The sequence below is a fragment of the Malaclemys terrapin genome, chromosome 1 (assembly GCF_027887155.1).
Source record: "Malaclemys terrapin pileata isolate rMalTer1 chromosome 1, rMalTer1.hap1, whole genome shotgun sequence".
NCBI lineage: Eukaryota > Metazoa > Chordata > Testudines > Emydidae > Malaclemys > Malaclemys terrapin.
This window is the reverse complement of record NC_071505.1, coordinates 5,558,636-5,702,814: the sequence shown is the minus strand read 5'-3', so window position 1 is coordinate 5,702,814 and position 144,179 is coordinate 5,558,636. Positions and strand designations below refer to the sequence as shown.

Sequence of the window (144,179 nt, the reverse complement as noted above, 5' to 3'; positions counted from 1 at the left end):
AAAGGAGACGCGAGCTGTGTGCTCTTTTGGGTGTGTGTAGAGCTCAGGTTGTCAGCCCGGGGTGGCCGGGGCTCGTGCAGAAGGGCCATGCACACATGGAAGGCGAGGATCGAGGGACAGCCAGAGACCTGCCACCCAGGCTCTCCTTCCCCCCCCCCCAGTCCCTCATCAGGAGGCAGCCCATGCTCGGGTTCTCCTTCCCGCACCCCAACCCCTCACCTGGAGGTGGTGGGGCTCCAGCTGCCAGCCCCGGGGTGGCAGCAGCAGTGTGGAAATAAGGGTATCAATGGGGCACTAAGTCTGCCGTGAAAAGTGATATCGACAAATATCACTTTTCTCTTTGCCACCCTTCTGCGCTGCTGCTTTCCGCTCTGCCTTCAGAGCTGGGTGGTGGTATATGTATTTGGGGGGCGGCATAAAACGACGCCAGATGCAAAGAAGGGGGGTCCGATCAAATAGGTTTGAGAATCACTGCTCTAGCCTGATCAAAATCTACAGCCACCTGGCAGTGCGCAGCTGTCATGGCACTTCCTGGCCACGCAAATCTTCCCTTACGCAGCTGGGGCAGAATGCAGACCCTCTTGTTCCAAAGCACAGGTTCCTGCCACTTGAACGGAAAGCGAACGTCCTCTAGTGCTCCCCTTATAGAGCCTATGATGCACAGTTGAGTTCTGGGTCTGTCCAGTAGAGGGCAGTGGAACACATATCATCTGACCTCTACGTTGCAGTGCAGGTGGTTTGTAGGGCAGTATAGTATCATAGATCATGGAAATATTGTTTCCTTCTACTGTGAAGTGAACCAGCCCAGACAGCATCCTTAATTGAAGTCTGGGAATGGATTATTTCAGCTACAGATGCCTATCTAAAGGAGAGGGGATGGGATATTCCAGTGGCCACCCTGAAATAAAGATTGGGAATGCTAGTCCTTCCCCATGGAAACATGGTCTGGGCAGATCAGAATACAGGATGGGGAGTCAGGACACCTGGGTTCTGTTCCTACTTGTGCAAGCTTGGGTGAGTCACGTCGCCTTTCTGTGCCTTGGTTTCCCCACTTGCGAAATGGGATGGTACCGAACTATGTAAATTGCTTTGAGACCAACTCTAAATATGTGCTAAGACGTCTTACTAAAGGCCTGGGCGCACCCCAGCTGGGAGGTGCGATTAAATCAGAGTCACAGACTGTAACAGGCTATAGCCTTTTAAACTCCAGATGGCCTGTTGTGCCCATTTACCGAGAGTTGTTCCCAGCTAGTGGGAGGCAGGAGGGGTTTTGCGGTGACCGCAGTGGTGAATGGAGAGAAGGTCTAGTGGGCAGATGCCTGGGTACAATTCCCTGCTCTGGCCCAGGCGTCCTATGTGATCGCTGCCAAGTTACTTCACATACCCCGCTGCTCCGTTCTTAGAGCTAGGGGCTGTGGGATAAAATCCAGACGTGCACATGAGTTGCTCAGACGCTGTGTGATGGGGGCCAGCTGGACCAAAGAGGTGTTTCCTTGGTGTCCTGGCCAAATTCCTATGAGGCTAAATATATTCTACTTCCCTAAAAGTCTCCATGTGTTTCAGCTGCATACAGGGGCGAGGGGTTCTTAACATCCTGTCCTAAACTTCAGCGCAGTGTTGTTGTGCGCTGGTTCCCCCGCCGCAGCATTCCACCCCAGAGGTGGCTGCATTTTGGAGGCGGGTGAAGAAGTAGCTTGGAAAGGTCTTGGGGATCCTTAGGAAAGGGGCTGTTTGTGATGGCCGATGATGTGATCATTCGAAGGGAGGGTTCGTCTGTGGCCTGTGAAGCGCTGGTCAAGTCTATGGGGTGAGATGAATGTCTGAGCCCTGCCCCGTGGCTGCCGCACAGCTCCTGCCAGGAAGCTGTTACTCGGCAGCGGCAGCTCCCTAGCTGGCTGCAGCTGCTGCTTGTCCCAAACACCTCTCGCTTCTAGCAATATCCCACATGACCGCGCCACGTCACTTGTACACCTTCAGCACACGGCTGCCTGTGCATTTCCCCGGCAGCAAATACAGCCCAAAACCAAATTACATTAAAAGAACGTTAAGGTTGCAAAATCAAGCACTCAAAAGTTAGGAGATGCCAGTATTAAGGGTGCCCAGGCTTCCCTGCGTGTATGCATTATGTACAGCCTTTAATTACATGATCACGGGGTATTTTTTCCACAGGACCCCGGCCTCCTTCAGTGCCCACGATGGACTGTGCTCACAGAATGAGCCTTCATTCAATCTCTCTTTAAATCCTTCTCATTCAGCGTGTGGCCCAATCCATTATTTTCTGCTCACTGTCCAAACCCTGCTCTGAATAAAGAATTATGAATCCCCCATGGGCTTCTTTGTGATGCTGGCCGCATATTGTCTCAGTGCTTTGCAGACACTGATGAATGCATCTGTTGAGGCGAGGGGGTGTTACCCCCGTTTCACACAAAGGGAACGGAGGCGCAGAGGTTATTCCCCAAATGGTCAAAAACGTCAGCTCATTTTGGGTGCCTGGGAGAGAGCAAAGGCAAGGGAGAGAGAGGGTGTGAGGGAGCTGCCTGGAAGGAAGCCTGGAGCTGGCTTAAATAAGCCAACCAGAAACACCTGGTGCGGGGAGGGCACCTCAGGCCGTGGGTATCATAGGCCAGGGCAGGCTAAGCCTCCCCTGACCTAGGCCGTGGCCCCGCCCATGTTGCAACCTGAGGCCCCGCCCTCCCTCTCTACCTGAAGCTGGAGGGGCACCAGGGACTCAGCTCCAGCCGGCCACCCTGAGCTCGGGCCTGCCAATGGCCAGGGGCGGCTTGGGGCAGTGCTGGGGCCAGCGGAGGACCTACAGCTCGGGGGGGCTGGCTGAGGCGGGTGGATGGGCCGGGGGTCCTCTGGCGGAGGAGGGGGGCGCTCGGGGTTCTGGCGGGGCCTCAGGCAGAAGGGATGGGGGGGCAGGCTAGCCTCCCTGAAGGGGGGGTTCACCCACCACCCCCAAGCAGCTGGTTCCTTATAAGATAGCTGAAGCAGTGCTTGGAGGCGGCTGACTCTGGGACGCCTGTAAGGGAGTCATCTTTGAGGAAGGCAGCTGCAAGCCAACCCCCAGACCGGGACACCTCCTAGGAGCTGCTAAAGCACGCTGTCGAGGAGCCCTACTGCTCACCCCGGCTCGGAGGTAAGAGCCATGCTCTGGGACAGGCTTTCGGGACTTGGTGGTTTACGTCTGAATTCATCATGTTTGAATAAATCTAGCCCCCTTGATTGGATGAGCAAGTGGGTGGAGTCTGTGTAAAAGGGCCTGGAAGAGGAAGGATAAGGAGCAGGGTGAGCAGGTGCACGGAGGAGGGGAGTGGCCTCCTCACTGACTGGGCCCAGTCGGAGACCCCCCGTGCCTGTGTTTTTCAGAGCACGTAGCACTTTACGCGTTCAAGCACAGCACCCACTTCTGCAGATCAGACCCTGAACGGCTCAAGTCGGGCCCAGGAAATGAGGATCACCTGTGAAAACTTGGGTTTAAGTGACTCTCCCAATATCACCTAGGAACTCTGTGGCAGAGGCAGGGATAGAATCCAGTTCTTCATGGCCACCTTCAACTGCCTTAAGCATGAGACCATCCTTCCTCTTCCTGCAGTTCCCTGCCTCTTTAACGGCAGAGCTTCCAACTTCTGCAACAAATGAGGCTGGGGTCCCACAGACAACAGCTTTGTTCACTACACAACCCTGATTCATTCACAGAGCAGGTTCATCCTTTGCACTGAAGGAGGCAGGGAAGCTGTGGAAATGTGGATCATGTAATTAAAGACGGTCATAAGGCATACGCGCAAAGGGGCGGAGTTAAGGTTGAACAGGCAACCTTAATTCTGGCACTTCCTAACTTCAGAGGGCTTGACTTTGCAACCTTAATGTTCCTTTTAACATACTTTTTTACATGTAATGTCCTAATATTTAAAAAAAAATACACATTTTAAAAACAGAAATTTTATCATGTAGAGCTATAGTGACCCCACATGGGGCATCAGCAGGGTTGGGGCCTTCAGACCTATAGCACAGCCCTCCACCGCTTGAGCTAAACTGCATAGTCAATTGCTCGACTGCACTTTGGTTCATTCTGACATATGTGCAAGAGCCCAGATAGCCAATATCAGTCAGGTTCATTGCTACAGCCCAATGACAATACGGTGTGACAGAGGGCAGGGAGTGAGTAGGTGAGCCCGCACTCTGATCACTTACAGCCGGGGTTCTCAAACTGGGGGTCATGACCCCTCAAGGAGTCGCAACGTTGTTACATGGGGGTTGCGAGCTGTCAGCCTCCACCCCCAAACCCTGTTTTGCCTCCAGCATTTATAATATTGTTAAATGTAAAAAAGGTGTTTTTAATTTATAAGAGGCTTGCTGTGTGAAAGGGGTCACCAATACAAAAGTTTGAGAACCACTGACGTAGAGGCTAATTCGGGCTCTGGAAGAAGCTGATTGGGGTAATTATCTGATCGGGCTGGGTGAGGTAAACATTCAATTGGCCCCATCATACCAGTCTCCAAGAAGCCATCTCGTGCCGTGTTGTTACATCCATCTTATGCAGAAGGTGGGCGCCCAAAGTTAGACCCCTAAAATCAACTTTTTATACCTAACCTATTCACAAGTAAAAGGTACAGTGTACATCATCTGAAACTAGATTCAGCCAATCAGCTTTCTACCTTGTTTTTCTGGGACCATGGTGTACCCTCTTATCTCTTGGTTCTGAACACATGCATTCCAGGTCTCGAGGGGCATGAAGGCACCTCCTAGGTCTGTACGGGGGTAGAACAATCATAGTCTTATCCTTTTCCTTCAGGACATTCCAGCACAGACCTGTGAGAATAACTCCCTTTCTGTTACTATGGTAAAGCACTCATCTGTCCTCATCCTGACAGCTTTGCTCTAGCCAAAACTTACTTCAATGAGTGCAAAGGATTATGGGATACTTAGCAGAAGTGTGCAGGGTTATTTTAAAAGCACTGCTATTCTATTATCATTATGAGTATGTATTAAACACATACATGTATGGTGCAGATAATACGTATTGGTAACATGACATAAGAACGGCCATACTGGGTCAGATCAAAGGTCCATCTAGCCCAGCATCCTGTCTTCTGACAGTGGCCAATGCCGGTGCCCCAGAGGGAATGAACAGATCAGATAATCATCAAGTGATCCATCCCCTGTCGCCCATTCCCAGCTTCTGGCAAACAGAGGCTAGGGACACCATCCCTGCCCATCCTGGCTAATAGCCATTGATGGACCTATCCTCCATGAATTTATCTAGTTCTTTTTTTAACCCTGTTATAGTCTTGGCCTTCACAACATCCTCTGGCAAGGAGTTCCACAGCTTGACTGTGCGTTGTGTGAAGAAATACTTCCTTTTGTTTTTTTTAAACCTGCTGCCTACTAATTTCATTTTGTTACCCCTAGTTCTTGTGTTATGAGAAGGGGTAAATAACACTTCCTTATTTACTTTCTCTACACCAGTCATGATTTTTAGACCTCAATCATATCCCCCCTTAGTCATCTCTTTTCCAGGCTGAAAAGTCCCAGTCTTATTAATCTCTCCTCATACGGCAACCGTTCCAGACCCCTAATCATTTTTGTTGCCCTTTTCTGAACCTTTTCCAATTCCAATATATCATTTTTGAGATGGGGCGACCAGATCTGCATGCAGTATTCAAGATGTGGGCATACCATGGATTTATATAGAGGCAATATGATATTTTCTGTCTTATTATCTATCTCTTTCTTGATTATTCCCAATATTCTGTTTGCTGTTTTGACAACCGCTGCACATTGAGTGGATGTGTGCAGAGAACTCTCCACAATGACTCCAAGATCTCTTTCTTGAGTGGTAACAGCTAACTTAGACCCCATCATTTTATATGTATAGTTGGGAATATGTTTTCCAATGTGCATTACTTTGCATTTATCAACATTGAATTTCATCTATCTTTTTGTTGCCCAGTCACCTAGTGTTGAGAGATCCTCTTGTAGCTCTTCGCAGTCTGCCTGGGACTTAACTATCTTGAGTAGCTTTGTATCATCTGCAAATTTTACCACCTCACCGTTTACCCCTTTTTCCAGATCATTTATGAATATGTTGAATAGGACTGGTCCCAGTACAGACCCCTGGGGGACACAACTATTTATTTCTGTCCATTCTTAAAACTGACCATTTATTCCTACCCTTTCTTTCCTATCTTTTAACCAGTTACCAATCCATGAGAGAACCTTCCCTCTTATCCCATGACTGCTTACTTTGCGTAAGAGCCTTTGGTGAGGGACTTTGTCAAAGGCTTTCTGAAAATCTAAGTACACTATATCCACTGGATCCCCCTTGTCCACATGCTTGTTGACCCCCTCAAAGAATTCTAGTAGATTGGTGAGGCATGTTTTCCCTTTACAAAAAAACATGTTGACTCTTCCCCAACAAATTACATTCATCTAGGTGTCTGACAATTTTGTTCTTTACTATAGTTTCAACCAGTTTGCCCAGTACTGAAGTCAGGCTTACCGGCCTGTAAGTGCCAGGATCAGCTCTGGAGCCCATTTTAAAAATTGGCATCACATTTGCTATCCTCCAGTCATTTGGTACAGAAGCTGATTTAAATGATAGGTTACAAACTACAGTTAGTAGTTCTGCAATTTCACATTTGAGTTCCTTCAGAACTCTTGGGTGAATCCCATCTGGTCCTGGTGACTTCTTATTGTTTAATTTATCAATTAGTGTTTAGTTTATCCATTTGTTCCAAAACCTCCTCTAATGACCCTCAATCTGGGACAGTTCCTCAGATTTGTCCCCTAAAAAGAATGGCTCAGGTTTGGGAATCTCCCTCACCTCCTCAGCTGTGAAGACCAATGCAAAGAATTCATTTTGTTTCTCCGCAATGGCCATATATACGGTAGCCCACTATATATTAGTCAACACAAGGGAGCTGGTAGCAGTAGAAGGTTGTTATCTTCCATGTGGCCCTGCCACTAAAGGGCAATGGAGATACACACTTTGCCAGTGGGTTTCACATCTATTTACTAGAGCAAAGGAATGTGGAGGCTCATGAATAAAGAGTTCAAGTTCTGCGCAGAAATGTTCTCTAGTGGTTAAACCCTTCTGACCTGTCCCCGCAACTTCTGCTTATTCCCCCAGACCGACTCCTGCCTACGTCTCCCTCCTGCTCCTGTCATCTCTCCCAGCCCCTGCCATTGTCCCCATCTCCCTCTCTGCTCCTACTCTCCCTAGCTCTGGCCCGTGCTCCTCTTCCCCCAGCCCTGCTCCCCCCACCTTCTATCTCTTCCCTCTCCCCCCCCATTTCTTGCCCCTCTGCATTCAAGTCAAGCCACTTCTTCAATCTCCTCCATGCTGCCTAGGCACTGGCAAGGGGAGCATTGAGAGACCATCTCCCAGCTCTCTGGTCAGGGGTCCAGCAGCCCCCAGGAGCAACAATTGCTGGGAAAGTCCTTCTCAGCTGCTGCAGCCCTGGGCTGGAGCACACTCTACGCAGATGGAATCTTTGGCGAACGCTGCTGAACGGCAACGGAGATTTTCTGCGGCTCACAGAAACGAGGTCACATTTGGGCAGATTTTCATGGTGATGACAAAATGCACCTCCCTGGCCCCAGCTACATCGCAGAACCATTTCAACTGAAATTTTCTGAAAGCATTCAGTCTGAGGGAGACACCTGGCTTGGGAAATTTCGGCTAGAACAGGGTAGGTTTGGCAACATAATAAGCAACTGGGGTCTTAGAATGGAAAGTGTCAGGTAACCTTAACTAAAGGGGTCGTTACCTGCTCTGCCTATAATAAGACGTTTATGAAGCACGTAAAAGCTCATCTGGGGGGTTAGCTTAACCATGTTTCCCTGCCTTTTGCCATGCGCCGCAATCTCCAGAATCTAACTGAAATGTCACTGAAGCATGTTCCTGGAGAAGAAGGATCATCTTGTGATTAAGAGCCTGGCCCAAGACTCAAGAGATTGGGATTCATTTCCTGGCCATGCCTGTACAGACTCCCTGTATGACCTGGGGCAACTCACATCATCTCTGTGCCTCAGTTCCCCATCTATAAAATGGGCTTTTAAGTGCTCCCTTTTTTGTCTATTTTGACTGTGAACTCGTCAGGAGAGGGATTTACCCACCGTAGCAAGTCCTGGTAAGATCAGCCCCTCTCAATGTGCTCTAGGGCCACAGGCTGTGGCATCCCTAGTGGGGACCAGATCAGAGACTGAATGGACTAAGCAAGAGGTCCCTGATTCTCACTGGAGTTTGGGGCCAGCAGAGCCCAGATCTCCCAGCAAAAGGAGATCGCTCCTTATTTTGGCCCTATCAATAGCTCCCCAAGGCACTACAATGTAAACCCAAATTCAGACCCCAGCACATGTTGGCCTTTTGCTGCATCCTGCCCTTCTCGGCCGCGTTTGGGCTCCCGTGGAAGCTCGGCTGCAGCCCCGTGGCCCTGGGGGAGACCCTCCGGATCCCCATGCCTCCGTTTTCCCCTCTGCAAAAGGAGCAGGATGATCTGCACTGACTCCTGAGGGCTGGGAGGTTCCACTCCCCGATTGTGCAGTGCGTGGAGAGGGTTGGCTGATGGATGCCAAAGAGGGGCAGAAAGGGGGGGTCAGGGGCCAGGGGCACTGCTTGAAAAGAGTTGGGGGTAACCCTGGCCTCCTGAAGTAGGTTGTGGTAGCCCTGGCCTGGGTGAGAGGGTGCAGAACAAGTCTGCGCTGTCTGTGGTGTGGGGTTGTGCAGAGACTATGGGGTGGGGCCGTGGGGCTGGACTGTGAGATAGCCATGGGGCAGGTCTGTGAGGTGGCCACAGGGCGGGGCCATGGGATAGGTCTGCATGGTGGCCATGGGGCAGGTCTGTGCAGTGGCATTGGGGTGAGGCCATGGGGCAGGGCTGTGAGGTGGCCACAGTGTGGGGCCATGGGTCTGATCTGCATGTCAGCTGTGGGGCAGGTCTGTGCGGTGGCCATGGGGTGGAGCCACAGGGCAGGCTGCGAGGTGGCCACAGGGCAGTGCTGTGGGGAAGGCCTGCACGGTGGCTGTGGGATGGATCTGTGGACTGGCCGTGGCATTGGCAACAAAATCCTGAGTGGCTCCCGCAGATGGAGCGGGTGCGAAACCTGCCGTCTATTTGCCCTCCCAGCACACTGGCCTGTCTGGGGGCGAGAGTGCACTCTGCCCCCTTCTGTACTGCAAGGTGGGGTAGAGATTGGGGTCAGCTGGCACAGCAGGTCCACACACCCCTGGGCCGTGGAATTCGGGGGGGCCAGCTGGGCCGGAGTTGTACTGGTGCCACCGCTGCAGATGCCAGCTCCCCTCCAAATCCACCTCTTCTTGGCCCATCTGCCCTCCCACACTACAGTGTATTCAGGATCCAGCCCTGCAGAGGGTCCCTCAGGTTCAGGGCTGCGGCCTGGCGCTAGAGCCAGGGCATCATTGCAGGCGGTGAGGGAACAAGGGCAGCCTCAGGCCAGCAACACTGTTGAGAGCCCAGGGGCTGCCCAGTCAGCCTAGGGGCACAACTCCCCCCTGCCCTGGAGGGGGCCGTCAGGCAGCACTGGGAAGGGGTTAATAGCAAGAGCCGGGCAGTCTGGCAGTAGAGGGAACTGGGCGCATCCACAGCAATTGCCTGGCTTTTGTTTCACGCGTGGCTGGGACGGCGAAGGGCGGGGAGGGGGAGCCCAGACAGGTGTCCACGTGGGCGAGAGCTGGGGCTGATTTTGTCAGCACAAGCTGACACAAGGCCCCATATACCCCTCCCCTGGTGACAGCTTAATATCAGGGCCTAGCGCTAGGGTAATTACAGGCGGTGCTGCCACGCGCTGCTCCCCATTACAAGGGTGTGGACACTTGGTATGTGTACATAGGCTGCGGTCTGACACGCACACAAACGTACTTATATAGGTGACCACCCCCCAGACCCACTCCCACACAGCAAGCACACCCCCACCCACGCCTGTCGGGGGTGGTCTGTCTCCCTCACACGCCTGTCGGCGGTGATCTCTCTCTCTCTCTCACGCCTGTCGGCGGTGGTCTCTCTCTCTCACGTGCCTGTCAGCGGTGATCTCTCTCTCTCTCTCTCTCTCACGTGCCTGTCGGCGGTGATCTCTCTCTCTCTCTCTCTCACGCCTGTCGGCGGTGGTCTCTCTCTCTCTCTCTCTCACGCCTGTCGGCGGTGGTCTCTCTCTCTCACGTGCCTGTCGGCGGTGATCTCTCTCTCTCTCTCTCTCACGCCTGTCGGCGGTGGTCTCTCTCTCTCACGTGCCTGTCGGCGGTGATCTCTCTCTCTCTCTCTCTCACGCCTGTCGGCGGTGATCTCTCTCTCTCTCTCTCTCACGCCTGTCGGCGGTGGTCTCTCTCTCTCACGTGCCTGTCGGCGGTGATCTCTCTCTCTCTCTCTCTCTCACGCCTGTCGGCGGTGGTCTCTCTCTCTCACGTGCCTGTCGGCGGTGATCTCTCTCTCTCTCTCTCTCACGCCTGTCGGCGGTGGTCTCTCTCTCTTTCATGTCTGTCGGCGGTTATCTCTCACACTCACACGTATATCGGTGGTGCTCGCTCTTTCTCTCACATGCACATATGTATGTCAGTTGTGGTCTCACACACGCATATGTGAGCGGTGTTCTTTCTCTTGCACAGATGTATGTCGGTGGTGATTGCTCTCACACACACACACGTATGTTGGTGGTGCACCTTCTCTCTCAGACACACATGTATGTCGGTGGTGATTGCTCTTTCTCTCTCTCTCTCACACACACACACGTATGTTGGTGGTGCACGTTCTGTCTCTCAGACACACACGTATGTCAGTGGTGATTGCTCTCACACACACGTATGTCGGTAGTGCACGTTCTCTCTCAGACACACACGTATGTCGGTGGTGATTGCTCTCACACACACACACACGTATGTTGGTGGTGCACGTTCTCTCTCTCAGACACACACGTATGTCGGTGGTGGTCTCACACACATGGCGCAGTGGTCTCTCTCTCTCACTCCCCCACACTCATGTAGACAGGGCCATCCTGGGGTGTGTGTGTGCAGGGCCGAGGACAAATCAGCCTGTATGGGCCCCCCTTAACATTTTTTATACAGGTGAAATCTGGTGTGGGGAGGGGACACCAGTGCTGGGGGGCGAGGGACGATGGAGAGTCACAGAGTGGCATCTGTGCTAGGGGCAAGGGGGCCCCCTGTGCTGGGGGGTCCCGGAAAAGGGAGGGGTTCGGGGTGGAGGGGCAATGAATGGGGTCAGCCTGGCACTGGTGTGTTCTGGTGGCGCTAGGACACTGGTGGCTGGTGCGGCGGCGGGCGAGCAAGAAAACGAAATACAACGCGTGCGTCCCACCAGTGAGTGCAGGCCAGACCCCTGCTACTGGTGCCAGGCTCCCTACTAACCCCCTGGGCCAGCATGGCCCCCTGAACTCCTAACCCCACACCCTTGGGCCGTCCTAGTGCCCCGCGCATGACACACGCCCATTGAAGCGCGGGGCCCCCCAAAGCACGGGGCCCGGAGCAGTCGCCCTGATTCACCATACCCAAGGGACGGCTCTGCATGTAGGCGTGGGTCTTTCTCTCACACCCCCGCATATGTTGGCATGTGATGGGGTGTCCCAGCCCCATGCTGGGGAACAGAGAGTTATGGAGCAGCTCTGGGCTCCGGAGGCCCTGCCCGGCCTGCTGGCAGTGGAGGGGGAGCTGGAAAGGGCAAGGCACAGCTCGGTCAGGGTGGGCAGTGCCAGGGAGCAGAGCTGTGGAGGTAGCTCCTGCAGAGACCCAGCAGGAGTCCCTCACTGCCCGGAGCAGACCCCAAGCGGGAGCTGGGGAGAGATGGTGTAGAGCAGCCAGACCCTCTCTGGGCCTCTGGAGAGGCAAGGGTGTGTGTGGTAGGAAGTGACCTGGGGAGCAGGCTGAGGGAAACCATTGCCCCTGGAGACACATCTGAACTGCAGCCCCAGGGCCCTGGGCTGGAACCTGGAGCAGTGGAAGGATCTGGATTCCCCTACTGCTCACCCACAGGCGTGGGCCACTAGGCGCTACTGTCAGACCACAGCGTGCAGCCACCAGAGGGAGAGTGAGCTAGTGCTCCGATCACTAGGAGCCACTCCCCTCGCACACGTGTGCAGGTGGCGGTCTCTCGCACACACACACATGCAATTGTAGCAGCGGCTTAACAATACTCCAGTTCCTGGTGCACACCGGCCCGGAATAGCGACACGGTTAGAGGAGAGGATCTTCGCCCTCCGGCAGGGGCCCTGGCAGATCTCACCAGCTGGGCAGTGCTGAACCTGGGAGGCCTGGAAGGAGAAGCCAGGTGGTACGGGGAGGCGAGGGTTGTGCGTTTTCCCGAAATCAGCTTTGCCTCCCTCTAGCACCTTCTGCCCAAGGATCCCAAAGCACTTCGAGGCCAGGGGCCAATTCAATGAATCCCACAACCCCCAGCAGGTACATCAGTATTATGATTCCCATATTACAGAGAGAGAAACTGAGCTTCCCCCATAGCTCTCTTGATGTCTCTCAATCCCAACCCACAGCCCCCCTCCCTGCTCCCCAGTTATTCCGGTGCTGGGTTTTCCCCACATGCAGCTCTGCTGATGCCTCTCAATCCTGACCCGCATCCCCCCTGCTAGTCTAGTCCTGGGCTTCCCCCCTGGCCCAGTTCTGTCGGTGCCAGGCTGAGTGAAATGCAGATAGCAGTGATTTGACCCAACTAGTTGGCAATGCAGCACGAATAATCTTCTCAGAGGGACCTTGACTCATGCTGCCCTTTCAGGCCAGGAGTGAGGTTTCAAAGAGGAAAAGACCAGTGTCAAGGACTGAAGACCCTGACAGCTTTTCCACTCAAACCCTCCTGCCTGTGCCCACCAGGGAATATGGGGCAGGTAACATCCCCATCACCAGAGCCAACAGAACCCCCCTCATCCTCTCCGCATGTCCCCAGCCCAGCCACATGGCAGGATGTGACATGCCTGCCTGGCCTGCTTTGCAGCCTGTGCCAACTGGGTGGAGTTTCCAGCCCGGTTGGTGACTCATTTGGGTCTGACACTGTGAAAGTTACCTGGTGCTGGGACAAGGAGAAATACAGGAAATACAGGTGCTTAGACAGGAAACTGGCTGTAACCAAACCCCTGGCTTCAAACCTCCTTGGGCTTTGGGGAGTTTGGAGCCAGAGCTGGTCCCAATCCAAACTTTGTGGGATGGACCCATCGGTGGGTTAGAGTGAGCTCCCGGAGGAGAGAAAACAGTATGGAACAAACAGCCTGCATGGGAGGAAGTATGGTCTAGTGATTAGAGCAGGTGAGTGGCTGTCAGGACTCCTGTGATCCACTCCCAGCTCTTCCACTGACTCACTGTGTAACCTTGGGTAAGAAACTTCACCGCTCCCTGCCTCAGTTTCCCCATCCGTAAAGGAGGGGTAATGATACTGATCTAGCTCTCAGGGGAGTTTTGAAACGTGGTGAATGTTTGCCAAGTGCTGGGGCACCCTCAGCTGTCTGACAGGGAGAACTAGGCCAGAGAGAAGGGAAAGGGATTTTTAGGCCAAAGCGGACACTCAGAACCGGGCCAGCAGGAGAAGCCATTCTCCTATATCCTACTCCAAGGAGGAGTAGCTCAGGGGATTGGGTGTTGTATCTGAAGCCACCACGGGCCTTTGAATCATAGGTTTGATCCCTAGAAAGGCTCCCTCATTGCTACGGAGATAGACTGGCTTCCATTCAGTTTAATGTATTTGTTACGTGAGGCTTTAAAAACACAGCCATGTCCACTCTGTAAGAATGGTAAGGATCCCTGGGCTTCTCTTTCTAAGGGATTTGCTCCACTGTTCTTGGCTCAAATTCTCCTTCCTTCCCCCAACGCTTGTGTTCTGCACTGGCGACAGCACTCCGCCCCAGAAGTGGCTGCATTTCAAGGGTGTTCGGCTACTGCCGTGATTGCGGCGATGTAAGTACCTAAATAAATAGGTCAAAATCCAACCAGGCCGAGATTCTGCGTGGTGCTGAACACTCCTAACGCTCAAGCCCTTCGCTTGCGAGACGCCTAAGGGCCCCAGCGAGATAAACATGAGGTTATGTGGAGGAGCTTTTGCTGCCGTACCTTACTGCTAGTAAGATTGCTACTCAAAGGATTTCCTGTGGGGCACTCCCAGCAGAGAGTCATGGTGGCTGTAACTAGAATGACACCAGCACCACCCAATATTTACTGCTTGGGACACGGAGGGTCTGGTATGTAGAGCAGTGAGCTGGGAGCCAACATAGCAGGGTTTTCGGGCTGGCTCTGGGAGAGGAATGTGTGTCTAGTAGTTAGAGCAGGGGGTTGGGAGCCTGGGCTCCTGGGTTCTGTTTCAGGCTCTGCCACCGGCCTGTTGGGGGACCTGGCACAAGTTGCTTCCCTGCTCTGCGCCTCAGTTTCCCCACCTGTAAAATAGGGGATGGTTTTACATCTCCCAACTTGCCGGAGTGCTTTCAGATCCTTTGAGGAGGGGCCTCGAGACGAGCAAAGCACTGTTCTAGCCTGTCCGCCCAATCTGTCCAGGCCGAGACCCCACTCCGTGTGATCTGCCTTCTTTTACTGTGCTCCACATGGAGGCTAAGGTGTCCCTTTCCCACAGACTGCGTCTCTCAAAGCTCCTTAGAGACCTGCCTAGTTTCCCACCTTTGCTCCTGGTGTGTGAGCCTCTCCCCAAACTGTGCTTGGAGGCGCACCCAGTGCCTGGCCCCTTCCCCATGCCCGCTGCCTGAGATCCCAAAGCTGGGTAGAATATTCCAAATAACTCAGCTCCTGCATCTGGGGCCAGATGTTTCCCCAGAGCTCAGGACCCTAGTTCTGAGCTTCCCCCTGGGTAGCCAAGGGACGGTTGGCATGTCTGGGGGTTGCAGCTTTCTCCGGAAAGTTTCCAGGCTCTGCAGCAGATCGGTGACTCATTTCCCCCCCAGGAAGGGGAAGGAGAAGATGAGCAAGTGCTGGAGCTGTGTCTATGACTCACCCTGTTCCTGCCTCTCTCGGGGCGGGAGCGGGGGGTCCCGCCTGGGACAGCGCAGCTTGCCACGGGGATGACCTGCCCCGTAGCAAGTCCCCGGTGTTCGTGGCGCAGCAAGGCGTCCCCACAGGAGGGCGCTGCGCTGGCTCAGGACGCAGTGCCAGGCTCTGGAGGGGCAGATGGCTGGGTTTGCTGGTGGCTGGAGGGCGCCTTCTCCCAGCAGAGATTCCTATGGGCATTGTGTCTCAGGCAGGCCGCGGGTCCAGAGGCCCCTGCTACACTTTATTTCAGGGTAGAGTCTGCATTTCCCCCCCGCTGCTGGCCGATGTCTCCTCACCTGTGTGGGGCTGGAGGCCTTCCCCGCTTCCCTCCCTAGCACCATTGCCAGTCCCAGACTGGAGCAGCCCTGGTGCTCCGAGAGCAGGGGGACTGGCCCTGGTTCAGAGGCCCGAGCGGGAGTGGAAGGTGCTTGCTCCTCCGTCAGCTACACGGCTTCTCCGAGGGGCGCCACAGAGCATGCGGGGATCACGGGGGCTGCTCCCAGCCATTCCCATCCACTCGGCAGGGCAGGGAGGGCCAGGGGACGTGCTTTTTCAAAGGCGGTCCCTCCCCTCCTACTCTTTTCCTGCCCAGGGCACAGAGGTGACTCCCTGGAGGTGGGAATCGTCTGTTTCTAGGGCCCATCAGCGCAGTGTCTATGCGCTGCCCGTGGATCTCAGCTGCCTTTCCCCATGGCTTTTCCGGCTCTCATCTGCCCTCCACAATGTCTGGGGGAGGGGGTATTGCAGCAAAGGGGCTATCGATACCAAATGCCGTGCAATTTCTATAGCACCACCAGGGCCGGCTCCAGCTTTTGTGCCGCCCCAAGCGGCGAAGAAAAAAAAAAAAGCCACGTCCGCTTCATTCTTTGGCAGCAATTCGGCGGCCAAACTCCCAACTCCGAGAGGGACTGAGGGACCCGCAGCCGAATTGCCGGCGAAGACCCGGATGTGCCGCCCTTTTCCATTGGTCGCCCCAAGCACCTGCTTCCTGTGCTGGTGCCTGGAGCCGGCCCTGAGCACCGCCACCAGGGACATCCCTAAGACTGCTGACAACGCAAGATCCAACAGAGGGACTAGAACCCCTCCGAAACCAGGGGCCCTTCAGTCCTTCCCCCTTACAAGGGCATGTGGGGCAATACGTGGCCTCAGAGCCCATCACTCCAGTGCTCTGTTCCTTCCGTTGGTTCCCAGCTGGCTTCTCTAGTCAGTCCCAGGTTCTACTCTGCAAAGCCTTCAGTGCGGCAGAAACCAACGTACAGCAGCATTTCCACCCACAGCCTGCTGTGCTCCTCCAGGCCAGAACGAAACGTGTAGGAGCTGGAGATGACGTGCAGCCCGCAGGTCAGGGTATGCTGGGGTCCCCACCTGAGCCATCAAGGATATGAGTCTGGTACTGCCCCAGCTGCAGAGGCTGTCTCTTTAGCTCAAGCCGGGGGTGGTGGCTCTGCAAAGACTGGTGCGTTTAGCTTTGGAACTCCCTGGTTCTATCCCCAGCATCAGCCAAGCTGGTGGCCACAACTGCTGCCGGGTTAGGAAATTCAGCTGAGCAATAAGTTTCCAGAGGAGGTTAGTCCAGGGTCAGAATCCCTTTAGGTCCTGTGGCCAAGACCTTCCTCTTTGCCAAAGCCTTTTTCCCCCTGGCAGGAATAATTTATAATTACCCTGATATTTATACACACTCCAAGCAGAGCGGCTTCTAAGCAGGGAAGGGAGAAGAGCTGAGACTTCAGTGGGTCCACCAGGGACCTAATTATAGGCCAGTCTGGTAGCACTGCCTATTATTAAGATGCCTAACACTTCTCATTATAAGACTCTGTTTTCATTTATGTATAACTTCAGCAAACTTTAACCCACTGGACTGAAATTTGCCACCCGAGGTGTCTGCCTTGGGCTGAATTTTGTGGAAAATTTCAGCCACAGTGGTTCCGCCATTTCTGAGAACGAGGCTAGGGGAAAACACACTTTTTGGCCTATGTTAAAAAATTCTGGTGACCTTTTCTTTGAAAAGCTCTAGTGCCCCCATGCCCTGGAGCAGGGCATTGACATTTGGCAGGAGCGGGACCTTTGGGTGAGGGATCTGCCTTGTGCCATCCACATGAAAATCTGGCCAAGTTAGAGGCCTTTGAAAAACTGCAGTTTACATGTGCTCAGTAGAGATTACTTAGACCAATTAAACAGTAATATGTCACCAGGACCAGATGCTATCCACCCAAGAGTTCTGAAGGAACTAGAGTGATTAGTCCAATTTTATAAGGACAGTCCTGATATTTGGGGCTTTATTTTATATAGGTGCCTATTACCCTCACTCCCATCCTGATTTTTCACCCTTGCTATTTGGTCACCCTAGAAGGATCTCAAATATGAAATTGCAGAATCACTAATTGTGGTATGTAACCTATCACTCAAATCAGTTTCTGTACCAGGTGACTGGAGGATAGCTACTGTAATGCCTATTTTTTAAAAAGACTCCAGAGGCGATCCTGGCAATTACAGGCCGGTAAGCCTAACTTCAGTGCCAGGCAAATTGGTTGAAACTCTAGTAAAGAACAGAATTATCAGACATAGATGAACACGATATGGTGGGGAATAGTCAACATCGTTTTTGTAAAGGGAAATCATGGCTCACCAATCTACTAGAATTCTTTGAGGGGGTCAACAAGCATGTGGACACGGGTGATCCAGTGGATATAGTGTAGTTGAGTGTAAGCCTTGCACGAACAATGAAAGGAAACAGAGGTTAACAATGGACAAAGCATGAATTCACAAGTGGCCTTGTAAAGAATATGTTGTTAGAAGATAAAGAAATAGTAATCAGAGTAATGTGTGCTAAACTTACAGCAGCAGGTTTGTTTACTGACACACTTTGTAACACGTTGACAGCTCATGATCTATACAGGGATTTTTTATAAACGTAGTAAACCAATCATAAAGCGTGTCATACAATATAGAATGAAATGCACATGTATTAGTCTGTTTTAGAATATGTATATAATCTGAATTATTATGTACTGTGGAGTTGTGGTGTATCCTAACCTACTTCCCCCCCCTCTCTACCTGAGCCTGATCACTCAGGTGTAGCTTTATGAAATGCCAGTAAAAATACCTCAGTGATGTGTCCGGATTCGAAGTGAGTTTTTGCATTCCAGAGAACTGGATAAAGTGTTCTCCCAGAACTGAACAAGGTGTTCTGGATAAACTGAGTGGAAAAGGTCTTGTAGGGAATCCCAACAGAGCGAAGGTCCTCTCATGGATCAATAACCGGTTAAAAGATAGGAAGCAAGAATAGGAATAGATGGTCTGTTTTCACAATGGAGAGAGGTAAATAATGGGGTCCCCCAGGGATCTGTACTGTACCTCACTAGGACTGGAACACTTAGAGGTTGACAACTGCTGTCACTTACTCCAGTAGCTCAAGTGACAGAGGTCCGTGTGGTGGATCTAAAGGTTCCAACCCTGTTGATGACCCATGTGGGTGCCAGGGTGATGCCACATGATGAAATTTCTGATTTTTCAGTTTGCTTTTTTAAACAATTTAGGAAATTACGCCCCAAACCCTATGTCCTTTTAACATCATTGAGGTTGCAAAGTCTAGCACTCAAATTAGGAAATGCCAGAATTAATGTTGTCTGGGCAACCTTAATTTGCCCGCCCCCCAGGTGCAGATGCATTATGATACTTGATCACGTGCTAGTTTTTCCACAGCCTGGAATCCACTGCCGTTGACACGGACAATTCACGCTGTGATCCTTCTGGACCTCTTCTAGCCTCATTGTTACGTGTTTATAATGGGAAAGGAAAACAATCACAGTAAAAGCACTGGAAAACACAAAACCCTCTTGCAAGATTAGAGATGAGATGAGTTGGGGGGAGGGATAGCTCAGTGGTTTGAGCATTGGCCTGCTAAACCCAGGGTTGTGAGTTCAATCCTTGAGGGGGCCACTTGGGGATCTGGGGCAAAATCAGTACTTGGTCCTGCTAGTGAAGGCAGGGGGCTGGACTCGATGACCTTTCAGGGTCCCTTCCAGTTCTAGGAGATAGGATATCTCCATTAATTTAAAATCAGACTCACCCGTTGTGTGGGGGAGATGCTTTCAAACTAAAAAAGGGCTTTAGATCCCTTCAGAAATGTAGGAAAACAGGAGACCTTTCTAGGAACATGGGAATGGCCAGACTGGATGCATGGTATGCACCCCATGAGAGGTATAGTCCAGTGTCTGAGAGGGGCCAACACTTCCATTTATGCAACCTAGGGCATCAGGATTTGGGGGGCGGCATTTTGCCGCACTTGGCGGTAATTCTGCGGCGGGGGGTCCTTCCGCGCTCTGGGTCTTCGGCGGCAATTCTGCAGCGGGTCCTTCACTCGCTCCGGGACCCGCCGCCGAAGTGCCCCGAAGATCAGGAGCGCGGAAGGACCCCCCGCCGCAGAATTGCCGCCGAAGACCGGGAGCAGGGAAGGACCCCCCGCCTAGGGCGATAAAAACTCTTGCACCGTTCCTGGGGCCAGCATAAGAAGCCCCACTATGGACAGTTATGATCCAGAGGCCTGCTGGGACCGCTGGGTCTGAGATAGCTGCTGTCTGTTTTAGGTATTTTTATGACCTCTATTACCATAGGATCTGAGAGCTGTACAGTATACAAGTGATTTAGCTGTACAACACCCTTGTGATAGGCAGCGTTGTTATAGCTGTATCAGAACCAGGATATTAGAGGCCAAGGGGGGTGATATAATATCTTCTATTGGTGAGAGAGACAAGCTTTCATGCTTACACAGAGCTCTTCTGCAGGCAGGACTCTTATCCCCATTGTACAGATGGGGAACGGAGGCACAGAGATCATGTGATTTGCCCAAGGTCACCCAGGGGGTCTGTGGTGGAATTGAACCCAGGTCTCCTAACTCCTTACCTAGTGCCCTAACCACTGGACAATGCTGCCTCTCCACATGGGCCCCTGGTGCCTCTCCAAACCCTCCAGACCAAAAGCCCTGCTCTCTCTGGCCCCGGGAGAGGTCAAGACAGCCCTGGGGCTGGTTGAGGGCCTGAAGCTGAGAGAGGTGCAGCACTTAGGAGCCAGGCAATTCAGAATTCAGACAAACAAAAGCACAGGGGCCTGGCTAGCTCAGGGAGCGACATAGGCCACTTTGCCTTGAGCCTAGGCTAGCAGTGACAGGGCGCCGGTTCCCTCTGCAGTGGCCCATGTGAAACTGGGTGGTGAGTCTCAGCTCAGATCCCCGGGGGACCTGAGTCCACCTCACAGAAAGCACCAGCACAATTGGCTCCCTTTGTCGGCAGCCTCAGCAGAGAGGCCAAGGGCTGCACGGGCCTAGAGGGAGCTCCTCCTCTCTTTGTCGTGCATGGCCAGGGGTGGGGGCTGCCCAAGGACGGCTTGCTTTGCTGCTATCAGCGCCGCCGTGTCTGGGGGAAGAGCTGCCTTCCCACATGGACCACTGCTCTGACTCAGGACAGCAATTACTCCAGGCCTGTGGTTCTCAACCTGCGGCCCGTGGGCCACTTGCGGCCCAATCAGCACACAGTTGCGGCCCATGTGACATCCTCAGGGCCATACGGGTAGTATTGGATGCGGCCCACAATGGTAAATAGGTTGAGAACTACTTCTCCAGACCGATCAGGGCCAGCCCAGCGCCTTCTGTGGATCAACTGCTGTCAGCAGGGACAGATTTTCCTTTGTGGTGAGGTGGAGGGCGGCGACTGGCAACCTGCTTTTATCCTGCACCGCACCAGACGAAAGAAACAGCTGGAGGCCGCACTCCGGATTGTGCTGCTCCATCTCTCCGGAAGGCTCTGGCTCCCTTAATTAGAGGAAGGGCTTCATTAGCGGGCGTTTGTACAGATGAGCTTCAGTGGTGATTATTCCTCCCTTCCTCCGAGCTACTGACTCACTTTTCCTGCTCCCTTTCTTCACAGCTCACCTCGAAACCTGCCTTTGCTCCGCAGCTTGAATCGTCTCCTTCTTCCTCCTCGGCTCTCTGTGACACTTAGCAGCGTGGATGTCAGAGACTAGAAAGGGCCTGTTAGCTCATTCAAGCCATCCTCCTCTGACGGGGGAAGAGGACCCTGGCCCCCACCCTGACGGCTCATTAGGGTTAGCTCCCTGCCGATCAGACGGATTCTTTGTGCTCAGGTGAAGCGGGGCGAGAAGAGAGAAAGCAAGAAACATGAGTGAGAGGCCCTGAGATAGCCCCAGACTGAAGCGACTGTGGGTAATCGTTAGATGTATAGGGGACTGGGCAGTGGATTGGGGACTAGGACACCAGGGTGCTACCCCCAGCTTTGCCACTCCTGGGCTGCGTGGCTTTGGGCAACTCACTTCACCTCCGTGGGCTGCTGCTTTCTGCTCGCTCTGGGTCAGTCTTGTCTATGAGCCCTTTGGGGCAGGGACAACCTCCCTTGCTCTGTGTTTGTACTGCACCTCGCACAATGGGGCCCTGAACTCAGTTGGGCCCTCTAGAGCAGTGGTGGGTGACCTGCAGCCCATCAGGGTAATCCACTGGCAGGCCGCGAGACAGTGTTTATATTGACCGTCTGAAGGCACGGCCTCCCACAGCTCCCAGTGGCCGTGGTTTGCCATTCCCAGCCAATGGGAGCTGTGAGTGGCTGGGCCTGCGGATGGTCAATGTAAACAAACTGTCTCGTGGCCCGCCAGCGGATTACCCGGACGGGCTGCGTGCGGGCCACAGGTTGCCCACTGCTGGTCTAGGGGCTACAATTGTGATACAAGTAAATAATGACCGTGCGGGGGTCAGGGGATCTCATGTAGGAGGCAGGGAATGTCAGAGGCCATGGCGGGAGCAGAGAGCAGGATCATACCATAGAGCCAGAGATGACAAAGGCCCACTAGGTAGCCCTGTACGGCCCTAACCCAACCGCACCGTTGGAGGGGACCAGGCCTGGAGGATCCATGCCATGGTAGATGCTTTGGCCCCAGGCCACCTATGCACTGCCCCCTGTGCAGTGCTGTACAGGGACCCCTCCCTGGAGCTGCAGAATATCCAGTTCTGGTGCTTCAGGGTCAGTGAGATGGCGGCGGGGGAGACTAATCCTGCGGTTTTCACACATACAGACTCCACAGAAGTCAGTGGGCTGCAGGTTCAGGTGCCAGGACAATTAGCACCATTACTGCTCTCAGGTGATGAGTTAGCAGATCCACCAGCAGCCTGAGGCAGGATGAAGTTCTGGGGACCACAACCCCGACATTTATACTCTGCTGTGGCCTCTTCATGGCCCTGCCTCGCAGAAGAACAGCAGTGGCTGGGAATAGACTTTCAGAAAGCCATTGACAAGGTCCTTCGCCAAAGGCTCTTAAGCAAAGTGAGCAGTCATGGGATGAGAGGGAAGGTCCTCTCATGGATCAGTAGCTGGTTAAAAGACAGGAAACAAAGGGCAGGAATAAATGGTCAGTTTTCAGAATGGAAAGAGGTAAATAGTGATATTCCCCAGGGGTCTGTACTGGGACCAGTGCTGTTCAATATATTCATAAATGATCGGGAAAAAGGGGTAAACAGTGAGGTGGCAAAATGTGCAGACAATACAAAATTACTCAAGCTAGTTAAGTCCAAAGCTGACTGTGAAGAGTTACAAAGGGATCTCACCTAACTGGGTGACTGGGAACAAAAGGGCAGATGAAATTCACTGCTGAAAAATGCAAAGTACTGCACAGTAGAAAACATAATCCCAGCTATACAGACAAAATGATGGGGTCTAAATGAGCTGTTACCACTCAAGGAAGAGATCTTGGAGTCATTGTGGAGAGTTCTCTGAAAACATCCACTCAATGTGCAGCGGCTGTCAAAACAGCGAACAGACTGTTAGGAACCATTAGGAAAGGATTAGATAATAAGAGAGAAAATATCATATTGCCTCTATATAAATCAATGATGTAGTAAGATGAGGCCCTGAAACATAAACCCGTATCAGAGGCCCAGTATGAGGCCTGAACTAAAGTAATGGTCAAGACTTTGCTAACATAAAGCAAAGTTAAGCTGTGAGGCAGGCCCTGCTCACAGAAGCTGGCAAGGAAAGGGTTAATGCTGCAAAAAGAGACATACCTAAAAGGTACTGGACACCAGATATCAGAACATTCGCATACGTGTACATTCCACACACAACAAGGAACCGGCCGACCCATCCCAAAGACAGGGCCAAAAGGGTAATATGATGGATAGAGTTGTTTTGGTTGAACCAACATGTACAAGGTGAGAGGCGGCACCTTGCTACGTAGTGGGGTTGTACCTTGCTACGTAGAGGGGTTGTACCTTGCTACGTAGAGGGGTTGCACCTCAATACGTCAGGAGTGATGTGTGACTTGTTTGTACCTGTGTATAAGAATGTATCCCTGGGGCGGTGTCTTTCTCCAGCCTAGGGGGCAGTGGAAAGTCCCGCCACTGACTGAGCTGAGTCCATTGTCAAGGGAGCACATATGTACTGGCTAGCAGCACCTTGGCAGCACCTTGGACTTTGTTTGCCGGGGAGCTGGAGACTGTGTATCTCTAAAGGCAATAAACCTGGTCGACGTGCCTTCGTACCTTACTAGAATCTGTGGTCACTGGGGGTTCTCTCGGGATCTGCTGTGTCAGCGATCTGCGCAGAACTGGGGCAGCACACAGAGGGAACAGACGCACGCAGCCGAGTGATATCAACATTGAACAGAGCAGAGCACCACACCGGGAGCGTCTGACAACAAATGGTACGTCCCCATCTTGAATACTGAGTGCAGTTCTGGTTGCCCCATCTCAAAAAGATATATTGGAATTGGAAAAGGTACAGAGAAGGGCAACAAAAATGATTAGGGGTATGGAACAGCTTCCATATGAGGAGAGATTAAAAAGACTGGGACTTTTCAGTTTGGAAAAGAGACGACTAAGAGGGCATATGATAGAGGTCTACAGAATCTTGACCGGTGTGGAAAAAGTGAATAAGCATCTTAAAGAGCCTCCTTTAGTGTAATTACTGATTTAGGGCATAAAGGGAATGCTGGGGGTGACGGCTGGGTTTCCACCAGGCAGCCCATGCAGAGCCACAGGGGACTTGGATGAACACTGAGGAGATGTATGGCAGAGCATGGGTGAGAATTAAGGGCCTGAGTCTCCTCTCACTTCCACTGGTGAAAATCAGCAGTAACACCTCTGAAATCAGTGGGGCCCTGCCAGCGTCACGCTGGGGTGAACGAGAGCAGATCCGACCTAGCAGAATAATTATTCACGGCACACTGGCCACATGAGGAACAGTATAGAGCAGGGCAATGCAGGGGTTAATAACGGGATCCACATTGTTTAGGGGCACCATCCAAAGCCCACTGAAGTCAATGTCAAGCCTCTAATTGACTTCCAGGGCCTCTGGATTCAACTCTAAGCAGGGAGGCAGGGATGTGATTAGAGTATCCAGCTCCTGGCTTTGTCACTGATGCTCTGCGATGTTGGGTCCAATCCTGCAAGGTGCCCCTGCACACCCTCAACGCCCACTGACATTCACGGAAGTGGGGGGCGCTCAGTACCTCACAGGCAGTGTCAGGGCTGCCATCTTGGGATTGGTCCTGCTTTGAGCAGGGGGTTGGACTAGATGACCTCCTGAGGTCCCTTCCAACCCTGATGTTCTATAATTCTATGATCTCTCTGTGCCTTGGTTTATTCATCTGGAAAATGGGGATAATGTGACCAGCTACACCTCCAGAGGCGGACAGTGAGTTGAACTGAATGAATATTTGTGCCCGGGGTCCACAGGGGAAGGCACCAGGACGAATGTCGAGGTTTCATACTGATTGCTGCTAATCGAAGCTAGAACTTTTCCTGAGATGTCTAGAGCATGGGTGATCCAATTTGCCGGTGACTCCAACACTGGAGGAGAAAGAGATGCGAAGGTGCAGGGCAGGTGTAAACCACAGAGGGATGCAGGAGGATGGGACCAGTGGATGCCATCTGGGACAGGAGGAAAGTGGACATGACACGACACAGGAGATGGGGGCTTTGGTGGCATGGGCACATGGAGCTGTGGGGGTGGGGGAAGTCACCTGAGGGCAGGGAGTGACTCCCAGAAACATATGGGCTGGTAGCAACCAGGCTGTGAACTAAGGCTCCCTCCCTCCCCCCTTTACCTCTACCCTGAAGGTCCCTGGGTTCCACCTCCTGAGAGTTGTGGGGGGAGGGGTTGGATTTCCTCCCTAGAGCTTGAGAGTGTCTTGACTTGCCTGTCCCCCCCTGCACTGTGCAGCCCCTCCCTTCTTTTGGGGGGCAGATCTGGGGGAAGCTGTGATAAGGAGAGCCCCTGGAAGCATGACTGTGCTGACCGGGCAGGGGGAGGGAGGGGGACAGCGCCAGTGGATCCAGGTGGCAGAGCAGAGGCAAAGGGCATCTGAGCACATCCTCCGCCCTGTGTCCTGAAATCTGGGTGGATCAGCAGATGAAGGGGGCGCAGCCCCCAGCTTCTTGGGCAGGGAGATCAAATCCTGGCCCCCCATGGACGAACTGGAAGGAAACTCCAGGCGCTCTGCTCCTGCAAAGGGGCCTGTGAGTGTGACTCGCAGGAGAGGCAGAGAAGGTGAATCTGACTAGGAACGCGTGGCGTGACTCTATCAGTAAGAAGCCAGGCCTGCTCTCTGGGAGAAATCGCCTGGAACAAACTCGAGGCAGGTAATAGCCCTAGTGCAGCCACACCCTGGCATTTCCCACGGCCAGATCAGCTCCCCGTCACCTCGGGGGCATATCGGGACCATGCAAAGAAAGGCAGCAGAATCGATTCATGGAGGGGAGGGAGAGCTGTGGAGCCACGAAGGCAGCTAAAAATATAGTGGTGTCTCTGCAGGGGAGGTCATGAGAGTCTATAAATACCAAGCAGGTAACACTACCAATAACGAGAGGAGGGAATAAGACACAGTCTCAGAGGATGAAAAGCAAAGGAGAGGAAAGCTTAGCCAAGACACCAGAAGGCAGGTCTCCGTCGGAGGAAGCGTTCTCTAATGGTTAGTGCAGATGACTGTGCCCCAGGACTCCTGGGTTCTATTCCTGGCTGTGAATGGTCCTAGTCTAGTCCTCACTGGTGACTTGGGCCAAGTTACTTCACTTGCCTGTGCCTAAATTGTTCCATCTGCAATTTTCACTGCACCTGGGGTGCGGGAGGGAGGACAGAAGGGGTGAATTCATATTTGTAAAGCAGTCTAGCCAAATCTTCATGAACATCCTTACAGTACTGAGGATGATCATGAAAAAAAAATGCGTCATATTCTGCTTGCTTGTTGGGTAAATATAATCATCTGACCACCCTCAGGTTAATGGGACTTTATAGGGCTGCTGTAGAGCCATTTCCAAGCAGCACTAGTAACGTTTAATTGTTAGCATTATTTTATTATATACAGAAATCTATATTAAGGTTGCATTGTTAAATACACAAAAGTTAGGAAATGCCAAGTTAAGGTGGCCCACATAACCTTAACTCTGCCCCCTTGTATGTCTCCATTACACTACAGTTTGCAATTATGTGATCACAAACTGGACCAGATCTTCATTACATCTACTTTGTCCTTCTCCTGTGGCACAAAGCTACCAGAAAACCAGTGGAGTTGGCCAGCTCAGGATTCCCTCCTGCCTCCAGGTAGCATAGAGCCATTGTAGCCAACTCTATATCCCCACCTCCCTGCCTCCAGCACAGGAGATGTGTCTAGGTGGATGGGGAGTGGCCAGCATGAGGGTTTTGTCTGGTAATTGCATCAATGCAGTACAACTGGTGAGAATTTTCCCAGTGTAGACAGGAACCATAACTGCTTTCCTCCTAGTGCAAAAGTGGATGAGTGGATAAATGCGAAGGGGATCAGAGAATGAGAAAAATGGCAAAGACAATGGAAAAAAGGAAGGTATGGGGAGAAGCAAAATTAAGCAGAAAGCAAAAGATAAGCTATTGACTGGGGGAGTGAGGTCCTTGTGGTTAAGGAATTAGACAATGGGGGTTCTATTCTGGGTTCTGCCACAGACTCTCTGTGTGACTTTCTGCAAGTTATTTGGAGTGCAGATCCACTCTGAAAAGTGACTTTCTCAAAAGGATGTCAGGGCTCCTGTGTTTATTGTGTCTCCAGAACAAATGCACTGTTTTGGGTAGTTTATTGTTCTTAGCTGCCAGCTCAGCAACCCCCACATGGGATCTGAGACTCAAGCTGGGTTTTAGCTTCTGTGTGCATTATCATTGCAGTTGCTCAGATACTACAGGAAGGCACAACCTGAAGGACCGTGGCAAGATGTGCTAGATGCTGTGACCCCGTCTCATGCCCACACCAGTGCAGAAGCTGGTGCAGAGATGGAGGTGGATGGCCAGGGGCCAGTTTGGGGGACTTAAGTGATGCATAGGCCTTCTGCTGGACCTCTGCATGGGGTGGATTCCCACAGTGACTGGTGTGCGAGTGTCTGGAGGATGGGAGGACTGAATGTTACCAGCAGCTGGCCCTGAGTGCTAGGAGCAGTTACAAAAATGTTGGGTGGGATTTTCCAAAGTGCTTAGTCTTGACCTAATTCTGCTCCCAAGGGAGTTAATGGCAAAACTGCTTGAGTATGTCTACACTGCAGCTAGGAGCAAGCCGCCCAGCCCCGGTTAACAGACTTGTGCTTGCAGGGCTCATGCTAGCGTGCTACAAACAGCTGTATGGATATTGCAGTCCTGCGGGAGGCTGGGGCTAGCCACCCAAACTTACCCCAAAGGGTGGGGTGGGCTTGAGCTCAGATGGCCAGCCCAAGCCTCTGGCTGGTGCTACAATGTCCACATGTGCTTACACCAGCCCTGCTAACACAAGTCTGTCTACCCAGGCTCACTCTAGCTGCAGTGTAGACGTACCCATTACGACTTCAATGGGAAGATCAGCATCTGGAGATGCCGGATGCTGTAGACTTCTCCCAGCTGCTGAAGAGTGTATGGGAATCTTCCCGAGACAACTTGGATTTGACACATACCAAGTCAAGGAGGCTCTGGAAACATGGCACAGCAAAGCCAAGCTCTGTGGAGCAGGCAGTAAGTGTTTCGCCCGGGCCACTTCCAGCTTTTGAGGCCCCTCGCCATAATCAAAATAAAAAATGACGTCACATGAAAATAAAATAAGGAACCAAAAAAAGAGTGAGACATAATTTGAATGTTTTTTTAATTTAACAAATGCTTTTCTAGCCTTTTTCTGTGCAAATGCACTAATTATTGAGGAAAAATCTAGCTTTTGTGCAATGTCACAGTTGATATTAAGCATGGCGAGCCCATTCAAACGCTCTTGTCCCATAGTTGAACGGTGATAGTTCTTTACCTGCTTCAACACGTTCACCTGATGCAGGCAAACTGACAAAAATATGCAATTGTGATATTAGGAAACACCCCAGAGAGTCCAAATTTGAGTATTTCTTGAAGCAATTCCTTTGGCTTGCAATCCAATTTAAAATTCGTGGAATATCATAGACTCATAGACTTTAAGGTCAGAAGGGACCATTATGATTGTCTAGTCTAACCTCCTGCACAACGCAGGCCACAGACTCTCACCCACCCACTCCTGTAATAAACCCCTAACCTATGTCTGAGCTATTGAAGTCCTCAAATTGTGGTTTAAAGACTTCAAGGTGCAGAGAATCCTCCAGCAAGTGACCCGAGCCCCATGCTGCAGAGGAAGGTGAAAAAAACCCAAGTCCTCTGCCAATCTGCCCTGGAGGAAAATTCCTTCCTGACCCCAAATATGGCGATCAGCTAAACCCTGAGCATGTGGGCAAGACTCACCAGCCAGACACCCAGGAAAGAATTCTCTGTAGTAACTCAGGTTTCAGAGTAGCAGCCGTGTTAGTCTGTATCCGCAAAAAGAACAGGAGTACTTGTGGCATCTTAGAGACTAACAAATTTATTTCCATTCTATGCATCTGATGAAATGGGCTGTAGCCCACGAAAGCTTATGCTCAAATAAATTTGTTAGTCTCTAAGGTGCCACCAGGGGCGGCTCCAGGCACCAGCGCTCCAAGCACGTGCCTGGGGCGGCAAGCCGTGGGAGGCGGCCTGCTGGTCGCCGTGAGGGCGGCAGTCAGGCTGCCTTCGGCGGCATGTCTGCGGGAGGTCTGCTGGTCTCGCGGTTTTGGCAGCAATTCGGCGGCGGGTACGCCGAAGGCACAGGACCGGCAGACCTCCCGCAGGCATGCCGCCGAATCTGCGTTACCAGTGGACCTCCTGCCAGTGCGCCGCCGAAAGCCGCCTGACTGCTGGGGCGGCAAAATACATAAAGCTGCCCCGGGTGCCACAAGTACTCCTGTTCTTTTTGTATCAGAGGGGTAACCGTGTTAGTCTGAATCTGTAAAAAGCAACAGAAGAAGAAGTGAGGTTCTTAACCACGAAAGCTTATGCTCCCAATACTTCTGTTAGTCTTAAAGGTGCCACAGGACCCTCTGTTGTTCTTTTTGTAGTACTCAGATCCCACTCCATCTAACATCCCATCACAGGCCATTGGGCATATTTACCGCTATATATATTTGTTTGAGGAAGATGACCTCATCACTGAGATCTTTTGAGATTTCTTTGTTGTACTGTTGCTGAAATTGTTCAGCTTCAGAAAGTAGATCTTCATTACTCAGACCTGGTCCACACTAACCCCCCACTTCGGACTAAGGTACACAAATTCAGCTACGTTAATAACGTAGCTGAATTCGAAGTACCTTAGTCTGAACTTACCGCGGGTCCAGACATGGCAGGCAGGCTCCCCCGTCGATGCCGCGTACTCCTCTCGCCGAGCTGGAGTCACGGCGTCGAAGGCGAGCACTTCCGGGATCAATTATCGCGTCTAGACCAGATGCGATAAATCGATCCCAGAACATCGATTGCCTGCCGCTGGACCCGGAGGTAAGTGTAGACGTACCCTCAGTCTGTTGAACTGCCAAAGAAACCCCAAAAGTGTACAAATTAGTCGCAGTGACTCAAATCGACGTGTAAGACCTGATTGAATAGAGTCAAGGATGACAAGGAAGACATTGACCCTATAATGCTGCTCGGCATCAGATTCAGTAGGTAAGTTGCGATTGGTGGAGAACTCAGTGAAATGCCAATATTCTGTGCTACTAATTTGGACTCAGTCAGGATCGCATCCCATTGTTCACGAATCTGTTGAATGTCATTGATAAGACTTTCAGTGTTATCCCTCTCAACATCAAGTGTAGCATTGCGTGCTTCCTTTACCAGATTAGTTTGGTGGATCATTGTAAGTAGCTTCATCCACAAAGATGACCATCAGAATGCATTAAAATTTGGACATGTGCTTCTGAACAGACTGAAGTTCAGTTCGAGCCTGTGCAGTGAGACTGAGAGATTCAAGCTCGTTTAAAGCCTTTCTCACAGAATTCAAATGCCGCGCAACTGGTTGAACACCATCAATCCGTGCAGACCATCTAGTTTTGGACATCCCAGGCAATGCAACAGGAAGAGATTGCTTTAGAATTTCCCACCTTTGTGGACTGTTATTGAAGAGATTGTACATTTGCTGAACAGTTCCAAAGTAAGTAATTGCCTCCTTGCATGATTCAGCACAGTCAACATCTACAAGGTTTAGTGTGTGGTTTCCACAGCTGGAGAAAATGCCATTTGAATTATGCTCAAGCAGAACTGCTTGTACACCTTTGTACTTCCCAGCCATATTAGATCCATTGTCATAGGCTCGACCCATGCAAACTTGAAAATCTAACTTAAAACCTCCTAGAATTGCTAGTACTCGAGCAGCAATTTCTTTTCCAGTTTTTCTCGTGAAATTATCAAACAAAATAAACCTTTCTTCAATTGAAAATATCGAATAACCATAGTAATCTGTTCCTTGTGAGAACAATCTGGAGTGGCATCAACAACGATTGAAAAATACTTGGCATTTCGAATCTCATTAAGAATTGTGTGTACGAATGACCCACCTAGCTCAATAAACTCGTTTTGTATGCGTGTGGAGAGATAATGAACTTGCATGCGCTTGACTCTCTTGCGATTCTCGAACACGTTTAACATGCTCTGACAAAAGTGGGTCATATTTGCTGAGGAGCTCAACTATGCCTAGAAAGTTTCCATTTACATGATCACCAATACGTTGACTGGAACTGAAGAAAGCCAATCCCCGCTCAGAAAGGAAAAGGATGACATTCAGGATGTGCTTAAGAAGTTTTTTCCAGTTATTAGTTTCTGTAGAGAGTTCAATCAAGAGTAAATTCTCAACTGAATTTTCAGCTGATGCTGCCCTACTGGTTGATTTCCATGCAACATAGTTTTCTTTGTGTGACATTGAACTCTCATGGGATGGTGTTCGGTCTTTCAACTTCCTCCAACCTCTGTTGATGCTCCATCCTGATTGATCAGAGAGAACTGATGCATTTGCAGCACTTCTGTTCAAAATGAAGCAGGGTGCACAGTACAGAGATTGTTTTTCCGTACTCCAGCATAACCAGTCTCTTGTGCAGGTCTCACCATTTGGAAGAGATTTTGTCAGCAGACGAGTAGGGAAAGCAGGATTATCAGCATCTCGGGGAATGTTACTCGGAATTTCAAAACAACTCATTGGAAGAAAAGATTGCATTTGGGCAGCATTGCTCTTGTCAATTATTCCAATGTCAGTCACAGTCAAACCTTTAGTACTCATGAATTGCTCTTGCTGCGTCAGATCTACATCTTCCTGTTGCTGTTGAGTGTCTTGATCGTACATACACAGGATCTTCTGCTGCATCTGTTACTGTTGGCACACCTCCTTCTTGACTACTGTCCTCATGTTCAGGTATTGGCATTGAAATATCACCTGTTGCAGTTGCAGAGTTTTCATTATCTGTAGCATTGTTTGTTGGGGAAGGTGTGTTTTCCAGTGGTTTGAGAAATGAAGTTATTGGCTTTGAGCTCTTAGCTGCTAGTTCACTCAGTTGTTTTCGCCATCTCTTGCTTGCACCACTTTCAAATCTCCTCTTCATCGTGATCTGTACGGTTATTATGTAGCCTATCCACACTTGAAATATTCTTCTGTAAACATGTACGCAAATGCGGAATGGTACACAAATGCTGAAAAGACTTAAAATGAAGGAATACTAATTAAGAACACAAAATGAAACAGTCAGACAGGTTATTATCCTTATCACTGAATCAAAACTCAAGAACTCAAGGTATAATATAACAGGCTGAGCTAAAGACAAAGGGATGACATATATATACACCTCTACCTCGATATAACGCTGTCCTTGGGAGCCAAAAAATCTTACCGCGTTATAGGTGAAACCGCGTTATATTGAACTTGCTTTGATCCACCGGAGTGCACAGTCCCGCCCTCCCGGAGCACTGCTTTACCGCGTTATATCCAAATTTGTGTTATATCGGGTGGCGTTATATCGAGGTAGCGGTGTAGTAAACACAGACCCGGATACAGACAGAGGGATAATGTCCAAAAATTTCAAACGTGTGTCCTCACAAAACTCACTGTACAAGATTGTCCTCACAAATTTCCCCTTGAATCTGGGCCTATAGACTACGAAAGCCTATGATGATGGCCAAGCTACCAAGCTAGGGCTCAACCAACCAATCAGTCACCTCTTTTAGCTACCGTATGAAGATAATAATGAGGAAGTCTCACACATAAATAATTCCTTAGTCAACTAGATGTGAAACTATAAAGACACTAAAATGTAACAATTCTCTATCTTTCAACACGCACTTGACCCAGCACCAGCCACTAGTAGTGGTTTGTGGCACTTTTAAGACTAACAGATGTATTGGAGCATAAGCTTTCGTGAGTGAATTCACCCACAAAACCTTATGCTCCAATACATCTGTTAGTCTTAAAGGTGCCACAGGACTCTCTGTTGCTTTTTACAGATCCAGACTAACACAGCTACCCCTCTGATACTTAGTAGTGGTTTGTTTTTATAATCAGCTGATCTGAGAGGACACGGTCTAATCTTGTGCCATCAGAACCGATATATTTTTATTAACAGTTATGAACATTTTTAACTCTTTAATATGACAAAATCTATATCAGTTAACAAAAAAATGATGTCTTTTACCAAATCACATCTCTTATTTGCTTACATTTGCTGCTCTAAGCTGAGAGAGTGGGTCACAGTTTGGTCTGATAAGGATGTGCATAAAAAAAAGTTGCGAAACATATCAAATGACAAAAAATTGACAAGTGCCTAAATTTGAGGCCCCCTTTCAGCTTGAGGCCCAGGCCAAATGGCCCTCCTGCCCCTCACCCCCCAATTGGCCCTGCTGCACACTACAGACACCTCATGCTATGTCCACACTTAAAAAGCAACAGCTGCAGTGCCGTAGCATGTCAGTGTAATCACTTACTACAGCGATGGAAGGGTTCTCCCGTCGCTGTAGTTAATCCAGGTGGTACCTGGGTCGATGGAAGGTTAGGTCAGGGGATTTGGTCCTCTTAACTATGTCCCTCGAGGGTGTGGATTTTTCACATCCCTGAGAGACGTAGTTATGCCCATGTAAAATCAGTGCAGACCAGCCCTCAAAGCTTCACAGCGATGGCTGGAACAGAGCTCTGATCCACCTGCTCTAAAAGTGCCAACCCCCGCCACTTGAGCTTGAGGAGAATCTCACTTAGCAATCTAGGACCTCTGAATGCACAGTACCGATTCCATCCAGTAGAAGGTGCATACACACGCTCTGCAATCTTCATACAATGTTTACATTTCCATAGTAACTTTTATCCAATGATCTCAACACGTTTTGCAAACTTTCATTAACTTAGTCACACAATCCCCTGCTCCAGGAGGCAGGTAAGTATTATTAGCTGTATTTTCCAGATGGGTAAACTGAGGCACAGTTAAATTATCGGCCCAAAGTCCATCGCAGAGGTGGAAGTAGAACCTAGGCATTCCAGCCCCCATGTCTAAACTACACAGCCTTTCTTTCCACTTTGGCATATTAGCCAGAATGTTATTAATATTGCAGTAGAATCAATTGGAGAAGCTCATTCATTGGTAACATTCGACTGTGCTCTGTGTCCCTGTTCCTGCTCCGCTAACAGCCTGTATATAAAGAGTTGGACAGGCCCAAGAATACATTTCCCAGATCGCAACACTCTAAGGTCACACAAGGTCGAACAGCTGTTTGCTCCCATTCGCTGCTCAGTTGTACTTGATTATGAGAGATATCACTCATTCCAGTCTCCCGCTCAGATCGGTGTCCCTTGCACATGGACCCTGCATTACTTCTCTGTAAATTATTGACAGCCGGAAAAGCAGAAACCAGAAACTGAGCTGGTGGAAAATGTGATAAACCTCCTGGAAAAAAAGCTGAAACCCTGCTATTGGGGCTGCAAGCCTCTTCCCCCTGTCAGGATGTGTATGGAGTCAATAGTGAATTTCTTGTGTGGTGTGAACACAGTGTATATTAACAGTCCAATAATACCCAGATTGCAACAAGATATTGCTATATCTATTATGCCTCACAAAACCTGTGTGAGGAAGGTGTGGGTAAAAGTTTATTTTTACAGAAGACTTAGAGACACACTAAATGTTCACAAACCAGGGGTTCAAAACATATGGACAGCATCAGGCTGAGGGACATAAATGAATACTGGAGTAAAGAGAGTTTGGAAAATTGAAGTTTACAAAAATGGGATCTCCCTGCAGTATCCTCATATTGATGGGGTATAGAGTGGCTAAGTGACTTGCCCAACAGCAGTCAGTGATGGTATAGAAGCGGGGAATCTAACTGCCAGACTATCCCAACCTCAGAAGGGAATCCAGGGGCCCATGACTTGTCTCTCCCCAAACCCCAGTGCTATCAGCTAAGCAGAACACAAACAAGGATGGAAACCATGACTGCATGCAGATGAAATCTGGGCCAGCAGCAGGCTGTCATTGTGCAGACACAAGGTAACCTCTTTTAAGGGGCCAACATGTCAGTGGGTGAAAGAGACAAACGTCCAAGCTCCTCTGCAGGTGTCAGAATGTACGTGCACCTGGCTACCAGGGAGCTTGCTGGGAAAACCTGGGTCTCACCCTACAATTTTCGGCAGGGGGAACAGGGGCTTTAACACCTGCAAGAGCAGGTGCTGCAGGGAAAGTACTCAGCTCTATTACAAGGGACAGGCCTCGAGCCAGCAGCCTTAAGAACCCTAAACTGCTTCTAACTCGCTGCTCCCCAAGGCTGGGCCACACACTTCGCCTACAGCGCCTTACCCCAGCGCTCAAGCGCCTCCTCCTCCCGGGGGAGGGGGGAGGAGACTACAACTCCCAGCAGTCCGCGGGGAGGGGGCGGCGCGCTGTCCGCGCTTGCGTCACGCGCCGCCCCGCCAATGGGAGCGGGCCTGGGCGGTGAGGTCACTGTGGGTGACGTCAGGGGTCCAGAGAGAGGCTCTCCGGCAGAGGCGAGCGGAGCAGGGCTCGGGGCTGAGGGGAGAGCGAGTCGGAGCGGGGGGAGGCAGGAGCGGCCAGGCCCCGCCAGCCGCAGGGCGCAGCAGCAGCAGCAGGAGGAGGGGGCTCGCCAGCGGGTCGGTGCCCGGCGCCCCCCCCCCCGGGGAGCCGCCCCTGCCGGGTCCCCCCCCGCCCGGAGGAGCCGGGGCTCTGACAGCCCGAGAGGAGGAGCCGGGCAGCCGGGGGCACCATGTCCTCCCCCAGCCCGGGCAAGAGGCGGATGGACACCGACGTGGTCAAGCTGTATCCTTCCCGCGCGGGGGAGACCCCCTACAGCCCCTGTGGAGGGGAGGGGAGACCCCCCCCCGGTCCCTCTGTGGGGGGGGGGAGACTCCCCCATATTGCCCTGGGTGTGGGGGAGACCCTCCCCCATCCTCCTGGGGGGGGGGGGAGAAAGAGAGACTCTCTCCCATCTCATGAGTGTGGGGGGGGAGGGAGGTAGAGAGAGACCCTCTCCCGTCTCATGTGTGGGGGAGGAGAGAGAGAGACGTCCCCCATCCCCCTGTGTGTATGGGGGAGAACCCACAGGGAGGAAGGGGGTGAAAGGCCTCCCCTTTTTGACACCGGGGGCAGGAGAGAGAGAGAGTCCCCATCCTCCTGGGGGGGGGGGGGAGAGACCCCAGTGAGGAAAATACCCTGGGGGAGAGACCCTCAGCCTAGTGGAGGGTGACACCCCCTTATCCTCCCTCCCCCAGTGGTGTACGATTGCCAGGGTCAGTCCCTCTGATCTCCCATGGTGAAGGGGAGAGAGAGTGCCCTTGTGTAACCAGCTCTATCTGTGGGGGGAGAGGGTGAAACTCCCCTAGACCAGCCCCACTCCTGGGGGACCCCCTTGCAAACACCTCCCAAACACCAACCCTTCCTACTCTGCTGAGGAGAGGCCTCCTAGACAAGCAGATCCCTCTCCCCCAGTCCTGGGGACTCCAGATCTCTCTCCCAGCCTGAGCTCCCCCACAAACACCAGATCCCCCAACCGAAGGACTGAAGGCCCTTTTAAACCACGGAGACTCGGCCTGGGGGATAGAGGCTACCCCAACCACTTATCCTGGGGGGAAATTAGTACCTTTAAGGAGTGAGGTAATGGGACAGGATCCTTCAGTCCAGTTAGGGCAACTCCTTTTCCTTCCCCTAGGATTGTGACTCCCCCCAGGGTAAGGGAGAGACCCCCCCCCCATCAGATATTATGACAGCTGGTAGTCTGCCTCGGAAGGGGTATTTCAAAGGAATATCCCCCCCACTTCTAGATGGCTCCCCTCTTTTCCCCAGCCCCCTTCCCTGGAATGTAGTTCCACAGCTTAGGGTGATGAGGAGTGGGGCTGAGAGAACGGGGAGGCCTTGTCTAATAGCCACAGCCCAGAGAAAACCTTTTGTGATGTTTATTATTATTTACTCCATGGTTTCAGCCTGCAGTTCCCAAAGCTTCTGGTGCCAGCCTAGGGATTTGTGGCAGTTTTATTTTTTTTAATTTTTTTTGGGGGGGGGAGGGGATAGCCTAGTTTGCAACGAACTAAAAATAAGGTGCCATGGAGTGAGAAGAAGGGGTTTCAGTGCGATTGAAAAGTCTCTTTCCCCCCCCCCCCATCCCCCTTCTTGCTAGAGGTTTTGTTTATGTAACACTTCAGTTTAGGGTAGGTTTTTTTCTTTCCTAATGGATCTATTTTTATTTTTCTCAGTATTTTTATTCTCGCCCTTCATAGGATGGTGTATCCCTCTCTTTTGCTGTCTGGAGTGTGGGTGGCTTTTGAAATATCGTTGGGAATTCGATTATAGAATTGTTTTATTAATAGTTTTGTTTACAAGGTGGTGGTGGTGGGGAGAATCGACATAACCAACTGAAATGCTTTCAGAGATATTTTTTCCCCCAAGAGAATTTAGGGCTGAGGGATCTGTTTTTTTGATTGTGGTAGGAAGGTTGGGGGTTGATAAACAGATCTGATTTAGTTGCTAGAGGCAGAGATAAACAAACTTATTTGGTTTTCTTTTTGAAAAGAAGGGGTGAAATCAACAACACTAATGTTTATGGCATGAGGACAATTTACCCAAAGAAAACTTGATGATGTTTTGTGTGTATGTTTTTATACAAAGCTTCTTTATTTTGAATGTTGTTTATAACAGATAGGAAATGACTACCGATCATGGTAGAATCTGTGCTATTTTTATTCTGGAGTTTAGAGTTACAACATGTCATACCCTCCCAAATGCAAATTTCAATTGATGGTTAATTTCACCAGGAGGAGGGTTGAGAACTCCAGCTGTTTAGTGGAAATAATCTTCATTGTGCATAATTTTTGAAGAGGACTGTGCTGGAGTGTGGATGAGGCCCATTATGACCGGATGCATTTTCTCCCCCACTTTTTTTTTTCCTGCTTGGTAGCTGACATCTAGAATGACTACAGCATTTTAGGCGACAAAGAGCAGTTTTTTGGTATATTATGGCTTGGTGGTAGATGAAGAGCAGTAAATAGGTTGACATTCCTCTCAATTCCAATTAGTTTTCAATCTCCTGCTCTTTTCCCCTGACAAAAGAATCCAGAGGCTTTTAAAAACTGTAGCTTTTATTATTGTTACCCCAATGTTCTTGGTATTTGAGACAGAAGGGTAGAGCGGTTTGTTTCTTGTGGACAGCAAAGTTAGGAAGTTGTGTATGTCAGATGACTCTCTTCTCTACCTTCCTCCTTCCCCAGTCTTTTTGTTTGTCTGGCCTTCCTTCGTATCTCTAGGCCTACACTCTGATTCATCCTAAACTACTGAGCCACTTCATTTTTCTGTGTAATCCTCCTATCTGTAAACCGATCTGCACATTATCTGAAATAAGTGTGTGTTTGAGGGGTGCGGGTGGGGTGGGGATTGAAGCTGGTTATGGTGGTGAGTAAATGAGAGAGAACTGTACTGAAGGAATGTACTTGAATGTGGCTTGAATTTTTTTTTGTTTGCTGCCATTTTCATTACAATCTCCCGTTTCAACCTCTCTTTAATGTGTCTAGTATATAATCATGGCACAGATTTACAGCCTGCCAAGAGCTACCTTGTCTAGGAAGGGACTAGAGAGCAAGTTACAAGTCTGCTGCCTTTTACTGCTCTGACAGGTTTAGGAGAGGAGTGGAGTCCTTCTTTATTATTCCTATTTTCAATCCCAACACGTCCATGTCCTTTTGTAGATGTTTCTTTGTGACCAGAGAACGGGAGAGGTTGGTTGCTTGTGCTCGCTCGCTCTCTCTAAATTGCAAGGGGGAGTGTTTTTTTTAACTGATGTTTAATAATCAGCTGGATGATTATGTTCTGACACTGAGTCATTCATTGTTTCTCTTCTGATCCCTTCTCTAAACGCTGGAAAGAGCCTAGAAGCAGGGATTTGCATGGCATGTTGACCCTGTTGGATTGATTGTCTCCTTCCCCACACCCCTCTCTTGAGTGTCCTCACTGCCTAAATATCAGACCCAGTAGAGTTGTTCTATTACATGCAGTGCTGTGCACAAAAGATCAGAAGCTTCCTGTGCCCCCAACTGGGGAATGACTTTCAAGGAAGTTTTATACCCAGAATATAGGGAATTACTCAGATTACTTGCATCCGAAGAAGTGGGCTGTAGTCCATGAAAGCTTATGCTCTAATAAATTTGTTAGTCTCTAAGGTGCCACAAGTACTCCTGTTCTTCTTTTTTCAGATTACTTGAGATCTGATACTGGTGACCATTTAATTTTAAATTTTTTTTAATGATCAGTCTAGGGATGTGCATAAGTTTCCCCCTCCCTTCCACCCCCATACTTCCCCAGGTAGAGGGGGGAGCTTGTGCAGCTCACTGTGTCCTGGAGGCTTGTGGGACTTGCTCCCTCCCCTGTTGCATGGCAGTTGCAATCTCCCCTCGCCCTGGATGAGCCAGTGCCCCCTGTGAAATGACGAACTGCTTGTTTTGGAAAAGTGTTTGCAGGCAAAAGGCCTCAGGCAGAGCTTGCAACTCAGCCGATTGGTTGCTCTGTTACTACCCGGAAACTGAGGCCTGGGCGGAGCAACACGAACAGCTGATAGAGTGTGTGACAAGTGTGTGTTTATATACTGGAGAGTGGGGGCTGGGGAAAGAGAAGGAGGCCCAGTGGAAGCCTTTGAAAACAAGCACAGGGCAATCTTCGGAGGAATGGGGTTTTTTTTTTTTGGTGTGTGGGGGAAATTTCTTATATAGGCAAATGAGTACAACGGGTATTGGGTATCCCTGAAATGTTAATCTGGGTAATTTTTGGAGCCCTGCAATTACATTTCTTGGAGGTGATTCTGGTAGGATTACAATAGTATTGAGGTTGGGAGTTTATTCTGCACCAGTATAGCAGTGTACATATGAATGCAGTTTATTTGCAGACTCTATTTGAACTCAATTTTTCAGAATTTTACTTTATTTCCCTTTTATCTATAGCGTCTTATGACTTGATCACACTGTCTAAACTTTTAAGTGTCAGAGCTGAAGTTAGAAAAGAATGTCAGTGTCCATGAAAGGAATTATAAATACAGCCACATTTAGCTTGGTGAATCTTCGGGTTTTTGGCCATTGGGACACAAATGGCTGCTACTGCAGCAAAAATTGTAAACTGCTGAAACTTTGTGAAGAACAGATATGCTACGCTAATTGACAGAGGGATGACTTTGTTAGAATGAGATCATTTAAAAGTTATTCCAAAATTATTTGAGGCTAAAAATGAAAAATAAGTGCTAAGATCTTTCTCCATTTACCTGTGTATTGATAAATGATTTGTTATTGCAAAAGACAGTAATATTGGGTTATATCAGTTATTAGATTAGCTGAATCAGAGGACAGAAAACAGCTTATGTTCAGGATAAATTTCATTTTAAGCTAAAACTTTCACAAGGTAGAATGTAAATCCTGAAAATGTCTTGGAAGTTTTTATACCTTTTGGTCTCCATTTTAATTGACTGAACGGATGGGAGAAGTCATGATACTTTTTCAAACAGATGAAGACTTGGAAACAAAATCCTTAGAATTAGGGCTCAGGAATATGTGGGTTTTTTTTTTTTTGGCACTAGTAGCTTAGGCTGTGGTAGCAAACAAGATATTGTTACTTATCTCAGTTAAACAGTGACCAGTATGCCTCATATTCACAATCTGAGTTCATGTTCTCCTACCTGCCATTTTAAGAACTTAACCCCATGTATCATTTTGCTAAGACAAAAAATTCTCACAGCCTTAAAGGCAACCTTCAAGAGTATCGTCTTGTTTGGTTCAGAGCTGAATTTACCTCCCCTAGCTAATGAATTCCCCTCCCTCCCCCAAGTTCCATTGTTGCCTTGTCAGTCTGATTGCAGAGGTCATTGAAGCTTAGACTTGCAACACAAACCTGAAAGGGTGCTGCACCTGCTTAATAATATAATTATAGTTTTATGTCAATAACCATTGTACAATATGAATTTGGTTAAAACTTTAGATTGTAAAACTAGAGGAGACATTTTAATCTGACCCTATTTAAAACAAAGACTTTGTGGATTTTTCAGCATTTGAGTCGTGCCTACCATGCTACTTGGTTTCCGAGCAATGGTTTTAGTGGACTGTATGCCATTGCAGTCTTTTTGGGGATTACGTTTATGGTTCTCAGAAGCAATTCTTGGTAAAACTAAACTGGAATTAGATTGCCGAGAATTGAGTAAAGTATACTTTACTAAACACTTACTGATTAAACAAATCTTGGAAGCTGTTACTTGGTAGTAACAGTAAAAATATGCATGTGTGCTTTTTAGAAAAACTAAGTGGCTTGCTTTGTAAAATTGTCTTTATTTTTATTCCTCATATTGCCATGTTTAGAAAGGCCTACTTTTAACACCAGTTAAAATGCTTTTATGTAATGTGAGGGCATTCTTCTGTAAATTGGTAAAGATTCAAAGTCAGTTGTGGATGATTTTGTAGTATAGTCACTAACTCTTAAAAGGGAAGCTCTTGCTATGATGAGAACCCCAAAATGTGTTCAAAACCATTTCTTGGCAGAAAGCAAATAACCTCCTACATCTGTCATGGCTGTGAATCACTCTCACTCTGGTAAATTTCAACATGTAGGAGTAGCCATAAGATGCCCCCTGTTGAATCGTTGCCGTCTCCTCTCTGGATTCTTTGGGGTTATGTGTCCATTTGCCTCTGAGACCTTAGCTGTAATGTCCTAAGTAAAAGAATGGACTGCAGAACACTGTTTTCTGTTATCAGTGCTACTGTAGAATCAAAAATAGCTATGCTCTCTCAAAATCTTCTGAAAGGCATACTCATAAAATTGAAGCCTTGAATCTTGTGTTCCTGCACTGTTATAAAGGTGCCCAGAAGAATGGTGTTGGAGTGGTGTTAATGCTCTTGAGTGCTGTTGGTACATTACCTTGCCAAACTTTAAGTCTAAATCAGGTCATAGTAACCTGGATTTCTGCTCGACAACATAGTATGAGGCCTTGTGATTCATTTCCATCCAATAGAGGGAAAAAGTCAGTTCGTTATAGTAGATGTAGATCAGTATACAAGTTGAGCTTTGTAGGGTAACATCCTCAAGCATTACAATCTGGGTTTTTTTTAAAGCAGCAGGAGTGGGCAACAGCAGACAATTAAGAGGTGAGCAGGACAGCAGGAAGGGAACACATGAGTACTGCAGAGGTATAGAATGATCACTCACAATTGCTACATAACTTGTCATTCTTAGCACCTGTTGCTATTTTGTGCCCTTTAAACCATGTAATTGACCACCATAACCAGGCTATATAAACAACAGATTACTATTAAAAGTAGAAAAGTCCCCACAACTATAGGGGCAGGGGACAGTATGGAACTTTCTACTGGCCAAACAGCTATCCTGAATTATGCCGATATAGCCATTGTTAAGCTGTAAGTTTGAAGATGGTAAGAGACATTTCTGAGTACTCAGTAGGCGTTTTTCCCCCTCTTTCCTGGAGTTCTGCCCATGCTCCTGGCAAGAAAGATGAAAGGTAACTGCTGAATAACACATTTTTGAATGTTAGATGAGGCTATATATGTGGGTACATATATAGGTATTTAGCAGTTCATTATTTGCCTTCTCTTATTTGTGTGCTCAACTCCCCTGCTTTCAACACATTTTTCAGTGGCCTCTGTCCATATGTTTCTGGAATAGCCCACATACATAGGGTATTGCTGTTTGCTTCTCCCCACCAAATAGTGCAGGGATGACTAAAGAATCATATGATCTTACTGTCTCTAGTTCGAATAGGTCATCCAGTGTGTCTGCATGCCAACACCCTGTTGATCCCTACAGAACACTTGAAATTGAACTGCAGAAAACACTAGAAAATGTACCAAGTAATGGCTCTACATCACTTGGGTGACTATTCTATAGTCTAATAGATCTTGCTGTCAGGAAGTGTCTATTTTTGTCTGAAATTTTCACTTCTTTAATTTAATCAAGGTTCTCCTTGTTCTACCCTCTTACAGCACCCAAAATTCCTCTGTCCTTGATGTTGACACACTTCAAATACTATTAGGCTGTAATTTTCCCCACCCCCAGGTTATTCATCACTAAGCCAAACTGTCCATAGAGATTCCCCACAAATCAATCTCTGTAGCATTCTGATCACTTTTATTTATATACCTAAGTGTTATATTTAGCAATATTTTTCTGGTAATGAGGTGCCTGGAACTGAAGAGGGGATTGCATGCAGTGTCGGGAAGGAGATATCTATGTTTGTGCGGCCTTCAGGCCCTCTGTTCCCATTCGTGTTGTAACTGCTGCTGCTTTCCAGGCACTATTTCTCATGGTGGTCTTGACATTCTAATGACCTTAAATCACTTGCCTTGTTCTCCATAGCAATATGAACGCCTGGAATAACAAGTTGACTTAGTCTCCAGAAAGAGACCAGGTTAATGATGCTCTTCACACACTGTTGTTTTTGGTTTGGGATACCATGTCTCACCCATTGCTGAATGGAAGCATCTTTGTCAGCAGTATCATTATAATTGCCATGTTGACTGACAGATCTACTATAACTATAGATTACAGGGCACGTTTTACACACATGAAAGGTATGTAGTAAAATACAGAAAGTAACATCTCTGACTTCAATTTCTATTTAATCACTTTGAAGGGACTTCTAGTGTAGCCGTTTAAATTATATTCTTTATTCTGTAATGATGAGTGTTGCTCTCCCACTCCAGAAGTGGCTGCATTTCAGTGGCATGTACTCGCTCTAATTAAAGTGCAGTGGGATCCTTTAAAATAAGAGGAAGAGTATGGGTGTAAAAATAAGTTCCATTACTGTATTAATACAAATCGTTAATTATTATATTGATCATTCTAAAACATTCTGTAATACCTATGAAAATTTGAGTCTGCAAATTTGGGTTCTTTCTGTGACGTCAGCAACTACACCTCTACCCCGATATAACGTGACCCGATATAACACGAATTCGGATATAATGTGGTAAAGCAGCGCTCCGGGGGGGCTGGGCTGCGCTCTCTGGCGGATCAAAGCAATTTCGATATAACGCGGTTTCACCTATAATGTGGTAAGATTTTTTTGGCTCCCGAGGACAGCGTTATATTGGGGTAGAGGTGTACATTTTTATATCAAATTTTGGCTAGCATCTTGTTAGTAAAATTAAGTAAAATTCATTGATAGTAACTGCTTTTTAGAGGCTTTCCATTCTCTGTGAAAGTCTGAGGTGTGAGGCTTTAGTTAAGTTATTGGTCTAGAAGCTACCAGTTCAGCCTCTGCAAGTGTTTCAAGGCCCTGTCTACTTTGGTGCTAGATCTATGAGCTCCCTTTTGTTTAAGCACTTTCCTTGCTAATGACAATTCACTGCAAAATTTACTTAACATTATTCCTAAATTCCAGTGTGTTTTATATGTGGCCTTGAACATTCATAATACGTGTTGAGGGTGAGACCTGGAATCTAAGTTACAAATTTGCAAATCATTGCCTTCTTGACTGCAAGATAACGTTGGTATAACAGCTGGTTGTTTCTAGTCAATTATTTGTGGAGCTCTGATAGACTGGTTATATTAGAGAGACGGTATACATAATAATGAGTGGTGTTGGGGAGCAGATTGGACACTGCTATTCATCCCGTCTCATAATATAACAAGGGAACGGTCAAATGGAAATACGTTAAATTTAAAACTGATTAAAAAAATACTTTTTCACACAACACACCATCTGTAGAACTTGCTGCCACAAGATACCATTGAGGCTAAGATTTGGGCTAGCAGGGCACGTGCTGTGTAGAAGTTGCTGCTCGGGCTCCGAAGCCCACCCCCTGCTCCCTAGAGCTCCGATCTGAACTGCAAGTTCAAAGCGATGTCTATACAGCTATTTTTAGAGTCCTAGCGTGTGCCCTGCTAGCTCTCCCGAAACCCTGAACCTGCCACGGCGCTCTCCCCAGTCCAACCCCAGCTGGGGGGACAGGTGCCCCTCCTCCCAGACCTGCTGCGGTTGGGGGAGAGGCGCCTGTCCCCCCCCCCCCCCCAGCCCAGGTGCTGCTGCAGGGACAGAGAGCTGGAGGGGGTGGGGAGTCCTCTCTTCCCACTGTAGCACCAGTGAGCCCCATTGCACCCAAACCCCTCATCCACAGCCCCCCTGAGCTGTGTGCCCCCCCCCGCACCTCAACCCTCTGCTGCCCCAGGCCTGAGCCCCCTCCCGCACTCCAAACCCCTTAGTGCCACCCCACCACATGAATTTTCTGTGCACCAATATGGAGCTCAGGTGTGTCACGTCACTTCCATATTGGTGCACGTAACACAATTCAACCCCACATGGGTGGGAAAAATTAGAGGGAACACTGGCTGTGGGATATACCTTAAGCGTTCTGGAAGGGAGACCCATCCCTATTCAGGCCATGAGCTGACTTCTAACTAATGGAGGGTAGGAGAGGAGCTTTCCAGGGGCATATTCTCTCATACCCGCTTACTGCCAGGTTTCTTGCACCTTCCTCTAAAACAGCTGGTACTCCAGTGTTGGAGGACAGGATGTTGCATCCACTGGACCCGATCTGATCCAGAATGGCAGTTCCTATGATGGTTCTTGGCTGCTCCAGTCCAGAAGAGAATTCTAGACTTTTCTGTATAAAGGAGGATCTAAAAGTTGCAAAGTATCTGAAATATTAATTCTGGATGTCCTTGGTTTACCTTCTGTGCAGTGGATTAATATAGAGGCAAAATTGAAATGATTTATAAAATATTAACATAAGCTCTTTGGCGTCTTAGGAGACTAAGTGTTGCTTCGTCTGTCCTCACAGTGGCAAAATCATGTGCCCTAAAACTGTTAAGGAAAAAGCCTGGAAACATGAGAGAATGTCATCAACAAATCCACTGGTTTGCCATGGAATAACTATGGATAATGAACCTAGATCATCTGCAATGTATTGTCTGCAAAGACTTGACTGAGATTTAGAGCATTTCTGATCTTAAACAAGGCCGTCTGCAGAGCTGAGAAGTTCTATTTTTAAACTGTGCAGTGAATAAAGACTGAAACTTTGAGGCTCTAGTTTAGTTATTAGTCGAAGAGCTACAAGGCCCTGTCTACACTCCGCTGAATCTGTTATCTCACTTCTGTTCACGTATGTTCCTTGCTAATGGGGTTTCCTTGCTCAGCGATGCTGAACCACAAAAGGCTTGAGTAACTTTGACTTCTGCTGTGTGAACAACTTAAATTGAAAGATCTCTTTTAAAAAACAGGTTGGGGTTTTTTGTTTAAAATGTGCTATTTTGTTGTCTAGGTTCAAAAATGAAGACCAGCCTTTGGGATCTGCAGTAGTGGGTCCCTGTAGGCGTTGGCTACTCTTTTAAATAGTCTCTAGTCCTCTTTGCTGTAGAGAGCGTAACATAAGCAGATTGCTGGTATCTTTTATAAATTTCATTCATTTACAGCCACCTAGAGCTAGCTAGCCTTGGAGCTCATAGCTGTTGGTTCCTGGTTTGGTGGGGAGCTTGCCAGTTCTTGGCTGCTTGGGTTTCTTGTGACAGCACTAAGATACTGTACGCTCCCTCCTAGCAGGCTGCTGCAACTGAGGTGGCTCCTTTGAGCTCCCACTCTGGCCTCCTTCAATGGTGTAGGAGCTGGTTCAGCTGATAGCACCTTACACGGAGGAAGTGTGGACCTACTCTCCATCCTTCAAAGCCACAGTGCTTGGATACCGTTGTGACGGGCACAGTGTAAGACCCTAGATGGATAGTAATAGCACCCTTTAGGGAGCAGGGAAGGAGAAAGGAGGCAAGATAGGGAGGATCTCAAGATAGGGCATTGCAAAGAACACTGATAGTAAGGGGGGAGGGGAAAAGGTGGGAAGAGCAAGAAGAATGGGACAGAAGGGGAGAGCAAAGGGGAAGAAAAACACGAGCGAGCAAGGAAGCGAATGATGGAGAATGGGGACAAACACAAGGAAATGGGATTCTAGGTTTTCAAAGAGAACAAGACGACAGAATAGGGATGATAGGGAGGGAGTGTGATGGGGTGCCCACCCCACACAAGGCCTGGAGGAGTTTAAGTGGCTGGCCAGGCAAACTAACTGCCCAAGCTGCACCTGAAAGAGACAAAGAGCAGGCCACTAATTGGAAATGGGCCCAGCTGGGCACAAACAGGAGGGGCCTGTATAAAGCCCAGGAGCTATGGGCAGCAAAAGGCTGCAAGGAAGTAGTCTACAATCACTCCCTGGAGGAGGGAGCTTGGGCTGGCAAACCCAGAAAGAGAGGGAAGCTAGATAAGTAGGAAGAAATGCAGGGAAACAGCAGCAAGGGGTAGGGCTGTACAGACCTTGGCTGCTTGTGGTCCCTGGGCTGCTGGGAGGAGGGCTGAGATTTGTAATTTTGAGCACTTTGAGGCATCTACTGAATCGTGAGTAACCAGCATTAATTAACTGTTGCAAGACTAATTTAAAACTCCCCTGAATGTCCTAGTTGCTTCCAGCTTGTTTGGGAAACGCTTCTGGGGTGTTTGTATGGAATCTCAAGTATTGGCAACTGTGCCTGGGACAACTTGTGCTTCTGTATCAGAGGAGGCTGGTGGAGGCCCAAATGTTTCCCTCCCCCTTTTTAAATTAAGTGTGTGAGCGTGGGGGACTAAGGTCAAATGAAACAGGTTAAGTTTGAGACACAAGGGCAGAGAAGAGAAATAATCTTGCTGACATTCCCAAAATCTTTAAAGCTAGCCCTACCAAAAACCAACATGTGCTGCTGGGTATTGGTTACATGTAGCAGTAATGCAAGTATTAAACCTTACAATACCTTGGCAGCTTCCATGCTGTGCTACTGCCCTGGGAGAGTGATACATCCATATCAGTGGTACCTAGGAATAGTTTTGCATGGGTTTTGCTACTATACTTAGTCAATTTGCATAAAGTTATTTTGTGTTTGGCTTACAGTAGTTGCACAGTTGAAAGGGAAGGACAATGTATTACAGGTGAGCACTCACTAAGGTCTGAGTGGCATATTCATCCTTCCTAATCCCTTAAATCAAATGCCAGTATTGTAAATTAAATAAAGGAAGAGTAAAAACTCCAAAAAAAAAATTAATCTCTTTGCATCTTGGAAAATGTCAAATCCACACTGATGTGACTCAGCATAGTTGTATTGGCTTAGTCCTGAACTCTGTTTAAAACATATCACACTTTTGTCTTTTAGGCTGTAGTTTTCAACATGCCAATGTGTCACCTCTGAAATAAGGGATGCTGTGAAAACAAAAGGAAGCTAGAAATGATGTGGCATTAATAAATTTAACACGCCTGACATCATAGAAAACTTAGGTTAGTCCTTCTGATTTCAATAACTACCACAGTTAGTTACAGAAAGCCCATGTGTGACAGTGATGAGATGAACGTGGATCCAAAATGAAGAACGTGGCATTTAGATTTGGTGGTCTCTTCAGTTGAAAAGTTAGGATAGTGGAGATCAGATCCTTGTAATTTAGCACCAGTGTCCAAGTACTTTCCCTGGGCTCCTTGAAAGGAAAGGTATTTGAGGAGAGAGGAGTACTAGCTCAGTCTCTATTGTAGTAGCAACTATATCAAACAAGTAAAGTTGGTCTTTCCTCACTGCTCAAGATAGGAGAAGTTTCAAAGCAGTGGAGAGGGTTGTGGCCTGGCCCCCACCTCCTATCTGCCCCCCCGTTCCCTGATGGCCCCCTGGGACCCTTGCCCCATCCACACACCCCTGTTCCCTGACTGCCCCCGGACTCCTGCTGCCCCATCCAACCCCTCCTCTCATTCCTGATGGCCCCCCCGGAACCCCTGTCAAACCACCCCTTCTCCCCGTCCCCTGACTGCCCCCGGAACCCCTGCTACCCCATCCAACCCCCCTTCCTGACTGCCTCCCCCGGGACCCCTGTCCCCATTCAATCTCCTGTTCCCCCTGGCCCCTATCCACACCCCTGCCCCCTGACCACCATCCCAAACTCCCCCGCCCTCTATCCAACCCCCCCTGCTCCCTGCCCCCTTACCGCGCTGCCTGGAGCACTGGTGGCGCTACAGCTGCGCTGCCCGGCTGGAGCCAGGCCACGCCGCTGCCACCACGCAGCTCAGCGCACCGGGTCAGGCCGGGCTCTGCAGCTGCGCTGCCCCAGGACCTCACAGCCCCGCCGCCCAGAGCATTGCGCCAGTGACGGAGTGAGCTGAGGCTGCAGGGGAGGGAGGACACCAGGGGAGGGGCCAGGGGCGAGCCTCCCAGGCCAGGAGTTCGGGGGCCAGGCAGGACGGTCCTGCGGACTGTAGTTTGCCCACCTCTGGTCTAGTGTTTCTCTGTAGAAGTGCTGTTTTTTATGAAGAATAATTAATTTGAAACTAAACTTTTGACAATGGTACCATTCTTGGGTTGCTTCATTCACAAAGCAGGCACATGGCTCAAAATAAGAATCAGATGCTTACATTTCTTATTACTAATTTTTTGTTGAACAGAATTGAGTTCAGTATTTTAATCGCTAAAAGGATGTCAGGTTTCTTATTATCTGACTTTTTATAGAACGTTAAATTCATGTTTATGGCTTAGTTTTGCCAGCCATTATGATTTTTATTATGGTTGCCACAATATTTAGTGTTGTGTTTTTTGTTTTGTTTTCTTAAAGCCGCAGCTCTTGGAGTCATGGGAGTATGTGAGAATCTCAGCTTTTATTTAAAAATAAATGTTGAGGGCCTGATTTGTGGTTCTCTAGTGCTTGGAGTTGGCCATATTGATATCTTCATACCTAAATCCTCTGATTATGAGTTTAAACATTTGCTGTGTTTGGTGGGGTAAGCAGTGAGAGACTTAACGGTAAATATTTAAGCCCTACTATACATAGAGTGAGTGCAATGCTCTGGGCATAAATTGAGAGCAGCAGCACCAGCAATGGCTGGAAAAATGCCCACAAACTAGGGTTGTGCTTAAATATGAGACTGAAACATGAGGGTGTATTTCTTAAAGTAATCACTTAAACTAGAAACCCTATTTGTATCACTAATTTGTTGATATTTAATTTTTCTCAACAGGGACATTGAGAATTTTTACATGTTTATTGACAAGATGTAAAATTGCAGTGATTAGTTATAGGAAAGGAAATCGATGTTTTTGATCCTCACATTCAAAAAAGAGGAACCATATTTCCCCATTTAAAACCTTCAACATATAAATGCAGACATCTCCTTTCGAGGAAATAAGATACTTTAACTAAATTTAAGCATTTCATGTTCAGTCTCCTAGATTTCAAGGCCAGAAGGAACAATTAAGTCATGTAGTTTGACCATCTTTCTCATTTAGCTCATGCTACTTTTTTAGAGTGTAAAAGTGAGTTTTTGGGAGACAAATATTGATGGCCTAACTCATGTCAAGATTGAAAACAGACGGTTCTAGATTATAACAATAACCCAGTGTTACATAAATGAGTCAATTTGTATTTAACATCTGGGCTGCTTTCTCAGATTTGTCCAGATCAGGTTTCGCAGAAAACAGATCAAGACTTGGGGCCAAATCCTCAGCTGTTGAAAATCAGCGTAGTTCCTTTGATTTCATTGGAGCTACACTGGTTTATATTGCCTGAAAATCTGCCCCTTAAACTGCATTGTGTCAGTTCTTCAAATGTCAGTTGATCTGCCTGGGAGGGAAAGAGTATTTTTGTCAGTTTACCCTGGCACTTTGGAGGAAATCAAAGAGGAAAATTCAGAGTTAAGCAAGACCTATTGGATCTTATTATTATTCACTCATGGCACTAAATATACACACGACAACCACCACACTTCTTTACGCTACATTGTGGAGATGTCATGGAAGACCAGACAATTTGAGACTGGGCTCTTTAGATGATGTCACAAGTAACATAACTGAATACAAAATTTATCAGTGTTCCTCTCGAGAGGGGTGGGGGGGCAGAATGAGGGGGTCTTTCTAGAAACTGACTTGAGGCCTTGGTCCTGTCAGTTGGGGTTACTCACTTGAGTAACAGTGATGTCTGAGGACAGTCTGGTTGGGTCAGACCTTTAAACAGTCCTTATTTGCATCTCTACATTGTTACTCCCCAACAGTTAAAGGTACAGGTGGTAACTCTCCATAAACTGCTTAAACAAGACTTACGCCTTCACTGGAAGGTTGAAATTTCCTTTCACAAATCTAAATGTCCTATATGTGCAAGGATTCTTCCCAGTATATTTAGGGAATAGTCAGGGTTCTCAGGCTTTTGTATTTGTATTCAAAAACATTTTGTCAAAATATACATATTGTAAGTGTCTTAACAGTGGTTCCAAATTCTCCCATGTAACTCTACAGGCTTCCCAAGACATTGACTTCTCAGCTGTTACTACCAGAGGTGCAGTTCATTAGTCCCACAAAGTGTCCATTTTCTAAGTGTCCCTATCTTGCATCCTCTAGAGTTCTGCATAAAGTTTGTGATCTGTAGAAGCCTCAGCATAATCACCAGTAGATAGTAAGTTCTGTTTCAAACTGCTGTGGTACCAAGCACCTGCCACCATGGATGGTAATAATCATTGGGAGTCTGTGGCCAGGCAGTTGCACATAAGATGGTCACCAGTCCAGGGCTTTGATGCCAGCATATTAAAGGTTTGTCTTCTTGCTGCTTGGAACTTCTTGTAGAGATGATCTCCTCCAAGGTGGAAGGCAACAAGGTGGTGTGGTGCCAGAGCACAGTCTGACCCAGGCAATACAGTAATAGGCCTGCATATTTGGGCCGTTATGGCTTTGTAGCTTTTAGCCAACTTCCCGCCTATACACACACTTAATTTGGTGTTCATGTAAGGTGCCATGGAGAATGAAGTCGTCTTTATCCACAGGCTAGGTATAGGATGGAAATGATGATAGAGAAGTTTGCATTGCTGACTCAGAGGGGTGCTATCTAGGCATACGCTGGTTACCAGTGTCCATGCTCTCTTCAATTCTTGCTACCTTCTGAGACTACTGACAGGTTCACCAACTGGTATGGTAAATATGGAATATAGACACTCTGAATGAGATCCACCAATTTCTTCCACATAATCCACAGAACTATCAGTTAGTAAAGAGCTCACTACTGATCTGGGCTAAAGTCAAATAGACAAGCTAGAGGTGTGAGGCTCCATATTCCAGTCCCTCAGCTCTCCAGGCCCCCATTTCTAATTTTTTTTGGCCAGGGCTGGTCTAATATTTGCGTGTGTAAGACAACAGCTTGCGTATGCATGGGACTCACTGAGATGTGAGAGACTTCAAGTACTTCTTGATTTCCACATAGTGCAAGTTTGTTGCATATTAACACACCCTGGACTATGTTTGTAAAAGCACTAAAATAACACTTTATACAAAATGGGTGGGGGCTGAATGGTTCAGTGAATTACTAATAATGACATTTTCCATCTCTTTAATTACTGGCTTGAATCCAGCCCAGGTTAGTAGTGACTGAGAGGGGCCTGGTGTCTTATGAAATGAGTTGATCTGTCCAGTTTCTAAATCGCAGGCTATTTGTTGGCAATCTCTGCAGAGGCCAGAAAGGGAACTCCTTGCACCCTTTTTGAAACCTTCGGGTTATTTGTGGAAACATTTCTTTCTCACTTCAGGGAAATTGGGGAAAACCATTATTTTCTTATTAATATGTGAAATCGTTTTAAGGAGAAATGGATTTCTGCCTCCCTGCTTTCTAATTCTTTCTTTTTTTCCCTCACCTATCTACCATCCTGACGGCTTTAATGGAGAGATGTATAGGTAGGAAAGCTGAACGAAAGATTTCAGTAAATGCAAATGTGCTTCTGGATCATGTGGTTTGGAATGTTTGATCAACTCTATTCCTTAACTATTTTACGATTAGGAAATTGAAACAACTTTGAATGGGGGGGGGGGGAGTGCACTGGCTTAATAGCTACTTCCTGTTTAAACTTAGTTGAATGTTGGAGGTATTTTGTTTATTTGCAGCAGCACAATGGTTAAGTTTCTGTACTTGATTAGTAGATATTCTGTAATCAAAGATTGTTGAAGGTGTCAGGTTTGTTTATAATTTTGATTTATTACTGAAGGCTGTGACAAATGCTTGTCTTTGAAATTACCACCAATCTCTGAGGTCACCTGTAATTCATAGCATCTGGTGTAAGTTCAGCAGTAGGTCTCTTACTTTGATGCTGTCGTGTAAATTTGTGCTTTCAGTTTACCTCTGAAGGTAGAGAAATTCAAACTCATTGATAGGAAGCCACTTACTATGAAGGCAACTGTGCTGTAGAACAGCGGTTCTCAAACTTCATTGTACCGTGATCCCCCTTCAGACAACAAATTACTACACAACTCAAGGAGCGTGGACCGAAGCCCGAACCCCCTTCCACCCCGGGCGGCGGAGGGGGGCAAGGTCGAAACGCAAGGGCTTATGCCCTGGGCACGGGGCATGTAACCTTAGCCCTCCTTCCCCTTGAGTGGTGGGGCTTGGGCTTTGGCTTCGGCCTTGGCCCTAGGCCCCAGCAAGTCTAACACCAACCTTGGTATCGTGACCCATTTTGGGGTCCCGACCCACAGTTTGAGACCCCCTGCTGTCGAAGATTTAAATTCACTCTAATTAGATTTCAGAGCAATTACAATGGTGTCATTTGTCCCTGGTCTAGTATTGACCCAAAGATAAAATGTCAAGGTATACTCTTCCTATCATTGTTCATCAGCTAATTGTAATTAAGCAGTATTTCTTTTCCTCATCCTCCGAAAGAGTTAATAGAGTACAAAGCTCAAACAGAGTACCTGGGGGTCCAAGCAATGAAATTCCTTTACGTTGGCATTACAGTTGATAGCACAGATTAGATTACCTTGATGTATGCAAAATTTAGTTACAAAGGTAAGTTATTACACTGAGGCTGTTCTTTTGATGTATAGAACAGAAATATAGCCTATTGTTGCCCTTCGGGAAACCTTAGGGTGAACTCTTTCCCTCTGGCTATTGGAAATGTGTGGACATGCATTTCAATTGTTAATTTATAAAAATCGCTAGAACTCTTATCTTCAGACAAATTATATGTCTCTCACTAGGGGATTGGGAGGGAGGAGAAGGAGGAAAAGCCTGACCTGACATACCAGGAACAAGGTCTGGTAGCTGAAGCATAGGATTGGGAGTCAAGAGGGCCTGGCTTCTGTCCTTTCTCCCTGTTTCCCCACTTTTGACAGTGATACTTCCTGCCTAATAGAGTTGAAGCTTAATTAATCAATATTTGTAAAGCACGTTAAGATCCTCAGTTGGAAGGTATCATTAATATTCTTATTCCAATAACTTGTCCAGCTACGGTGAACTCCTGAAACTTTCTCCATGGCAGTCTCAAGACTGTCATCAATTTATCCCCCCTCAGTTCATTCACAAGGCCCAATGTGTGATGTCTTTCAGCAGCAAACAACCAAATGAGGTTATGGGATTCCCTTTCAGAACGCTCAGTACTGCTTCACTAATGGTTGACGATCATATTGAATGATGTGATATACTACATATCTTTAGCTTTCCTCATCCACTGCCCACGTGGCAGTGTGCTGACTCCATCGTGCCAAGTTTAGTTTTTAAAGGGAGTCTCTGCCTTGCTGTTAGTATCATTTGTGGAGGCTGTGTCAAGGCTAAAGGGAAAGCTGCAGTGTTTATGCCATACACAGAACATGTTGCTGACTTTGTTCTGGATGCAGCTGTTTTAATTATTGGCTTGTGATGATCTACTCGGCAAGTAAAATGCCATTGTGTGAATTAGAGGTTGACTACTCACAGTACTGCTTTCGTTCTGGTGCTAGGACACACTACATACTGGAACGCATTGGACAATGCTGTGAATGTTTAGATTTGACTAGGCATTGTTAATGATTTGTGAAACTTCTGCACTGGCATATTAACTTGTAAAAACAAAGTCCAAAATACTTTTTAGCTTTCTTCTTTGGCAACATTATTTTAATCTGACGCTCGTCTTTCTGTTGCAGTAGTAAGCTAATGTAGGGACCATTGTTACTGAAGAAGTCACACTTCTAGACTTTGAGACTGAGTCAGCATTTGTTTAAAATCACTACCTCTTGAACACAGCAGTGGACCTTTTGTCATAATGAAAACCTCTTTAGGAAAAGCCTTGTAGTGTTCAACCCCTCTGGATTTGTTTTAATTTTATTTTCCCAAAAGGCTGGTTAGGTGTTTTTTTTTTTTTTAAACACTTGCCTTTAGCAGGTATCCTGATATTTAACTCTTTGCAACTAAATCTGTCAACATGGATTGGATAAGAGATGAATAGCTAATGGAAAAAATAGTCAAAGGATCAGACTGAGTTACTAAAACCTCATGGGAGAATAAACAAGTGAACTCTTTTCTTGCAGGTGGTTGAACTATTAGCTGAAAACATGGCATAGCTTTCTTGGGTACATATTTAGCTCCGTGGATAGGAAATGATATGTAACTACCATGTGTGTGACCCTGAAAACTTGCATCTATTAGTGTTTGCTCAGGAGTGATATGTAAAACGGAAGCCATTCTGACTTTTGACCTAAGTTTTCAAACCAGATGTTGGTGTAACAAACCAGAAATCTGAATGAGAAGCGTCCTTATAAATTAAATCCTTAAAAACTGATGGTTGAGTTGATTGAGGAAATGAGGCAAGGGCAAAAACTCTTATCTTGTGAGTCTTGTCTGTCTACAGCTACCAGCAGCTGAGACTTCCCATCTCGAAAGCAATTTAAGAATGTCTATTGGAAAGGTATTGAATATGTTGCAGTGGTGGGTTATAGTTACTGTATAGAATGATAGCAGACAAGCAGTTTGTTTGTAATAAGTGTCTGCATTTGCTTGGTTTTAAAAACTGAGATGTCTATCTGCAAAGGGTACGAAGCAAACTTATGTATAATTTTTAAAGCAAAAACAAAATACAGTCACTTGTTGGATTATAAAATCATATAGCTCTTCAGAACTCTTATCAGGTTTCGGGTTAAAGGTGACCAAAAAGAAGAAAAATTGGGCTTGTGTCCTCTTGCATCTCTGATGTATAAAGAAGGCCTGATACCTGCTTACCCCCAAATCTGTTTGTTTCCTCGTTCTGTTTCTGTTTAGAAATTCATGTGTTGTCTACTGAGGAAGTCTCTGGTGACTGGAGAGAGCTTACAATATTGTGACGTAAGAGGCTGTAAGATGAGCAATTAAATGTGTTGGGGACGTTATTTGAAGTTTTGTGAAACACCTGTTTAGCTTTGATGCCAAATGCATGCTTTGAAGAAAGGACATCTTTGTTAAAGATTGGAAACTCTCAAATCTCAACTGGAGTTTTCCAATAAACATCTGACATCCCAAGATGTCCTTCAACAGTACCAAGGGAAAGACCATACTTTTCATTTCTGACATTTTTAAGCTAAAAAGCAAGCAGGAAAATCTCTTAAGCCTTTCAGGACTTCTTTATACACTATAAAGAAGCAAAAAAGAGTCTAAATTAATATAAAAAAATCTTTTTGCAAGATACTGTAAATATCAGGGGAGGGATGTAGTCTTCTCTTAAACCCTGAACATAAAGTTCATAAATGCTCTTAGTTACTGTGTAGTTGCTACATCAAATAGGCACTTTGCCAATTAACAAATTACTTTGTTAGTCACCTGTATAAGCCATGGGTGTTGGCAGCGGGGAGAAGAGACAGACCTCCCCAAACCAGTGTTTGTTATAATTTTCCTCTTTATTACCAGTCAGTGAACCAGTTAAAATGGGGTGCAGTTTTGCTCATTTAGACAAAAAATTAACTGAGTATGGTCTTAGAAATTCAAGGAAAAGCAGAAACAAATTTGCTTTGAAAGAATGTAGTTCAACCAAAGTGACTCGAAAGGAACTGAAATGAGCAGGTGTCTGGAATATGATCCACCCTGAAACTAACATCCGTATTTCTTGTAGTGCGTCATGCATTACTTCAAATTTGGCATTAATGGCCACAAGGGGAAAAGCTCATTTCAACCAGGCACTGACTTTTCAACAGGTTACTTAAGGCCAAGGGAACGTTTTTTAATCGCTGACTTAATTCTTTGTAATGCAATTTGTTGTCTTCCATCTCCTACAATCATGCTAGAGAAAAAAATCTAATGGGTTCTTAAAGATTTTTGTTACGAAGTTGCTTCCGTGTGAGGCTGATAAATCAGGGTCTGGGCTTTGGCTAGCACATCCAGGAATTCTGAATCAAGCAGTGAAGCATTTTGTTGCAGCACAAACACATGCAGACCATATCCTATCCTCACACCGAGATGGGCCAGAGACTCCAAGAAGTCTGCTTGACAATAGCAAGGTCCCTATCTGTTTTATATGGAAAGTGCACAGATATGGTTTTGTATTACTGCTGCTCATTGACGTAAGTTACATCTTACATAGAGCAGTAATGCATTTCTGAAGCAGAGCTTCCTTGTCTCTCCCATGATGCACCACAAGTCATGAAGAGGGCAGGTTGTGATGCGTCTTGGGAGATTGTGTAACCAGGGAGCCTGGCTCATAGGGAAGAATGGGAGCATGAGACACCTGAACTGCAACTCCCATGAGGCAACATAGGTGGATGCAATTTAATGCCTCACTACCCTGAAATGCAAGGTTTTGATTTCGTTCAACAAACTGAACTATTTTATTCAGATTATCTCTACTTGAAACAAAGTATTTGTTCAACTTTCCTGACAGACTTTCATTTTTCAGCCAAAAATTTTGACTTTGTCGAAATCCCAAAACTTTCTATGGAGAAATACTAGTCAAAATGACTTTTTTGGGTAGGGTTTTCCACTGGGGGAAATTCCCATTGTTCCCTGACTTCTGGTCATAGCTCAACTGTTAGTTGTTTATGTAGTGCTGTGGATTAGTTGTGTAGACAGATTATCCTTGCCCCAAAGAGTTTACAATCCAAGAACAAATGTACGCTAAATTGTATTAATCTCAGCTCTTGTTCAGCTGTTGTCATAGTTTAGGTGGTTAGGCTTGATCACAATTCCTAAATGGTTGTGTAGGTTACTTAGGGCAGAGAACACATTAATGGACTCTAGTAGAATTTGAAAAACCTCCTGGCAGAAAGAGGTCACATTTTAGAAATGTGTGTCTTAGGCAGTCTAAAAATTGTTTCCAGTCTGTTGCTTAGAGAGATGCTTTTGTTCTGAAACAGAAAAACCACACACACACACACACATCTGTCTGACCAAAAAACTGAACTGGTGACCCTTTTTGCAAACGTTGACTAGATTTAGCAAAACTATAGCTCTGGTATGTCCCATAATAAGTTCAAATGTTTTTGCCTACTCCCAGAGCCAGCACCCCATACCCTCTCCTGCCACGCCAACACTCTGCCCCAGCCCAGAGCCCCCTCCTGCACCCCAACTCCCTCCCAGAACTTGTACCCCAGGCTCAGCCCAGAGCCCCCTCCCACACTGTAAACCTCTTGGCCCCAGCCCAGAGCCTGCACCTGAATCCCTACCCCAGCCAGTGAAAGTGAGCGAGGGTGTGGGAGAGCGAGCAACAGAGAGGGGGAATGGAGTGAGTGAGGCGGGGCCTCAGGGAAGAAGCGGGGTAGATCCTGGATTGCCCTTAAATTAAAAAGGGCGTAAAAAGGTTGGAGACCACTGCTGTAACACAAATGGGTCAAATGAAAATCAGTTATGACTCCCAAACCAGCTCCTCAAAGAATGCCAGATGGGAGAGAGTTTGAGAAGAGAAGAGATCCTTCCTTGAGAAGACCCTAGCCACACCAACAGGGTCATGTTTGATACCTGTTCACTTCCATAGTGTAATCATACTTACCTGTTTGGCTGATAACCCTATGACAGGGGTTCTGGTTGCTCTGTGCTTCACTCTTGGGATGATATTTCCCATTTTAAGGTTGTCATTCAAAAGGTGCATATGGAAGGATTAGTCTATAGTTCAGAATGAGCCGTAGTCTCAATAAAACCATCCTTGCCTGATTTCCAAACTAATTAGGCTGAAGTCTGGCGTAGAAGTGCTCAACGCAGGGACCTTGTCCAATGGAAAGAGGAACAATTTATGATTAAACTTCACCCTTCACTCCTGATCTCGGTGATCCTCCTTTCCTGGCTTGGCAATAGAATATAGGAATGTTTGCTAGATCTCTGTTGCTTTGCTCATATATTATTTAATGGACATGCCCAGTTCTGTTCAGTTGTCTCCAAACCCTCCACCCCCCACCCACCTTCCATGAAACGGATACTGTATGGAAGGAAATGTACATATGGAAATGATTCTCCCTTGAAACTGAAACACAATTCTTTATATATATAAATAATGTCACTTCTCCTTTCATAGCCGATGCCTTGTTAAAGTAGATATGAGTTGTGTCATCACTGGCAATTGTTGTGCTTTTTAAAAAATCTGTCCTTGTTCAAACAGGAATTTTGGAAGTTCTATGGCCTGTGGTATACAGGAGGTCAGACTTCACTAGATGATCACAGTGGTCCCTTGTGGCCTTGGAATCTATGAATATAAGTGGTGTGTGAATCTTTTTAGAGTGAACTATTGATTAAGGTTTCTAACAGGAGAATGTGTAGATGCTTAAACAAAAAACTAATTTAGGTTACTATGTATTAGAGCTGCAGTATCCACTGACTGGCATTTGACTTTCCCTGCTCCAAGAGATCATGGTACAATCCACAGAGTTGAAGAAAATAAATAACTAGATAGCAGTGATAAACCTTGCTATAATAGTTATCTTGCTTTTAGGATGAAGCCATCCTTAAACATGGAGTCAGAAGGAACTTTCATTCTGTCATGTTGGCAGGAGCTATGTGTGGGAGGAATTGGGGTCTTTTCCTTTTAGCATTGAGCAGGGATCAAATGGGCATATTGTACACACTTCTGTCATTGTAGTGGGAGGTGGCCGCTGATGGACTGCAGTCCTTACTGTCTTTTATTTGTTTCTACCTTAAATTACTATGCGTTCCGGATTTAAGTTTAAATCCTATTTACTAGTACATCTGCCAAAATAAAGTTGGAAGTCTACTAGTAAACCAACCTCCCCCCCCCCCCCAAAAAAAAACCACCTCATTGTTTTTGACAGGTTTCAGAGTAGCAGCCGTGTTAGTCTGTATCCGCAAAAAGAACAGGAGTACTTGTGGCACCATAGAGACTAACAAATTTATTAGAGCATAAGCTTTCGTGGACTACAGCCCACTATGCATCCGAAGAAGTGGGCTGTAGTCCACGAAAGCTTATGCTCTAATAAATTTGTTAGTCTCTAAGGTGCCACAAGTACTCCTGTTCTTCTCATTGTTGTTGGTACATCAAGTCACCTTAGCAATGTTCTGGTAGATCCTTCCACCACCTCTATGGATTGGTACAGAGCAGATGACTAAGTGGGTAGGTCAGGAGTTGTGCTAGTTAGGGCTCAGAATACTTGGCAAGTGTCAAAAAGTTCTTTGATTTGGTTTCAAGAAACAAAATGCTGAAAACTGGAGGCCGTGAGTCATTAGATGCAGGGAAAAACCTGTCAATCTTAATTTTTCAGCCTAGATCTTGGGGAATTTGTCTAGAATGGAAATTTAAAGATGACTTGCAAAAGAAACAAAATGTGTTGTCCCTTGCTGCTATGTGAAATGGTAACAAGCATAAGGGAAAAAAACTTTACAGTTAGAAGCTCAAATTCTGACTCTCTTGGTTTTGTTTTGTTTTGGGGTTGTTTTTCCTGGCACACTAGTAGGATTTTAACATCACAAGCATAAAGGAAGTGAAACATGATTGATTAAAGGGAAAATATTTTAGTAAGAGAGGGTAAGACTTAATATTCTTGATATTTAGGGTTTAAAAACAACCTTTTTTTAGACGAAACCTTTCGGCATGTATCCCTCAGAGCACAAGTCAATTGGTTTTTCTTTGTAGGTCACTTCAAAAAAAGTGAATTTTTTTTGAAGTGAGAATAGTAATCATGTTTCAAAATTTTGTGTGCATACTCCTAATGGCATCAAGAGAGATGTGAATTCCTGTTTTACTGAGCGGAGTACTGGTTCCTGCACCAGAAACAGTGAGTGTGACTGGCTTTTCATGAGGTACCTGGCCTTTCACAGTGCTTATCACTTGTAATGCTTTTTGCAAACGAAAAGTACCATATAAACACTAATCATATCTGAAAATATCCTCCATTGTTAAATATGCAGATAGTGAGATGCAATGTTGACTTATCCCTTAAATACTGATCTCTTTATAAAGTAAGCGCCGTGATATGTTCATTGTTGTCGTCCAAAATGTAAACCTGTCCTCCATCCAGCTGTCTTCCACTGGAACAACAGCAGTTGCACAAAGGTTCTTCAAAATATATACAGTAACTCCTCACTTAACGTCCTCCTAATTAACATCATTTCGAAGTTGTCACCGCTCCATTAGGGAACATACTCGTTTAAAGTTGTGCAATGCTCCCTTATAACGTCGTTTGGCTGATTTTACAAGGGAGCATTGCACAAATTCCTCTTCTCCGCCTCCTCCCCCTCCCTCCCTCCCAGCGCTTCCCCCGCCGCCAAACAGGGCACTTTCCCCTTCAAAGCCGGCTGGAGAGAAGTGGCGCTTTGAAGGGGAAAGCGCTGCTTCTCTCCGGCCGCTGGTTGCACGGCTGCCCCTGCTCCTCCTGAGTCCTCCGGCCCGTGCTTGCAGGGCCACATTCTGAAATGGGCTTTAGAGCTGCTGGCCAGGGCCCTGGGGCCCCCTTAGCCCGGGGCCCTGCAGCCCCTAAAGCCCCTGCATTCCGAGTGGCCCTGCCTGCTGGGAGGGGGAGGCAGCTCCCAGAATCACGGCCATGGGGGCGGTGCCGCGCTGCTCAGAGCCACCTGCACACCCCCTGCACTAAACAGGAGCTGCCCCAGGTAAGTGCCTTGCACCTCCTGCCTGCCCCAGCCCTGAGCCGTCTCCCGCACCCCCACCCTGAGCGCCCTCCCACACCCTAAGCTCCCTCCCAGACCCCGCACCCCACCCTGAGCGCCCTCCCACACCCTAACTCCCTCCCAGACCCTGCACCCCCAGTCCTGAGCCCCAGGGGTAAGCCAGGGGCACCTCCCCACATTTATATTAAATCTTATGGGAAAATTGGATTTGTTTAACATCGTTTTACTTAAAGTTGCATTTTTCAGGAACATAACTACAATGTTAAGTGAGGAGTTACCGTATAAGAAATAGTGGGGTGGGGGGGACGGTGATCATTAAAGTTCCAACAATAATGAGGTGGACTGCCAGGAAGAGACTGGAACCCCAAAACTGAATTCAGACTTCTGCCAATTTTGAGATGTTTCAGCATTCTGAATGTATTGCCTCTTCAGGGCAGGCACTGTCTTGGACTGTTTGTACAGCACACTATCCTGTCTCTGACTCTCTCTCTGTAATTAAAAAAACAAAAACAAAAAAACAGTCAGTTGGCCCTGGCACTTATGGCATGCTCTGACTCACTGTACAGGAGTTTGTAACCAGTTGCAACAAAAATCCCCTCCCTGTTTCCCTCTTTAGCAATCTCTTCACAGCTGATATTTTTAAATGAGGTTTGTCTTCCAGATTGTCAATTAAAATTTGTCAGCTCTTCAAATTGTTAAAATTCTCAAGTATCTCAGACAAGGATAATTATCTTCAGGACTTAGTTCAAGACTGAAAAAAGTGGAGAGCAGACTAAAACTTTTGAGCCTCTTATCCATTACTAACAGAAACCTGAACTGCATCTAGGCTTTTGGTACTTTCTGCTGACTTTTTACTAACTGAATATGACATAAAGTCAAATTCTTATCTTTAGATAAGACACTGAAACCAGCAAGGGCAAAAAGATCTTAGAGGCTAATGGAAACAAAATGAAAACAGTTCAAGAGACCTGGGTTTATTTTTAAGCCTTGTAGGATGTCTGATGTGTTACAAGTTAGGTACTTAGTGAAATAGGAGACTCATGACGCTTCCTTTGCAGATCCCATTGTAGGAGTTGTGTGCTCTGCTATGTAAAGCCAAGAAAGCATTTCAAAGTAGTATAATCCTTAGTCAATATTCTGGAACAAAGAAATGTAAAAAGCCTCTGTCCTCTAATCATTTTGTATTTCTCTTTCTGGTGCTCCGAGTCCTCTCCCTTGGTCTGACTATTGTTAGAATTTGGCAAGCTTTAGCTATATAGAGACTAAATCAGTGTTGGTTCTTTGTAGTTCTAGGAGAGCATGTCTGTTAAGATGGATATGGAGCCGGAAATTAGGTCTAAGAGTTGGTGGTTTTGCCCCATAAACTGTCCACTTTCAGACAAGAGTCCTCCGTGGTCAATGGTGTGGAGAATATGAATAAGGAAGTGTTGTTTATCCTTCACATAACACAACCACCAGGGGTCACCCAATGAAATTAATAGGCAGCAGGTTTAAAACAAACAAAAGGAAGTACTTCTTCACACAGTGCAGTCAGCCTGTGGAACTCATTGCCAGGGGATGTTGTAAAAGTCAAAACTAATGAGGCTCAAAAAGAATGAGACACGTTCATGGGGGATAGGTCCGTCAATGGCTATTAGCCAAGATGATCAGGGACACAGCCCCATGTTGTTGGTATCCATAGACTCTGGGAATGGACGACGGGTTGGATCACTCGGTAATTGCCTGTTCTGTTTGTTCCCTCTGAAGCACCCGGGATTGGCCACTGTGAGAGAAGGCAGGATACTGGGCTATAGAGACCAATGGTCTGACACAGCATGACTATTTTTATGTTCTTATGTGCTTGAAAAATTGGGGTGAGAGGCACTCAACAAGACTGCTTTCTGTGCAGATTTTATACCCAGTGTCTGATGAAAATGTAGTTGGACTCAAGGTCTGTTTACAGAGTAAGCCTTGAGTACTCCTGGACACATGCAGCTCTCCTGAAAGAGTTGTCACAGATTTTATTCAAAGTATATGGCATCACAAGACTCTTAGAAATCCTTGAATTAATATCTTAGATCCTTCGCTGACAGATGTCTTGAGATGGATCCAAAGTCATAAGATCCTATTTCTGTAGGTTGAGCTGGTCAGTCTTCGGGAGGCTCAAAACATTCCTTCAGTGCCTCTGAAAATGAGGCAACATAGGTATGCTGACGATCCAGCAGCAGGAATTACTCCCCATCAGGCTAGCTCTTGAACCAGCGGATTGGTTCTGATTGTGCCATGGCACATGTAGACTCCTTGGGATCCTACAGGTCCCAAAAGTGGCAGGATGTTCTTGAATCTGAGGCAGCCATTCACTTGTTGGAGCCTTTGGAACTGTCTTCTGATTTAAAATTTGGTTTTAAGGCCATGGAAAGATGTCTGGAAGCAAATAATTAGGTCCGAGTCTGAATTCTTCACTCATCAGATCTGGTATTTTAGCTATGGTTGAATTTTCTCTGGAACGATCACAGTCCTGTCTGGTACAGTACCTTCTGGTCCTTATCAACATGATTTATGTTTTGTTCTTTATCTGAAGAGATTTTTCCCTAGTGATTCTACACCTGAGGTGATTTTGGCTTATGGCTCCACTTTGACAGCGTAGTAAGATTTCTTTTGAAGCAAGAGGCCCTAGTGAGGTCTATCCAGATTGTTAGGGACCACTTCCTGTCTCTTGTAGTCATCTCCAGGATCATGTGTACAAAGGGATGATTTTTTAGACTCTTTAGGGACGGGAAGAAACAAGCATCCCAGGGGGAGGGATAGCTCAGTGGTTTGAGCATTGGCCTGCTAAACCCAGGGTTGTCAGTTCAATCCTTGAGGTGGCCACTTAGGTATCTGGGGTAAAATCAGTACTTGGTCCTGCTAGTGAAGGCAGGGGGCTGGACTTGATGACCTTTCAAGGTCCCTTCCAGTTCTAGGAGATAGGATATCTCCATTAATTTTTAATTTATTTATTTATTTAATTTAAGCAGGACAGTTATTGGAGGTCTTCCAATGGTGATTCTTCTTGACCTCTCTTTCCCTAGGTGATGACAGGGCTTGTCAAGATCTGATAGGCAAAATGGTTGAAATCTTTGGCATCTATGTAGCTTACGTTTAAAACGAAATTGAAAACCCATACAATTAGAGTTGAGGGAAAGGCAGAAGGTTATATACTTCAAGTGAGTGACAGACTCCTGGAGCCATGCTGAAATGTGGAGTCACTTTGTATCTGTCCCATGTGTGTCCTGAAAGCCTGATTCCTACAAAATTTCTTGTCTTATGTGTGATAAAATGTATAAGGGTCTTCATTAATGTACTAAAACTTCCAGTGAGAATGTCTTAATGCTAAAAATTAATCTTACTACTTTCCACTAGATTTCAAATGTTCATTTAGTCACATTTGTTGCAGTTTTTCTACTAAGATAAACGGTATGAAATTATGCATAAAAACAAAGAGCATAACAGGTCTCTTGCCTGAATTCTGTTCAGCTGTCTTTGTTTTTTGAGAGGGGAATTTTATCTATAATGACACTTGGCAAGCAGGTACAGTAATTAGACATTGCACCATACAACTCATTTTGCTTACTAATAGCTTGTGAGCATCACAACTATTGCATACATGTGCTCAAACAGGCTTAAATTTATGGTCAGTGTGGACTTGCAAAGTGTACAAATTTGTGTACAACAGATGCTTCAAAAGTTTGGTTCCTAAAGTCAGACTCACAGAACTTTCTTACTAAGTGATGTTTGATTAGTCTTAACTAGACCCTCTTGTATTAAATGGACTCGGAAAGCTGAATAAATGTTAATATGCTCTTTTAAATATGAATGTTTTACTCTTATGCTTCACTCTGACAGATTCATGCAAAGGCCCAAACTTCCACACCTGTAGTTCATGTTTATGGGGTGGGAGCCCTTCTTGCCCTGGGAAACTTAACCTCAGTGTGTCAGGGCTGAACAGCAGCAACTCTTTCTGGAAGGTGGTGGTGGTGGAATCTCTCTCCCTGTATACACATAGACCCAAAATAAAAAGAAGCTGACAGTTGTCCCTTAATATGAATTCCTGTTAGCTTGCTGTCCGAACTTTGCATGCCAACCTTTCTGAGCCGGTGAGAGTCTTCCTGCTACCTTTATCACAGGAGCCATTACAGGACTTGCCCTGTGTTTACCACTCTGACTTGTCAGGTGGCATCTGAAAACAATGTTTCTCTCCTGCCCTAACAATCCTTTTAAGAATTTGACTTAACACTTCCGGTTACAAGATCAACTCTTAATGGAATATTTTTGCTGCTGAGGGTGACTGTTCCGAAGTAAATAGACCAGGGGTCTCAAACTCAATTTACCTTAGGGTCAGTACCAGTCCTCAAATCCTCCCAGCAGGCCAATAATGTCACTCATGCCACCCAGAACCTGCCCCCCAAAACTCCTCCCCCCCAAACTCCACCCCCCACCTGCCTAAGGCTCTGGGAGGGAGTTTGGGTGGGGAAGGAGGTCTGGGGTTAGGGGATTGGGGTGCAGGGAGTTTGGGTGGGGGAGGGGTCTGGGGTGCAGGCTCTGGGATGGAGTTTGGGTGCTAGGTGCCAGCTGGAACGGGGTGAGAGTGCAGGAGGAGGGGGTGGGGTTGCAGGCTCTGGGAGGGGGAGGGGTGCAGGCTCTGGGAGGGAGTTTGGGGGTGGGAGCAGGTGTGTAGGAAGGGGGAGGAGGTTCAGGCTCTGGGAGGGAATTTGAGGGCTGGGGGTGTGTGGGGAGGGGGTGCAGGCTCTGGGAGGGGTCGGGGGTGTGGCGCTTACCTGGGGCTCCAAGGCGGGACAGGCTCGGGGTCCTTCGCGCACTGCTGTCCCCAGGCACCGGCCCCGCAGCTTCCATTGGCTGCAGGGGCGCGAAGGGTGGGGGCAGTGGGCAGAGGCTCAGCCCCGCCCTGGGGCCACAGGGAGGGGCTGGCAGCCACGTGGAGCAAGCGCACAGGAAGCCGCTCAGCTCTGCTGCACTGCCAGTGGTGGGTGGGGTCCTGGGCCATTTTAAATCGCCCGGGGGACACGTGGGGGGGGGAGCCCCCGGGGGCGGCAGGCGGGGCCAAGGGAGAGACCCAGACCCAAAATTGCTGGAGCTCCGCAGGCCACATTGGGGAGGTTCTTGGGCCGCAGACGTCCCGCAGGCCGGGGTTTTGAGACCCTTGAAATAGACTTAACAGAGTGTGGTCTGGTGGATAGAGCAGTGAGCTGGGAGCTTGGGAAGTCCCTAATTCTAGTTCTAACTCTCTCACTCGTAGCTGTTGGTAAGTTTTCTAACTTGATTTGAACCAATCCATAAAATGGGTTTACTTATGTCACCGGGATAAATGGAGGATTGTTTGCACAGTGCCTTGAGATGGAAAGGTGCCAGCATAAATATTTATATTTTAACATACTGTTGAGTAGAAAAGTTTCCTGTGTATTGGGGGTGCTGGGAGCTCTTGGAGGACAGCCTGAAGCATCTTGCTTGTAAAAATGGAAATTCTCTCCATGTCGTGCATTCCTTTTAGTCTAAAGGAATGTTTTGACCCTTATAGTGCTCAGCTCCTCTCATCAGAAGCTTTCAAAGTGCTTTGCAATGAAGGTTCTCCATTTGTAAAATAGGGGCAATACTTAAGTTACATAAGTAACTAACCGAAGTTCATATGGGAGTAGAAGCTGGATTCCCTGACGGTTAATGCTCCTGATGTCTCCCTCAGAACTCATGTATTAAAATTATTGATTAAAAGCAATTGCTGTCGGGTCATATTCACAATCGATTAACACTGCTTTATATTGGAATACTTCAGCAGACTAGGAGACTGAAACATCACTGTTAATTGTTTTAACTTGTTACTGAATCCAAAGCTTTTTGCCTTTCAGTGCTGTATTCCCTTCTCCACAAAGCACTGGCTGCTTTGATTTTTTTGTAAGTTAATATAACTTAATGCTTAAAAATAGTTCTTTTAGTGTTGTACCAGCACATCATAATCGGCCCCTCTGCCATCTCTCTAGAGACCTCTTGTTTTTTTGGCATTGCAAATCAAATTAACTTTAGATTGCCATAATTTTGCATTCTTTCAGTGGGAGGCCATCTGACAGCACTAGGCAGCCAAGTAGAATTGAATGCACCAGGACTTGCCATTGTCATAGAAGAGACATGCAGAAAAACTCTGCTTAAAAGTATAAACAGTTAATACCAACTTAGAAACTAAAATGTGATTGGCAAGAAAAGTTGCACTCTTCCTGTTTAGTGGATGTTGCCCTAATGCATTTGAGTGGGGAAAAGGGTTGTCTTTAAACCATGGCCTTGCCCCATCGAAGATGGTCATCCTATGGTTCAGACTTCAGTGTGGGCAAGTACAATCAAGGTTTCATCCTTTCATATCTGAGCTACCATTGTTTCTAAATTGTAATTCCCCTGCTCAGCTGCACACCAGTCACTAAGGTGGTGCTGACAAAGAGTTCAGTTTTTAATGAAAGCATAGATTCTGCAGAAACAGATAGCAGTGGTCCCTCTCCTCCCCAACTCATCAGAGAGAGCTTCCTGGAGTTTTCAAGTTCTGAACACTGTTACCACTCCAATGTTAGAGAAAAGTATGGGAAGTTTACTTTGTTCTACTTAACAGGGGGTAGGGGTGGAGGCAGGGAAGTCCCTCTAACACTTATGGAACTAACATCCATTAATAATTGGATTGTTCAAATATATTTCAAGGCTATTAAATTTCATGTCTGTAAAGATCAGTGGTTCTCAATCTAGTTACCATTGTAGGCCGCATCCCATACTATCTGTGTGGCCCTGAGGATGTCACATGGGCCGCAGCTCTGTGCTGATTGGGCTGCAAGTTGAGACCCACTGGTAAAGATATTCTGAATATTAAGTTTTAGACTGTTCAGTGTGCCAAGTTTCCAGTAAGGGTTATGACTATTTGGGTTAATACGTTGTCATCTAGATTTCACATTTTCCTTTACTTAATACATCAGTATTGAGAGCAAACATGAAGTCACAATCCTAGGAGGACTCAATGAATTTGTAGTGAAGTTTTATGGACCACAAGGAAGTAAGTACATGTCCTGTGCCATTATGATGTCTGGAAACTGGAAGTTGGAGCAAGAGGTCAAGGGATGTCATTGCACTTGGGTTGCATCTTGACCACAACCTGTCCGATTTCTCCCAGCTGACAATAGGGGAAGATGGGGATGAGCGCTGAATTTCAAACCTTAATATTGGGTGAACATCATCCTCTCTCTTAGCGGAATGGCAGGTTGGTAGTTTTGACTGCTGTGCAAAGCCACAGCATTATCTTAAAATAGAGCTTAAATTTCAAAGGTCCTGAGTGACACCACTCCTGGGGTTTGGCACCTTGGAAAATCTGGCTTGTCGGTCGAATTTTATAAAGTGCTTGTAAACAAGATTGAAGGCAAAGATAGATTTTTCCAAAAGAATTAGCTCTCTTGCTGGGTCTGTAATGTGTCTTAAATTAGTAATGTCTCTCAGGGTAAGTAGATTATTCTAACATTTTTGTGGTCTGAATAAGACTCTTGGCCCTTTGTGCTGAAAACTAATGTAGTATCAGTTAAAATCAGAGCTTCAATAGAGACCAATGCCCTTCACACCTTGGGGGAATGGCCATTACTATAGGTTTTTCTATCTGTGCTCTGTGTCAAAGAAAGGAGGTTTGACATGAGGGCTTACTCTAAATGGTAATTATTTTTCCAGGTCTTTTTTTTTTACTTAATGCCATTGTGCTTTTATTCTAGGCAGAGTTCTGCAGTATGTCTAACACCTGCATTTTTCTCTGATTGCAGCACCATATGAAGGTGGAGTGTGGAAAGTTAGAGTGGACCTTCCTGATAAATACCCTTTCAAATCCCCATCTATAGGTAACCAAGCATTGCTTCCAATCTAAATCTGTCTTGTTGCTCATGTAGTAGAGACGCTAACTACTATTTTATAGCATTTACCAACAATTACTGTAATTACTTTTTCATTGATTTTTATGTAGCGACTTTACTGAAGTCAGAGGCCTTCTGCAGGTTTCTGATAACCTTAACATTAAAGCATAATATTAACGTTAAAGTATAGAAGGATGGTCTTGTACTTAAATTACTGGGCTGGGATTTAGGAAGTCTGGATTCAGTCCCTAACTGAGCTACAGACTTGCCTGTGATATTGGGCAAGTTACCGTCTCAGTTCTGTAAAAATGGGGATACTTTCCTATCTCCCAGGATTGTAAAGATAAATTCATTAATGTTTGAGAAGCTCAGATGCTTACAGGGAATGCAGTGGGGTGCACTCACAGGTATCTAGATAGCATTATTCATTAATGTGCCGTACGGTCTGTGTGCATTTTATGACGTAATGTGCGTTCTTGGATTGATCTCAGATTCAGAAGTAGGCTATCGGTGACCTTCTTTCCAGCAGCATGATTTGGAGGCCTGAAATACAGAAGCTGAAACCCGGTTTTACTAATCTTCTTGGTTTTACTAATAACAATGTTCTTGTATGTGAAACAATGTAGGTCTCTGTTGCTGCTATGGTCAGAATAGCAGCAATGCTATAAAATTGGGTCGTGCCCATTTGGCTGAAGTAGTAATTATCCTTGTTCACATTGAACAAATCAATATCTTGGTAAGCCAAAGTTCTTATTTTAGGGCATGTCCATTGTGTCTTTCAGTCTTGAATAGCGGTGATCTAATTTCAGTATTTTTAAATTTCTCCAGTAGTTTGAAATGATGAATAAAAATAGCTAGTATTGTTTGAAAAACTGAATCAAATACAGCTACATGATTAGGTTTCAACATCCCTTTCTTGGGTTATGAAATAGGTGCTGCTAACTCATGGAGTGATATGATAGTTGCCCGTTGAAAGGGCAAACTTGTAGTTCAATCCACTGAAGTATTTTGCGGAGTCTTCCATCTAAAGAACTGAGAACAGCTTGAGGAAAATTGATGTGGAAACTTGACAAAGTGGGTTGGAGTAGATGGGTCCCTTCCAATCCTAACATCCTGATATGAAGACAGTGGGTATTTGCTGATTACTTAATACTCTTACGTGGAGACTGTTTTATTTAAAACCTTTGCCTCTTGAGTGCGAACTAATCTTTCTGGTCCTTCATGTTAGCTATGCCCATTGTGTATAGACAGTGTCATTATTCCCCATCTTGTATCTCTATCTTACTTTTATATAAAAATTCTTGTAGGCATGTCTAATCTGAATAACCACGTGATCTTATGCTACCACCATTTGGCCTTCCTCTCACTGCCCCTCATCACCCAATTCCCCTGGGACTGTCCCCTCAGCATCCAGATCCCCCCAACACTGGGCCTGTACACCTGCTTTCCCTGCAGAGACAGGATGCCCTGTCCAGGACAGAATGGCTCTCCCAGGGACAGCCCCCTCCAGCATCTAGTCCCCCCACCCAGGGACTGCTCCCCATCATCTCCCAGCCCCCCCAAGGACTGCCCCCTGGCACTCAACCCCCCCCATCCAGGGATTGTGTCCCTGTACCTAGCCCTCCATCCAGGGACTGCCTCCAGTCCCCCCACCTAGTCTGTCCCGCATGCACCACCCTCCCCATGCCCACTGGTCTCTTACCTCAATTGCAGCTAGCTCAGTTGCCCTGCCTGCCACTGCAGTTCTAGTGCTGGGGAGTCTGCTCCAGCCGGGGTCACTTGACCTGCGGGATCGGGGGTGCTGAGCATCCTAGCCTCCTGCCGGGTGGGGGGAGGGGACCTGTGCTGCCCCATTTTTGCAACCAGCTCTGTGCCTAGCTTCGTGCCCAGGGCAGGTACCCCTCCCACCCTGCCCTAGTTATGGCCCTGAGGATGTCATGTGGGCCGCAGGTGTGTGCTGATTGGGCTGCAGGTTGAGAACCACTGCTCTACCTGGTCTAGGTGCCACTAGAGGGGGGACAAGCAGGCATAGGTTATATGTCCACCCTGGAGTCGTCATATCTTTTCAATTGTAAACTCTTCAGGTTGGGGCCTGTCTCTCTGAGAAGTGCAAAATACCCAACAGGGTGCTATAAAATCATTCTCCCGTCAAATCAGACTCCCACCTCCCAACCCCCCCCCATAAATGATTGTATCCATTTGCAGACTATAAGTATAGTGCATTGCCATGCCAGCAATTTTAGATGTGAGTGAGAGGCTGCCCTCTGAAAATTGCAGTAAGCACACAACCTCTGCCTATCTTATTTAATTTAACACATTGATAAAAAGTTTAATTCCAAAGTGTAATTCTACTCTGAAAACTCACTCAACGGATCTGCTCCTTGTGTGTATTGGAGTCACGCTGTTGACTTAGCTGCAAAAATAAATTTTGCTCCCATAAGCCCTGCAGAGCCTACACAGCTAAAAGTAAGCCAGATTCTATTCCTTGTACATCAGGTGTTTGTTAGGTTCCAGTCAATTACATGGAAGATAGTGACATTGCACTGGTGGTGTTGAGGACATCATTTCTCCTGGAGAACCTTTAGTACTGGTTGTGCTCTGACAGGTAGAAAACAACCTGGGATCAGAGACTGAAGTAGACTGAATTAGCAGAGCTGACAATTAGAGAGAACATCTTTTTTGCTTGCAAATTGAGCATGTTTGATTGCAAGTTCATTGTTCATTGTCTTGATGAGTCTCAGTACCCCATTCTTACCTCACCAGATCCCCTCTTGCACTCATACTCTGCCTCACAAATACCCACTTATGGCTGTCAAAGCACTTCCTCCCCCATTGAAGTGTCTGCTGCTCTGGGGTCCATCCTCTCCTCTTCTTGAGAGAAGGCTGCTAGCAGCCCAGGTTACCGGCTGGGTGGAGTGGCATTGAGCAGAGTCTCCAGGCTGAATAAATCATAGAATTGTCAGGATGAAAGGGACCTTGATAGGTCAACTAGTCAAGTCCCTTACACCGAGGCAGGACTAAGTATTGTCTAGACCGTCCCTGATAGGTGTCTAACCTGCTCTTAAAAAAACTCCAATGTTGAAGATTCAACAGCCTCCCTACGTAATTGATGAATGCTAAGCTAGCTTTGAGACTAAACCAAACAGACCTGGCAGAGTGAGCTGAATTCCTATCAGCTGCTCAGCACAAGAACTTCTGGGAGGAGGGAGCTTCAGCTGGGAGTGGAATTGGGCAATCCCTGCCAGGGGGGGAGTACAGAAGACACTAGTATCCAGAGGAGGCAATAAGGCAGCTGCAACAGGGAGGAGATTTGTATTTTCATTGGGTTACAATTCTGCCACCTTTTACTCCTGCACCTCAGTCTGGCTTATCAGCTAGAGCCAGAGCTGAGTGAACTTTTGGGCCTTCTCTCCAGGGACAGCAGGATTTCAATATAATGTTCTTGTGGAGAGAGGGAGAAAGTACCTCACGCCGTTCTCTAGTAACGAATCTGACTGATGCAGGGAGTGATGGAAGCTTTGGAGGAGCTGTGTCCAGTCATCCTCAACTAGAAACTGTGCCAGGTTTGAAGGAGGCTTGTGAGTAAGAGTCAGAGGAAACACAGCAGTAACCTACAACTGGGTTGTGTGCTGTTCAGCCAATGGTACTCTCTTCAGTTCCCAGGGGGCAAGAGGTAGAAGACACTATTTGCCCTACCCCAAGCCTGGGATCACTGGAATTTGGGGAAATTAATGAATATGGTTTAACTGGCAAGATTCTTCTCTGGTTTGGTCTAACTAGTTTACTGATCTGTAACAAAAGGAGAAAAGGCAAGATCATTTCAGCGTGATGGAGATTCCTATAAACAGATGACACGACTGCTTATGGCAGACACAAGAAGTTTAGTCACTGCACTCACTAGAGCACTACAGATATGGATTACACTACGCCAGTTGCATGCAGAAGGCAATGTAAATTGTCTGTGTACATCAGTGGATCATATAAAATAGAACTAGTTCCCTTTTCTCCTTAATAAATTATACCTTGTATGTTGAAACTTTAAAACGAGTGCTCTTTTTGCAGCTTTCCCTGTTTCTCTCTAGTGCTCTGGAAGAACTTGGGTATAGTCCATTCAAGTTTTAGAAACCGTTAATGTGAACTGGAATGTAACACATTTTTCCAACAAAGTAGCATAGTGGCTTGGGGAAGTGTATTGCATATTCCAAGGTGCTCTTGATGAAGTGTTTAGTCCGTCCTGTGCTTAAAGTGGACTCCAGTAGACAGTTTCCAACCTTTTAGAAACCAGTTTTTATTCCAACATGGCACGGAGTAAGTGCACAAGAATTTGACCCACCACACTACTGGGAGCTTCAATGTGTTCTCCTTAGAGAAGTGTAACTAAAATAACTTTGTTCAGTTTGTTAAACAGGGGTTGGGCTGGGTTAGTACCCAGAAGGTGAACCTCAATGGAAAATCCAGATGCTTCAAGAAGTGGTGTAGATAATTCATATGTTGCTTTTCTTGATTTAATATTAAACCACTGCTCCAGGCAGGTATTAGTGACTCTGTGCTGCTGGAAAATCTCTTTCAGAATAGATTTAAAACTGAAATCCTGCCTGCTTGGCTTTGAAGATCATATGGCACTTCTTGCAGGAGAAGTATTAGCCCTGGTGTGGTGGCTGCTTTCCAGTTTTGGTCATTGTTTGCCTTATATAACTGAATGTGTGTAAGGAATTACTTCCTTTCCTATTCAGCTTTGTAATATTGTTGTCCTGTATTAAATAATTCCTCACCCCAGAGGTGGCACTCTCCCAAATGCTTCCCATTTATAGCTTATAAAGCATCCTGGGCTCTTCCTGCATGAAAGGAGCAATAGAAATGGAAGTTGTCATCACTAATGCATTTGCAGCTTTCATTATCTTGGCCTGTGGGTACTTGCCACCTACTTCTGACTATGCATATTCATGTTATCTTTGTGCCTGTCGTATAACTCACTGAAGCTACCAGGCTCAAAATAGTCTTGATGCAAGATCTGATTTTTCTTTCAAAGCAAGTGCATTTTTATCAGAAACTGGCATTTCCTTTTAGAATGCATGTATATAAGCCCAACATCCTTGTGTCCGGCTGTGGCTCTGATCTTGAGGCGTCAAGTGTGGAAAAACTGAGCAAATTTACTCAAGGGCCAGGATTTTAGTGGCAGCGTGAGTTAAATTGAATCCACCCAATTCAGACAACTCTAAAACTTGCAATATTTTTTAAATAGTTGATTTTGTCAGAAATTTGTATAGTTGGCTTTTGACATTGGTTTAAGCTGCTTTTAATCATGTCCTTGGCAGTTGGTTTCATTATTCCACCCCTTGCACATTTATTTAAAAAAAAAAAAAATTGTCAGACGTAGAAGTTGGTTCCTTCTCTTTCTCCGGTGGGTGATCTGTTTTGAGCTGTTTACTATTTCAAATACCCTGTTGGCCTTTCATTTTTCCTTTAGGATTTGATATCTTCAGGAGAACATGCTCTTTAGCTTCTTCCTGTTTTCAAAAGGAGAATTGAGAAATGTTTTTAAATGTACTGTTTCAAGATCCCAAATCATGAGAATACTTGGTGTAAATGTAAAAAAATAAGTAATTATCTCTTAAACTTCCAAAGGCTGAGATTAGGATTTAATGGGTCTCTGTTCTGGATGCCACAAACACACAAACCCAAGACAAGTATTTCCTGCCCTACTCAGATGTTAAGTGATGTTGCCAATGACTTGTAGAAGAAATGGAAACCTAGGAGCCTGAATTCCTGTTTTGGCATCTAAAAGCTTCTCTGTTTTGCTGGAATCACTTTGGTTCTTTATTACTATCTTTTCTCTGTAGTGTTTTGGCTACAAGTGCACATAATATTCCAAAAGACCAAAATTATATCTCAAAATAACTTCCATATATTAATATATCAAGTCCTTGTTTCTCCTCCATTTCTGTGGCTTGTCTAATTTAGCCACAGTATCTTGCATTTATATAGCACCTTTCATCCCAAAGTAAACTACCTGCTATATATAGGGATCAGTGCAGCCACTTCTGGTGTGAAACATGGTACCTATTTAATAGTTCTTGGCAACACTATACAAGATCAGATATCTCCTAGGCTGTATTCAATTTTTATTCATTACTGCAAGTTCTATTTTTACTTCCAGCTCCTAGCTGGATTGCCTTACAATTTGCTACTTAAAATTTCATGAGTCACTTATCACCCCTGATCATTATGAATTTGCTCTTGCACGTATATACCAGTTCTTATTCTAACCTATAAAAAACTTGAAAATGCCCATTCCTTCAAATATAGAGGGAAGGATGAAACACCAGAAGGCAATATGTATCCACTTCTCCATTCTATTCTGTTGACACATACGGAACACTCAGTACAGCTTCCCTGCCACAGTCAGGGAATGGTGGAAACAGGTTGACAAAATGTAGAAGCTGCTTTCAGCATGACTTGGCACAGATTCACAATGTCCCTTGTGCCAGTCACTGAAGCCTGTGTGTCATGTGACAGTTTATCTAAGCAATAAGGTGAATTGACTCTTGGAACAATTCCCACTTGGCAGTTCTGCAGGTTTTGCTAGATTTTCTAGAATCTGCTCTTTAACCTTGATTTTAGTTAAATTGGTAAATAGTGTCTTCCTAGTTAGGAAAGGGATTATCTAATGATTAACCCAAGACTAGGAGTCCTGAGATCTCAGGTCTGCCACTGTTTTGCTGTGACTAAAGACAAGTCATTTAACCTCTCTGGCTGAGTTTCCCCATCTATTTATACATCAAAGCTTGGAGGTATAATGTTGCAGAAGTACCTAAGATACTGTATTAAAAATGCTACAAACGTGAAAAGTACTGTAATAAAAATAGCTGTGGGACAGTTTACATTACTTGTGATGGTTGCAATGTAAACTGTCCCAAGCTGTTTTGTTAGTGATTTGGTGTTATAAAGCACATTTCACACTTAGCTTAAAATGCTTAGAGGTAAACAAACAGCCAAATCCTGTACTAAAATAGGCTCTGTGGTCCAGAGCTGGAATACCAGATTCCAGGACCTCTACCGTTGTGTAATGAATGCCTCTGTGCTAAGGTAGTGCAGTGCAAACAGCACTATTTGTCTGATATTACCAGTTAATATGCTGAATAATCTCTTAACCTGAGACTCCTTAAAAGAACCTTTATCCGTAACTTTCACTGGCAAGGGGAAGAGGTTACCTAATGCAGAGCTGTGCACAAGGTAATTACCCACCTCACAGGGAATGGAGGATTGTTATCCCCACTTTACAGCCAGGGAAACTGACACAGATGAAATGACTTGCCTGAGTTCACAGAGAAAGTCTGTGCTGAGCTGGGATTAGAATTGAGGTCTTGGCTTCTAGCCCTGTGCTTGGTCCCCTCTAGATCACACTACACAGTTTTTGAGAGCTCTTCTGGAAGATGGCACCTATAAATACTGGTATCCCTCCCTCCCATTCTTTGTCTGCATTACGTATGACCCTAACTCCATTCTTATTTGTATTTTGATAGCATCCACCACCCTGTTGTGCTAGGCGCTGTACAAACACAGCACAGAAAGATGGTCCCTACCCCCAGGAGCTTGCACTCCTAAGTATAAGACAAGACGACAGATAGATACAGACAACAGATGGGGGAATACAAGGAAACAATGATACAGTGTTGGTCAGCATGATAGGCAGCAGTCCCAGCACACCAGCAGCTTAACCAGTGTATGGTCTGAACCCACTACATCTCGGTTCAGAGGCAAGAGCACAACCACAGAGTTGTGCTATAGTCTGAACCATTACATCACTCTAACAGGATGCTAAAATCACAGCTTCCTTGTGACCGTTTGCATGTTAACTACTGCGCTGAGATACTGGGTCAGGAATGGCCAGCTCGTACCGAAGCTGGTTATGGTATTTGGCTGTCCATGTGGCAGTAACAGAGGCACGTTACATAAGAGAGTTGTGACTCTGCTACCATAGTGGGTCAGGCAGGAATGAGGTTAAAAAATCCAACTGGCCTTGACTTATGAGATGAATGCCCCCATGGGGACCTGGGAGGGAGGTATAAGGTTGAAACCAAAAACAAGTGGATATAAACTGGCTACACTTCTGCTAGGTTCCACTGACATGGTCTGAACTCCTTTTAAAGGTGGCATTGCTTTATTCCTGGTGCAGTTCAGTCCCATAAGGTTGTTTCCTTGTCAAGAGGGAAGAGACAACTCTGAAAGTTGAAACTTGCTATGTTCGTGCCCTTTTCTTGTCTTGTTTGAGTCAGCAGGGCTACCTCTCCCTGCTCTTGTTAGAGGGCTGTACTATGCATCAGAAAAAAAGGTTTGGGACCTCTCTCAACCTACCAGCTAACTGGCTGTACTTTGAGCACAGATAAGTGATGGGCTGCCCTTTGAGGCAATGCATGGTGGATTGCAGCCAATTCCTGATATGGAAGGGAAGTAGCAACTGGTGCAAGAATGTCCCAGCTGCCACGGGCTAGCACTGCAGGTAGTTTGCGCAATTGCAGTGGTGGAAGGGATAGTGAGACAGCTTCCAGTCGATGTTCCCGTTGATTCTTCCTCCCGCACTACCGTATTTCCAGTACCAAAGCAGTCATTCCACCTGAAGAGGTGGACAGTTGGCCCTGATGCAGGCAGGACAGTCTGTCCCAAACAATCCGTGGTGTTAAACTCCAAAGGCATGTCTACACTGGAAAGAAGAACTCAGGATACAGAGTCTCAGAGCCTGGGGTCAATTGACTCTGGCTTGTGAGGCTTACGCTGTGGGGCTAAAAATAGCAGTGTAGAGGTTCCCACTCGGGCTGGAGCCTGGGCTCTGAGACCTGAAGAGGGGGGTGGGTCTTGGAGTCCGGCTGCAGCCCGAGTGGGAATGTCTAAACTGCTATTTTTAGCCCCACAGCCCGAGCTTAAGTCACTTGACCTCGGCTCTGAGACTTGGCACCACAGTGTTTATTTCCAGTGTAGATATAGCCTAAAGTTTGAATGACCTAAAAAGCAATTAAAATATGAAATATGCCTTCAACGGAAAGAGCTTTTGGCTCCAGTTCATCAGGTAGGACCAGGACAGTTGCCTTTCGAGATAGCAACTCGTCATCTTGGTCATCTTGCTCTGCCTCTAAGGAAAAGTATATCTGAGAGAGGGTAGTTTGTGATGATGAGCAAACACTGCCAGTACTTTAAACCCTATCTTTGGGCTATTCATAGCCCCATCTTACTTGGCTGATCACTATCTCCAGAAACCATCCTTGATGTCTGCTTAAAGAAGTCTTAAAGAAGAGACCAAGGACAGGGTAGGCCTGTTACTCAATGAGGGGGGGGGAAAACAATAACAGAAAATGTGGAAATGGCAGAGGTGCTTAATGACTTCTTTGTTTCGGTTTTCATCAAGAAAGTTGGTGGTGATTGAACGTCTAACACAGTGAATACCACTGAAAATGAGGTAGGATCAGAAGATCCTAAAATAGGGAAAGAACAAGTTAAAAATTACTTAGACGAATTAGATGTCTTCAAGTCACCAGAGCCTGATGAAATGCATCCTAGAATACTCAAGGAGCTGACCGAGGAGATATCTGACCCATTAACGATTATCTTTGAAAAGTCATGGAAAACGGGAGAGATTCCAGGAGACTGGAAAGAGGCAAAAATAGGGCCAATCTAAAAAAAGGGGAAATAAGGACAACCCAGTGAATTACAGACCAGTCAGCTTAACTTCAGTACCCGGAAAGAAAATGGAGCAAATAATTAAGCAATCAATTTGCAAACATCTAGAAGATAATAAGGTGATAAGTAACAGTCAGCATATGGATTTGTCAAGAACAAATTGTGTCAAACAAACCTGATACCTTGTCAAAGAAAGCTAACAAGCCTTATGGATAGGCAAATGCAAAGTACTCCACTTAGGAAGGAACAATCAGTTGCACACCTATAAAATGGGAAATGACTACCTAGGAAGAAGCATTGCGGAAAGAGATCTGGGGGGTCAAAGCGGACCACAAGCTAAATATGAGTCAACAGTGTAACACTGTTGCAAAAAAAAGCAAACATTCTGGGATGTATTAGCAGGTGTGTTGTAAGCAAGACACTAGAAGTAATTCTTCCACTCTGCTCTGCACTGATTAGGCCTCAACTGGAGTATTGTGTCCAGTTCTGGGCACCACATTTCAGGAAGGATGTGGACAAAGGATGTGGACAGAGTCCAGAGAAGAGCAACAAAAATGATTAAAGGTCTAGAAAACATGACCTATGAGGGAAGATTGAAAGAATTGGGTTTGTTTGGTCTGGAAAAGAGAAGACAGGGGGGACATGATAACCGTTTTCAAGTACATAAAAGGTTGTTACAAGGAGGAGGGAGAGAAATTGTTTTTCTTAACCTCTGAGGATAGGACAAGAAGCAGTGGGCTTAAATTGCAGCAAGGGAGGTTTAGGTTGGACATTAGGAAAAACTTCCTAACTGTCAGGGTGGTTAAGCACTGGAATAAATTGCCTAGGGAGGTTGTGGAATCTCCATCATTGGTGTTTAAGAGCTGGTTAGACAAACACCTGTCAGGTATGGTCTAGATAATACTTAGTCCTGCCATGAGTGCAGGGGACTGGACTAGATGACCTCTCAAGGTCTCTTCCAATCCTGTGATTCCTTGTGGCACATTGCTGTGGATACTCCATTCAGAGGGCCATCTTTGCAAGGTGTCTGAGTTCTATGGCATGCTACCATCATGCATGTTTTTAGTGAGGGTTTTGAGAAAACGAGAAGCCAGTACCCTGAATGCACAAATCTGTCCATAGAAGCCATCTGAAGTAGATGACAGAATTTGGGAGTCTGTCCTCAGATACAGAAGTCTGTAGCTTCTCATACCAGAGAGGTCAACTGGTTTCTGTAGAAGTCGTCCCTTGTGAACTTCAATTTATTTTGATTATCAAGATAGCTTCTTACTATAGCCGCTTAGTCCATATAGGGTGACCAGAGGAGATGAAGAAAATATCGGGACACCGGGGGGGGGGGGGGGGGGGAAGCAGAGTGCTGCCAGCCGGCCGAGTGCAAAAAAAAAAAGCCGAGTGATCCCGGTGGCGCAAAATATCAGGACAAAAATTGCGGTCCTGACCAAAGATCGGTTGGGACACGGGACAAACAGCTCAAAATCAGGACGATCCTGATTTTATCGGGACATCTGGTCACCCTAAGTCTGTAAGACACAAGTTCACTTATGGCCTCTTCAGTGAAGGACAAACTTTCGTAGGTTCAAAAGTATAAAGTGACTCTGAGAATAGTTGACAGGTTTAGGCTCATATTTCTAAATTTCAGACATCAGGATACCACTTCACTGTCATTCTGCCCAGAGAGCCAAAATCTCAGAGGAAATTTCATTAAGGTGCCAGGAGCCCACTGAAATCTGTCCAGTTCTTGAAATTTTACAGATCTGTTAACTTACTTTGTTCGGCGAAGCCAAGAAAAGACTGGCAGCCTCGAAGTTGTGTATATAAAGGAGGTCTGTGCAAGAATAAATTTGTGTATGGTTGGGCTCTGTCAGCCAAAGAAATGGCTACTTCAGGGCTTTCAGGGAAGTATCAAGAAGACTTTTGCAAGGAGCATGTTAGGCACTTAGTACATACATGTGCCTGATATCAAGGGAGGGCATCTTACCCCCCTCTTCTAATTTTCATCTGTCTTCCTCCCCTCACTATACAAGCCTATTCTGGTCTCTTCCAGCCTAAAAAGGAAAAAGTCCTTGACCCCATCTGCCTCTCTAACTTACACCTCATCTTCCTTTCACCTTCAAACTCAAATACAGTCTACATCCATTGCCTTCAGGTTCCTCCATCTCCACCCTTGATCCTTTCCCGTGAAACTGTTCTCTCACCCAGATATCTAATGACATCTTCCTGGCCAAATCTCTACTCCAGGGGTCTGCAATCTTTCAGAAGTGGTGTGCCGAGTCTTCATTTATTCACTCTAATTTAAGGTTTTGCGTGCCAGTAATACATTTTAACGTTTTTAGAAGGTCTCTTTCTATAAGTCTAATATATAACTAAACTATTGTATGTAAAGTAAATAAAGTTTTTAAAATGTTTAAGAAGCTTCATTTAAAATTAAATTAAAATGCAGAGCCCCCCGGACCAGTGGCCAGGACTTGGGCAGTGTGAGTGTCACTGAAAATCAGCTCGTGTGTCGCCTTTGGCATGCATGCCATAGGTTGCCTTCCCCTGCTGTATTGTATTATTTAAAGTTATGGTTATGGAGAACATGCCAAAGTTCTTAGCCAACTGGAAAAGAGCTTTATATTTAAGACGTATAGCTTCCACTTCACTGAAGGATCATTCTCTATCTATCTATCTGTCATTTCAGCCATGCCTAGTCTTTATTTGGAAATATAGACGACGACATTCATTATACTAACTCAAACGGTAACACGTCTCTACCTGTAATAGTAGAGGACTAAGTGACTGCACAATTTCAAGTAATGTGTGGGACTTGAAGGGCCTACTCATAATCAAGGACAAAATGAGGAGGGCATGGGATGGAAGTATCCTAGAATGCAGATGGCCTAGAGGAAAAGATGTCTGAGATGGAGGACAAGTCCTGTGGAGAATCTTTAAGATTTGGAATAAGATCTTAAAATGGATTAGGAAGCTAATTAGGAAGGTGGGCAAGGGGAATGGGCGTTTTGTGTTCCTTCTTGCAGAAGAGACACTCGAAATTTGGAGAACTTGAGCCTTAGGACATCATATAAGGGAGGGAGTGGCAATTTTCCAGTCAAGAAGCAATGAAGAAATGAATAAGTCCTGGGAGAAGTGTGATCAAGACGTCAAGTGTGGGTGGTGCTTAGATAGACAAACTTGCCTCTTCACCTGTACAATTTTGGAGTTAGCCTGGGCCATCTAGGCATATAATGAGCAGAGTGAGTTTGGTAGACCAACATGCTGACCAACATTCTCATTTTCTTTCCCTGCCTATATCCATCTCTTCTCTTTTACTTACATTGGAAGCTCTTTGGGAGAGGGACAGGCTTTTTGGCCCGGATTTGTACAGCACCCAGCACAATGGGGTCCAAGTACATGACTAGAGATCATAGGTGCTACAAACAATAATGAGGTTAATTTAATCTTAGTTCACTAACTGCTGAAAAATGTGCCCCTGGGTGCTGTTTAGCAGATGTAATCTTAAAGTGCAAAGCAAGTTAGTTTTATTGTGACATTCTTGTCGCTGTCAAACCATAGAATTTTTCATTTCTGTAAACTAGAAGTCAGAACAAAAAGCATGATCAAAATAGTAACTATTTTTAGTTCAGACCACACTTCTTAGACTGCCTGAGTCTTGAAATTGAAACACTTCTGTTGCTGTGTTTTCTAAAGACCTGAGGTATCAATTGTTCTCTTGCTGTATTGCTACTGAATGTTGACAAGTCTTAACTGTATGTTTCTGCAGTACCAGATGCCTCTAAATGCCTTACGAAAGCTGCTTAATATTGAGATTGAAAGTTTATAGAAGACCTTTGTTGGAAAGACCATTTTAGAAAAGGTTTAATCCTAGAGCAAATGTTAAGCTTAGATCTTTTTGTTTGTTCCAAAAACCCTACAGCTTTGTAAAGCATTTTATCTAAAAAAAAAAAAAATCATGTGCTTAATGGTTCTGATGGGCAATATTTTTCAAGATAATACTGGATGCAAAACCTTGAAATACAATTGTCCATAAACAGGGGCTTTGGTGAAGTGAACAGCAGAGGACCCTAGGGTCAAATATGACTTGTACATTTGAAAGGTCACATAGCTATATATAGCTAAGCCAAGGTTTCCATTGAAATTATTCAAACGAGGGCTCACTTCTCTTCTGTAAACTGCTTACTAAGTGTGCTCATTTTTTGTGGCTACTTTCTGCTGTTAACCACTGTCTCTCTTTACAGGATTCATGAATAAAATTTTCCATCCCAATATTGACGAAGCGTAAGTAAATCCTTAGTATGTGGTATTTCTGATTAGCGGTATTAGTTAATTCTAGTTGTTGTTTTGCTTTCATAAGAAAGCCAAAGCAGTTTTTTCATAGTGTGCTAATGGGGCTGGATAAAGCTGTCATCTAACACTAACAGTCCAGGGTAAGAATTTGATCTGAGAGGATAGTGTTTCATAAAACTACCCCACAGGTAACTTTTCCGGCAGAGTTCAGGCTGTATGAAGTACTGGGTAGGAAACATACTGCAGAAGTTTTCCTTGTCTAATCTATGCATAGGCAACATTGGGTGCTTTTATAAATAAATGAGGCAGATGATGTGGCATAGAAGGACCAGGGTTGCTAGTTCCCCTTTTCAAAGATACCTTCTCAAGACAATAACTCTAGCTAGACTCTCCAGCCTGTCTGTTAGTAAGCATTAGTCCATAAATTATGTAAAATACATACTAGAAAACCCTTCTTAAAGGAAATCATAAAAATCTGGTCACTTCCATATAGTCAGTTTGAGATCTGTTGAATCAGGGGTTCTCAGCCTTTTTCTTTGAGACCCTCCCACAACATGCAATAAAAATTTCAGGGCCCAGTGGGGGGGGACTAGGGGCTCTGGGCTGGGAGGGGCTTGGGAATAGGTGTAGTTTGACTTCTGTTTGGGGTGGGGGCAGGAGGGCTTGGGACAGCTCTGTACGGCGGGGTCCAGGGAGGGAGTGCCACCTCCACCCCCAGCTCGCCTCAGCAGGCCACCCAGCCTGTTTGGGTTGGGGGGGGGGGGGGAAGAGCAACTAAAAATTATAACTCAAAGGTGCGGGGCTCAGCTCAAAAAGTTTGGAGAGCTCAGAGTGCAGGGAGAGGGGGTGGCTAGGGGCTGTGTGTGGGCAGGGAGGGGGGTGGCTAGGGGCTGTGTGTGGGCAGGGAGGGGGGTGGCTAGGGGCTGTGTGTGGGCAGGGAGGGGGGTGGCTAGGGGCTGTGTGTGGGCAGGGAGGGGGGTGGCTAGGGGCTGTGTGTGGGCAGGGAGGGGGGTGGCTAGGGGCTGTGTGGGGGCAGGGAGGGGGGTGGCTAGGGGCTGTGTGCGGGCAGGGAGGGGGGTGGCTCAGGGTGTAGGGAGGGGGGTGGCTAGGGGCTGTGTGTGGGCAGGTAGGGGGTAGCTCAGGGTACAGGAAGGGGGGTGGCTAGGGGCTGTGTGGGCAGAGGGATAGCTCAGGGTGCAGGGAGAGGGGTAGCTAGGGGCTGTGTGCAGGCACGGGGATAACTCGGTGTGGGGAGAAGGGTAGCTAGGGGCTGTGCGGGCAGAGGGGTAGCTCAGGGTGCAGGGAGGGGGGTGGCTAGAGGCTGTGTGGGAGGGGGGTAGCTAGGGGCTGTGTGTGGGCAAGGGGTAGCTCAGGGTGCAGGGAGAGGGGTAGCTAGGGGCTGTGTGTGGGCAAGGGGTAGCTAGGGGCTGTGCGGGGAGGGGGGTGGCTCAGGGTGCAGGGAGGAGGGTGGCTAGGGGCTGTGTGGGGAGGGGGGTAGCTCAGGGTGCAGGGAAGAGGGTAGTTCGGGGCTGTGTGCCGGGAGGGCTCCCCTGCCAGCCCTGTTCCCCGAGGGCTCTGCCAGCCATGGAGTCGGGTCCCCCAACCCAGGCGGCTCTTACCAGCTGCGTGAGCAAAGCGGTTCTGGGAGCTGAGGAGCAGCTTCAACCCCCAGCAGCAGCAGGAGCCAAGGAACGCTGTGGCTGCCTGCTTCATGGCACCAGCCAGAGCAGCAGCTGTACCGCACTGCCTGGCTCTGGCTTCCCACCTCCGACCGGGGGTTGGGGAGAGGAGGAGGTGGAGAGGGCCTGGAGCTGCCTCGGGACTGCCCTTCTCTTGCACTGTAGTTTCGGGGCAGGGGGGAGAACATCCCCATGTCCCCCCGCAACTCTGCCCAGGGGCTCAGGGCTTCTGCCCCGTGGGGAGCACCGGGGCTTGGGGCTCCAGAATTCAGCCCTGCGACTCCCAGCTTCAGCTCGTGGGAAGTGCTGGGGCTCAGGCTCTGGGTTTTAGCCGTGGGGCCCTGCAGCCCCCCCTGAAAGGGTTCGCAGACCCCCCGTTGAGAACTGCTGTGTTAAATGAAGCGCCCCTCCTTCCTTTCCAGTCTTAGTCTCACAAGTGAGATCCCCCCCATGTAAATACTGGCTCCAAGTTACTGTGCCCTTTCTCTTCATCCCTTCCTTAGAAAAATCTAGTTTCTGTACATAGTATGGCTTCTACTCACTATGGCTGCCCTATATTTTGCTCTAACCAAGGGGTAAATAATTGGTCCATGCTTGGTGGTGAGGAGTGTGCGGGGTTAAAACTGTTAAATCCTACAAGTATTTTGCTAACTTGTACGTGTTTTAATTCCATTTTCTCCATCTGTTTCAGGTCAGGAACTGTATGTCTAGATGTAATTAATCAAACTTGGACAGCTCTCTATGGTGAGTTTGGCAATTCACTGTGTGGTGACACATTTCATCATTTATTTGGTTTTAATACCCTAATATATCTTGTTGGAGGTAAGTGCTCAAAGGTTTATTTTGGAAAGTGTGAGCCAAATTGTAGGGTTTTTTCCACTGAACCAAGTTCAGTTTAGTAACAAAAGCTTGATATGAAAGTGTTACTTAACGCATCTCCTTTCATCCCAAAGATGTTGAAGGATTCTGTAAACATTGTACTGGAATCACTCAACGCCCCACTAAAGTGCAGCCATCTCTGAGGTGGAATGTGGCAACTGCTCAACAGTAACGCAGCAACACTTCAGGATAGGAAGTGAAGAGTGCTACAGTATCCAGATGAAACTATGGGGGAAATTATTAAGTAACCAGACTGCAGTAATCCGAATTGAATTTTAGATAGGAAGGTTGAAAGCATTCTTTGACGCTGGTTGGGACCTTGATCGATTTTTCTTTAGAAGGTGGCTTCAGAAACACTTATTCCCCTTCACCATCAAATTGAGGCATTGTTTCAAAACAACTTAGGAGAAATGATACCATCTACTAATTTGTCTACATCACTTCCTGCAGAATTTGTTTTCCTGGGAGGTCTCCCATCCAATTACTGGCCAGACATGATTCTGTTTAGCTTTAGAGGTCTAACAAGATCAATTTATAGTGACAAGGACTCAGGTAAATAATAATTCTTATGTAAGTCTAAAACTGTTAAACAGAACAGATATTTAAGAGCTCATTCTCTTGTGTGGCAGGCTGCATCAAACTTCTTGGTGTAGTTTATGGACACTATATTCACACTTCGATGTATAGGGTTAAGCAGTATGCACACAATATAAACTCTTTACCTTTGACTTTTCACCTTGAAAAGTTGTCTCATCTATTTCTAGTTTCCCTGGTTTCTTGACTGTCAATGTTCTGAACCTATTGCCAAAGTAACAAATTACTACTTTAAAGACCAAACTGCTTTAGTTTTCTTTCAAATTATGCAATGGAACAGTGGATCCAAGAACTGGACCTACTACATACCTGTAGTAAAAATGCCGAAGTACTTAGTTGGGACTGCACAATGAAAAACTCATGCTGTTATGTTGCAACTGCGGCTAGGGGTCAGGTTTTCTATTATATGTATTTTTTTGCTGAGGAATGCAGGAAAGACGAGTGGTGGTTTATAAGGTGAGGAGAGCTTTCTTTTACTTCTACACTGATCGTACCAGGAATGTTCATTCTCAGCAGTGGACTTTACCCTGAGAAAACCCAACAGTGGGATAAGTAGCCAGAGTACTAAATGAGCAATGTGCAGTTTTGTTCAACAGTCTTAAAGCAGCTGCAGATGACATGTCTGACTGACAAATTAGAATTGCTTCACTCTGTTTGCTATTCTGATGTTGTACACTAGCAATCTGGATACTGGTTTGTAAGCTGTGCAAAAATAGCTTCCTGTTTTGAGAGATGCTACTGTGAACTGTTGCAGCGGGGTTTCTACAGTATTTACGAACAAAATGTCGTATGAACCCTTTCTGTAATTGGTTTCCTAAGAATGCTTCTGTATTTTTGGCATTTTTGTGGACTGTAAAGGGAGGGAAAACAACTGCAGTACTTACTGCTCTTCTATGATGTGTAAAGGTGATCTCAAAGCTTTCAAAAATCTATAACTAGTATACGTTACAGACAAAATCAGGATGTACTGTTGGTATGCCAACAACTTGTCAAATAATGCACTTGTTTAATGCCATTCATCTTATTCCAAACTTCCTTATTTTTTCTGGAGGATGCTTTGGAATGCTGAAGACTTAACTCCTTTTTGTTCTTTGATTGTGTTGCTGGTGTCATAATCTGCATTAGACCTACCTTTTTTGCCCCTCCAGTTATAAGTCATCAGTCACCTTGAGTTTTAGACACACAGCCATATACTCAAGGAACACAAGAAATTTCTCTCTGCAGCAGAAACACAGAAGGATCTAATTTTGGAGGGTGAAAGCAATCTTGGAAAAAAAATCTTCCTATATAAAATAATACAACTATTTTGTTATGCATTTGACCTTTAAAACAACCAATCCTGTATTGGTAGAGAAGGTGCGGACTAGCTGACTCAATAGAAATTAGATGGAAAGTTCTTATGATTGCTACCAATAAATCCACTAGATTTAAGACCATAAGTTTAGTAGATTCCTTTTATTTAACTAGTAAAGCACCAAACCCTTCTTAGCACAACAATGTCTTCATTTTAGCCATACTGTGCACATCCAAGCAATACTAAAAATGAAGCATTGGTTTAGTTGGGACTTGGAAAAGAGAGAACTGGAAAAGGCAGGCATTTAAAGGGAAAAGGGGCTATTTTGAGCTGTCTTTCATTTGGGCTTTGTTTTGCTCTGTCACTAACTAAACTCCCCTTTCCATTTAATCTTAAACTGGGAAGCATTAAATATTTCTAATTTTCCCAATGGCAGCTGGGTTATAAAATAAGTCCACACAAACTGAAGCCATGTCTACACTTACTGGGAATCCACACTGCTGTGATCAATGCAGCGGGAGTCGATTTAGCGGGTCTAGTGAAGACCCGCTAAATTGACCACAGAGCGCTCTCTGGTCGACTCCAGTACTCCACTGGAATGAGAAGAGTAAGGTAAGTCGATGGGAGAGCATCTCCCGTCAATGCAGCGCCGTGTAGACACCGCAGTAAATCAACGTAAGCCGTGTCGACTCCAGCTACGTTATTCACATAGCTGGAGTAGTGTAACTTAGGTCGACTTGCCTCGGTAGTGTAGACAAGGCCTAAGAAACAAACCTGTTGCTAATAATGTCTTAAGTGCTAGAGTAGACAGAAGGAACTACATTGGAAAACATTCTCATCTTGGCTGGTACCACGCTATTTTTGTGATCCCTTTTGAGAGGAGGACTACACTTCAAGAAGCTGTTGCACTTCAGCCCCCAAGTAGCTGACGGTGACAACTGGCATCTCAATGCACCAGCCTTGGCAAACTTGGCCTAGAGACATTTGTGTACTTAAAGAGTGTTTCTTGTAGCCTTCCTTTCTATCTGCCTGCCCTTGAAAAGGGCAATGGCTTTTCTGTTCAATAGAAAATTTTAAGTTTAAAAAAAAAAAAAAATAACTGGCATTTTAGAGACTCTCTTATATAGCTTAGTTATTTGCAGCTAAGGGCTGGTCTATCCACAAAGTTGCATTAGTTTAACTAAAGGTGTGATGTTGCACTGGCTTACTTAAAACTGTGCAACTCCTGTGTGTAGGCAAACCCGAATTTCCGTCCCTGCTATGCCACGTTCACGCTGAAGTGACTCAGCTAGTCAATACCCTGGAGTTTCTACATATGCAGGATGTGTTAATGCAGGAAGGAAGATTTGACAATAAGTCTCTTCCTCGGTGCCATGTCCAGGCCAGAGGTTCCCGTGCGTTCTGTAGGAGCACTTGCAGGTGGTCTGCAGAGAGCTAGCAGTTCACATGGTGCTAGTTCTCCTGGGTTAGGTCTACACTGCAGCTAGACGCACGCAGCTGGCCTATGCCTGATGACTCCGCCTGAGCCCCATGAGCTGAACGGGCTGTTTAATTGCGGTGTAGATATTCAGGCTTCAGCTGCCCAAGCTCTGGGACCCTGCCACCTCACTGGATCCTAGAGCCTGGGCTCCAGCGTGAGCTTGAAAGGTCTCCACAGCAATTAAACAGCCCCTTAGCCAGAGCCCCATGATCCCGAGTCAGCTGGCACAGGCCAGCTGCGAGTTCTTAATTGCAGTGTAGACCTACAATGTAAATCAATAGGGGTCAGATCCAGGTGCAGGATATGTTTAATCTTGGCCTATTTAATAAAGGCCTGAGAGGTACAGATCTGATCCTAGTGCTGTCTCCATCAGGATCTGATGTGCTGAGAAACGGTGGGTGGGGTCTCTTCCTGCCCTCTTCTTCCCTCTCTCCCCCCCCCCCCCCAAAAAAAACCCTCTTTTGATTAGCAGCAGACATTTTTGTCGTTCTTTGTGCTGCAGCTACTCCATCAGGTTTTCTTTGCCACCAGAAAGGGGGTGAAGGATGAGGGGAGCCTATGTACTACCCAGATGAAAAGGCGATGCTAATAAAATAAAAAGATTGAAAGGGTGAACCTGCTTTTTATTTAAAAAAAAAAAAAAAAAATTCTACATGCACCTGTTAGTCTTTAACTGCTGAAGTTAAACTTTGCAAAATCACCCTCCTAACCCCACACTGAGGGCTTACTCTTCCATGTGTGTGGGAGAATACAGCCCTTCTGGTACCTGCCTGAAACATCCAAGAAAGAATAGCACAGTCCGTTGCTTCACACCCGCATCTTTGAAGTATGGTGCATATGTCTCTTTTGGAGGTGGGGTGTGGAGCATGGTTTCGTGTGTTCACACTTACTCATCAGCACCAGAAACATGTTTCCCTGTCATGGATTATTAGTGGTAAATGCCAACTGGCAGTAAGGCATTAATGTGAATCTCTTCGCATGCTGTTAATTGTTTTGAAATGGGAGAATGAACTTGTTGGGTTGCTCTTTTTATTATCACAAGTGTCGAAGCTCTGTAGAAATTGTATTATGCTGAGATGTGTCAATTTTAAGTCTAGGAGCCGACTTATTTAAAGACAGTAATGTGAGAGGAAGCATGGGGAATTTTGGTGTGAGGCAATTGGGAAGGAAAAGTGTCCAAAGTTTAAAGCATAAAAGAATGGTCTGGGTCTAATTCCTGCTATACTTGCTGTATGACTTGGGTGTATCATTTAACCTCTGCCTCCATTTCCTTAAGTAACAGCGTTTCACAAATCTCCATAGGGATGCTGAAGAAGTTATTTGTGTTTGTAAAGTGCTTTGAAATCTTCAGATCAAAGATGCTATCGAAGTGTAAAATACTTTGGGCATAAAGTAGTGGAAGCTCTATCACACAAATTCTCAATTATATGAGCAGTCTAGGACAGGAAAATGTCTATTAATTTAAGCTTCCGTAAGCTTTACACCATCTTAATATCTGACTACAGCAATACAGTTTCACTGATGTTTAACTTGGTTGTCTGTGGGTCTGAGATGTGGATGTGCAATGTGATTTTGTGTTAATTTATCTTGCAGATCTTACCAATATATTTGAGTCGTTCCTGCCCCAGTTGCTGGCCTATCCTAACCCCATAGATCCTCTAAATGGTGACGCTGCAGCCATGTATCTCCACCGACCGGAAGAATACAAACAGAAAATTAAAGGTAGGGGAGTCAATGGAATGTTGAAAAATTAATGGTATCACTTTGATCTGTTGCTGTTTGGGAGAAACTTGTTCTCTTCACTGTACATCTTAAATACCTTTTGTCTGATGACCACTATTGCTCTAAAATAGATGTATTTAATTTTAGAGCAGGATAGTCTTCTGGGAAGAGTGGATGAACCACCATCATTTTAAATTTAAAGCTGGTCTGTAGAATACAGTGTTGGGAATGGTTCTGCTTAGCTTGGATGTGGGGAATGTCTTGGCAAACTATTATAAGGCTTGGTCTACACTACCCCCCCCAATTCGAACTAAGGTACGCAACTTCAGCTACGTGAATAACGTAGCTGAAGTCGAAGTACCTTAGTTCGAACTTACCTTGGTCCACACGCGGCAGGCAGGCTCCCCCGTCGACTCCGCGGTACTCCTCTCGCCGAGCTGGAGTACCGCAGTCGACGGCGAGCACTTCCGGGTTCGACTTATCGCGTCCAGACTAGACGCGATAAGTCGAACCCAGAACTTCGATTTCCAGCCGTCGAACTACCTGGTAAGTGTAGCCAAGGCCTAAGTTAGAAACAGAAAGGAACTAAGTTAAAGGCGGTTTCCCAAGGTCCCCAACTTTAAAAGCAAAACTTCAGACGTTTGGAGAAGTTAGTAATATTTTTGTAGCTAAAGTAGCACAGATTTTTCCGGCTGTTTTTTCCCTGGGGTATTTTATTTAAAAGTCAACAAAAAAATACGGCTATTCAAAGTTGTGCACCAGTCATGCCATTAGCTCACCCCATTTTCTGTGTGTTTGCGCATGCATGTGCATACATGTGCCTGTCTGGCGTCTCTTAAAATAATGTAGGAATTGTCATGCTGGATAAGTGCCAGATACCTCAGAGGAGGTATAGGAACCCTTCAGTAGAAAGATGTTGGATAATCTGACCCCATATAGGTCTCATCCGGGTCTCTAATAGTTAGAGATTGGCATAAACCATGAAGCACACAGACAGGGAAGACCTATTACTCAACGAGGAGGAAACGAGAGCAAATTTAGCAACGGCTGAAATAAATGACTTTTGTTTGTTTTTCACCAAAAAAATTAGCAATGATTGGACGACTAACATAATGAACATCAGTATAAATGGGGTAGTATCTGAGGTTAAAATAGGAAAAGAACAAGTTAAGAATTACTTAGACAAGTTAGATGTCCTCAAATTGGCAGGGCCTGATGAAATACATCCTAGAATACTTAAGGAACTGTCTGAAGCGATCGCAGAGGACTGGAAAAGGGCAAATAGAGTACCTATCTATAAAAAGTGGAATATGGGCAACCCAGGGAATTATAAACCAGTCAACTTAATTTCAATACCTGGAAAGATAATGGAGTAAATAATCAAACAATCAATTTGTAAGCACCTAAAAAAAAAATAAGGTGACAAATGTCAAGAACAAATTGTGCCAAACCAGTCAAACCTAATCTCCTTCTTTGAGATAATAACAAGCCTTGTGGATAGGGTGAAAATAATAGATGTGATATATCTCCACTTCAGCAAGGCTTTTGATCCTGTCCCACATGACCTTCTCAGGAAGAAACTAGAGATGAACCAAGATGGGTCTACAACTGGTTGGAAAACCATACTCAAAGAGTAGTTATCAGCAGCTCACAATCAAGCTGGAAGGGCATATCGAGTGGGGTCCTGCAGGGATCTGTCTTGGGTCCAGTTCTATTCAATATCTTCATACATGATTTGGATAATGACATACTTATAAAGTTTGCAGATGGTACCAAGGTGTGAGAGATTGCAAGAGTTTTGGAGGACAGGATTAGAATTCAAAATGATCTTGACAAACTGGAGATACGGTCTGAAATAAATAGGATGAATTCAATAAGGACAAATGCAAAGTACTCCACTTAGGAAGAAATAATCAATTTCACAAATACAAAATGGGAAATGATTGCCTAGGAAGGAGTACTGTGGAAAAGGATCTCGGGGTTATAGTGGATAACAAACTAAATATGAGTCAAGAAAATACTGTCACAAAAAGGGAAACCTCATTCTGGGGTGTATTAGCAGGAGAGTTGTAAGCAAAACATGAGAAGTAATTCCTCTATTCTACTCAGCTCTGATAAGGCCTCAGTGGGACTATTGTGTCCTGTTCTGTGCACCTCACTTTGAGAAAGATGTGCACAAATTGGAGAAAGTCCAGAGAAGAGTATTTTGCTGATACAGACTAACACGGCTACCACTCTGAAAAACTCCGTTTAAAGGTCTACAAGGAAAGATTGGGGGGGAGGGGCAAGGGGTTTGTTTCATCTGGAGAGAAGACTGAAGGGGAACATAACAGTCTTCAAGTATGTAAAAGGTTATAAAAAGGAGGGTGATAAATTGTTTAAGTTTAACCACTGAGGACAGGACAAGAAGAAATGGACTTAAATTGCAGCAAGGGAGATTTAGGTTGGACATTAGGAAAAATTTCCTCACTGTAAGGGTAGTTGAGCACTGGGACAAATTACTTAGGAAGGTTGTGGAATCTCCATCAATGGAAGTTTTTAATAACAGGTTAGACAAATACCTTTCAGGGGTGGTGTAGATAATACTTAGTCCTGCCTCAGTGCAGTGGACTGGACTAGATGACCTATGGAGGTCCCTTCCAGTCCTACATTCTGTGATTTACTATGCCTTCCAAACTTTGTAATCAATTCATCTTACATAGCGTATGCATAAGAGTCATGCGTCCACTTTGAATACTCTAGCTTCTTACCAGTTTTGCATGACAACCATAAGATAGAACTGAACACTGCCATTCTGTGAAATCCCTCTTTGTAACGGTAATATTTAAAAAAAGGTCTTGGACATGCTGGAATTGATGCAATGGATTCTAGCAACTTCTTTGCTCTGGAAAATTAAGTACTGTGAATACATAATTTATCTCCTCTTCCCTTTACCTCCTCATTTTTTAGTTATGAAAGCATAAAATATCTGCTTGATGTGTGTGTTGGGGATTGCTCCTAGGACTGACACCTGGTACAAAGTTCTCAGCCTGCCACAATCCTTATGAAGAGCAAAACCCTTAAATAAAGATTCATAATGGAACCTATAGTTGTCCATTGGTGCGACTGTTGTGTACACAGCTGGAAAGATTTTTGTTTAACACTAGTACAGCTTTTCACTCTTCAGATATAAAACTTGTTAATGGCCATAGAGGTAAGAGAACCTTTTTAGTCTTTCCATCCTAGAAGAGAGGAAATTGGGGGGAGGGGGAGGGTATTTTTTTCCAAAGACACAAAGTGCCAGTTAAGCAATCAACTTCTATTGAAGGTCAGTGGGATTTGAGTGCTTAACTCCCATTTGTGCCTAAAAAAAAAAAAATCAGGGCTGGCACTTTATTGGTGCATAATTTTAGTAAATGGTTAAATACTGATAGAGCTGTTTTGCATTCCTTTGGGGCTAAAATATTTGAAGCAATGTTGGTTCTTTCTTGGTATGAAATCTTGATTTCAAACCTTTATGCTAGACACTTGAAAATATACTTCCTGTGGTATCTACAGGGCCAGCAGAATGTACACTTCAGTGTCATCTTTCCTTAATGGATTGAAAAATGACTAGATCCTCCAGTGTAACATGAGTTTAACCCAAAAAGAGGGTTAATTGTTTAGACATGAAAGTTCCCTGGAAGTCAGGAATTTCCAGAGGTTAAAATGAATGGCCATCTTGCTGATGGCTAGGCAGCCTCTCCCCAGTTTTCTAGTCTGGCCTAGCAAACAAGTGTCAAGGGTTTAGATGTGTTGATGGGTGGTAAGTATCTATTTGAGCTAAAGTTGCCTCTGTGCTTTATAAGCTGTGGGCCTTGGGTCTTTGGAGCACTTTCTGAGAGTTAGTGAAGTGGCGGGTGGTCACATGGCTCCTGTCCTTGTTCTTACCTGCTAAATGTCAGGATGACAGCTAGCTGCTTTCCTAGTATTAGTCTCCCACATAAGCAGGAGTGGTAGTGAACTCAGGGATATTGTGAGGTTGCGAATGGGAAGAGGTGTTCACAAGACTATCTGAGGTGTTGGGTGTGATCTGAAATTTCTGGAGAAAAGGAAGGGTAGGATCCTGTTGCTGGGGTGTGAAAGGTGTGTGTGAGAGGTTTATCTGGGCCAATATTTTTTTATTGGAAGATCAATTGATAAGCAAGACAGACCCCAAAACGGGCACCCAAGAAGTTAAATGCTGCCTTTGAGCAGATCATTTTTTGTTAGTATACAAGATCCAGTTGCACAGGACCAGGGCACTTTCCTTTATCACCGTTATTGTATTCATGCTATGGTTTCCAGAAGGGTAGGGAGCCTCACCGTCTGAATGTCTTCACGCTGCATGCAGCATCACTGCAAATGTTCTACACTTCCTAGTGTTTACAGAGCGATCGTTATTGAGCTGTTTGTGCAAGTTCTCATGACACAAACTTCAGCCACCTCTCACAGGTGAACATTGCAAATTAAACCATTAGAGAGAAGCTGCTTGTCGTTAGAAATCAGCATGTGCCTCCATAGGAGTTTGAAAGCCCCTTTTAGCCATTTGGCTCAAGTACTTTAAATGCAGAGGGTCCCTGTAGTTCAACAGCACTTCAGAGTCTAATCTTGTAGCAGGTATTAAAGCATCTAGTGGCCTAATTCCATAGCCTCAATTCCAGAAACCTTGGCTTCTTGCAACTTAGCCAGCTGGTGCCTGTATAGACAATTAACTATTTGAAGATTCCAATGTACTGTGGGTAGTTGTACGTCATGCTAGAAATAAGCACCGCAGAAATTTGGAGGCAGTGGGAAGAAAGATGTTGCCAAAGATTTAACATCCAGCTTAACATTCTCTTTTACTGAACTGAAAGATGCAAGTAGATTATTGATGTTACTTAAACAAAACTAGCTTTTCAAATGCAAGTTTCTATGGTCATGTATGTCTGGCATCTCGCATTACAAGTGACCTCCCACAGTTTCATAAGAACATCTGTCGCTTGGCATGACATGAAACAAAGGATGGCCAATTAGCAGTGTTTTAGGCCAGTGGAAGGGAAAATACAGTGTGCAAGACTGATCCTCCCTCCTTTCTGCCCCATGAAACTGTGAGGCCTGGTCCACACTAACCCCCGACTTTGAACTAAGGTACGCAAATTCAGCTACGTGAATAACGTAGCTGAATTCGAAGTACCTTAGTTGGAACTTACCGCGGGTCCAGACGTGGCAGGCAGGCTCCCCCGTCGACGCCGCGTACTCCTCTCGCCAAGCTGGAGTAGCGGCGTCGACGGCAAGCACTTCAGGGATCGATTTATCGCGTCTAGACAAGACGCGATAAATCGATCCCAGAAGATCGATTGCTCTGGCGGTAAGCAAAGTGTAGACCTACCCTGAGTTAAGGAAAAGAGCAACACTTCCAAGTCCTTTAGGCTGGGATTTCGTGATACAAATTGGAATTCATTAACACCTCCTATTGTGGGAGCTAGACATCATTAAGCATAAAGGAATGGCTGCTGCTTTAAAAAAAAATCTGGTTTGGGGCTTTAGAAGCAAGGCGTCTTGCCTTCTGCTCATGTCCATCCTGTGAAAACTGCCAGATTAGCAACTGAAATCTAAGCACGGAGCAGGTACAGCGTAAGAAATGCTCACCTCACCCTGCTCATGTACCCCGGTCCCAAGCTAGAGGGATGTACCAGACTCGGATAGCTCAGTTTACATGACCTGTTCACCTAGATGGTGTGGCATGTTTTCCCAGTGCCTAGTTGAGAACAGGATTTGAGAGCAAGCTGGCTGAAGTTCAATCCAGACAAGACATACAGTCTGTTAATACTGCAAAGAAAAACCCACAACACCAGGTCTCGGAGCATGAGTTAATTGACTCGGGCTTGTGGGGTCAGGCTGTAGGGCTAAAAATAGCCATGTAGGCAGTCATGCTCAGGTGGGAGGCTGGGTTCCAGGACCCTACCCCCTTATCTCAGGCTCCAGCCCAAGCGGGAACATCTACGCTGCTATTTTTAGCCTTGCTGCCTGAGACTCAGTGCCACGGGTTTTTCTGTGCAGTGAAGATTTACCCAAAGATACTGGGTTGGAGGAATGATCCCCGCATGTACACCCTTTTTCAGGAGGTTTGCAAATTCGGGATATGGCTGCTCTTGGAAGGTCAGGTAGTGTCAGCCAAGAGCCTCCTCCGTAGGCACATGTAGTAAGATGATTGTGACCCTCAACTCTGGACATAGTCTCAATAATCCTGCTCCTAAACTGGATTACTATTGTGCATTCTGCATGGAAAATGGCACACGCCACAGCTTGCACAAAATGCATTTGCCTTCCAGAATCCTATTAAACCAGTTTTGTGACCTGTGCTGGCTCCTTAATTGCTTTTGGTTGTAATTCAAGGTGTTGATCTAGCTAGAGCCCTGCATGGTTTGGGTCTTGGCTTTGAAACCTCCTCTCTTTCTAGGAACCACTGCAGTAGCTGAGATTGGCTGGGGTGCTTGTGTTTAGAGCTCCTAGAATTAAATGTCTGGAAATTGATAGCTGGGAGTTCCTGGGGAGCACCCTCTAGAATTTTTTCTCTGCTACTATGACTGCCCTTGTCTGATACTAAAGCATAGTGCAAGGCCTGTCTCTTGGGGGATAGAGAGGTGGGCTGTTGTGGTTTTATTCTAGGGAACACAGGTTTGCATTAGGTTAAAAGCAGTAAAATCTGTATTCCAGCTTTTTCTCCAACCTTCATCTCCTCTCATCTCTTTCCTTCTCTGGAAGTTACGCCAGTATCATCAGTCTCTAATTCCATAAAGCAGTGTTCAAAACTTTTCCATAATGTGGGTTGTATCTTGAGAGGGTCTCCGATTCTCCTTTCCCCTTGGTACTGCGCGCACTGCATTGCATCCCATTCACAATGGCACAGCCACACTGTGGTACTAACAGCGATTGCTGATACATAATATGAAAACGAAGTATTCAAGATACTGTATTATAGGGCAGCAGGACAGACCAGTACAGTAGCTCTCAGCCTTCCTGCCCGATGACCAAGTATAGCCCTTGTAGAATATCCCAGATTTTTCTTCTTTTCCAGGAGACCTGGATTCACTGTGACCGTGAATTTTCACAGCCTAACCTGTTGTGCCCCTAACGGCATTGTGGGCCAGCTCTTATCTCGGGTTTCATATCTTGGGCTCTGAACATGAGGCTTTTTAAACCGGTGTATGTGCAGAAGTAAAGGGCACTGGCTGTTTCTAACTCCAAGTCTAGTGTTCAGTATCCTAACAATGTGTGTGTTTATCAACATGTATGCCTCAGGACTTCATGCATTATCCAAGGGTCTCGAACCTCCCTTTGATGCCTCTAATATGGCTGTGGTCAGATGAGATTGACCTTTGGTCTAAACCGATATGGCAATCCCTATGTTAATTTATATAATCATTGTTTTATTGTCCATATATGGCACTATCCCACCGGCTTCAGCCATGCTCAGTACCAACCCATTTTTATAAATGGCTGTGGGAGTTGAACATATGCTGATTATACCCTTTTCTTTCCTCGCATACAGAATACATTCAGAAATATGCAACAGAAGAAGCACTAAAAGAACAGGAAGAAGGTACCGGGGACAGCTCATCAGAGAGCTCCATGTCTGACTTCTCGGAAGATGAGGCCCAGGATATGGAATTGTAGTAGAAGAAGCAACCTGCTTTTCAGAGAGACTATTATTTCCTAACCATGAGAAGCAGACTATAATATTCATATTTAAACAAAGCAATTTTTTTTATTACTAAACAAGGTTTTTATGAATAATAGCATTGATATATATATCACCCTTTAGATCTTGATTTCTTGGTCATTTCTCAAACCCAAGGTATATAGCATATTCCCACATTCCATTTTGGTAGCAATATGCAGCCCGAATGCATGCATTCATAATTCCATTTGGCCAAGTCAACTTGTGTGCTACTGAACTGTCAACTCAAACAGCTGCTCTGATAGGTAGGGACTTAGAGATTTCCTTTTTATCAGTGGTTCCACAGCTACCACCTTGGATGATAAGATGGAACAGAGCTTTCTCAAAGTAAAAAGTCTAGGGGATAATGTAAGAACATTTTTAGATCAGACGTTGAAATAAAAAGTGCTCCTTCAGGTCAAACTCGCTATCATAGTTTATGTGGAGTTGCATTTAAAAAGTGCACGGAGTTATTCAGAGCATCGAAGCTTAAAAAAAATGACTTGGATTTTAAGTACACTTTTATATTGGACTTCTGCCCACCCTCTGAACTGTAGGGACCTACAACCACTCATCTATTTGCTTTTGGGACTTTGGAAAGCCTTCATCTGGACTTTACTCATTTTCTTGGTCTGGATTATTAGCTGTTCCCTTTTTTCGGGGGGAAAAAACACAATGCTATATGAACAGTGCTTTAATTTACCTGGCGCACATACAAAGGCAAACTCTTTGTCATAGTTTTGAAACTGCTACCCTGTAATAGCTTCAAGCTTTCCTTCTTGCTTGAAGTATGATCAAACACCTTGCAAACTGTCTCCATCTCCTAAAAGAGGGTTCTCTGACCAGATGGACTAGCCTTGCTGAGAGCTTCAGACCCATGAAGATTGGCCCATTGGCCATAGTCCATGAATCCGTTGGCACATTCTCTTTCCCATTTTTGTTTTTCTGTTTTCCCTTCTGCAGCAGCTTGGTAGCCATCTGCTTGTGTGTACAACAGACCAAACTAAAGTTTAACAAAGAAAAATGCTCTAAGAATATTTGAGATTAATAAAAATAAAAACCATAAATTGGGGAAACAAGCGAAAAATATTTTCAAGAATTCTTCTGAACGAAAAATTTGATTTCTTCTGGTGTATTTCAACATATTAAGTTTATTATTTTTATTTAATGGTAAGAGAACCTAATACAGTAAACGCCTACCTGGGTTGCCAGTGATACTTGAATTTGGATAATTGTGCATTTGAAATCCTAACTAAGATGGATTTTAAATCTGAATGTTACTTGCTGTATTCTTAGGGTTTTCTGAGAGGTTTGGATAGACAGACAGATACTTTAATATTTTTTTGATGAAACCTTCAGGACAGTATGTGGAATTCAACCCACGCTGAGTGACTCTTGAACAGAGAATTTTGAATGACAGACTGGATTGAGTAAACACTTTTTTTTCATTGTCCCACAAATGTTTTTCTTTTAGGAATGCCACCAAGTTTTGAGTTAATGGGGTTGAAAGATACAATCCTTTTTTAATCCATAAAACACAATCAGTTTTTTTCCTCTTTTTTTGTTTTGGAAAAAGCTATATGAAGTACAATTTTTGCTTTAGCATGATTTTCCTGAATAAAAATAACCTACAAAGGGTTTACTTATTTTATGTTAATTACGGGCATGAAGCAAAAGGTTTTTCTTTTCTTTTCTTTTTTTTTTAAAAAGCAGTGATGTAGGACTGTGGTTAGTTACTGTGCTGAAGTTCTCTATCTAGCATTTGTGGCTTGTTGGAAGGGTAGTATTAACTATTTAACATGTAATGGTGTACTTTAACTCTTATCTAGCACGCTGTTTTCTCATTACTTTGGGGAGGGGGGGCAGAACTGTGTTGGCACTGTTTAACTTGCTTACCTGCTGAACTAGCAGTTTGCTTGTGCTATAACCTTTAACTGTAGGTGCTATTTAGGGGTAGTCTAAGTGCTGGGTGGTGATATCAGTTTAAAAACAACAAAACAATAAAAATTTGTATTTTTTCAATATTGTATAAAAAATAGTGTTCTAATTACCTCTAATTTTTTTTCCAGGTAACTGTATTACTCTTCCCCCAGTCTATTCAATGACCAGGTTTAACACAGTGAACACTTTCATGCATCTCTCTCATTTGAAGAAGCCAGTTTTCTAATAAAAAGGTGTCCTGTCCTAAGCTTCCAAAAGAATTACAATTAGAGCTGCAAATCTAAGGTAGACTCCTGGAAAAGTAAGCACACCTTTTACCGCATTGATTTTTCTAGGTTGTGAAGATGCAGTTTGGCTTCTGTTAGTTGTCCAAGTTGTTCTGATTCCTCTGCACGTTACTTTGTGCATGCAGGCAGCCGAAGCAAGGTATTTGTGGGTATAGATCTGGAACTTCTCCAGCAAGATGTTTCCTTGGATATTAATGGAGCTTTACACGTGAAATCTATAGCATTGCCTGCAGCATGTCAAAAAGATCATCTTCTTGGTATATTTCATGTTTGATCATTCTCCCCTGTAGTGATTACAGCAGGAAAGGAAGCCTACAGTAAAGTGTCAAAACACCTGCAGTTCAAAGGAATATGGCCTAGTGTAAAACTCTTGTAGGGAATAAATTCTAATGGATTTCCCTTCTTTCTAGACTGGAACAACTGCTTTTTGCCTCATTCTGCCCTTTCTCCCATCTTTCATCTCCCTCCCCATCTCAAACAAGAACCGTCTGTAAATAAACGACACACCCCTAGTCTGGAAGAGAAAAGTGGAATCGTTTTGAAGCAGGATGCCTAGATTTTTTTCAGTTCCAGTTTCTTTTGAAATGCTAATGTTCTTTTTCTGAAAGACCCACTGCCATTCTCTTCCCCGTTCAGATGACTGAATCTCAAAGCATCAGCCAGGTGGAAATTAACAAGCCTACTCCAACATGACTACGATTGATCCACTGTATGTAGATTCGTGCTCTCAATGAATCCCTGAATATGAAAGCTTGTTAGTAACCTGTTCTCGTTGTTATGGAAGTAGGCTCTTTGGCTTCACGTCTGATAGCTTGTCACCTTGTTCTTGAGCTTTGTGTGACCTGTACAAATTGAGAAATATCAAAGCTGCCCCAGATCCGCAGAAGCTACCTACATTGCCAACTAGGTTAATCTTGAATTTCATCAGGCGTGTTTTCAACTCTCCTTGAGGTTTCCAAGTGTATTTTCTTGGTTCATTTGACTTTCCATCATGACAATTTTAGACTTAAAAAATTAAGGAGGGGAGTCTTGGCGAAGCTAATCTTAAGGGAGTGGCATCTCGATATGAACTGAGTGGAATAATGCTTTGTAAATTAACTGGTAATGTGTAAACCCTCGGTCAGAGGGGGGGAAATGGAAGTTAAATGCAATTTCTGTTACCTTTGACGTTCAAATTGGCCACTTAGGTTTATGGGAATACTACCTACATTGTCACTTCTGTAATCTCCCTTATCCATGTTTGATCACCACCCCCACATTATCCACCTGCAGTGCACACAAACCAGGGAGCTGGAGTCCCATTTTTCCCCATAAGGGATGAGAAATGCTGTAACCTGTGCTGCAGTTGGGTTGCCCTGGCTTTTTTTTCCCCCTCCCAGCAAGACTAATCACAGGGCATTCTGATGTAAGTGATAGCTCTCCGGTATGCAAGGACACCCTCCACCCCCACCCTGCACCTTTGATGTCAGATCTGTACCACACCACGCAGGGGGCATTGAGGAGAGGGCAGGGCTGTTGGTTTGTTTTTCTTTTTGCTTCTTTTTGCTCATCTGAATTCCCCTGGCACTTTAGCAAGAGCGTGTGCAGCATGAGAAATGGCCATTATTTTACTGACTGTATTTGATACCTGTTGTGTGATACTTGAAGAGATAAAGGGTGTTTTCCCTTCATTTGAGTCTAAGCTTTTTTCTTTTCTTTTCTTTTTCCCCTTTTTTCTTGCATTGTGATGATGTAGTGGGCATGCTTGTCACCATGACAAATGCCTCTTCTCTAAGAATATAACCTCTCAAATAGTTGTGTATAATTAAAGAACTGTAAACTTTTTTAAATAAAAGATGTATATACCTTGACACTTGACTGGTACTTGATCAGTAAGGTCTCGCTGTCATAGGCAGCATCTCCAGTGCCTCCCGTCTTTTAAACCTCCAGCCCCTGAGATTCAACAGCAGCTGTTAACCAGACGGCCCAAGATTCTGCCTTCAAAACCAGTCCAGGTGTTTTCTATAGGAGATGCTCTGGTGGAAAAACATCCCATTGCATATGCAGAGTGTCTGATGTAACTAGGTTATTATAAGTCAGGCAGTTTGTTAGAAATAGCTGTACTGTACCATTGTGATGGGTGCAGTAAAAGAACCTAATTAAACTAGTATAAATGGGTTTCTTTGGTTGTAGGCCCATTTGCAGATAAGGTTTGTGAAACTTGCCTCTGGCCAACACTAGATGGCACTATTTGCCACGTTCTCCACAAAGTGCTCTGGCAGATTTTAGTAAAGGGTGTTTCAGCCAAAACTGTAAATTCGAATTATGCCCTAAATGTGTTGGTAATGTGAGCAAACAAATGAGCAGGTTTCTTCATCTTATGAGAATGGATGTTAAGTGAGCTCTTCTAGGAAAATACCTAATGCATTATATGTACATGGATCATGCCAAGTACTTTATAAAATGTGAATTGGGGGAATAGGGGAGTGGTTCCAAGGTGTTTGCAATTTAAATTGGCCGAGGACAATGTGGACACAACAGTGCCAAGGTTAGAAAGCTGAGACCTCAACAGTGAGATCATCTATACAGGAAGGCTTTGGGGAAAGTGGATTTGAAGGGTAGGTGGATATAAAAGTATTAACTTACGGGCACAGTGTGTCAGTCATTCCAATTTTACAGCTAAAGGACATAACCAGTGCTCTTTCAATAAGTTCCTCTAAATGTAAGGAGAAATGAAGAGGTCTGTACGTTTTTCCTGAAAACTGAATCTGAAACATATTAAACATAAAAGGAAATGTCCTGAATTCAGAAGCTAGCACCGCCATTCAGTAACAAGTACTAAGATTCCAATTGCTGGTCAGCGGGTGAAACAAAGTTTTTAGCTTCAAAATACATACTTGTCCTTGGAGTTTCTGGTTTTCTGCAAAGCCAGGGCCCTATTAAACATGCTTCTCTGTAGTTATGTTGGATGTGCCAATGTAATCTGGGCTTTGTACAGGGCAGGAGAGCCCTATGTCAAATGTGTATTAAACATTTCCACCTGCCTTGGGCTCACGCCTGTTCATCACAATCTGTTAATGGACCCCCTTCATCTCGTCTGTTACCCTTTGTTGTGTCGTGTCTGAACTAGATTGTAAGCTCGTTGGGGCAGGGACACGTATCTAGTGCGTATGGCATTGTACAATGCTAGAGGCACAATATTTGCAAAGATTTTTCCATAGCCTTTCCCTTGCAGATCTGCTTCTTGTGGTTTCATTAGCTAAATTCACATCGACCAGAGGACGTCACTTGCTTATTCTAAAAAAGCCAGTGGAACGGCTTTTAGCTCTCCAGAGAAATATGCCCGTGGTTGAGTTCTGGAGAAAATCCTTTACATTTTCCAATAGTTGTGATTGTCTTTGGTGTTTCGATAAGGTATGTGTGTGCTGGGTTTATTCCACTTACCGGTCTACCTGAATTCCCCCCTCTAGTTTCAATGGGAAACGCTATTTATTTCAGCCCTGTCCTAAGCAGCCATCGCAGTTGAAATGCATGGTTTAGCAACTGCCTTGTTCTACTCAGGATTTGTATTACAGTAGGGCCGGCCAGGTTGTCCCACCAAGAGCAGGGCCCCATTGTGCTAGGGGTTATACAAACATGCTAGGACAGTCCCTCCACTAAAGAGCTTAGTCAAAACAAGATGCAACAAGTGTTTGTAATGGAGGAGAAAGGAACATGTGGTCACATAAACCACCAATGGCCGAGTCCATTTGTTAAACTGTGGTGCACCTCTCCGGATTACACTACAGATCTATTTAAATCCTTAGCACGTCTACAATGCAATGCGCTCTCCTATTAGCCTGTTCAGTCCTTTCCTCACTCCTACCACCATATATTTCTTGTATGATCTGATAATGCAAACGTGACGACAAATATTTACTCAAAATCATTTGAAAGTTGATTCACTGCGGTTTCTTCAGCTGGCAAATGGGTAAGAGACATGAGATGTAGCTTTAAATTCAGAAGAAAAAAGTAACTGCTGTTATGACGTACTTTTTAAAGGCTTTTGTTTGTATTAAAACAACAAGGAGTCCGGTGGCACCTTAAAGACTAACAGATTTATTTGGGCATAAGCTTTCGTGGGTAAAAACCTCACTTCTTCGGATGCATGTATGTTTGTATTGTTTTATTTCTGAAATCACGGGACACAATATGGTATAAATAGATAAAACGTTGATGGCTATTTTATTTATCTTCCTAGCTGCAGTGTAATTGTTATGGCGAACAAGCACTTTTATTCATGAATGAAGTTTTCCCTTTTCCAAACCTCTCAGGTCTGGCTTGTTTTAGAGGGAAGATGCTTATTTTACAGCAAGGCAAGCTATTACAGATAACAATACTTTAGACGTCTATTACAACTGCTGAACAATTAGTGTCTTGGGCCTATAGTTCTCATTGAGTTGGTCATTTCATTGTAATTTAATTGTCTCTGGTTGATCATAAAGGTGTTGAATTTTTTTGACATATTAAATTTTGCTTGTTCGTGACCCAAAAGTGGAGTTTTTGGTAATGTCTGTAGAAAAACAACTGAGCTCTTGTTATGAGCTGGAACTAAACTGGTTTCTGATTGAGGCCTTCGGACACTACTGCAATGTGAGGGTTTGAGTGGAGCAGGGTGAGATTAGTAACAGCTTCCAAGTCCTGAGTCCACATTTCCGTCATGTGACTTGTGAAATTCCTGAATCTAAACAAATTAAATTGCACTTGATGGTACCATTGCTTGTTGGGGGATGCCAACGGAAGGTAGACCTCATTGTAAATTCCTTATAACTGATCAACTAGAGTGCAACCTATGGGTCAAGTGGCTAGGCCAGTGAGTGTATAGACCTAAAATGACTTCCTAGAGAAGTTAGGAATGGGATCAGGAAGACAAAACAATAATCCAATTTGCCATGCAGTTCTGCCTCTCCAGTGTGGGAGGGGAAGTGTGTTGCATTGCAAAAACCATCTGTTACATTAGATGCAGAAGCAGCAAGAAGATCTCCCTAGATCTGAAGGGGATGTAGCTGGAATTACTGCACTTCCTTCTGGGAATCTCAGTTGCAGGAAGTGCCAGATACACTAAAAAAGAGTTTAGAAACCCAACAAATTTTGAGGCTGGAGTGATTAGTCTTTATAATGAAAGATACACATAGAGCTCAGATTTCCAATCCCAGGTGGTATGAAATCTGCCTAGAGTGGGGTTGCACCTCCAATCTTCACTTGTCCTGGCAGCGCCAGAGCCCGAGACAGTGCAGGCCTGCGATACCTCTGCTGACAAGAATCCTGTGGACTGCGAGCTGGGATTATAAAGCCACCATCGTCACCCATATGCCTTGAGGTTGCAGTGGTACTGCCTCTGTAAATGCACCCTGGGTACTTTGATTATAAGCATCTATAAATACAGGGAGCGTGAACACCAGTGATTGAAAGGAATGTGGGATGATGCAAAGGGGGTTACAACTAGGAGTAAAGGAAATATCAGGAAGCATTTCCTAGCAGAGACCTGTTGGCCTCCCACTGCTCATGATGTCTTTTACTGAAGACTGGATAACGAACGTACTGTTGGGAAAGCTCCTAAGCGGGCCAGGTGGATGGATTACTTGAGCTAAATAGGTGCTTGCTATCGTGCAATTGTGTGAATGATGGTTTGTTTGCCCACTGGTTCCCCTTGACTATTGCCACTTGAGAGCGCTATCTGCATTCTCTCCCAGAGCAAGGTTTGCCTTCTGCACGTGCCTCATCTGTTCGCCTTGTGCCCTTTAAAAAACGGAACACTTGGTTTGAGGATCACTTGAGTTTCAATGTCTCCATAGCTGGCATAGGCCATTCAGAATCGGTGGTGGTGGTGGTCCCTTTTGTGTGTATTTTTGTCCTTCAGGAGTTTCCCTCTTTGCAGAAGATCAGGGAACCAGCCGGTGAGCTTTCCAAAGTGTCCCAAATGCAAGCTGGAGACTGGTCAGAGGGATTCGTGGCTGTGGTCTGCTTGAGCCATTGGGCTTTGGGGAGAAACGGCTGGTTTCTTGTGAGATCCCCTGAAAGGTGTTTCAGCTTCTTTGCATGTAGTTGAAGGGAACAGCAAAAAGTCCCAGCTGGGAGTCAATGTTCTGCACCAGTTGCTAGATTCAGCACAGGCCTGACTCGCTGAGCTCTGAGTGCTGCTCTAGTGTCCTGGAAGCATTTAACCAGCTCCTGTATAGTGGAGTTGGGGCAATGGCCGAACTGGACATGCCCTCATGGATGCTTGACTCTGATTCACCCCTTGAGCTGCATTTGGAAGTAGGCTAGAGGCCTGTGTCATTCAGGCATCGCTTGACATTCCCTGGCTCTTGGCATAGCCTTGACACTTGCCTACCTTCCGGATACGCTCGAACGTGGCAATCAGTGCCACTCACCCTGCAGTCAGGCTGCCAGGAAATGTCACCTAGTGAGTAGCTTCTACCTCTGTGCCCGCAGCCTCCCTTCACCATACGTGCCCAAGGTGACCAACTTTCCTGGGCCGTAGCCTGCTTCAAGTTCCCAGTCCAAAGATGAGGATCAGACATCTATGCTAACCCTATCCGATAGCTTCTGATGTGGTACTTTCAGCACCAGACATAAGCGGTGGGTTATATGGGCTTGAGGTGCCCTTGCTCCAGCAATATTCAGGAACGTGGGCCCGACTCCACTAATGTTTGGGCTTATATTTTCAGAGCCATCCCATCCATAGGACAGATGAGGCAACCACCCCGGTCCCTGCGCTTTGGGGGGGGCCACATGCTTCAGGGGGACACGGGGTCCAGGGCGGCCTGGGGGGTTAGTGGGGGGCCTGGCACCAGACTGCCCCTCCCCTGCTCCACCCCCACTCCACCCCTTCCCCCCAAACCACGGAGCCGGGTCACTCGCCGCTGCTGGTGCCAGGCTGCCCTGGACCCCGCGTCCCGCTGAAGCATGGGACCCCCCTAAAGTGTGGGGCCTGGGGCAGTTGCCTTGGTCTGTCCTATGGACAGGACAACTCTGCTTGGACCCGTTTTGGGCACCACAAAAAATTATACAAACCTGGCGCCCATGGTACCAGCTGGCTGCTGTGAGAGAGCCCTACGTTCTTGGTGCCAACAACTTCTAGCCAGTTGCTATGGATGGCTTCTGGTGACTGACACACCCACCTCCTCTCTCCAGCAGCTAAATTGGCCATGCTAGGAAAGAAATGAAAGTTCACCTACTGACCTCAGTCAAGGACTCGGAGCAATTCCTAGCATCCTGCATGCGTCTCCATGGACAGAAGAGGTCAAAGCAGCCCGCTGTCCCGGAAATCTGCTCGTAACCCTGTTGATTGAAAGGTATGGGTAATGCCATCCCTTCTGTGTCTGAAACAAACCACCGGCTTCAGCACTCGCCAACTTCCTCTGGCGGAAGTTCTCCGCAGATCTGACGGGGGCTGTCCAATCTCTTCTAGATCAGCTGCTGGCAGTGGGTTCAGGTTCTCTCACTCCTAGCTCGAATGGAATGGAGCACAAGATCACATCGTGCTATGGACAGCGACTCAATCCTCCCTGCTCTTCCTTCCACCACCAGTCTGCCGTTTAGTACAGTGGCTCTGGCTCCAGCCCGTTCTGGGCCTTTTTCAACCTGCGATTCCAACACACTGAAAGCTGGGGTATTAAGAATGTACCTCCCATGCTGGTAACCTCTCATAGTGCCCTAGTCCCATGTAGGCAAAGTGCTGTTTGAAATGGGGGAAGTGGGTTGGAAGACTGCCCTCACCTGCAGTGTCTTGTGCACTTGAAGATCCTCAATATTGATAGTTTGGAGCTGGCCTAGCATCTGGGGAAACGTCCTGTGTTGCGATTAGGGAGGGGGATAGCCCCCTCCAGGCTAAGAGCTTTCAGGTGTGTGTGGCTGCAGACCTCTGCCAGCAAAAGCCTCAGCACATGTCCCCTCCAGTCTGTCTGTCTACCCGTGTAGCACAAGGGCCACCTACTGGCCAAACAAGACATAGGCCGCGTTTCCATCAGACATCAAGGGTTTAAGGCCCAACACTGGCTAACTTTCACTGAGACCAAGTGCATTTTGTGCAGTGTCTGCAGGGCCGTTGCCAGAATGACCCAGCACATCTATCGGACACAGCTGGAATGGCAGAAGTTCTTAAAACCTCCAGTTAGCATTGGGTCCACCGCACACGGGAAGGTACCGAAATGGCGAGCGTGGAGTTCATTACCCGTTTAAACGTTCACAATAGATCACGGGAGAGAAACTCAGCCCCCAACCTTCCTCTGATGTCTCTCTCCTAGCAAGGGAAGCTGATGCATCCCTCCCCTTGAGGAGAACGGATAATGGATCGGTCTCAAACCGGCCTGCACAGATAGTTCTTGTTTGCCCGTCACGGGTGTGGAGACACCAACAGCGTGAAGAACAATCTCTGGAAAGACCATACTGTCCCCCTGCGATTCTGTAGGTCTGGGTGAGAGTGTGACACCACAGATTGTAAGAGCTTTTGGGGCAGTGGCTTTCTGTCTTTGTACAGCACCTAACACAATGGGGCTCTGAACCGATCAATACCTCTGGCTATGTTGGTCCTGATACCTTTGAGTGCTGTTGGCCAATGCCAGGAATTAACCTGAGGCTTTAAGAACCTCTATTTTCCAGCTGTCTCCCCTAGAACAAGCCCTGTACACCAATATTTAGCTCTTTATATCGTTGGTATCCATCAAAGCGTTTTGCAAAGGAAGTCAGGGGTGTTCTATCCCCATTTTACTCAAGGGGAAACTGGTACAAAGAGAAGTGACTTGCCTGGGTCACCTAGCAGAACTGTCCTGGGCTACCTGCACTAGGACACTTGACCACCTTTACTGAGACACTCTGGTCCTTTGGCACCTGATAGAAGTGCCAGCCATTCTTTGGTAGTCCAGTAGGTGGCCCTTGTGCTTCACTTTCTGAAGAAGTGGGTTTTTTGCCCACGAAAGCTTAGGCCCAACTACATCTGTTAGTCTTTAAGGTGCCACCGGCCTCCTTGTTGTTTTTCTGAACACAACTTGTTCTCACCTGGCCTTGCAATTAAATCAGCTGGAAAGTTCCCCAGGCATGAACCTGATCTGCTTTATAGTGAAAACCCTCACCCATCCCGCCCCCAAATCCTCCTGCACCTTGTGGGGGGTGGGGATGTTATGAAAGAACTAAAATAGTTCCAGGGTCAAATACTCCAGGAGGGGGGTAGTTGTGGCTCAGTTGTGTGGTTATTGTGGCTCCAAACTGCAGCAGCTGTCTTCAGATTCCACAACCGCAACTTGAGAAACTGACAAAAGGCTTCTTGCACTGAATCCGTATCATCCCTATAGAAACGTTGCCTTTTACTGTTTCTCTATAATTCCACTTGGTGAAAACATCCTGCCCCGAACTACAGCATGGAAGTTCATCTGACTCTATCGAGCCACTGCTGTAGCCCCGACCCCTCCTTGCTCTGACACAAACTGAATTTGTTGACATGGAGGGTACATGGCAAAGCTCATCTTAAGGGAGATTAATTAAACAAAAGGAAAAGATAACCCAGTAAAGGTCCATTTAGTTCCAGTTCTGTGGGGTGGAGCCTGCTGGGTCATTTCTGGGCGTTGGCTGGGCTTTTAAAGAATGGTCAAGCACTTGGAGGTCATTAGGCCAACATAATGACAATGGAAGGGATATGCTCTTCATGCTTGTATTCAAGTTCTTACCTGTTTATAGCTCCATAGATTACAGCGGACATATTTGTTAATACCTGGCCTGGGTGCTGTACAGACCGAGTGAGAGAGTCCTTGCCCCAAAGCGCTTACAATCTAAATAAGACTTGATGGATGGGGAAACCAAGTCAGGTCAATGGCAGAGTTGGATGTAGGCGCCCAGAGCCTCTTGATCTTCTTCCAGCATTCTGTGCCCTGGCCGATGCTCTTCTAATACCACATTACACAGAAGAAAGAGAGAGAAAGGTAAAGACTCAGCAACCAGTGGTACCTGAGCCCCATCTCGGTAGGTGTCTGTCTGGGGCCCGTGTTTGTTATAGCTATAGACTCTCTCTCTCTCTCTCAATTCTGGTGGCCATAGGCTGCCTTCCTTAGTGCTTTGGGGTAATTAACTGCTCACGTGTTAAAGGCTGGCAACTACCAGTAATCTCCCTGTCATAACTATAAAGGGAAGGGTAATAGCTGTCCTGTGTACAGTACTATAAATCCCTCCTGGCCAGAGACTCCAAAATCCTTTTCCCTGTAAAGGGTTAAGAAGCTCAGGTAACCTGGCTGGCATCTGACCTAAAGGACCAATAAGGGGACAAGATACTTTCAAATCTTGGGGGGGGAAGGCTTTTGTTTGTGTTCTTTGTTTGGGAGTGTGTTCGTTCTCCGGGAATGAGAGGGACCAGACATCAATCCAGGTTCTCCACATCTTTCTAAACAAGCCTCTCCTATTTCAAACTTGTAAGTAAATAGCCAGGCAAGGCGTGTTAGTTTTCCTTTGTTTTCTCAACTTGTAAATGTACCTTTTACTAGAGTGTTTCTCTTGTTTGCTGTACTTTGAACCTGAGACTAGAGGGGAGTCCTCTGAGCTCTTTAAGTTTGATTACCCTGTAAGGTTGATTTCCATACTGATTTTACAGAGATGATTTTTACCTTTTTCTTTAATTAAAAACCTTCTTTTTAAGAACCTGATTGATTTTTTCCTTGTTTTAGATCCAAAGGGGTTTTGGATCTTGATTCACCAGGAGTTGGTGGGAGGAAGGAGGGGAATGGTTAATTTCCCCTTGTTTTAAATCCAAGGGGTTGGATTTGTTTTCACCAGGGATTTGGTGAAGGTTTTTCAAGGTTTCCCAGGGAGGGAATCCATTGAAAATGGTGGCAGCCGAACCAGAGCTAAGCTGGTAATTAAGCTTAGAAGTTTTTATGCAGGCCCCTACATTTGTACCCTAAAGTTCAAAGTGGGGATCTCAGTCCTGACATGGTGGCAGCGGTGGGATCATTTTATACCCAAAAAGCCAGTGAGATTTTTTTTCCTTCTAGCTGCTTGGAAAGCCGAGCTAGAAGTAGATAGATGCATATCTTATCTCTCCTTGCCTGAAGGCAGAGGTGTTAAGTTTTTTTTACAGGTCCTTTGTTAAGAGAAGGGTTCAATTAGCAAATGACTGGTAAAAGGTATTTACAAGCTGAATTGTTTTTTTTTTCTTTTTACATCCTCCGGAGTAGCTAGTTAGAAAGTTACTGTTAACTCTGCAGCAGCCAGAGCTGAGAGCTTCCCAGTTTGTCAACTGCAAAGGGGGTGACCCAGCACAAGAAAACAGGAAAATGACTACCAAAGAAGTAGCTAACAAAATAGAACTGGCCAAACTAGAAGCAGAAGAAAATGAAAGAAAACATCAGAGACTGCTTCAATTAACAAAACTCGAGACAGAGCAGAGAGAAAGAGAAGAAAAAGCCAAAGAGGAGGCCCACAAGAGAGAGATGGAGCTGAAAGAAAAAGAGATGAAGATGAAAGAAAAAGAGATGGAGGAGAGAGAAAAAGAAAGGAAGCATGAACTGGAAGTAGCAAAGGCTAAGCAGGATGCACCAGCCAATGCTAACAACCCCCCTCCAGGTACCACTTCCCATCCCAGAAGATTCCCCACCTACAAGGCAGGCGATGATACTGAGGCCTTCTTAGAAAATTTTGAAAGGGCCTGCCTTGGATACAGCATCGCTATAGACCAGTACATGGTAGAGCTGAGGCCGCAGCTCAGTGGACCCTTAGCAGAGGTGGCGGCTGAAATGCCTAAGGAACACATGAACAGTTATGAACTTTTTAAAAACAAGGCCAGACTCAGAATGGGGCTAACACCCGAGCATGCCCGTCGGCGGTTCAGAGCCCTAAAGTGGAAACCGGATGTGTCATTTACCCGTCATGCCTACCACATTGACAAAAATTGTGATGCCTGGGTATCAGGAGCAAATGTTAAATCTCTGGAAGATCTGCTTTCCCTAGTAAAAATGGAGCAGTTTTTAGAGGGTGTTCCTGAGGAAATAGAAAGGTACATCCTAGATAGGAAGCCCAAAACTGTAACTGAGGCGGGGGAGATTGGAGCCCAATGGGTGGAGGTGGCAGAAAAGAAAAACACTAGTAGCAGTTGGAGCGAATATCAGAAGGGGCAAGCCGAAACAAAACCTTACCACCGGGGACAACCCAAGGCCCCACCCACATCTCAAGGGAAACCCCAGACGCCTTCTCACCCCACCACACCAGTCTCCACCAACCAACATCGCCCCGGTGATACCTTAGCAGGGCGATGTTTTAAATGTAATGAACTGGGACATATAAAGGCTCACTGCCCCAAGAACCCTAACCGATTACAGTTCATTACACCCCAATCACACCAAAGATCCCCAAACCCAGATGCCTCTCTCATACCCTCGGAGCGAAGGGAAACCTTGAGAGTGGGCGGAAAGAAGGTTACCGCCTGGAGGGACACTGGGGCTCAAGTGTCAACTATCCACCAATCCCTAGTGGACCCCAAACTCATCAACCCAGAGGCTACAGTGACAATTCAACCCTTCGTGTCACAATCTGTAACCTTGCCTACAGCCACGTTGCATGTCCAGTACAAGGGCTGGTCAGGAATGTGGACTTTTGCAGTCTATGACAATTATCCCATTCCCATGCTGCTGGGGGAAGATTTGGCCAACCATGTGAAGGTAGCCAAGAGGGTGGGAATAGTCACCCGCAGCCAGGCTAAGCAAGCTTTCACCCCCATCCCTGTTCCTGAGCCGTCCACCAGGGCCCCGTCTGTGTTACCGGAGACCCAGACAAAGGTGGTGGAACTGGATCCTCTGCCAACGACTGCAACAGCCGTAGTGGATCCAATCCCAGAGACCCAGCCAAAGCCAGTCCCAGAACCGGAACTGGCAACGCAACCAGCACCAGAACCATTGCCAGCCCTGAGTCCAGCGCTTGCAAACCCGTCTACAACTCCAACGCCAGAGGGCACCAGCGAGCCTGAACTGGCAGAAGCAGCAGATAAGCCTACCCAAGAGGCTCAGCCAGAGCCTGAGTTACCACATAGTGCACCAGCGGACAGCGGTTCACAGTCAATGGAAACAGCCCCAGCACCTGCATCACTTCCAGAGGGACCAAGCCCCAGTCCACAGTCCAAGGAGGAACTGATGTCTCCAGCATCAAGGGAACAGTTCCAGGCCGAGCAGGAAGCAGATGACAGCCTTCAGAAAGCTTGGGCGGCGGCGCGGAGCACCCCACCGCCTCTCAGCTCTTCTAACCGATCCCGGTTTGTTGTAGAACAAGGACTTTTATACAAGGAGACTCTTTCTGGTGGGCACCAGGAAGACTGGCATCCTCAAAGGCAGTTGGTAGTTCCCACTAAGTATCGGGTAAAGCTCTTGAGCTTAGCCCATGATCATCCCAGTGGCCATTCTGGGGTGAACAGAACCAAAGACCGGTTGGGGAAGTCCTTCCACTGGGAGGGAATGGGCAAGGACGTTGCTAATTATGTCCGGTCTTGTGAGGTGTGCCAACGAGTGGGAAAACCCCAAGACCAGGTTAAAGCCCCTCTCCAGCCACTACCCATAATTGAGGTCCCATTTCAGCACGTAGCTGTGGATATTCTGGGTCCTTTCCCAAAGAAGACACCCAGAGGAAAGCAGTACGTACTGACTTTCATGGATTTTGCTACCCGATGGCCGGAAGCAGTACCCTTAAGCAACACCAGGGCTAAAAGTGTGTGCCAGGCATTAACAGACATTTTTGCCAGGGTAGGTTGGCCCTCCGACATCCTTACAGATTCGGGAACTAACTTCCTGGCAGGAACCATGGAAAACCTGTGGGAAGCTCATGGGGTGAATCACTTGGTTGCCACCCCTTACCACCATGAAACCAATGGCCTGGTGGAGAGGTTTAATGGAACTTTGGGGGCCATGATACGTAAATTTGTAAATGAACACTCCAATGATTGGGACCTCGTGTTGCAGCAGTTGCTTTTTGCCTACAGGGCTGTACCACATCCCAGTTTAGGGTTTTCACCATTTGAACTTGTGTATGGCCGTGAGGTTAAGGGGCCATTACAGTTGGTGAAGCAGCAATGGGAGGGGTTTACGCCTTCTCCAGGAACAAACATTCTAGACTTTGTAAGCAACCTACAAAACACCCTCCAACATTCTTTGGCCCTTGCTAAAGAAAACCTAAAGGATGCTCAGGAAGAGCAAAAGGCCTGGTATGATAAACATTCCAGAGAACGGTCCTTCAAAGTAGGAGACCAAGTCATGGTCTTAAAGGCAATCCAGGCCCATAAAATGGAAGTGTCGTGGGAAGGACCATTCACGGTCCAGGAGCACCTAGGAGCTGTTAACTATCTCATAACTTCCCCCACCTCCAACATAAAGCCTAAAGTATACCATGTTAATTCTCTTAAGCCCTTTTATTCCAGAGAATTAAACGTTTGCCAGTTTACAGCCCAGGAAACAGATGACGCGGAGTGGCCTGAAGGTGTCTACTACGAAGGAAAAAAGGATGGTGGCGTGGAAGAGGTGAACCTCTCCATGACCCTTGGACGTCTGCAGCGACAGCAGATCAAGGAGCTGTGCACAAGCTTTGCACCAATTTTCTCAGCCACTCCAGGATGGACCGAACGGGCATACCACTCCATTGACACAGGTAATGCTCACCCTATTAGAACCCCACCCTACCGGGAGTCACCTCATGCCAAAACTGCTATACAAAGGGAGATCCAGGACATGCTACAGATGGGTATAATCCGCCCCTCTAAGAGTGCATGGGCATCTCCAGTGGTTCTAGTTCCCAAACCAGATGGGGAAATACGCTTTTGCGTGGACTACCGTAAGCTAAATGCTGTAACTCGTCCTGACAACTATCCAATGCCACGCACAGATGAGCTATTGGAGAAATTGGGACATGCCCAATTCATCTCTACTTTAGACTTAACCAAGGGGTACTGGCAAGTACCACTAGATGAACCCGCTAAGGAAAGGTCAGCCTTCGTCACCCAGGCAGGGGTGTATGAATTCAATGTACTCCCTTTCGGATTGCGAAATGCACCCGCCACCTTCCAAAGACTTGTAGATGGTCTCCTAGCGGGATTGGGAGAATCTGCAGTTGCCTACCTCGATGATGTGGCCATTTTTTCTGATTCATGGGTAGAGCACATGGAGCACCTGGAAAAAGTTTTCGAGCGCATCCAGCAGGCAGGACTAACTGTTAAGGCTAAAAAGTGTCAAATAGGCCAAAACAGAGTGACTTACCTGGGGCACCAGGTGGGTCAAGGAACTATAAATCCCATACAGGCCAAAGTGGATGCTATCCAAAAGTGGCCGGTTCCAAAGTCTAAGAAACAGGTCCAATCCTTCTTAGGCTTGGCTGGATATTATAGGCGATTTGTACCCCACTACAGCCAAATCGCCGCCCCGCTGACAGACCTAACCAGAAAGAAACAGCCAAATGCAGTTCAGTGGACTGATGAGTGTCAAAAGGCCTTTAACCAGCTTAAGGCAACACTCATGTCTGACCCTGTGCTAAGGGCCCCAGACTTTGACAAACCGTTCCAAGTAACCACAGATGCGTCCGAGCGAGGCGTGGGAGCAGTTTTAATGCAGGAAGGACCGGATCAAGAATTCCATCCTGTCGTATTTCTCAGTAAGAAACTGTCTGAGAGGGAAAGCCATTGGTCAATCAGCGAAAAGGAATGCTATGCCATTGTGTACGCGCTGGAAAAGCTACGCCCATATGTTTGGGGACGGCGTTTCCAACTACAAACAGACCATGCTGCGCTACAGTGGCTTCATACCGCCAAGGGAAATAACAAAAAACTTCTTCGGTGGAGTTTAGCTCTCCAAGATTTTGATTTTGAAATACAACACATTTCGGGAGCTTCTAACAAAGTGGCTGATGCACTCTCCCGGGAAAGTTTCCCAGAGTTAACTGGTTAACAATTGTTTTTGGAATGAAACATATTGTTAGTTTTTATATAATCAGTAGTATGTCTAAAGGTACATGTGTCTTATTAACTCTGTTTTCTCCTAGAACTCCAGGAAGAAATCACAGCCAGTGTGGAACCGAACATCCAACACTATCTGTGATTTGGGGGGCGTGTCATAACTATAAAGGGAAGGGTAATAGCTGTCCTGTGTACAGTACTATAAATCCCTCCTGGCCAGAGACTCCAAAATCCTTTTCCCTGTAAAGGGTTAAGAAGCTCAGGTAACCTGGCTGGCATCTGACCTAAAGGACCAATAAGGGGACAAGATACTTTCAAATCTTGGGGGGGGAAGGCTTTTGTTTGTGTTCTTTGTTTGGGAGTGTGTTCGTTCTCCGGGAATGAGAGGGACCAGACATCAATCCAGGTTCTCCACATCTTTCTAAACAAGCCTCTCCTATTTCAAACTTGTAAGTAAATAGCCAGGCAAGGCGTGTTAGTTTTCCTTTGTTTTCTCAACTTGTAAATGTACCTTTTACTAGAGTGTTTCTCTTGTTTGCTGTACTTTGAACCTGAGACTAGAGGGGAGTCCTCTGAGCTCTTTAAGTTTGATTACCCTGTAAGGTTGATTTCCATACTGATTTTACAGAGATGATTTTTACCTTTTTCTTTAATTAAAAACCTTCTTTTTAAGAACCTGATTGATTTTTTCCTTGTTTTAGATCCAAAGGGGTTTTGGATCTTGATTCACCAGGAGTTGGTGGGAGGAAGGAGGGGAATGGTTAATTTCCCCTTGTTTTAAATCCAAGGGGTTGGATTTGTTTTCACCAGGGATTTGGTGAAGGTTTTTCAAGGTTTCCCAGGGAGGGAATCCATTGAAAATGGTGGCAGCCGAACCAGAGCTAAGCTGGTAATTAAGCTTAGAAGTTTTTATGCAGGCCCCTACATTTGTACCCTAAAGTTCAAAGTGGGGATCTCAGTCCTGACACTCCCCCAACCCATGCTTTGGAGGGGCGGGGTGGGGGAGCAGTACATTTCCTAAGGGATGGATATAGGGGCAGGCGCCCCAGGTGACTGCTTGCAGTGCTGGGTTTGGGCGCCGGGGGGCTTGCCGATTTACAGATTCTAGCATGCAAACGTATCCTCTTGTATGACAGGGATAAATCACTCGTGCATCAAAGTTGTGAAATGGGCTACAAATGCAATAAAAAATAAGGTGTTCAAAAGTTTAACAAATGGACTGGGGGTGGGGAGGGGGACGGGTGCCATTTGCTCTAGGGCCAGCCTTGCATTTCCTGTGTCTCTGAGGCCAAAGAAAGAGCCCTTGTTGCTAATAGATGCTCTAGCTACTGGCCCATGCACTCTGAGCCAACCTGTGCTCTGTCCCTGTACAACTGGCTCTATCCACCTGGGGGCAGGGACACCCATTCTAAAGCATTAGGGGGAGATGTGCCGCTCACTCCCCTTTCCTGTAACTTCACCCCTGAGCTGACTAGCAATGGGAGACTCAGAGCAGGTGCAGATCGTAGATCAAGGCCAGAAGGGGGCCACTGGGATCGAGTCTGATCGCCTGTCTGCCATAGGACTGCCCTGAGTTGCTTCCCGTTTTAACTAGCTAGAGAGTTTCTCTTTAAAAAAACATCCAATCTTGATTTAAAAGTTGCCAGTGGGGGCGGGTCCATCACAGCCCTGGGGCAGTTGTTGCAATGGCTAATTGCCCACTGTTAAAAATGTGTGGCTTTTTGTTTCCAGTCTGAATTTGTTTAGCTTCATTGGGTCTTGTTAATACCTTTGTCTGCTATACCGAGGAGCCCAGGATCTCGTCCCCTTTTAGCCGTCTCATTACTAAGCTAAATAGATCGAGCTCCTTTGAGTCTCACTATCTGGCCTGTTTTCTCATCCTTTAATCATTCTCGTGGCTCCCCTCTGTACCCTCTCCAATTTGTCAACATCCTTCTTGTAGTGTGGACACGAGAGCTGGACACAGGATCCCAGCAGCAGTCGCACCAGAGCCAAAAAAAGAGGTAAAATCCCCTCCCTGCTCCTACTCAAGCTTCCCCCTGTTGATGCATTCAAGGCTCACGCTAGCCCTTTCGGCTGCGCTGTTTCACTGGGACCTCGTGTTCAGCTGATCATCTGCTGTGATCCCCGGTCTCTTCAGAGTCACTGCTCCCCAGGAGAGGGCCCCCCCCATCCTATAAGCATGGCCTGCGTTCTTTGTTCCTGAAGATATACACTTAACATTTGGCCACCTATTGTTTGCTTGTGCCTCGCTCTGTCTCGGAGACCTGTCCTCTTCAATATTTACCACTCCCCTGGTCAGAGAGGACCTGTGCCTGCTGATAGTGTGTGTGTGTGTGGGGGGGGACCATGTTGCTTTACAAAAGGAGTTGTTTTTTGTTTAAAACCACTAATGCTCGTCCTAAAATCCTCCAGCGTTCAGCCTTAGCCCACCAGCCTGGAGCTTGCACCCTGGCCTTGGACTAAGGCTGAGGAGATGACCAGCCTCTGCAGCAGTGTCCGGGGGTGAGCGTTGGTGCTCTACAGTTTTAGCAAAAGTGACTGCATTGGGATCGGCCCAGAGGGCTGCAAAACGCAGGAGTGAGAGACTCCAAGTCTGGGAGCTCGGGTTCGGTTTGACTAGATGCCCACGGTTACCCTAACCCCCTACATCGGTCAAACCAGGCGTGGGGCCTCATTTCCCAGGAGCGCCTCCCAGCGCTTCCCGTGTGATAACCCTCACCAGGTGCAGGAGCTAGGCGAGCGCCAGGATCCCAGGTTTAGATGGGTGGAAATGGAGGTGTAGACAGGTGCGGTGACTCACTCAGGGCCAGGGCCAATCAGGGCTGGGGCCGGAGGGCCATTTGGCCTGGGCTTCAAGCTCAAAGGGGGCCTCACCTTTAGACACTTGTTAATTTTTTGGCATTTGATAAGTTTTGCAACTTGTTTTTATGCGTATCCTTCTTGGACCAAAATGTGACCCACTCTCTTAGCTTAGTATCAGAGGGGTAGACATGTTAGTCTGAATCTGTAAAAAAGCAACAGAGGGTCCTGTGGCACCTTTAAGACTAACAGAAGTATTGGGAGCAGTGAGGTTCTTACCTACGACAGCTTATGCTCCCAATACTTCTCTTAGCTTAGTGCTGCAAATTGAAGCAAATCATAGAATGTCAGGCTTGGAAGAGACCTCAGGAGGTCATCTAGTCCAACCCCCTGCTCAAAGCAGGACCAATCCCCAGACAGATTTTTGCCCCAGATCCCTAAATAGACCCCTCAAGGATTGAACTCTCAACCCTAAGTTTAGTAGGCCAATGCTGAAACCACTGAGCTATCCCTCCCCCCAAATAAGAGATGTGATTTGGTAAAAGACATAATTTTTTTTGTTATTTTTATTATGGCTGGGGGCCTCAAGCTGGAAATGGCCTAGACCTCTCTGGACCCCTTCCTTTGAGGGGCAGCCCTAGCCCAGGGGAGGAGGGCACGGCTTTCTCTCCTCCCCCTGTGCTGAAGAGAACCAAGCCCCCGTCTCCACAGAGCTCTGGGGCCTAGCAGCGAGGGTCCGAGGTGGATCCTAGCCCCAGGTGGAAGCCAGCTCAGCAAGCTAGGGCGCGCGGGGAGTGGATGCACGCTGGGACATGTGCCAGGTTCTCTGTTAGCCAAAGGGTCCCTCGGACTTTCAGGTGCAGCTCGATGGAGCGCCCGGGGCTGTGATCCAGCCTGGGGCTAGCTAAGGCCCTGATAACTATGGACACTCCACCGCCGCAAGGTAACCTCCCGCCCAACCATGAAATCACGCTTGGTGGTGGCTGCTTTCTGTGCATCCTACAGTAGCTGAGGACTCAGGGTCTCTGGGGTGCGGTCCAGCCCACCTCCCCTTTCTTTGGCACCTGGGAACAGCTCTGGTATCCTTCCCCAGCCTGCAGGGGCACAGACAGGCAGGGATGGGGGCAGCCCCGTTTCTCCTGCTCCTACTACGATGACCACGTCCCAGAGGGCCAGGATGGAACTTCCAGTTCCCAGGGCCCCAAACTCCCAGGCTTGGAGGGAAGTTGGCAATGAGTTGCCTTCATCTCTGACTCCCCTGGAGCGGCAGGGACGTGGGGGGAAGTTACCCTTCCACTCCTATCCCCATGACCTTAACTGCCAGTTGCAAAGGACCTGACAGCCTGGGAGAGACCCGCAGCAGTGTGGTTAAAGCCGGCTGGCACCAAAGGGCAGAGAAAGGCGGTTGTAACTGTCTGACTGTCTCTCCCTGACCGGCCGCTCATGAGACGCTGTTACAGAGCCTGGCTTAGCTCAAGCGGTTGAGACGGGGGGGGGGGGGGGTTGCTCCAGAAAGCCTGGGCTCAAATGCCAAAAGCGACCATTGCACCCCCAAAACGGCTGGCTGGACCCGGAGTGAGCGTGCACCAGTCCTGGAGCTGTACGGGTGGGGGGACGTCCCCCCATTCGTGGCTGAGGATCGGGGCAGGAACGTGCAGCTGGCTGGGTCCGCAGTGCAAGCCAGGCCCTGCTGCCGCCGCGCAGGGGAGCTGAGTGACTGGGCTGGATAAAGCTCAGGGGTTCCTTCCTGAGCACCTTCAGGCCCTGGGGCTTGGCGACGCAGGGGGGCGAGGGGAGGGGAGATCGAAGCAGTAACTCCAGCTCGTGCTAAATAATTCAGGCGCTGCGGCTCTGCGGTGCTGGAGGCGCGGGCCAGACACCGGGCTCCAGTGGGGATGATGTAATCTAGGCTTGATAGGCCTGAGCCAAGATACCGGGTCATGTGACACCCCCCTGCCCAATGAGGGAACGGGCTGCAGCACCTCCCGGGTTGCTCAGCAGGACCAAGGGGCTCATTTTGTCTCCCCGCCCCCCCCCCGCCCACCAGCTTTGCCATGAGCCGGCTGCAGATGCCTCTTGGTGATGGTGACGAAGACACAAGCTGGCCTTGGTCTCCCTGGCTGCAATGGGGGACCCCCCCCCCACTCCAGGGAGGGTGACCAGATGTCCCGATTTTACAGGGACAGTCCCGTTTTTGGGGACTTTTTCTTTATAGGCGCCTATTACCCACGTCCCATTTTTTTCACAGTTGCTATCTGGTCACCCTAACTCCAAGGCCTGTCTCCTGCGAGGTGCTGGAATCGGCCTGCATCCTGATCTAACAGCCCCTCTTCTCTCTGCAGAAGGCAGCCCTGAACTGCCATTGGCATCTGAGCTCTGCTTGGCTGCAGGCCAGCGCAGTGGAGGTATCTGCTCCGGCGAACAGCTGGGGCTCGCTCTCAATGGCCCGTTCGGGCCTTGGCCTCTGAGTCAAGCTCTGGCCGCGAGGCCACGGAACGTGATTGGCCCCTGTTCGCTGCAATCTGGCCGTAGCTCCCCCGGCCCAGCTCATGTCAGATAAGAGCCCCACGCAGCCAGCCGCAGGGGATTGCTTTCCCCACAGCCGGCCCGGGCTGGATCCGACCCGGTAACGCGCTGCAGAACGGCTGCACGGCGTGTCTCCGATCCCCTGCCCCATCCCCCCCGCCCGCCTTGAAACGCCTTTACAGAGATGCTGTGCAAGGCTCTGTTTATTCCTAGGGGAGCAGATGAGATGCTCTGGTCCCGTCCGGCCTCAAACTCCATCATGTGCTGGGCAAAGTCATCTCTGGTGGGCCTCCAGCCTGACCCTCATGCTGGGGCTCTGGCGTTTCCTGTTCCCCCGGGTTTTGTTCATAGCTGCCCTGAGCTCGGGGCCTGGCTGAGGTCCCTGCAGGGTCTGTTGTTGTTTGTGCCAGGGGGTGGCGTGTGTGGGTGTGAGGGGACTAGGGGGAGGAAGCGTGGTTCCCCGTGAGCAGCACGTGTGTAATCCCTGATAGCTGCAGCCTCCGTCTTTGGGGGAGGGGGCACCTCTTGCTGTGCCCACTGACTGGCGCCCTCCCCAGCAGAGAGCCGTTCTGGAAGGGCAGGCTGGGTCTCCGGGGGTGTCTCCTCCCTGGATTGCGTCAAGCCTGGCTGGAAAGGACACGCACAGCAGGCTTATGGCGGTTCCTGTGTCCAGATCTGACATCTAACGAACAGCAGGGGGCGAGCGGGTGGCTTAGCAGCTTAACGCGGTGAAGCGAGGTCAGTCCGACTGGGTCGGGCCTGGGTAGCTAATGCCGACAGACAGGGCTGGTGCCTGAGGTCGGGGGAACATTCCCACTCAGGGAAAATCCCTGGCGCCGGGGAGCAAAGAGCCCATTTGCACCCAACCGGCAGCTGTGTGAGGGCGTCTGGTGGCACAAAGCCACTCCCTTAGAGAGGCCACTGGTTTTATTTTTAAAGCCCTCAATTAAGATCCTGCTCTTGCAGCTAATAAACCCAGAGCTGCTCGCACAGCTGAGTTTTTGAACTGGGAAATCCTGGCTTCTCCCCGGGTTGTAGCTGGCCTGGTTCCTACTGCTGGTCCCCGTTCTGTGAGCATGGGCATGTTGTCACCCCGCTCTGTGCCCCTGGCTCCCCTCCATCTTCACCTGTCCTTTCGGTTAGCCTCTCTGTGTGTGTTTGTACAGCGCCTAGCACCCAGTGGCCTTGGTCTCAACTGGGGCTTCCATAATACACATCATAAATCCTCCGCATCAAAGGAACCCAACCAGCAGCAGCAGGAGATGCAGCCTTTGCTGGCTGCCTGCTGAGGACTCCTCCGTCCAGCTTCCTCTGGTGCTGCCCGATGCCCTGAGACTTTGGAGGCAGAGCTGAGCTTCCGTCCCAGCCGGGTGGTTCAGCTCGATGCCTTTGACCCCTGGCTGGAGACGGCTGCACAAGGCTTTAGGAGAAGGCCCTGCAGGTGGATCGAGGCTGCCTCAGGCCAGCCCTGGGTGTACGTGGCTGTAGGTGTGCGTGTGGCTCGCTGACCCGTCCTGCACCCGGGAAATCGAGAGCACACATGACACCTGAGCCTGCTCCACTCAGCCCAGCGCTGCAGGCTCTGATTACCTCCTGCAGCTCCCCCCCGCCAGAGCTGGAAAAAAGGCCGTCAGCTCAGGGCAGATTGGTGGCCATTACTAATGCATGATGAGCTGATGGAGAGAGGAACCCAGCCTGGGCGCTGAGACCTGGGGACAGGCTGCTTTCCGGCAAGCCGGAGCGATGGCACGTAGCTGCGTTGCTTGGGCGTGAAGGGCTGCCTCTCTCCGCCCCGCGGCAGCTCTGTGAATGCAGGCCAGGGTCTCTGCGGAGCTGTGATCCCATGAGTTAAATACTCACCCTTTGCATGGCCACCACCCCTCCCTCTCGCCCAAGGAGTTCAAAGCCCCTGAGGTTACGTCTACACTGCCACGGTCACAAGCCTTAAAACCCCCTCAACTGACCCGGGCGTCTGCTGCGGGGCTAAAAATGCCTGTGTCAATGTTCCCACTTGGGAGGGTGACCAGACAGCAAGTGTGAACCATTGGGACGGGGTGGGGGGTAATAGGCGCCTATATAAGACAAAGCCCCAAAGATCAGGACTGTCCATATAAAAGCAGGACATCTGGTCACTCTACCGCTTGGGCTCTGAAACCCAGCAGTGGGCTGGGAGTGGCTCTCAGAGCCTGAGCTCCAGCCCAAGCGGGAACGTCTACACTTGGCTCCCAGTTCCCAGCTGTAACCACTAGGCGACATTGCCACAACGTGTGCCTCATGGAGCAGTGGCTTCAGCACATGGCCTGTGTGAGACGCAGCAGGGACTGGGCAGGATGGGGTATCCAGAGCTGGGCGCTCTCCCAGACAGCATCCACGGGCTGGCGCGCAGCTGCAGCTCACATTCCCTCTCATGTCAAGGTCATTAGTGCTGCTGTGACAACCTCCTCCTGCCCATGCATCCAGCAATCTACCACCCAAATCACCTTACCGGCCAGTTGTGACCACATCATTCCCTTTCCTCAAGTGCCCCAGCCAGTTCCCCATTGTTCATGCTCTTTGGCCTGGCCTTCACAGGCCAACCTCGCTCATCCCACACCCGTACCTCTGACCCTGTCTGCTTCATGGTTTCCCTCGTCCCCGTCGTCCCTTGTTCTTAGCTCATGGTGCCAGTCCTGAAGTTCTTTCTCCCACTCTTGTCGTATTCCACGCTCCACATTATGCTTCAGACACCCTCCTGCTATCCGTGCGCTGAGCTGCCTCCATCGCCCGAAATTCCCCTTCCCTAAGACTCCTTCCTGCCTTCCCCTTGACGAGAAGGGAGTTAATTCAAATATCTTACAGAGCCATTGAGCTGTGCCTATGCCTTACTTAGCAATTGTGTGTCACAGACTGGCTTGAAGCACCTGTCCCATTCGCAGGTGGTCATTCTGCTGGGAAAGGGTTGAGTAGGTTCTCCTGACTCACTGGCATGAGTGACTCTGTCCCACCTGGTTATAAGGGAGGTGGGTGTGGCTTGCTAGCAGGAGAGTATCTAGGGTGTGGGCTGAGCAGTCTGCCAGGAGGAACCGTAGGAAAAGTCAAGCCAGGGGAGAAGGTTAGAGGTCAACTTTCTTGTCACTTATCTCGTCGTTGATTTCTTGGTTGATATATCCAGACTCCAGGAGCGGGTGAGTCTCGACTGGGTTTGCAGAGCAGGTTGGGAAATAAATTGTGCTTGCAGCCCTTGTCCCTCCTGCCCCTTCCCCACCTGTTTTGTTACTTTATGGCCATCACTTGTCTCCTGTCTGTATTTCTTTTGGGGCAGGGCCTCTGCTTGTGCGCATGGTTGTGGGAAGCACCCAGCATGCTTGTAGGAGTAACCATTTAGCAGCATCCAGATACAGGCTGAGAGCCCTCGCCCCGCTTTTCCCATTCCATCCTGCAGCATATGGGCTTCTCCCAGAGTTGCCATGTGCTTTCACTTCTCTTCAAATCAGCTAGGGGCTACTTCACACACCGACCCCAAATGGGCTGCTCGGGTTCTCTGCTCCCTCTGGTGCTGGGGCGGGGGGCAGTAGACGTCTATCTCCCACTCCCACCGAAAGCTGCCATTCCCGCCCATCCCCTCAGTGGTGGAAGCAGGGGAGATAGACCTGCTCGGTAAGTTAACTGATCCTGGCGTACCTCAGTAGCCAGCTCCAGGAGTAGGAAGCCAAGCTTCAGTGCTGACCTTTCTCACCACAATCTGCATCTGCAATTTGCTTTCCCAACAAGAAAATATGATGCTGGCAGTTGTTTCTCCTGTAGCCAAAATGAGTCAACTCATGTGGGGTTTCCTTCCCTTGAGGACAAGCTGATCAGATTTGGCTACAGCTGGGCAAATCGCTTGGAATGACCATCATATTGGTTGTCACTGGGGATTGAGTCTGGGAATCTCCGAGACTCAATCAGGAGCCTCTTGGGTTTGAGCTAAAGATCTGAGTCCCCTAGCGGAGAGCTGCAGTGAGTAGTGTTGGGCAGGAAATGGGTTTCTCATCCTGCCAGAACTGTCAAGGTTTTGAAAAATGTTCCTGTCTCGGATCAGGAGGGAACATCGATCTTGAACGCTTTTGCAAACTGACAAGCCAAACATTTTTTTTTTTTTTTGGTTCGGGTCAATTAAAAATATCTTGTTCTGATTTTCACCCTTTTAAAATGTAAATTAAGTCAAATTTTGAAAGAAAAAATTGTTTGAAAATGAAAAACCAAAACTTTTCATTTTGTGAATGTCAGATGGGACGTGATCATTTTTGAAAAAAAAATTCAAAATTTTTTTGAGTTGGGAAATTTGTTGAAACTGACCCATTCCGTGAACAGTTTAGATTTTGACAAATTGGCATTTTTTGACAAAAAAAAAAGTTTAATCAAAACATTTCCAACCAGTTTTAGCAAATGATGTTTACTTGCAGTTACATCACTCAGCCACTAGATGTCTCTATAGTGTATAGCGTTCCAGCAGGGTGTTGTTCCTGGTAAACAAGCTAGATCAAGCTGGAATGGGAGCTGTGTGGAAGGCTGTTAATTTGTGTCTGTAATGTCTAATTGTTCATTAAATGTCTCCTGTTTAAGAGGGACTGTGATTCCATGAATCAAGACAGGAGTCACCGCTAACATCTATCCTGTGTAGGTCACGTGTAGGTGGGAGAGAATCGTTGGTTGCATGTTCACAGCCAGCAACATTGTCATTGAATTGAGCCTGGTTTTTCAGTTCACAATCATCTGCCCCCAGATACTGATATTTTTTTAAAACAAATTTGTTCATTATCCTAACATGAGGCTTGGCGGTGGGTGAAGCAGTCAAATGGTGCGCCCAGGCTGGCTGTGCTGGGAAAGAGGAGGAGGGCAATGTGCTAAGAAATGAAGGCAGAGGGATGAGGAGGGGCAGACTAATGAGAAGAAGATGCTTGCACTTGATATGGTGGAGGAGGAGGACCCAGTAGTGAGTCATCGGAGAAATACACTGGGATGGGAGACTGGAGCAGGGAACCATTGATGTGAAGATGGCATTGAACATAAGAACGGCCATACTGGGTCAGACCAGTGGCCCATCTTGCCCAGTATCCTGTCTTCCGACAGTGGCCAATGCCAGGTGCTCCAGAGGGAATGAACAGAACAGGTAATCATCAAGTGATCCATCCTCTATTGCCCATTCCCAGCTTCTGGCAAACAGAGGCTAGGGACACCATCCTGGCTAATTGCCATTGATGGACCTGTCCTCCATGAATTTATCTAGCTCTTTTTTGAACCCTTTTATAGTCTTGGCCTTCACAACATCCTCTGGCCAGGAGTTCCACAGCTTGACTGGGCGTTGTGTGAAGAAATACTTCCTTTTGTTTGTTTTAAACCTGCTGCCTATTAATTTCATTTGGTGACCCCTAGTTCTTGTGTTATGAGAAGGAGTAAATAACACTTCCTTATTTACTTTCTCCATGATTTTATAGACCTCAATCATATCTCCCCTTAGTTGTCTCTTTTCCAAGCCAAAAAGTCCCAGTCTTATTAATCTCTCCTCAGACGGAAGCCGTTCGATGCCCCTAATAATTTTTGTTGTCCTTTTCTGAACCTTTTCCAATTCCAATATATCTTTTTTGAGATGGAGCAACCACAACCGCACACAGTATTCAAGATATGGGCGTACTGATTGAACTGATTAGATCACCCAGAGAGATGGTTTGGAGAGAGAAAGGGAGGGTGCCAAGGACAAAACCCCTATGGGAAAGTGAGAGAGGGGAGGAGGACCCAGCGAAGGAGATGCTGAAAGCGAGGCTAGAGGCAGGAGGTGAACTAGGAGAGGGCCGTGCTGTGAAAGCCAAAGGTGGGCAATATTAGAGAGAACGGGGGAGATGATGCGGGATGGAACAGAGAAACCAGAGACCATAACAAGAGCAGAGGAGAAGGCAGAAGCTGGAATCTTGAGTCGACCAAGGATGGAGAAACTAAGCCCTGGTCTACACTGGAGGCGGGGGATCGATCTAAGTTACGCAACTTCAGCTACGTGAATAACATCGCTGAAGTCGACGTACTTAGGTCGACTTACCGCGGTGTCTTCACAGCGGTGAGTCGACTGCTGCCGCTCCCCCATCGACTCCACCTGTGCCTCTCGCTGCGCTGGAGTACAGGAGTCGACAGGAGAGCGCTTGGGGGTCGATTTATCGCGTCTAGACTAGACGTGATAAATCGATCCCCGCTGGATCGATTGCTGCCCATCGATCCGGTGGGTAGTGTAGACATACCCTAAGGCTAGGAGACCGTGCATCTGTATGGATGGGAATGGCTTCCACTCGCTGCTGTCCTGTGCCTGATTTGAACCCGCGATTCAGCAGGGCAAGCAACCCAACCATCTTCCTAGCCCCTGGCTTACAGCATCCACCCCCTCTGTCTAGGTATGGAGTGTCACTCCTTATACTGTCTTACCCTGGTCTCCAGTATTCCCGCTTGTCCTCTGTCTTCCAGTAATGAACACCTTCAGCATTGCAGAGCCAGCTCCCAGACAGTAGCCCAGCAGAGCGGCGTGCCGTGGTGGGTTTTGTAACTTGGGAGAACAATGTTCTTTCCTGAAGGCTACAGAGGTAGGACACTTTGGTGCCTGTCCACCCCCAGCTCCCACCCTCTTCCCGCCAGGGTAGGAATAAGGTCCTGCGCCTGAGGGCAGGGGCGCTGGAACAATTTGTATAGTTGGGGTGCTGAGGGCCAATGAACGAAGCTGCAAACCCTGGATATAATAGAAACCACTTCAAGCTGGGGGGTACGGCAGCACCCCCAGTTCCAGCACCTATGCACGAGGGGAAGATGATAGGATTTTCAGTGCTGCTGTTGTTGGGATTATTAATTAGGGGACTTGTCTAGCATGACAGCCTCTGTTCGTCATTATCGGAGGCCATCTCTCGCGCCGGCTGTGTTACAGCGAGGGATACGTGATACTGAAATATTTATGGTGGCTCAGACATAGAGAAGGAATGAAGTCACCTGGCGAGGGGAGCGGTAGAGCAGAAAAATCTCCCTGTGACTTCTCGGTCTCGGTCTCAGGCTGCGGGGAGCGAGGGATGGTTCTAGCGGCATGGGGTTTGCACAGCTGCGGGCAACGTCCAGGCATCACCCCTCGCCACTCGTCTCTGTATTTGCAAAACGTAGCGCTCAAACTGTCCAGCTTCTGAAACGCAGCGATGATGACTTGTTACTCACGGCATGTTACTCCCTTCCACTGTTACTAGAGTATTAGCCAAGTGCGCTGGGATAGGTTGGAGTAGCAAGTGTCTGTCTCGCTTTCCTACCTTTTCCCATCAGCGTTTGTTGATACAGGTTATTGTGACACCTAGGAACTTGCACTCACTTTTCAGTCAAACTCACAATGAGGGCAAATGTGTAGGCCCAGTTCTCACAAGATGCCCCCCGTGGGCAAGCCCCCCTCTGCTTCCTGTGCCAGTCCTGATCTCCCTTTGCTGGTGATAACACTACCCAGTCCTAGAGAGCCTGCAGGCTGGGGATCTCAAAGCGCTGGGCAAACACTAAGAAAGTGAACTTTCAGCAAAGGCTTTTACCCTCGCGAAAAGCGTTACTGCAAACAGGGGCGGCTCTATGTATTTTGCCGCCCCAAGCACGGCAGTCAGGTGGTTTTGGCTGCGTGCCTGCAGGAGGTCCGCCGGTCCCGTGGCTTCGGTGTACCCACCGCCGAATTGCTACCAAAGCCGCGGGACCGGCAGACCTCCCGCCGGCACGCCGCCGAAGGCTCCCTGACTTCTGCCCCCACAGCGACTGGCAGGCCGCCCCCCACGGCTTGCCACCCCAGGCACGCGCTTGGTGCGCTGGTGCCTGGAGCCGCCCCTGACTGCAAAAGGCCAGACGCACCACCACTCACAACAGTGTCCAGGGTGATGAATCCTGCTAGCGAGCTAAGTACGTAAAGGCCCAATCCAAAGCCCTTTGAAGTGTTTCCTCTGATTTCAATAGGCTTGGATCAGGCGTCTAAGTACCTAGCCCTCCCTGTGGGTTTCCTAGTGTCTGCTGGAGCAGGGGGCTTTTCCTACAGACAAAGGGGTGAGAATAAAGGGCGTATGGGAGAGGAAATTGATCCCTTCCCCTGGGGCCTGCAGGAGGGGAGAAGCTCCGCCGGACCTTTTGATTGGGGGGGAGGGGGAGGTTCGTCCCAGTGACAGGCCACCCTATCAGTGAGGTGACTCTCTGAGCAAGGCCAAGAGCGGCTTTCAGTTGACAGTGGGCTCTCCGTGGTTCATTGTTACTGAGAGACTTCAGTGCTCGCACTGGTAACCCAGACACACCGTTCCCAGACCTCATGTCTACCCCTCCGACCATGGGATTCAACCAGAAGGGGCCGACCACACCCTATATTTGGTCTTGGTGTTGGGGGCCTGGGAATCGCGCGCCACTCTGGTCAAACAACTACCGCCTCACTGGAGGGAAGATGCCGTGCTAGTGGGCCCCCCACGGCTCTCCCTTCTCAGAGAGGGTAGAACCCAGTCAAGGGACCAAGCTACCTATGACGGTGTGGGGCCCTACAGCCGTCTGCAGTCCATGACCACTGACCTACCGCCCCCAACATACCCCTTCCCCCCGCCCCGCGCCTCCGTAGAGCAGCACAGCTCAAAGAGACCTGGATGAGGAGCATCAAAACCCTAGCCAGACAGAGGAGATGCTGGCAGGAAAGAGAAAACAGTGAATCTAAATTCATCCCATCTCTCTGGACTGAAGGCGCCCGCCCCCGATGAGCAAGGCAGTTCACCGTCTCTGGGCCTGCCGGACGCAGCTGATCCACATGGCATCAGTAGTTAGAAATACTGGCCAAGGGTGACGCCCCTTCCTGTTGAATGAAGACCACAGTGCATCATGCGTGTCCCCCCCGCGCTGTGTTCGATTACAGCTGTGGAGAAGCACCGAGTGCCCCCACGCGCAGCAGCCCCTTTCCCAAGCAACACAGTTCACCAAGCGCATCACCCATGTGCTCCAGGGAGCCTAGCTGGGATCTGGGTTTTGTTTCCCGTGAAACGAAAAAGGGCTGGGTTCTGTAGAAGACATAGTTCAAAACCCCAACATGTTTTGCTTTGGGGCTGAAACTTTTCCGCTTTTGGTTGCTGAAAACTGGGACGTTTCCCACAGAAATTTCCATTGTGGCAACAACAACAAAAAATCAGCACTCGATATGAGACGCTCCGCTCTGATTCAATACTGGGCCAGTCCCTCAGTGTGCGCTAGGGGGCGCTGTGCTGCAGGAAGTGCCCTCACTCTGAGACTTCTTAAAGCACTGGTCCAGGCCACCTGTGACCATTAAGGAGCCAGTGAGTTGTCTTGCAAGCGTAGGGCAGTTTGATCTGGTGTCCTGGAAGAATTCCAGTCTGGGTGATTTACATTCTGTCTCCCCTAAACCCATCCGGCAGTTCCAATTGGTAGCCATATCCGCTTCCTGTCCTAAATTCATGTATTGAGCTGCTGTGTGCCAATAAGCAGTTGCCACATTGCATGTCAGGGGCGGCTACATTCCAGTGACGTGGGAAGTGACCCTCTGGACAGTGTGTAGTTCAGTTGCTCTCGACTTGTCCTCCATAGAGATCTATCAATCTTCCTATCCCCTGCCCGTGAGTCTCTGCCCCTCGCTGTGGGGGCGGAATGCTGCGGCTTTGGGATAACAGAAGCAGCAATAGAAATATCAGATCATCGCCATGTTTCAGTCATTTAAGGGTTACAGGGCTGGTGTTTCACTAAGGGGAGGAGCAAAATATTGGGCTGTCGCCCACGAAAGCTTATGCTCAAATAAATGTGTTAGTCTCTACGGTGCCACAAGTACTCCTGTTCTTTTTACTGACACACAAAGACAATTGCACCCCTGGCTAGAACAGTTTAGGACGGGAAGTGAAGATGAACTGGCTCTGTCTCCCCCACACCCAATCAGTCCTGGGGCTGAGTGCTGATTGCACCCAGTTGACCCCCTAGCCAGGCTCGTGTAATCCCATCTAATCTGGCAGGAGAAGCAGCTAGTTTCGGAGCCGGGCAGTAAAATCCAAAGGCTAAAAGCCCGGTTACAGAGCATTCTCTGGGGCCCGTCTCTCTGGCGCACTGTAAAATGCTTTTCGAGCGCCGTGGCCTTTGGAATCCATGGCCAGCAGTAACAGCAGGGAGCTGCCCACAGCAGGAGCCTGCGAGGCTGTTAGTCTAATGCACAGTCACCTGGTCTTCTGATGGGAATTCTTAGGTTTCCATTGAGCATCGCCTCACATATGTGCTGATTGTTTTATCTCTGTTTGGAGCCAGCTGTGTTGTGGAACGGGCTGAACAAACCTCATGGACTTTGGAGGGCTGGCAAGCTCCTTCTTCTGGGTGCACAAACCCCCTTTCTGTAACTTAAACCTGTTTGGGGTCCCCCTCCCCGCCTCAAAGCTGATTCAGTTTTGCATTCAACCTTCCCTGCGCTGTCTAGCTAAAGGAAGCCTGTGCTGTATATTATTACTGCTAATAATATTAGCATTAGAAGAACCATTCTTCAGAATCTCAGCCGGTGTAACAACGTGCTGGCAAAGTAAGCATCGCGTTCCCTTTGTGCGGCTAGTCTGCTAAAGGATAACAACCTACTACTGCTATCAGTGAACGCAATTACTCCTGTAGCTCACGTCGTAGAGCCCTGCGCAGCGATGCTAAAGTTCAAGATTCAACCTCTGCTCTGGTGGTTCTGGAGTGACCCCCAGTGTAAGTCAAGGGGATCCCCTTTATTCGAGTCAGTCTGCAGCTAGTGTTCATTTTGCTGCTGAATTTCTCGCCTACTCTTTAATTCTCTCGGCATTTGATTTTTCGTACCCACTCCCTGCCCCATTTTTCACCTTATATTTTTCAGCTGGATTTTCTCTTCTCTGCTCCTCTCCTGCAGTCTGTTTGTTTTTCACTCTTCTTGTTCCCTTGTGTTTTTCCAACCGATTTTTTTCTGTTTTATTTTTTTTCCTCTCTCTCCAGCCCACAGCGTCCTTATTTTCTCCCACGCGCTTTCCTAAAACCAACACACTCCCCATTAAAAATCATAGAATATCAGGGTTGGAAGGTCATCTAGTCCAACCCCTTGCTCAAAGCAGGACCAATCCCCAGACAGATTTTTGCCCCAGATCCCTAAATGGCCCCCTCAAGGATTCAACTCACAACCCTGGGTTTAGCAGGCCAATGCTCAAACCACTGAGCTATCCCTCCCCCCGTTAAATTCCACCTGTCAATACAGGACAGGAGAACGGGGTTGAAATGGGCAAACTGGGTTTGTTTGTCGCCTTTAAAAGGGATTGTTGAAAAATCCTGTTCTCTGCTACTGTGTGAGACTCCGGCTGAACCCAAACGAGATAGCGGAACAGTCATTGTGCATCTCATCTCAGAGCATTAGCTACAAGCCCTCACTACCAAGGGGCAAAGGAAGGGGGCACAGGTGTGACGCCTCTTATAGGGAGAAGGCCCCACACAGAACCCTCTGCGCCCCATACATCCGGTAGCCACTTCGGCGGCACAAAAAACCAGGACATCCAAACCGTTTCACCCTGGACAGCTACCTCAAAAAAACAGACAATCCTGAGAAACCCTACCCAGGTGGCAACCCCACCCATACGCTCAATCAATTCAGAGAACCAGGAAGTGAATGTACTGATATGCCATGGAGGTGGGCAAAGAAGCGGCCATTTTGTCCCTGGGCAACCCTGAAAGCCGCCATTTTGCCATGCTCCTGCCATGGTGGCACTGGGCAGTCCTTGGGACGGGTCGGGGGTGGGATGGTGGGATGAACAGCAGGGTCATGTGTTACATTTCTAGCCCTTGCATGTGGTCTGGATCACAAATCAGAATCCTAGTGCACCCAGGCCCTATATATATATATGTGTGTGTGTGTGTATACATATATATAGGTGACTTCATATAATCCCTGCTAATGGAAGCTCAGGGTAAGACGGGGGCGGGGCTGGAGAGTTCAGAAATGAAGCCGATCGATGGAGAAGCTACGTGGGTAGGTGAGTCCGGTAACAAGCTGAACAAGGAGCTTTTTCTCAGCGGTGGAGAGGGCAGCTGAGATGAAATGGGCCAGCGCTAGCCGTCGCTCCCTGGCTAATGCAAAGCATCAGCCGAGCTTCCTAAGCCTTTTGCATCAATATTACGTCAGCCCCCTCCTCATCCCATCTGGGCCCAGCACCCCGGCTGGAGCTGCAGCGTAATCCTCTCGCAAAAGGAGACCGGGCCTGGGGGTTTTTTTTAACTCATCTTCTCCATAGCAGCATCTGCCAGCTGCTGGGCCCTCGCCGTAGCAAACCTAGTCAGATGGCCACTGCTGCTGCAGTGTGATATGATTGCCTGGCGAAAAGAATCGCTGGCAAAAAATGGACAAAATATATTGGAGAACTCCTGCTTCCTTCCCCGTACTAAAGGGATGTTACTTGAGAGACCCGGCTATTTCCTCCGGTGCTCAGCAGGGCCAGATCCAGATTGCGTTTACACCACTAGTTACTCCAGTGCAGTTACTCTGGATTGCAGCTGGCTAAAAGAGATCAGAATCAGGCTCGTAAGGATTAATCTCTGAACCCTCAAACGCTTGCTCACACGAGTCACTTTATGCACGAGAGACGTTCCATTGAACTCAATGGGAACATGAACGGCCCCGATCCTGCAAACACTTAAGCGTGTGCTTAACTTTAAGCACACAAGGAAGGTACTGGCTGAAAGCTATTCAATCAACTTTACCTTCTCTTCTCATGCAGGGCTTTACCCTGCTCTCTGGGAAGGTAATGGGAGCTTTGCCATCAACTTCAGGCTTGTCTAGAACAAGCAGGGCTGGCTCTGGCTTTTTTGCCGCCCCAGGCAAAAAAGCCTCCGGCCGCGCACCCCCTTTCCCCCCCCAGCGCGGCAGGGGAGGGCGGCCGGAGTCCCAGGGGGAGGGCGGCCGGAGCCCTGGGAGGAGGGCGGAGTGCCCGGCCGGGGCTCCGCTCTCCCCAGCAGCCAGAGCGCCGGGGGGAGGGTGGTGAGCCCCGGCCGTGGCCCCGCTCTCCCCGGCGGCCGGAGCCAGAGTGCCGCACCGTGCCGCCCCCCTCCAGGTGCCGCCCCAAGCACAAGCTTGGTGGGCTGGTGCCTGGAGCCGGCCCTGAGGACAAGGTCATTAAGAACATAAGAGCGGCCATACTGGGTCTAGCCCAGTATCCTGTCTTCCGACAATGGCCAATGCCAGGTGCCCCAGAGGGAATGAATAGAACAGGTAAATCATCAAGTGACCCATCCCCTGTCGCCCATTCCCAGCATCTGGCCAACAGAGGCTAGGGACACATTCTTATTTGTATTATGGTAAGACCTCATTGTGGTAGGTGCTGTACAAACATATAACAACGAGTCCAGACGCTGTCCCAAATTGCTTAGGATCCAATTTATCCCAGGGGCCTTTGATGCTGTGAGGTGTATAACACACCTCATGTCCACACACAGGAAAGCGTGTGCAACAGTGCACGACGGCTGACAGCCCCGTTGCACGCGCGTACCTTTGCTCTGAATAAGGCGAAGCTCTGTGAGTCCGCTGCAGTCATGCTGGCAGAAAGGGCAACGGGGCAACGCTGTAGTGCAGACAGGACCTCAGGTGCAATGCAGGTAAGAACATTTTTTCCTTAAACGACACGATTTTTTTTTTTCTTAACTGGGTTCCCGTCTCAACCACCAGTCATGGAGGAAGGACGGTTTTGTGCTAAGAGCCTTGCAGTGGGACTCAGGAGACCTCCCCTCAGCTCCTGGCTCTCCCACACACTTCCTGGATCACCGGGACGTCTACGTTTGAGCTGGGAGGCGTGTGTGAGTCCTTGCCTGCGTAGCTGCTTCAGCTAGTGCCTTCAAATAGCCGTGGCAGCTTGGGCTAGATGCCCTGAGTACAGTCCTGCCTGACCCCGTATTCCGGCAGCAAGGTTGGCCCTTGGCTGGAGGCTTGAAAAGTGCCGTGGTAATACACACAATCATTTTCTACTGCTCGCTGCACAGGGTCAGTGCTACCATTTAGGCAAACGAGACGGTTGCCTAGGGCGCCAAGATTTGGGGGCGCCAAAAAGCGGTGCCCCCAAATTTTTTTTTACATCATTCCTACGCCCCCTCCCCGAGCGCGCGGGCGCCACTCCACTTTTCCCACCTCCCAGGCTTGCAGCGCCAATCAGCTGTTTGGCGCCGCAAGCCTGGGAGGGGAGGAGAATTAGAGCGGGGGCGGTGTTCTCGGGGAGGAGGCGGAGCAGAGGTGAGCTGGGGTGGGGAGCTGTCACATGGCTCCGGCGGGGGAGCTGCCGCGGGGGGGGGGGGCGCCTCACGGCGGAGGGGGTGGCGGGGAGCTGCCGCAGGGCGGGGGGGGGGGCAGCGCAAGGTGGAAGTTTCGCCTAGGGTGCGAAACTTCCTTGCACCAGCCCTGTCGCTGCATAGTTCTGGGCCCGATTCTGTATGAGAAAGAGGGGGCAGGTTTGGAGGTTTTAATTTGGCACTCTCAGCTAGGGTGACCAGACAGCAAGTGTGAAAAATCAGGACAGGGGGTGGGGGGTAATTGGAGCCTATATAAGAAAAAGACCCCAAAAATCGGGACTGTCCCTATAAAATCGGGACATCTGGTCACCCTACAAGTCTCAGCTCTGTGCTTTGAGTCAGTTGCAGTCACAGTTAGCGACATGGAGAGCTGCAAATGCTTCTTTGCTCGCACAAATCAGACAGTTTATAGACTAGAGCCCTTGTATTTGCGGTTAATTGTGCAAACCAAGATGCCCAGGTCAGGGTGAGGCCCCTTTAAAAATGTTGCCCTGATTCTCTAGAGATTAGCCCCTGCTGACAAGCCTGTTTGCAGCCCTATAAATAGCTCTCCTGAAAGCTCTCCCAGGCAGGCTGGAAACAGTACAAGTTGCCTATACAGCTGGCTTGCAATGGATGTGGAAAGGGACTCTCATCCCTGGACTTGGCAGCATGTGGCTGCATTGCTGTTTGCTGAATTAAATAGATCTTAAAGTTGTGGGTGTTGATTTTGGATCCTCGGGGCTTGGGGGGCTTTATCAGCCTGTTAGGTTCTGCGTAGTTAGGGCTTGAGGAGGGGTTCTATTAAAAGACTCTTCAAAACCCTGCTATACCAAGGGTTCTGAAACTGATCCCCAATTCCCTTCCAGCTGCATGGTTGCAGTTCAGGCCAGGCCTCTGTTAGAGGTGAACTGCAAAGCGAAAGAGAAAATGGAGAACTCCCGGCCCCCACCTGTCTCCAGCCATTTCCTCAGCATAATGAATCCCTTGAAATTAATTACTTGAAATGATTCAATTATTATTCAAATATGTTTGGCGCCGGGCCCACAAAAGGTTAATCCGGCCCTGCAGTGCTGTCAACATATTCAGAAATTATCTGGAAAAAGGGGTAAACAGGGAGGTGGCAAAGTTTGCAGACTTGCAAAATTACTCAAGATAGTGAAGTCCAAAGCTGGTCACAAAAAAAAAAAAGTTACAGAGGGATCTCACTAAACTGGGTGACTGGGCAACAAAATGACACATGAAATTCAATGCTGATAAGTGCAAAGTACGGCACATTAGAAAACATAAGCCCAACTATAAATACAAGATGATGGGGTCTAAATTAGCCCACAGCTTGAATACTGCATGTAATTCTGGTCACCCCGTCTCAAAAAAGATAGATTAGAATTGGAAAAAGTACAGAGAAGGGCAACAAAAATGATTAGGGGTATGGAACGGTTTCCCTATGCGGAGAGTTTAGAAAGACTGGATCTGTTCAGTTTAGAAGAGACAACTGAGGGGGGATATGATAGAGGTCTATAAAATCATGACAGGTTGAATAGGGAAGTGTTATTCACCCCTTCACATAACACAGGGACCAGGCATCACCCAATGAAATGAATAGGCAGCAGGTTTAAAACAAACAACAGGAAATACATCTTCATACAACACACAGAAAATGCAACCACAGAGGCCCAGATCCACAAAGTTTCCATTGAGATCAGTTGAATTTAGGAGCCTAAATACCCTTGTGGATCTGAGCCAGGGAGGGTAAGTGATTTGCCCAGGGCACAGAAGAAGACTTGAATCCAGTTCTCTTCAGTCCCAGGCCAAACTTTAAAACAGCACCTAAGCACGTGCTTCAGTCCCATTGACATCAATGCTTATTGCGTAAGTGTTGTCCTGAACTGGGGTCTTTTGAAAACTAAACCAACAGCTTGCAGTATTCCCCTAGTGACACATCTAGCATCTGGAATGTCACATCTGGGGACCTCTTCCGGTGAAGCAGGAATTGGTAAGAGGATTCCACAGAGACCCAAAAGCCGTGTAAAAAGGTTGGCTTGTTGCAAAGGATTTTCGTGCTGCATTTTCTCCACGTAGCTGGGCATTCGGCACGTTTTCCTTTTTGCCTTTTCATAGATTAATAGATTCCAAGGCCAGACGGGATCTTTGCAATCTTCTAGTCTGACCCCCTGTATAACACAGGCCAGATCACTGCCCCACAATAATCCCTAGAGCACAACTTTTAGAAAAACATCCCGTCTTGATTTAAAAATGGTCAGTGATGGAGAATCCACCACAATCCTGGTAAATTTTTCCCAATGGTTAATTACTCAGGGCCTGTCAACATTACCTGCTGGATCGACTGGCAGCGATCAATCCAGCGGGAGTTGATTTATTGCGTCTAGTCTAGACGTGATAAATCGACCACCAAGCGCTCTCCCGCTCCGGTACTCCACCAGGGCGAGAGGCGTAGGCGCAGTCGACAGGAGAGCGTCAGCCGTCGACTTACCACAGTGAAGACACTGCGGTAAGTAGATCTAAGTATGTCGACTTCAACTACGTTATTCACGTAGCTTAACTTAAATCGATTCCCCGCACACAGTGTAGATCAGGCCTCGCTGTTAAAAATGTACACCTTATTTCCAGTCTGAATTTGTCTAGCTTCAACTTCCAGCCATTGGATTGTGTTAGACTTTTCTCTGCTAGACAGAAGAGCCCATTATTCAATATTTCTTCCCCATGTAGATACTTATAGACTGTGATCACGTCACCCCTTTATCTTCTTTTTGTTAGATTGAGCTCCTTGGGTCTATTGCTATAAGGCGTGTTCTCTGATCAGTTAGTCATTCTCCTGGTTCTTCTCTGAACCCTCTCCAATTTATCAACAGCCTTCTTGAATTGCAGGCCCCAGAACTGGGCGCTGTATTTCAGCAGCAGTCGCACCAGTGCCAAATTTTTGAAACCAAACCAAACCACGTGACTATTTCAATCCCACTTGCTCTGCTTTATCCAGGCATGTTGGGGTTTTTACAAACTGTAGTGAACCCCGTTCTCCTCTGTCTTAACCTCCTCCTTCCAAATATCAGTGCCGCCCTTGCATGAGGTATACATGCTAAGAGACGTGCACTTCTAATGACAGGTTTCGGAGTAGCGGCCGTGTTAGTCTGTATCCGCAAAAAGAACAGGAGTACTTGTGGCACCTTAGAGACTCACACATTTGTTTGAGCGTAAGCTGAGCCATTACACACACTGAATCTATTTCCCCATGTGCAGTATCCTCACAGCTTCTTGTCACACTGTCTTAAATGGGCCATCTTGATTATCACTCCAAAAGTTTTTTTTCTCCTGCTGACAACAGTTCATCTTAATTAATTAGCCTCTTAGAGTTGGTTGGGCAACTCCCACCTTTTCATGTTCTCTGTATGTGTATATATATCTCCTTACTATATGTTCCATTCTGATGAATTGGGCTGTAGTCCACGAAAGCTTATGCTCAAATAAATGTGTTAGTCTCTAAGGTGCCACAAGTACTCCTGTTCTTTTTGCACTTTCTAATGTTATGGAAATATTGTCTCCCAGTTACTCAGGCAAAACTCAGCGGGAGTCAATGGGGATTTTGCCTGAAAAAGGTGGGCAGCATCTGACTCTCAGTTTTCCCCTTTGTGAAATGGGTGCAATAACACTGCCCTTCCTAATGGGGGCAGTGAGGGTTATAAAAAGCTTTGCAAGGCCCAGTGAGAGCCTCAGAGAAGTTGCTCCATCCAGTCCGGCCTCGTATCTACAACGGCGTTACCAGATGCTTTAGCGGATGGTACAAGAAATCCTGCAATAGGTAAATGCTTTCCTAATCTCTAGAGGTTGCTTTAAACCCGAAATAGGTGGGTTTATAACCCTTCCAAAACTCCTGTTTTTTTTAATATTTACCGTTATACATCTGGATATTCTTGTCATTCATATAAATGCCCAATCCATTTTTTTAATCCTGCCTAGTTCTTGGCCTCCACGACATCTTGTGGTGGTGAGTTCCACCGGCTCACCAGGCATTGTGTGAAAAGATATTTCTGCTTTATCCGTGCTGAGTTGGTCACTCTTCAGTTCCATGCCCTGGTGAAAGAAGTGCAGAGCGAAAGTGCAGTCAGGTATGTCGGTGCCAGGGCTTCAAGTGTGTTCAGCCAGAAGGAGCATTTTTACATTGGGGAGTAGGTGACAATTTACACTGTTACGGTACATACAATGTATAGGCTCAACTCTGCAGGCACTGCTGACCTGAGCAAGGGCTGCAGGATCGGGCCCTCTGTTTGAGCCTTAGCAGACTGATAAACCATGTCTGATACATATAGCAGGACTGATGAGTGCAGTGTCATGAGTAGAAACACTGAAGGTGTGCGTGAATTTCGTAGGGGCACTGACAAGTAGCTTTAGTTCAAGATGTAGCTAGATTTTTTTGTCTAAAAAAGTGCGGGGGGGGTGGAGAAAGAGGAGATTCTAAATCACACTGGCTTGTAAGCATATCAGAGACTGCCTTTTTGCTCTGTGTTTGTACAGCGCCTTGCACAACAGGGCCCTGATCCCTGATTGGGGCCTGTACGTGCTATGGCAATACCGACAATGCAATTAATTATGAACAGACATGATTTCAGACGCTGATTTTTACTCCCTGAAAAACAAAGGTGTTTTTTTTTTAAATAAATTGAAACTTTCTTTTACTCTATATTTGTACAAAGCACAATGCAGGGCTCGTCCTAACTGGGGCCCTTGGGTGCTGTTAAAATAAAGAACAATACAGCAAGTGCAACTGACCAGTCTGTTTTCATTGTCCAAGCAGAGTGCAGGTGAGAAGTCAACAAACAGCATCGGTGGTGAAAAGTAAATTGCATGTTACTATAGGGTAAAGGGTTGTTACTCTGAGGGGCTGACAATGACCTAGCTAAAGAAGCATGTCTCAAAAATATTGTCCTACATTCCTTTTAAGGGAGTGGTGATTTGGATGCCTTGATTTGGGGGTGAGCTTGAGATGCTTTAAAGGGGCTTGATTTTTTTAGAGGGTGGGTGCTCAGCACTTTCTGGAATTCGGGCCCTTGAACACATCTTGGGTGGGCACCCAAAAACGGCTGCCTCTCAGATCGCTGGTCACTTCCGAAAAACAGCCCTGTGTTCCGTTAACCTTGACGGTGCCCTTTTAGCTGTCTCCCTACCCACCTCTCCGTGTACGGGGTCAGCTCTAGTTCTGCGGCTCTCCTCTGGCTGCCTGGCCAACAGCTGCACTCTCAAGTGTGCAACACAATCACAAGTCGAAAAATTCTTCAGCCGGGTGCTAACGGAGACAGACCTCAGCAGAAGAGATGCCCCCAGAGGAGCAGTGGAGACTAGAATCGTTTTCTCATCCTATTAGCTCTGAAGGGAATTGGTTTTACTCTCCTGAGTTACACAGTTCCACTCTCATTCATCCAGCGTGTGATCCAAATCCCAATGAACAGGGGGCTTTCTAGTAACCATCATGGGCTTTGCCTCCGGCCCTGTCTATGAAGATACCGGATCCAATTCTGCCACCTTTAATCAAATGAGTATGGGACGACTTGCTGGAGTAAGGAATGCTGCTGTGAGTAAGAATTGCAAGAGATAGTCTCTTACTCCCACCAGGGTGCCTAGCGTGGGTGTGTGTATGAATTAAATCACGGGTTCTCCTCAACCTGGCAGTTCCACCCACCCTCCCCATGGTACTAAATGAAATGAAGATGCTGCTAGAGATGGGAGGCAGGAGCTGGTGTAGAAAAGGATGAGAAGCACTGAATTAGCCGGTAAGCTAATCAGGGCCTAGTCTGTGTCTTCTCTATGTTCTCTAAAGCCCTGTATAAATGCCAGATAACAAAGTTGGGAAACAGCGGCTAAGAAAACAACAAGGAGTCCGGTGGCACATTAAAGACTAACAGATTTATTTGGGCGCTGCGTAAGCTTTCATGGGTAAAAAACCCACTTCTTCAGATGCAATGTAAAGATAGTCTTACTATGTTCTGGGCAGAAGAGAGCATCTCTCGAGGGGCTCAGGGAAGGATTTATTTATCCACACTAATGGCAAAGATCTATTTTTATTCAAGGCAGAGCTGATAGCAATGTCTGTCCTGAAGGAATGAACACTATTCAAACCAAAAATAAAATATTTGATTTAAAACCCCTCCTTTTCTCTCTGTTCTGTGCTGGCAGAGAGTCCATGCGTGCCTTCCCAATTTCCGGCTAGTCCTTTTACCACAGAGAGAAGCAAATACACATACTCGTCTCCCTTTAGCACCTTCTGCCATAAAGACACCAAATCCCAAAACTTAGAGCTGGAGTAAGCTGAAATAGTGATGATGAAGTCACTCTTTCATAGCCACACTAATAGGCCAGCCAAATACAGAATGAGTCATTTAAGCAGTTCTGTGTTTTGTACACACACACATATTTTATATACTCGTAGCTAATCTACTCTAGCTAAGTAAATATAGACACCACTTTTATACCTCCCACCATTCATTTAATCCCGCTTCACCTCTGCCTCTTATCTTTAAGGGTTAACACCTCCCCTCCCTCTTCTACTGCGTGGAGGAGTCACACCGCTTTATTTTTCATTCCAACCTCAGATATTCTTCTTGAAGTGAATTAACATTAACACCTCCCCCTCTCGGGTCGTTGCCTATGTTTGGGTCCTTTCCCCACCTTTTCTTTCTTTCTTTTAATCGCCTTCTACCTCTCTGGCTCTCTCTCCTCAAGGACCTGATTCAAAGCCCAGGGAAATCAATGGGGGGGAGGGGGTTCCATTGGCCGCAGTAGGTTTAGGATCAGGCCCTGACTCTGTCTGGTTCTTTCCCTCGCTTTCCATATCAATGCCAACAAAAGTAAACGCAGGACTTCAGCGCCCCTTCTGCAGGCAAAGCACCTGCCATTCAATTCTTCTTCCAGGCTGCTTGCTCGGAGCAGCATCAGTGATGCCATGAGATCACTTCTCCTGCCTCTCCGCAGAGCTCGCTGGCCGCTGTAGGAATGGTCCCGTGGGTTTGTGTCTGGGAGAATCTCCCCCTAGCCTGGCCTTGCCCTTCGATGGCTGAAGTCACCAGGACAGAGCCAAAGGGCAACCCCGGAAGAGCCAGTTTCCATGCAGGACTGCAAGGAACCTGCCCAGGGAACAACTACGAACCATTCCCTCCTCCTCCTCAAATCATTTCTGCTTCGTCCCCAAAGCGGTAAAACCCTGGACTCCGACCCCCAGCCCCCCTCTCGCTGTCCTTTCTGATCTGTGCTTTTCCATTGTCAAATTAAATAGACCTTGGGCACGATGGGGAAAAAACCCGAGTATTGCTTCACCAATTAATCCAGGGGAAAGAATAAGAGGATGTGCTGGCACCAGGATATCAGGGTTGGAAGGGACCTCAGGAGGTCATCTAGTCCAACCCCCTGCTCAAAGCAGGACCAATCCCCAGACAGATTTTTGCCCCAGATCCCTAAAGGGCCCCCTCAAGGATTGAACTCACAAACACTGGGTTTAGCAGGCCAATGCTTAAACCACTGAGCTATCCCTCCCCCCAGAGGTAGCTTTTAAAAATCCTTAAATCGTCAGCCTAAATCCAAGCGGGGGGGG

General features: G+C 47.1%; 1 protein-coding gene across 2 annotated transcripts; it reads left to right on the top strand.

Moving 5' to 3' along the window:
* The first annotated feature begins 35,339 nt into the window (after positions 1-35,339).
* On the top strand, positions 35,340-102,908 carry UBE2H (ubiquitin conjugating enzyme E2 H). 2 transcript variants are annotated; one of them, XR_008443333.1, is made up of 8 exons: positions 35,340-35,633; positions 68,616-68,692; positions 69,441-69,515; positions 83,435-83,474; positions 85,854-85,906; positions 91,003-91,131; positions 98,663-100,000; positions 100,900-102,908. XR_008443333.1 is itself a non-coding variant. In XM_054014701.1 (7 exons), exons 1-7 carry the CDS (start codon positions 35,581-35,583, stop codon positions 98,785-98,787), a joined length of 552 nt encoding a protein of 183 aa, XP_053870676.1. In that variant the 5' UTR covers positions 35,340-35,580; the 3' UTR covers positions 98,788-102,908. The 2 variants fall into 2 exon arrangements, 1 of the variants encoding a protein (XP_053870676.1); XM_054014701.1 differs by having other exon boundaries at positions 98,663-102,908.
* Positions 102,909-144,179: the final 41,271 nt, after the last annotated feature.

Excerpts from the sequence above, each read along its gene's own strand:
- UBE2H (XM_054014701.1), top strand. The coding sequence starts at position 35,581 with ATGTCCTCCCCCAGCCCGGGCAAGAGGCGGATGGACACCGACGTGGTC. Across the intron at positions 69,516-83,434 it reads TTTCAAATCCCCATCTATAG|GATTCATGAATAAAATTTTC; the intron begins GTAACCAAGCAT and ends CTCTCTTTACAG. Across the intron at positions 85,907-91,002 it reads AACTTGGACAGCTCTCTATG|ATCTTACCAATATATTTGAG; the intron begins GTGAGTTTGGCA and ends TTTATCTTGCAG.